General features: G+C 38.5%; 2 protein-coding genes across 4 annotated transcripts; one reads left to right on the top strand and one right to left on the bottom strand.

The window, feature by feature from the left end:
- The first annotated feature begins 23831 nt into the window (after nt 1-23831).
- Nucleotides 23832-126860, top strand: USP9X (ubiquitin specific peptidase 9 X-linked). Of its 3 annotated transcripts, none has more exons than XM_030468592.1 (45): nt 23832-23907; nt 50648-50901; nt 52702-52847; nt 53150-53229; nt 59805-59917; nt 60699-60917; nt 62044-62159; nt 62394-62645; nt 62728-62866; nt 63337-63489; nt 67288-67392; nt 68838-69044; nt 69984-70120; nt 74705-74838; nt 79094-79181; nt 80753-81095; nt 82247-82342; nt 83908-84119; nt 85984-86224; nt 86434-86583; nt 86684-86804; nt 87299-87429; nt 87686-87964; nt 90391-90516; nt 91835-91960; nt 96434-96600; nt 102487-102595; nt 103163-103309; nt 103410-103556; nt 104341-104563; nt 106840-107060; nt 107486-107676; nt 108112-108285; nt 110215-110356; nt 110536-111286; nt 111771-111894; nt 113258-113483; nt 114167-114296; nt 116647-116832; nt 117837-118057; nt 119053-119141; nt 121609-121765; nt 122166-122378; nt 122850-122945; nt 124369-125172. In XM_030468592.1, the coding sequence occupies exons 2-45, from the start codon at nt 50806-50808 to the stop codon at nt 124501-124503; spliced, it is 7659 nt and encodes a 2552-aa protein (XP_030324452.1). In that variant the 5' UTR covers nt 23832-23907; nt 50648-50805; the 3' UTR covers nt 124504-125172. The 3 variants fall into 3 exon arrangements, with proteins under 3 accessions (XP_030324452.1, XP_030324459.1, XP_030324445.1); XM_030468599.1 differs by lacking the exon at nt 23832-23907 and adding an exon at nt 23938-24738 and having other exon boundaries at nt 104341-104548; nt 124369-126860; XM_030468585.1 differs by lacking the exon at nt 23832-23907 and adding an exon at nt 24170-24738 and having other exon boundaries at nt 124369-126860.
- An 11055-nt stretch (nt 126861-137915) lies between these two features.
- On the bottom strand, nt 137916-142096 carry RPL8 (ribosomal protein L8). Its single transcript, XM_030447526.1, has 6 exons — nt 141990-142096; nt 141561-141704; nt 140057-140198; nt 139451-139669; nt 138399-138514; nt 137916-138115 (listed from the first exon to the last, which is right to left on the bottom strand). The coding sequence occupies exons 2-6, from the start codon at nt 141696-141698 to the stop codon at nt 137957-137959; spliced, it is 774 nt and encodes a 257-aa protein (XP_030303386.1). The 5' UTR covers nt 141699-141704; nt 141990-142096; the 3' UTR covers nt 137916-137956.
- Between the last annotated feature and the right edge of the window lie 2083 nt (nt 142097-144179).

The raw sequence follows: 144179 nt of genomic DNA, 5'->3' as shown, positions 1-144179 counted from the left end.
TGGGACACTGGAACAGGTTGAAGCTGTGGATATCCCATCCCTGGAAATGTTTAAAGCAAGCTTGGATGGGGCTCTGAGCAACGTGATCAGTAGATGGTCTCCCTGCCCATGGTTGGGGGATAAAACTAGGTAATCTTTAAGGTTCCTTCCAACCCAAACAGTTCTATGATTCTGTGATACTATGATTTTGACTTTCTGATCTGGCTCACATCAGTGTCAAATGAGCACTGATGGGGATTTAATTTTAAGATTAGGGTTGGGGTTAGAGTTAGGATTAGGGTTTTGGGTTAGGGTAACAGGTTAGGATTAGGGTTAAGGTTAGGATTTAGGGTTAGAGTTAAGGTAAGGGTTTTGGGTTTCAGTTAGGATTAGCTTTAGGGTTAGGATTAAGTTTAGGGTTATAGTTAGGGTTAGGGATAGGATTAGGGTAAGGTTAGAGTGAGTCTTAGGTGGCAATATTATTTGGGTTAGTCATCTTAGGTTTAGGGTTTGGTTTTGGTTTAGGTTTAGGGTTAGGCTTAGGCAGTGTTAGAGTTTGGGTTAGGGCAGGAAGTTTCAGATGAAAGCAGAAAGATGGGACTGGGTTGGGACTGCCCTGTGTGAGCCCTCAGGGAGTTGTTTTCTATCTCTTGAAGCATTCTCAGAAGATGTTACCCTAGCTCAGGTCATGGAAAGTAACCTGTAATTCTACAGGAACTTTGTCACTCACTGTGAACGTCTGCTTCCCAGCCTCAGCATTTCCACTGAAGGAGGCTCATGCTGCCCTTTAATATTTTATATGCATTTCCACTGAGTATTGCAAGACGCCGTCTCTGACACATAAATAATAGGTAGAGTTCAAAACCTTGAGACTCCTGCCTGCTCATCTGCTGCCTTTTCTATTTCACTACTTGCAATGACAGAGATGGAGACCTATCTGGGCCATCATCTCAAATTCCACCTGCGTTCAAAGTGGCAAATTAAAAGACGTAGCAGATGAGCCATAAACCTGTGTTCACTAGATATTTCTGCTACCAAACTGGGTTGTGGTTTTCTGAGTGCCCTTGATACTTATTTACTATTAATCCATAATCTTTTAAAGTAACTGTTGCTTTATCACCATTTTTTTCACTCTTGGCATTATAAAGAGATTAATTTGATTACTTTGTGTAATTTGAAATGGTCACCAGTCTGTGGTCCCTTTATCTGTCCTGTTACTTTGGTATTTTTAACCAAAAATGGACCAGCAAAATAGCTGGTATGAAACTTACACGCAGGAGCCAGAGCTTAGTTGAGCAAGCCAAGAGTTCTATCCAAGGGACCTCAAATAAGACTTCAACAAAAAGGCAGGTATGGGAACAAAGACCATGCTGAGTCAGAGAGGCTTCTGTTGTCATGGTCATTTTCATGACCATCATGACTTCTCTGCCCTGGCCCAGACAGGAGCAACACAAAGCCAGAGACTGGGGCTTTTTATTCTTAGATGAGATGGACCAATTTCTTATGTATCTATGCATGTGGTAAAGCCACTCTAAATTTTAAAGTTAAAGACTTTTAAGCAAGGTTAAAGACTTTTTTTAAACTAAATTTTAAGTAAACTTGCTGTGGAAGTAATTTGCCAACGTTTGGTTCTCTGACAGCCCTGAGGAAAAGAGCACATGGCCTAACTTATGCTCCCATGTGGCTGCTCTGTCTGAGCAGACAGTCCTCATAATTCCCCCCTCTCTGGAAGGAGATGAGGTGAGGCAGATCCTGCCTCTTACCCCCAGAGGTTCCCTTCAGGTCCCAGGTTGCCTGGGAGCAGCTTCTATTCAACTCCATTCTTGAGCAACACATCCATATCCTTCTCAGATTCAGTTACCATTCCCAAATTCTCCAGGTTTCCCTATTTTCCTGTACCACTTATAAATGTTTATAATTACAAATTAAGTGGGCCTATTGAGCTTGTAACGGAGACACATTTTAAAACTCTGCAGTCAAAGAACTTTCTATTAGATCAAGACTCCAGTGTGCTTGTGGATTAATTACAAGGACATATAATTACAAATGAGCTTTTGGTTTACTCCTGTCTTTCAGATCTTTTCAGCCAAAGTCTTTCTGCCCATTTGCTATTGCTGAATATGTTATGCTAACTGGGATAAAGAGTAACTTATGTGGCATGCGAGGGAGTGAGAGTTGGCCCCTGACATGCTCAGCTCCCAGGGTGAGATGCCACTAGATGCACTTAGTGAACATGACAAATATCAGTGGCTGTCAAGAATTCCTTAGAAAGAGGCATCATGTGGAATAAAGTGTTGAACTGAAGGGTGTACTGTTTGACAAACAGTCCATGTCAGCACAGCTACCGGAAGACCTTGTCCTGCTCTCCCCTGGCCTTCAACCATCATACTCATCTATGCTACCTTCTCCCCTCTGCCAGCAAAACTGGTTCTGGATCCGCATGGCAAAGTAGAATCAGGAGACTGATGCAATTGAAAGCAGCCTTTTTTCCTTTCCTTTTTTCCCCAGCTATATCAGTGCCTTAAGCAACTGCATGAAGACATGCATTGGCATGAAGAAACAGGGAGCTCAGGGACAGGGACAAGATGCAGGGGGTGAGCAGAACCAGTTAGTGTGATGTAAGGAGACCACTGTCTCCTTAGATGTTGAATTCTAAGGAGGAAGGTGAGAATGACTGTCAGCAGAAGTTTAAAGGTGGTTATTAAGCTTGAGTCCTATAAAGATAAAATCGATAATTTGGAAAGAACGTAATTTGGTAAATACTAATTATTTCTGCACTGCAGCTCTGTGAAGGCCAATGTATTTAAACAGCATTAGAAAATGTGGGCTATCAAACAGGCTTCAAACAGCCCCTGTTGGCAAGCCTCCAGTTTGGGGCAAGGTGAGACACACTGCAAAGGAAGTCTGAGCAATAAGCAAAATACACTGGAACTTCAGTTTCAGTTCTGCTTCATTTTGTTTGCAGCCCAGTCCTTTTCTAGTCACAGTCTTTGAACTTCTCCCAGGTCCACACCAGGACTGGTTGGTAGGCAGGGTGTGCTGCAACAGCCAGAGAGACGACCTGAAAGAGAAACGTAGATGAACACCATCAGCTGCACACACAAATAGATCAGTTTAAGTGCTTCACTTCAGAAAGGGTTGAGATAAACTGGTACAATCTTCTTTTTGGACAGAGTAAGAATGTATAGACCTTTGGCTTATCCACTACAGAACCAGAGAGCTTTTGAACTACACCACCACCATGAAAAGGAAACTGTGACTCTACACCAGTTATAAGAGGTTGTTGCAACCAAATAGGTTTAAAAATAGCTAGGAGCTGCTCATATTTTTGCAGAAATTACCTCTAGAAGCAGCATACTAAGTATAACTGTAGCATTTTTCTAATAGCAAAGTAATTGTTTTATTTTGCTGTAGGGTGTTTTTCTCCATCTGTCTGGGATGTATCTTTATTTATGTCCCAGCCCCACTGAAGCTACTAAAAAGCCATCAGTGGTGGATGGTAGGCATCTTTTCAGGATGATCAGGAATTCACCTTAAATGATTAACCACAATGGAAGAAGTTTTAACAAATGCAACTTGAATTTTGAGTGTTATGTAATTCCTGAAATTTCATGGACATCTGTATTACATTTATTCAGTCTACAGGTAAGAGGTACAAGCAGAACCGTGTTACTGTTTCAAACAGAAAACTGAACAGCCTTGACCAAGCTGAATAACTTATGAACATATCTAAATGCAATTTGTATTCATTATAAAGATTCAGCATTGAAACATGGGTTCTCTGCTGATGAGCACATTAGAAATTATTCCAGCTCCATTTTCAGACATTAATAATAGAGCTACTAAATTGTATATTATAATTAGATTTATCATATACTATTAGTACATATTTTATTTAATATATTAATGTTATAAACACAAGAGTACATTATGTTTTATACAGTACATTATGCATAATACATAAAATAACTACAACAATATTAGTATTCATATTAATAATAGTTATAATAGGATTACTATTAAGATCTTTAGTCTGTCTTAGAAGGGGCAACTGGAATAAAAGTGAAAAGGAAGGAATCATCTATCCAAACATAGACAGCAGAATAAGTTGCCTTCAGAGAGAGGCCTTTGGGCTGCTTTTAGACTGCACAGAGACTGGTGCCGTGGGAGTGATTCCTCTCAGTCTAGAGCACTTCATCACTTTTTACACTCCTAAATGCCCAAAGGGACACCACCCACTGTTTTATTTACTTCGTAAATTTAAGCAGAGAGGAAAGAAACCCACAGTTTTGCCAAGTGTGACTGAAAATAAAAACTTACGATGGCAACAGCCACTCAGTCTGACCTCTGTAAGTGCTGCCACAGGCATCCACAAACACATTTAGGGGAAAAGGAAAGAGGAGAGTTTGTTAAATTGATTTATTTTTGTTAGCTATTCCATATAAAAGTCCCAGCACTCAGATTACCTCCCTTAACAGGGTGGTGAAAGTGCACATCCCCTACGGTACTGAACCAAAATCATCACCTTCACTGAGGAGTCCTTGAGAGGATGTGGGGAAGTTTCAAACCTATTGAGAGCTGCTAGAGGGGAAGTTTTAAATAAACTGTGTGCTTTCTCAGCTCTAAATCCTCTTGCTTGTGGAACACTTGAAGACGATAGTAAAGCGGATTTTTCGTGAAGTTAATGTGACTTGAAGGATCCACTTGAAACCTTCATGGGTTTTGCTTTCATTTTCATATGACTGAATCCTATGGTATAATCACATCAACTCCTTCCTTTTAAATTTGGCTTCAAGTCTTGCACCAAAGGATGGTTTCTATAGCTACGTCTGTGGTTAGTAAAGGCAAATTTAGCCTTCGAGCTGCACAGCAAACTGATAAAACACTTTATAGACTCCACTTTTCTTTTCACAATATTTAGTTCCTCAGAAAAAAACAAATACGTCACTCTTCCAGAGAGGAGTTTCACTTCCTTCTTACGTACTTTACCTCAAGAATGATTAAACTTTGGGCTTATTTTGCAAAATACAATTTCTGCTTCATCCAACAGCTTTTAGAGGCTTCATTGTAGTGTTGTCTTGCAGAGTCAGTGCTGGCAGCCCTCTGTACCTGTGAGGATGCCCCTTCTACATCCCAAGAGATATGAGGAAGAAATGTCCCCTTTCATGCTTCTTAGAAGGACATGGCAGGGAAGAGGGTGCTCAGAGCTGCCCCCTCTGGAAGAGCAAACAAGACATCAGCTCTTCCCTGAGATCTCCCTGGGAAATACAGCTTGGCAGAGCTCTTGGGTATCACAGCTCCTCTCCATAAATGTTGCATAAAAATAGAGCTGAAATGTGACTGCTCAAGATGCAGCCTTGTGGTAAACAAGCAAATCGAGTGCATAGCCCTGCAAAGTTTTGATTATTTTTCTGTCATGGCATGTAAACTGTTAAAATCTATTGATTGTAGCTTCTTATTTCAGGGCCACTTGCCAATAAGTTTAAGAAAATCTTCTGTTGTTCCACCGCTCTAGCTTGCTGCAGATTTCATGGGCTACTTCACCTTTTTCCAGGAGGCACTCTGATAAGTTTAGCTTACAAAGTAGATAAGTATATTTTTAGATATATGCCAAGCAGTATAAACATTTATATTCAACTGTCCAAAACTGTCCATTATAACTTAATTTTCAGCTGCTTATGACTTAGCTAAACTTTCTTCAGTTTTTATAAGTAGAATTCCATTTTCAAGGCAAAACAACCCCAACAAAATGAAACAAAACCCCTACAAACAGCTCAGCCATTTCAAAATATTGAAACACAAGCAGTCTAACTACTATTAACCATTTGCCTCTTTAAATAAATGTTTCTTAAATACTTCTAAAGATAACAGGGAATCAGCAACTGTGGACTTAACAAAATTTATTTTTGCTATTGGTAAGAAAACCCATTTAAACACTTGGCAAACTTTTAAGTCTTTTTATAAGTCTTGTACCTTTGCATGATTGTTCAGAGCCACAGGAAACATCGCACAGTGGACCTGACACAAAAACCTGAGTCACTCAGGGAGGACAAACACAAAATAGATGATACTTTTCCAGGCTTGTACTGCCAAAGGCAACCATGATTCTGACATTTTCAAGCCCTTGAGCATCTGAATTTGCAAGTGGAAAGATCCTTTAGCTCAGCTTGCAGTGTCTGCATAACCTGGTGTGCTTGCATGCATTCCCAGAGCTGCTTGCCATCCATACCTAAAGCTTTCCTACAACATCTTGCAGAAAGGCTGCTCAGGAAGACCTTTAAAGGCATATTCTTGAGGACCTGCCAATAAGGGATCTGGAAAGCCCAATAATCAACCTCTCTCCCTTTCCAGCTTCCTCTGGATGTACACAGCTCTTTCTCAGGGTGCTGGAGTGGGAGGAGGAGTGAGATAGAGATGTGTGAGACAGTTGACCTCAGCTATCAAAAATGCTGCTTCCCTCCCTTTTTTTAAAGATAAACACAAGCTGAATTTGCAAGCCTTGCTTTAATGATGCCTTTAAGTCCACTGTAACCTGCCTTCCCACTTATCTACGATACACAGTGAAAGTAGAACAGACTCAGAGTAAGACTCAGGTGGAACAGAACCTTCTTTGATACAGCTACCCATGTACCCTCCTTCTTAGCCTCCACTTCTTGGGAGCTGGGATATTTTATTTTACCATATGTTGTCTCTAATCCTATTGATTAGGATTTTTTGCAACACCATCACAGTTCACCATTATTGTTCCATTTGTGGGACCAATGGCTATTGTTAGGACTAACTTTCAGCATGTAGCAGATTAAACACGTTGAGCAGCAATACTGAGAGATAGAAGCCATAAATCAGGCTGCTTTTCTTTCTACCACCAAGCACCACAGACAGACCAGAAAAGACAGAAAGAGGACAAAAACAAGAGTATAGAGACTTGATCAGTGAGGATCCAGCAATTGTCTATGCTGAAGGATTGTATAAGGTCATGTAAGCCTTTATATACAAGCAATGTTCCACACATACAACATTTTCTAAGGAGACTGCATCCTGTGTCTTGCTTGTCTCAGTGTGCCTGACATATTTGCCACCTAATGTAGTATCTTTGATTCCCTTACCACCACTGCCATTATACATGTGTATCAATAGCCCAGGTATTTCCATAAAGGAGGGGTTTATTTCCTAAATCCCTCCCTCGTACTCTTGACTTGATCTAATTTCTTCCACATTCTTGCTGCTTCTCCTCCCAGCTTAGGAAGATGATGACCACACATTTGTCATGCAGCAGAAATGTCAGCCAGTCATGGAGGTAGCCAGCAGGGCAAACTTAGTGAGTTTTTTTCTACTGCAATTGATTCACCCTCCCCCTCACCAATTTTTCATGCTTTTATCTGGCTTTGAAAAGTACTGTTTGAGTATTACAGTAGGACTGCACACCAGTCTAAGATGCCTCTTCTTTTCAATTCAGATTTTTCATGGGTATTTGTCTTTAGTGTCACACCTGGAAAAGAATTTAGGAACATAACCTTAAAATTAAAGCCGTGATAGATACCACCCAAAACTGGTGCTATAGATGGCCAACTTTACATTAAAAAGAAAAATCATAGTACAGTGTTTTATGTTTACAGATGTGTTTTTACTAATTTTACACGTATAGTTTTTGCGCCAGCCAGTCTCACAAATTTCAAAAAGAGGCCTACTAAAAATAAGATGAAGACTGTGCAGAGGAACAAAGTTGGGATGGGAAGGATTTTGTTGTTGCTGTTGTTAAGGACAGCAGGAACAAGGGGAAGCAATGAATGCTCTGTCTTTCATTGCCTCAGCAGGACAAGAGCTGTGAGCAATGAACAGAACAAGGAGCCTTAGGCATGCTCAATGCAACAGTAGAGAAAACGAGAGGGCTGCAGATGATACACTGCCCAGCATGCAAAAGAGGAACAGAGCATGTAAGATGCCACAGAGAAGGAAGAAGTAAACACAGAGATGGTTGGAGATTCCCTGGAGAGGAGTGGGAAGGCGTGAGGCTGGGAATTCACCAAATCTTCTGTGCAGTCGCTCTGATCGCAGCTTTGCCTCTCTGCTCCCTGGAGTGGACAGCAGGAAACTGGGTTATGCTCCCACAACTTCCAGCTTCATATACACATGCCCAGGGACAGACTGCAGCTAGACCAGACAGAGAACATATGGGATGATGCAATGTGAATAAATGGAAATTTTGCCCAGTTCAAACTGCCAGGACAGAAACCAAGGTATGAGCATGTAATGGGATTAGACATACTGCTGACTGTATACAATATGTATGTTTTAAATGCCTCTGTCTGAAGAATATAGCATTTTTAAAGCACTCTATAAGGCAGGAATCAGAAAAGGTATTGTCCCTTGTCCTTTCAAATGGGCAGACCTTTTCAGCAAAATCCCTCCCTTGGTAAGTGGGGCCAGGAGAACATAAGAAACTTAAGAAACATAAAGGTCCAAGGCAGCTGGAGTGAAGAAAGGGAAATCAAAGAGAGCAAAATGATCCCTGCAGTAAACCACATGTGGAGGCAGAAGGGTGCAAGGGATGGGGCAGGGGGGGGAGAAGGACAGATAAAGTTATGATGAATGGCAAGAAGATGTAATTGTGAATTGAAGGTCAGAGAAGAAAAGGGCAAGTTCAAAAAGAGGCCAGCAGGGATGGAGGAGGGGACAGTGATGCAGGAAGAACTGGGAGATGAGATCTCCTTGGAAAGCTGGGTGGTGTTGGGGTATTGGCTCACACATCCAGCAGTTGAAACTTCCTTAGCAACACAAACCCCACAAGTAATTATTATTTCTTCTGGACAACAAAGCTCAGAAGGCGTTGCTGTTCATGCTAAGGAATCTGGCACCGGCAGTGGTTGTTGCTGTGTGCATTTATAAAGGTCCCAATCACCAACAATACCCAAGTGTGCAAGGAAGCTGCCAGAGTTAAGGCATCCAGGTGCAAACCTGCCTACAGCAGGTAATGCTCTTTGCTAACCAGTTTGTAGCTCACCTGAGACAGCCTCTGCCCATACTGCTGTATGGCACGTGCTGAAAAAAACAGCTTCCAGCACACAAATTTAATTCACATTCTTAACAGATTATAATGTTTAAATATTTGTCAAGAATTACCAAGAGGTAATCCTATGCCAGGAATTATTTCTACATCAAAAGGATTTTATAAGTGAAGGAAGTTGCTTGAAAAAGGTGATTTTTAGATTGGAAATACTGTGTTATCATAACAGCTTTTCACTGGGAATTGTAGCACATGCATTCACACTTTTGTTATAAATCCTTGTTCAGCTGCTGGAGGAGCTAAAACCATTCTTAGGTTCTCTATAAAGACCTTTTTTAATTTTCAGCTCTCTCCATGGGAGGCTGGAGGCCAGCTATTCTTTCCACTTGAAGAGTAAGTACCTAGAATTCTTGACAAATAAAGTTCTTTGCAAGCAGACTAACGTAGGCTAAAAGCAAAGGCATTTGTTAGGAATTATTTCACTACATACAGAAATTAAGAATTGCTTGTCTTCATCCTAACTTGTTGCTCCACTTCTAACATATGCTAAGAACTGTTATTCTTGATTAAAAGACCTTTTTCAAAAGTAAAATACTTTTTTCAAAAGTAAAATATGTAAAATATGAGCAATTTATATTGCTCATAAGAGAGAAAAATTCAGCAAAGACAAGTAACATGCTTAGGTGTTCACTAGTGAAAATTTTAAATATTTACTCATTTTATGTATCAGTGGGTGAAAAGTAATTCTGCTAAAACGAACTTTATAACAGCCTTTTCCCATTTTATGTTGAGGGTGTTCTCAGGTGCATTCTGGACACAGCTGGTAAATGTGATGGGCAGCATGATCCTAATGCAAAACAAAAACCTTCATCCCTAAGATTGTACCTAAGGAGAAATCACAGCTGATCAGAGGTCACATGAGAGGTCCAAGGAGTTGAAAAAAACTCCTCAAGAGCCAGTAACATAACTCAGTCACTGCTGCAATGCTAAGCTTCCTACAGAGATTTCCAAAACATCCAGCCTCCCCTTAGAATAAAAAAAGAGTAATAAAAACACAGCAGTACAAAACAACCATTCTAAATCCTTAATACAAGCTCTATTAAATATTTAAGATTTCCCTTTTAAATATATCTGATTTTGGTTTTGTAGCAAGAGTGTTTCTAAGGGCCTAATTTCCACAGGATGCTTAGTTGGTTAAATCAATATTTACTGCAGTGTTCAGTAGAACCACTAAATAAGACATTTCTATAGAATCACAGCATCTTAATATTTTATTTTAAAAGACAACAGTTCTAACAACTGGAATGTAAGAAATATAACCCTGAAATTGTCCACCCTAATTTAATTGCACTGGACAAAGTATAAAACCATAAATGAGTGCCAGTAAAGCAACACCATCACACTATTATTTCTTTGAATTACATTAGAGAAACAACAGTTTAGCATTCACCACTTGTCATGCAGTAATACATTTTTCAGGCTATTAGAACAGAGGAGAAATATCACTATTATCTACATGATATATTCTTTATGCCATCAGCTCTCCATCAATTGGGACAACCTGGGTCTGAGAGACACCACGGACAGGAAAGCCCAGTGTCCACTCTGTTGTAGAACTCAAAGTCGCTCTGGTATCTCTGTGCCACATTCCAGTTTCTGCAAATGCTCATTAGTTGAGTCGGCCCCTCACAGATAAGATACAGGAATATTACTGCACCCGTGACACAGTCTGCTCATGGCTGAATAATCTTCCCACAGGCTTTGGGGAATGAATGATCTCAGCAGTTAGGCTCTCAGAAACTTAATTTTTGAAGTCTCAGTCAACACACGTGACAAGGTAGTCTCTTTGTCAACATGCAAGAAAAAAAACGAACCCTTTATTTTCTAATATTTTTATTTTGCTACATTTTAAATAGGCCCTTAACATATGTATACAGGTGCTGTATACATTATTTGTATACAGCAGCCATCCGAGAAGCAAATAATGAATTATGCAAGCGATTTTTCTTGTTTCAATTACTGTTGTATTTTGATTTTAATGGTCTTTTTGTCACACATTTCTTAAGGACCATTTAAATTTTTATTTAGGCTGGAGTGGACTAGTAACACAGCATCACACATTAAGCATGTTTATATTTTATAACGTAATATAAATCCCCTTTGCAAGCCAGATCCCATCTGTTAAGACAGCTTCTTAGATCTTCCTAATGTACATCCACTTTCAAAACAGGGTAATATGGGATTGCCAGTCCTACCCCAGGATGTAGTGGCAACAAGTTTTCTTCACTTTAGGGTGCAATATGTACAATAACTGGGGGAATTAATGTGATTTGATCGCATGTGGGTTCGTGTCCTTCATCTTTATATCCTCTCTCTCATTGAGGTAACCTCAAGCAGTCACTTCCCTACTCCTAAAGGGAAGATTCTCTCCTAAAGGGAATATGTCCTGGTGGGCAGCAGGCCTGGTGGTGCCACGTCCATGCCTTGAGGTGTAGCCCTCTCCAGAGCAGCACGTGGTGCTCAGATAGTAAGAAGGTTACTATGAACACCCAGAGCAATGCTTTTGTAAAACTACACCAAAATTCCATGCTGTGCACCCTGGGTAAGGCCTGCTGAGACACAGTTATGTGGGACTGCAGGGACTCAGCCTGGTAAGGCCTCACTCCTGCTGCTGGTAATGACCTGCTCCTGAAACAAGCTATCCCTGAACACCACACAAGTTTTATCTTGGAGGAAGCCAGCTTTTCACCCCAGAAAGAGAGCTCCAGAGAGGACCAGAATACATTCCTCAAGGGGCAGCAGGGTAGCAGAGCACAGGAGCACCTGCAGAGCTGCATAACTGGGTGCAAACCATCACCAGCCATTGCTCACGCATGCCAGGTGTGACAACCTGATCCCATCTGTCTGCAGGATGCTGAGCAGGCTTGGTCTCTTCTATCCAATCATTTGTGGCATCTGCAGGAGCAAGGTGTCTGACTTCTTTGGGCCAGGGGTTTCAAACACCTATAAGGGAGTCAGGCAGTAACAGAGTTTTAAAGCTCGTCCAGTCAAACTGCCAGATCTTTGAAATCTGTAGCTTTTATTTCGGTCCTGAAAAATGGCTTCATTTGTCTGAAAGTTTGAATTCTTCAACTATGAGAGCTAGCATGTTATATTGTCTTTCTGCAAGCCTCACACCTGTAGTAAAATATTCTGTTGTCTTTACATTATAGTCCATAATTAATATATCTATGCATTGTTAAGGTGCTAGAAAAGCCACACTATGTAAGAATTTCTTAGTTTATAATTAAGCCCGTACAGTATGTAATCACTTAACAATATGCTACATATGCAGGTATGACAGAGAAGGACTTAAGACTGTATATTTCCTTCTCAAATTTACTCTTATTTGAACAGCTGTGTTGTTGTGCCATTGGTTTATCCACCTTTAAATATTTATTTAATATTCCTAATAAAATTTACACTGATAACTCATATTTTTATTACCATGGGATACATCTTTTATCTATAATTTGCCTGTGTTAAGCACATCACCCATTTTTACTGTACAAAATAACAGAATTTATACATTATTTTACTTTGCAATGCTATGATATCTATGGAGTCAAAGCAAGCTCTCTGCATAACTGGAAGGAATAGCAAGTCAAAGCTAATTAGCATGGTGAGAATCTGGGAAGAGAATCTCCTTACTCTCTTTGTACTATTCCATATTTTGGGTGAGTTGATCAATCAGTAAGGGTTTGTGACATGCTACAAGGCTGACAATACACTTCTGTTTTGTATTTGTTTTAAATAATATTTCACTGTTTATACGCAGTAGTTTCCTAAGTGAATGTGTAGTGCTTACTTAGGCAGAAAGTATACTTCTTTTCCTTAGTTTACAAGGCAGTTGATTTTGAAATTTTACATTGATAAAAGATAAATATTGCACTTAACAGTGAGTAATTTTTCATCCCTTTACTCTACAGTAGGTTGTATCTCTTCCTTAAGAGATATGTGCCAGAAGACAGGAAGATGTGCTGATGTACTACAGCTATGGGAGAAACAGTTATGCAATTGTAATATTTATTATTTATTAAGCTTAAGTTTTTATAAAAGCCAAAACTTTTAGCTTGTAGTTTTCTTTAATCAGATAAAGAAATAAGGGATTTAGCAAGAATAACAGAGCTTTCTAGCATGTTCAAAATTCAACATGTTGTGTTCTGGCATACCAAATTGGAATGTGGGATGAGAGAATCCAAGCAACGTTTACTGAGAACAGGCAACTTAGTCTTCCTTTGTATTTTTTGTATCAAATCAAAATGAGAGCGAATATAATCAATAAAAACTGTAGATGGCCGTTCATGAACGCTGAAGGAAAGATGAGAAAGCAACAACACATCTCCTGTTTCTTTGCTTGTATTGAAGTTTGTCTTTAGAATATGAAGACACTCATGTCTGTAAATGTGCTCCAAGTTAAATTCAATAGTGTTGAAATGTAATACTAAATTTCTGAACAATCTTTTTGGTCTTTAACTAGGATTATAGAGTTTGAAATTCATATTGCTCTCAGAAAATGAAGAAACAGAGTCCAAAAAAACTCATTTCCAGATAGTTTTGAATTAATCAGGCACCTATTCCAGATAGTTAGAAGTACTAATATGACTTAAAATACCTGACACTAAATTTTGGCACTTAGCGCATCTATATGGCTTTCAAAGAAGATCTTTCACTTACATTGAGAAGTGAACAAAAGAGTACCAGCTGCATGTAGAAAGTGAACAAAAACCAAGTATAATCCTGATGAATTCTTCACATGTACAAGACCGAGTAAGTCTGTCATGTATTGGTTCTTAATTCAGCATCCTTAATGCAACTCCGAGATGCTACACCTGACAAATATGTGCAGTGTGATGTACACCAATTCTCTGCATCCAGTTTACAATTTTAAAACAATTCTTTGAAGAACACATTTATGTGTGGCTCCTGAGAAAATTTGGACCCAAAATTTTCCATCTACACATGAAATTTGGATTGACAGGAAGCTGAACATGAGCCAGCAGTGTGCCCAGGTAGCCAAGAAGGCCAATGGCATCCTGGCCTGTATCAGGAACAGCGTGGCCTGCAGGTCCAAGGAAGGGATTCTGCCCCTGTACTCAGCCCTGGTGAGGCCACACCTCGAGTCCTGTGTCCAGTTCTGGGCCCCCCAGTTCAGGAAGGATATCGAGGTCCTGGAGCAGGTCCAAAGGAGGGCAACCAGGCTGGTGAAGGGACTCGAGCACAGACCCTATGAGGAGAGGCTGAGGGAGCTGGGGCTGTTCAGCCTGGAGAAGAGGAGGCTCAGGGGAGACCTCATCACTCTCTACAACTCCCTGAAAGGAGGGTGTAGCCAGGGGGGGGGGTTGGTCTCTTTTCCCAGGCAACTCTCAGCAAGACAAGAGGGCACGGTCTCAAGTTGTGCCAGGGGAAGTTTAGGTTGGATATTAGAAAGCATTTCTTTACGGAGAGGGTGATCAGGCATTGGAATGGGCTGCCCAGGGAAGTAGTGGATTCTCTGTCCCTGGAGATATTTAAAAAGAGACTGGATGTGGCACTCAGTGCCATGGTCTAGCAACCGCAACGGTGGTTCAAGGGTTGGACTCGATGATCTCTGAGGTCCCTTCCAACCCAGCCAATTCTATGATTCTATGATTCTATGAAACAATGGCCATCTTGTAATTCCTACTCCCTGATACTCTGAATTAAGCCTTTGAAGGAGGGAAACAAGGAATAAACAACTGAAGTCAAACAGTGAATATCTTCATGTGTAGGACAGATACTCACTTAGAAGATCAGCCATCTCCTGAACAGCTGACCGAAAGCTGAATCATACAAATGTCCATGAACACTGAGCAAAGGGCATAAATGTGGCTGAATCAAACAGCTGTTTGCTATTAGAATGAGTGTTCTCAAGTACTGTGTAGGTAATATTTAGACAGTGTGTCCCATTGTTTAGGATTAAAGTTAAAAAAATAACAAAAAAACACGTTTTCTGGAATTAATTGTTTCTGCTCAGACTCCCGTTATTGCATCTCTTTTCTCACCCTATCTTTCTCTCCCATTAGCTACCGTAGCACCTCATCTACGTCTGGTAAAACAGATAAGTTGTTGTCATCAACCCCACTACATGAATTACTCATTATATCTGCTCTCTGAATACTTCAGATGTTTGGAGCAGCACATTTCTCTTCCTCTGTCCCAGGCAGTTTGTAATCCACTTGCAGCCTGCTTGCTGACTAAGGGAAAGATGAGTTGCAGAGTTCCTCCTAGCCCTGACCAGAGGCTCTTGCTTGTCACTGGGCTCCTTGCTTGGCTCGCTTACAGCTGCAAAATTAACTTCTGGGCAGACTCCCCACGTTGTTCAGACCCCAAATTTTGTATCACTTAATACCAAGGCTGAAAGTTACACAGCTATCCACACTTTCTCTGCAGCTTTGGGAGAAAGAAAAGCAGGTGGAAAGAATTGAGGATGGGGATAGTTGGGCTTTGTCCCTTCTGTTGATTCATGGGACCCCTTTATATCACGTTGCCTTTGAAAATCTGAGAGGGGGGTCCATTTTGCCTAACACTGATGAATGAAAACAAATGGTTTTCCATTCATTTTGGTATCTTTAATGTTAAAAAACAAAACAAAACCAAAACAGAACCAAGAACTTTTTGCAATTCAGCAGCTCCAAAGTGGTGGAGTTGGGTGAGCTGTGCCTGGGGAGTGCTTTCCTTTTTCCATGGACTGCCCAGAGATGCCACATCTGATCCGATGCCTCATTTGCAGGTGGTCACAACCTGGTGAGATGTATCCAGGTGAAACAACTATTGCTGAACATGTTGAGAGCCTCATTCTCCTTTGAAATAGAGAGAGACTTATGATGGATTTAGCTCACAAAGTAAGGGCTTCATCTGTGATAAACTGCAATCTGCTGCAGTCTTTCAGCCATATGTTTCTGATACTTGTAACATTCCTTGACTTAATGATCAAGAAAAACTTCAAATAAATGAGTGCTACTCAGATAAATGAGTACTACTCATGGCATTAATCTATGGATTTCAGTTGGACTCTCCACCTGAGAAGAGTAAGGAATTAGTCTTTTGTAACAATGTAAAGTCACAAATTAAAATCCTTAAGAACTGCTGGCATTTTGGCTCATCTACTAAAAATCTTATTCAGAGAAAAAAGAAAAAATCAGCACAAAAACATGGATGAATCAAGATTTTTTTGTCATTTCAGAAAATCAAGGGGTAACTACTCCATCTTTCAGTTAAATGTTAAAATGTATTTAGATAAAAGTTAAAATATATTCTTTTGCGGTTTTTTTACTTATTTTGTATTGTCTGTTAAAGACTCTAGGATTCTTTCTTAAGAATTAAAAAATATAGAAGTATACCTAAACATGACTACTACATGTACATGTAAAAGCACAAACACAAGCAAAAGCAAACAATTAAAGGGACTTTGTGACCTGAAATTCGACTCTCATTTTATCTTAGGAAATAACCAGTGAAAAGTTTAAAAGCAGAACAACTACGGAATTCTAGTAGTTAGCATTTCAAATAGGAAGTAACATGCTGGTATCAGACTTGCCTATTTGGTCTCAATTTGTAACTCAGAGCAGTGGAAAATATAAAAGCAGTGACAAATCAATTGGACTTTGAAAGTGTACTTTGCTTAATAGTAAAAAAAAAAAACAACACCAAAAAAAAAAGTTACAGCATAAACTTTGACTTTTGTGCCTTGAAGTTATTCTCATATATTTTGAATTACACTTACCTTCCCAAAATAGTGGAGTAAAAATGGAAAAAAAAAATCATTGTGCTGAAAAAAAGTAGATAGTCTGCGGATGATAAAGGATCTACTTATATATTACTTCAACAGACCAAATGATATGTTTAATAATAACAGACAAACTGTGATGCATACATGCCAGCTTTCAGATCCCATAAAAGATATTACCTCTCCTTTAAAGTTCTGTCTGCTTCTTGTTTTATACCATTCTGGCTACAAATGCAGAGCTGTTGCTCAATCGCTGCTACTACTACTAACCTCATAGCCAAAATAACACTGCTGCTACAAAAGTCCTAGTATGAGTTATTTCCTATTTATCAAACATATTTGTAATGTATTTAATCTTCCAGAAAGGATACATGGCTATAAAGTTAATCTGCACAATGTTCTGAAGTGACCTGTCACAGTAAGATTACAGAATAGCACTATAATTGCAGTTATCAAAACTCAGTCTTTACAAATCAGTAATGTAAACTGACGTTTTCTTACCATACTGTTTCATGAAAAGAGAAATCATGATTTTTTTAGGAAACAAAAGGATAGTAGGAAGGATTTAGGATTTAGGACTGTAGGAAACAAAATACCGACAGCTGTGAAAAACCTCTTGCAAAAGAAGAGTGGAATGACAAACTGCAACTAAAGGTTCCAAAACCCTACTTGTCTGCATGATGCACTGTTAAATCCCGCTGTAGACTGAAAAAAACTTTCAGTCCCAAGAAAGAAATAAACACCTCTAGCTTTACAAAACAGCTAACTTCCTGCCTGCGCATTTATTTAGATTTAAGACTTTATGACAAACTATTTTACAAAACTCAGATTAAAACTACTGATACAAGATCTGGAATGGATCTGTACTTTGGTTCAAATCATGTTAGCACGTTTGTTTCAAATTTCGCAGTCTACTCAGAAAATATTTTCCTATTGTTTCTTTCCCTCTGATCACACCTCTGTATTTTCTCCCCATTCCGAAGTGGCAGTAGTAGCCTTTCTCCTATCAGACTGCCCTGTTTGGAAACTTTTCATGGGTTTTTAATGATACTCGATGAACATGATCTTGCTGTCTAGCTGTTCCTCTGCCAATCAGCTCCTCCTGAGCCTTTCAGCTAATTTCAACAAACTTCGAATGAGGGATAAGGGTATCCAAAGAGAGGTTCATCCTACAAATTTTAGGAAGATTGTGAGCGAGAGGGAGAAAGAAATGCCAAGGGATTGCTCACTGTTGGAAAGGCAAGCACAATTTAGTTATTATACCTCCTGCTTGCTATTAGCTAATTATGCTCCTGACCAATCCAGCATATTTAACATAAACCAGGCACTTAAGCATGTTAGAGATGTAATTCAAGGTTGGAAGTATATCAGGGTTGGAAGGGAACAAGATGCTCAGCCATAGGAGAACAAGCTTCTTCAGTTCTACTGCACACATAGCAACTCTTGTATTTAGAAATGCTATGTAAGTGAAAATGACCATCACGTAATATACAATGGATATAATTTTGCAGAACAGTATGCTTCAAGTATATACTGGTGGAATGATGAACACTCTGAGTGCAGAAATGCATTCAGAAAGACTGAGGAAATGGCAATAGTTCAAAAACATAAAGCATTTCTTGAAGATTTTTTATAATGTTCTCATCTAGCACACTTAGGAATAACATCGACAAGTTTTAAGAACAGTTTCCTTCTTCCCTCATTCTACTCCTGAGGCTGGAAGGAAGTCAGACTTCTTAAAGGTTCATGTGGATGAAGTGGACCATATGGTTGTCAAATCAATTTGTTGAACTCTGTCCAAAGCCTATGAGATGGATGCTTTTCACATGGACACCACATGGTTTATCCGAGGACAGTTTGCCTAGGAACCAACTAGACGGGAAAATTAAGTATTCTGAATTGCTCCCTCTCCACAAGATGGACAAGGTACAGTTTTGGTACTGTAAACATAAGTTTTTACAACCAGTAACTGTTATATTTGGTGGACACACACAGAATTTCTGACATTCATTTAACCCTTATTTGAACAATTAAATTAATAACAGGAAATTACCACATGGTATTTTTTTTATTGTAAGAATTTTTCCTATTCAGACACCATTCTTCCTTCAATGCAAGAGACCACACGTACCTATAAAATATTTTTCTCATAAAATTTCCATGCTTTTTACCTGAATTTGCATACTTTTGTACCTGTAAGTATGGAGCATAAAGTGGGCTTAGCTGCGTCTATGAGTTTTTTGAAGAGTGACACTATGCTCAGTCCAGCATCATTTCTAACATCTCATACAACCAGATACCAGAAGTGGAAAGATGGAAAATTACAATTATGAAGAGAAGTCTCACCTTGATATGATAAAAGGTAACTCAAACAGCCATCTCAGGCTGACATGTCCATGGTGTATCATTTGTAACAGAAAAGAGATAAAGCATCACACCAGAAGTTTTTGTAGTTTTCTGATATATTACTTCTACAGGAATTTTATTTTGAATGTTAATTTATATGTACAGTAAGTACTGTCTGATACCTCAGGGTCACACTCCTTCCTCTTCCCCTCAGTATATTATATTCAGAATAGTATGCAAGGTAGAGATTAAATCTGAGTTTTGGAATATATACACAATACCTAAACTTTTAAATTTGCACATAGAAAAGCCTTAATATATGGCACCAAGATATAAAGACTTTAGACCCACCTCAATTACGTGTTATTAGAATAACTATATTGGGTTTTGCTTATCAATTTCAAGGGATACAAGGGGCAAAGGTCTCACTGAGCTGCTGGGCATTTTCCTGTCAGATACTCTAACCACCTGCCATATTAGCTAGAAAACACAGATGTGTGAGGGCCCTGAGGGCACAAGCAGTGCCTCTTGGCAGTCTCCCCTTGGGCCTCCCCATCTTCTGCCAGGACCCCGTTTCATCCCAGCCAAGAATGGAAGCACTACATGCCCAGGGTAGGGCACCCCAGTGGCCCCGGCTGCTCATGGCTGAGGTGGTGGGACAGACCGGGGCTGCCCGGGGCTGCTTGGACACCTTCAGGAGCTCCTGATGCTCCTGGCCCCCAGGGAAAAGCTTGTCCCTGAGGCTACCTGATGCAACCCATTTCCTGTGGGGAAAATCAGTGCACATCTTTCATTTTTGTCATGCCTTACCCAACCAAAGGTACATAACAACATGTGCATCAAACACAAGTCTGGTGGAAATACCAGACACTGTCCTTCACTTGTGTGCTGTATTTGGGACTCATTATTATTTGCAGGATGAAAATATCATTTTATCATCCATGTAATGTTCTGTGACCACTGTAATTATACCTTATATTAAAAATTACAAGTGAAAAACAGTTCTTCTCTGAAAGGGATGACATCTGATGATTCTATGCTGAACAAAATGACATATAACCACACATGATCATTGCCAAATTATTCAAAATATATGCTACATAAACCAAAGACTTGGGCAAGTGCAGAGTACTTCTTTCCTTACTGCCACTTAAACGCAAGCTCAAATAAATCAACAAAAAATTATGTAAACCGAGAGCACCACTCATGTACTTAAGTGATTTACTGGATTGGGCCCAAAAATACTGAAAACGTTGCAGGATTGATCCTTGGTGTGATCCCTTCCAGCAAATGTCCAGACAGTAGTTTGCTTGATTTTCAAGCAGTATTTCATTTACTTTTTAGTAGTAAATTTCCTTAACTGCTATGCTACATTTTTTGAGAGTTGGTAGGTATCATATGAGGCAGCATCTAACGGGCTGAACAGGAAGGAAAAAAAGATCTTTCATGGGTCTGTGGAAACATTCTGTTTTTTCTCTGTTACTGCATTATCACACTACCCAGTTGCAAAGCTCCTTAACATTAAGTCTGTGTCAGCAATGTTTTGAGTTTCATTTTTTGTCTGAGGAGCAGCACAGCATCAATCAGAGCTAAAGAACTGAGGGTAAATGCATCTATTAACACGGAGATTTTCCAAATTCTGAATCCTCCCCTCCCTAGAACATTCCATTTCTTTTGGGTTAGTCAATGAACAGCATAATCACCTGGCTGAAGTGGTTTCCCTTTTTGTTTGCTAGGCTGACTGTAGCATGTGCAGAAATGGGAAGCCTCCAGGGAAACGTGTCCATTCCCCACGTTTTTGCCTGGAGTCAAAAATGTTGCAAAAGCATTTCTAATCGTGCCAGGGGCTGTGTACAGAGGGGAATTAACCAGGACTACTGAAGAATAAATTACTCTGTTGTAGTTCTTTACATGGACATTCACTTTGGAACAATTAGAGAGTTTTGTGAGCAACTAACTTCTGTCTTAATGTCGTGGCTATTCTTTAATCAGCAATCTCACTCATATCCTTTTCTTCCACGGTTGCTGCACAAAGATAAACTGATAACATTTACTCGCAGTATCAGGGTGGGGAGAAGAGTCAATCTTCTCCAAAGGCAAAGCAGCAGTGTACAGGATGAGCCCCATCAGTGCCCCCACAAGAGCCAGAGTAAGTCCAGGCAAAGAGGGACAGGTACAGGTTTCTGTTTGAGGGTTCTCCAGCCAGGGCTCTGGTGCTCAGTAACCACAAAGTGCCACTGCTGTCTCAATATCTTATTTGGTGCCATAAATAGCTGTCTGCTGCAGCCTATTGTGACCTTTGATTAGCACAGCTACAAGCAACTGCTGGGCTATCAAAGCACTTCAGAATATACTTTTAAAACAGGAAGGAGGTCAAATATAACAGTAAGTGAATAAGCACGAAGCCCTGGCTTTTTTTCCCCCCCCTGTACAAGTGAAAAATTCCCCTCACAATTATACTTCTGCAAACTGTACATAAAATAGAATCTGGACTCAGAAAAATATCACCAAAACTCCTGAAAAGCCAAAAGGGGATTGGTTCTCAGTTTGTTCCAAACCTAAGGTTTCAGTTAAAGTAATCAGAGCTTCTACTCTTTCTCTTGGCTGAAAGTACTCTTCTTCACAGGAGGGAATACTTGCTACAAGATGTACCAGTATTGTTTCCACAAGTATTGTTCATTTTTGTTGTTGACTTTTATGTCAATTTCTTGGTGGACAACTGCCCACATTATACAAATTCACTGATGTGTCACTGGTTTTGGCTCTGCCAAAAAAATCTGTAATAGTTAGAAGGAACAAAGTATTTTGCCTGTCATTAACACAGGCACCTACTTAACAAAAAAGACAACACCATTAATAAACACAGCAGTTTATTTTGAAGGGTAAGAAGTATCAAAAAATATACAATTCTTTGAAGTGCTGTTGTGCCTCTAAGTCAGTATAAACAACAAAGAGCTTGAGAAAGACTACTGTGGCAAGCAAGGTTAAATATGTTATAGGTGCAATATTTTTCCACACTTTCCCAGGAGAACGAGCTGGGTAAACTGGAAATAGGAAGGAAAGTCCAAAATAAATAATAAGGAAAAAAAAAAAAGGAACAAGAAGGCCACAATAACACGCTCAAAGGCATGAAAAATCACTGAAATAAAAGGGCTGTTCTTTCAACGATTATATGTGTATCTAACTCAAACATGAATGTGCTTAAACTTACATAGATTTTCATCAGTTATGGCTTGTTTTTATTGTTAAAGAAAAACGCATGTGAAACTATTCTTTCAGGAAACAAACTCTTGCATTCGTACAGTGATTAAGCAGCTGCATCCTTTGTTTTGCTTATTGAATGGTTAACACAGAGACGTACTTCAGATTTCCTTCCCCAATACAACGTAGTGATTAGCAAAAAAAAAAAAAAAAAAAAAAAAAAAAGGACCCACTAGCCCACTAGAACTTTGCTAAAATAGGAAATAACAGCAGTAGATACCACCACTTGGTTTTGAGCTGTAGCTTCATACAGAAAAACACCCACCCACAGCTCCTGCAGTGAGCAACCAGCATTCTAGATTTTGTCACTGCATGGTCCAAAAGGTAAACATTTTGCACAAGAGTTAAGGCTGTTAGCCCTAGCCTCCTGAGCAAATTCCAACCTATGCAACCTAAATTCCTCATGGGTTTTCAACGGCATTCTGTATTTTTCACTTCCTGTTCTGAAGTCCTCGAATGATGAGTGATTCTTCAATTTTGGAATATAAACAAAACAGAAGACTAAGCACCATTTCAGGTACTCCCTGAGACCAAGTTCCTCATGTTTGCTCAACTTCCGTCCTTCCGTAAGGCATTATTTCCCCTTTTTTACAGGTTTTAGATCCAGGTTTAAAATCTCCCTAGTTACTAAGATGATGTATACCTACACAGACTGGGGTTCAACTAACCATACTCTAAGGTAGCTATGCAAAAATATGCAAATGTATCAAACGAAGAAACAAGAACAATAAAAGATCCAACTGGCTTTTTAAAACGATGCCCCAACCAGGTATCTGCTCAGAGGGAGGCAGCGTTTCGGCGAGGAATGAAGTAACTCCCGCCTGCACCTGTGTGTGGCTGAGAGGCCCTTCCCCAAGCCCAAACGGCAGGTCCGAGGCCTAGCGGGACTCGGTGCCCGAGGAGAGGCCCGGCCATGCCCAAGCTGCTGCCAAAGCCACAGCTGCCGCACACGCACCGGACACCCCCGCTCTTCCCCCTGCTCGCCCATGGCGTTCCTGGCCCCGTCACGGGCGGCAGCGCCTCTCGCCTCGGGCCGCCAGCGGACAGACAGGACGCTTCTGCCCCTCTGCCCCTCTCCCCCCGGGCTTTGTCCGGCGGTCGTCCCGCCCGGCGACCCGAGAGCGGAGCGCCGGCACCATCCCCACCGGCGCCGCCGCCAGGCCCAAAGAAAGGCGCCTGCCGAGCGTAGCCTCCCCCGCCCCGGCGGGGCCCAGCGCGGCACCACCGGAGGGGAGGGCCCCGGGCCCAGAAGGCAGCGGCCGCGCTGACGTCATTATCCATTATCCGGGCCCTCCGCGCAGTTCGCCCCGCGGGTCACAATGGAACCCGCTCGAGCCCAACCGACGTGAAACGGCCCCGCGCGCGCGCTCACACACACCCCCGCGCTCTCACGCGCGCACACATACAGAGGCGTGCGAACGCTCTGCCCCCCTCCCGCCCGCCTTCCTCCTGCGCGCTCCCGCCTCCCTCTCCGCACACACAGGGGTGGGGGCAGGCGGGCCGGCCGCGGTTTGGGCCTCGCCGCTGCGGCGTGAGTGACAGCCCGGGGGGACGAGAACGGGGGCGGGGAACGCGTCACGCCGTTGGGGTGGCGGAGCAGCTGCCGCCGCCGCTGCCGCGCTAGGTTGGGGCCTGCGGCGCGGACCGGTGGCGGAAGGCTCTGTCGGGGCCGCCATCTTGCCCAGGGCCCCGCCAGACGGAGGTGCACCGCCGCTGCCACTGCCGCGTCTCGCCTCGCTCCCTCCCTCTCTCCCTCCCCCGCCCTCCCCTCCCCCCGCACGCACGGAGCCGTCAGCGCAGAGAGCTCTAGCCGCCCGGGCCGGCCCCTCCGCTGCCACCTTCCTTCCTGCCTGACCGCCTGCCCCCGCGCGTACCGGCCGCCGCTGCCCAGCCGAGCCCCGGCGAGAGGCGAGGGGTGCGTCTGCACCCCCTCCCCCGCGTGCGCCCGGTCCCCGGACGGGGCGGAGCGGAGCGCGCAGGCCCCGACCAAGCCCTAGCCGGAGCTGAAGCCCAGGGCCGCCGGGCAGGAGCTGGTGACGCAGGAAAAACGCCCCGGCGGTGCCGCCGGCGTCGGAGAGAGCGGAGCGGCCAAGGCCGGGATCTGAAGCGCGGGCAGCGGCGGTAGCTTCGCCCTCTCTCTTCCCGTCGCGGTACACGGTGCCCGCCCGAGGGGGAACCGGGGAAGCGGAGCCGCCCCCTCAGTCAGCCGGCTGCACGCCCGGGATCGCGGGGCCTGGCATGAGACTCTGCCCTGCTGGCTGCCTGGGATGAGGCAGTCGCCGGCCGCGCTCCTTCGGCAGCACCCAAGAGGGCACCGGGCCGTCGCAGCAGCAGCCGCGGGACAAGGGGAAGCCGTGCGGGGGTGAGTGGCGGAGAGCTGTGCTCGGGCGGGGCCGGGGACCGGAGCCGGGGCCGGGACGCGGCGAAGCGAAGCGGCTACGCGGGGCAGCTGTTGGCGCTGCAGGCTGCCGCCGCCGAGCGGAGCGGGGGAAGGCGCTCCCCGGAGATGAGGCTCCTCGGGTCGGGGTGCGGGACGGCGGGGTGCGGCGGGAAGGAGGGGGCGAGCCGGGCCTCGCGGGGCGGGGAGCGGGGGTGGGGAAGGGATAGCGAGCGACGGGTGGTGGCAGCGCCTCCCTCGCAGCCCCCGGCCTGTGGCCCTGCATCGCTGGTGTTTTGGAGGGCAAGGGAAAATGGCTGACGGCTCCTCATCCTCTACCCGGCTGCCGGGGATGGAAGTGCTCCGCGACCCTCGGGGGGCTCTGCCAGATGCCGAGCGGTCCCTCCCGCAGTTCTCCCCCGGTGCCGCCGGTCGAGGAGGGCCCGGTGGCTCCCCGCAGCGCTGCGCCCAGCTTTTGCTTCCCCCTGGTTCTCGCTTCTCTTCGCACCGAACGCCATTACTGAGGTGGAGTGATTGGAGCCGTGTAGGCCCGGGCGACGCCTGGAAATAAGGCCCTGCCGAAGCTCTTTTCCTCCAGTCTCAATGAAAACCCCCAGCAGCACATCGTTCACGCCCGCTGTAAACATTATTAACACGTAGGCCACTCCTCTAGCCTCGGCTTCCAGCAGCCCTATTTCGATGCACAAAAAAACGTTTGTGGCTTTTCACATCTTCCTCTCGTTCACCTTGCCGTTTCTTGAAGTTATGTCTTAGGGCTTGTCTGTTGCAATGTATTTTAGGCAATATAACCTTCTCCCCTTGTCCAAGGTGTGTGGCAGGGGCAGTTGCATGCGGTTTGGCTGCGGTTCTTTTCTTTTATTGTCCCTAAGAAAACGGAGGGTTTCTCCAGCTGGATGAATTTTGGGGTTTTTGTGTGTGTTGGTCAGCACTGTGTTAAAGTGTGCTGTACCACTTTGTGCATTATTGTTTGTGCACAGAGAGATAGCCCTTGAAAATTATTTATTTTGTTTTAAAGTTGTTTTGTTCTCGTAGAAGCATCCAAAAATGTAGAGGTGGTTTTTTAAATGCCATATTTCATTTTCCAGTTGCTCCTTCAGAAGTCCAGTTAAGTATTATGAAGATGTTCAGTAACACACAATAGACAACTGTACAGGGACAAAATTCTTTCAGAAAAGAATTACTGTAATTAAATGTTCAAAGGACTGCTAGGCTCACTGTAGACATATTGTGTCTGTCTCAGCTGTCTTCATGTAGTCTGTACAACTTGATTTATAATCAGAGTTCTGCAGTTGTATTCGTGTCACTGGACGTTTGTATCAGCCCAAAGACCCTCTGAAGTGACAGGCTCAAAGCTAGCACAAGGCCCATTTCTGCTGACCTAGTTGCAGAACTGGGGCCTGCATTTTAAAAAAATTGTTGAATTTAGATATTAATATGCAATGTTAAATATACTTGTGACAACATGTTTTGTGACCGGTGGACTAGGTAACCTCAAATGCCTGACAAATGGATATTAAAATTGTTATGTTTAGGAAGGGACTATTGCTGAGTGTTTGAAGGGTTGACCTTTATTGATTATGGAATTGAAATGTTGTCTCTAGTAAGACTGATTTAGAGGTGACTGAAATCTGTAGGCAGCTAACTTTATTCTTGATATTTTAAGTTTTTAGTTTGAGAAATTGGCATAGGTATCCACCATAAGTGTTTCTGATCAAGTAACATGGGTTTTTTTTTTTTTTCCAGCAAAACTTGAGGCATATATGAGAGTGCTGGGGGTTTTTGTTTGCTTGGGTTTTGGTTTTGTTTATTTTTTGTGTTTGGGTTTGTTTTTTTCTCTTATTGATGATGTTGATTCTTTGGGTTGCAGTAGTGTTTATTATTTGAACTAACAAAGCAGTAGCTAGTAGGAGTTTCAGGGAGGCATATAAAACACATGTATTGATTATGCTGTTGCAATATCCTGGACAGTAGTGATGCTTAATAATAGCTTTGAACCAAAAGCATAAACATAATAAACGTTATAGTAAAGCTGCAGTGGAAGAAACTGTGGTATCAGCACGTGGTATTTTTGGGGGGAGGGAATCTAGCTAAAAATAAATATAAGATTGTATCATAGTAACATTTCCTCTGTCTCCAGTATATTTTATACTTTTGTGTAGATTTTGCTAATGAAACTTCTTTTGGGTAGCCTCTGACTTAAATTTACAGACTTACTGCTTCATGTCTTGAAGAATTTGCCCTTGTGGTGATACTTCTGCCTATTGAATTGAGAGGAGGACTACATCTGGAGGTAGTAGTCAATAAGGATAGTGGTAGCAAAACTGTTTACTTTTTCTGTATCTGTAAAGCACTCTCACTCTTACATAAACATTTTATTTCCCACGCTGTGGTGCAATTGTACTCAGAAATAACCAGTACAACTACTTTCTGTTCTAAATGCACACTTTTAGGTTTATGCATTTTATTAATATTCTTACAACTTAATAAGTTCTTACAAGTGAGTCACAGGATAAACAAAAACAGTGAAGTACTTTCTGCACACCAAAATCGCATGTCTTTTAAGAAAATAAAGATACCTATATTACTCTTGCTCCAAGACATCTGACATTTAATGAAATTAGTTTAGGAGTTTCCAATATGAATACAACTTTTCTTAAAACTGGACAGGAATTCGGTTATGTATTTGTTTGAACAGATTGCTTTTAAATTAGTTTAAAGTTATGTTTCTGTCAGGTGTGTGTTGAAAATGTATTAAGTTCCATGGGAAATACTTATGTCCATCCTGCTCTGGTTTGGAAATCAGTTCCAAACTTATTTCAGGTATTTGAATAGCAATTACTTTTTGTTAGGCAGCACTCAGAGAGGGAGAGTGTGTGTGTGTGTGTGTGTGTATACATAGATATGTGTAATTATTTAATTCCCAGCCCCTGAAATATGTTTTAGAGATCTAAAACTGTAGGTATATATTTTGAAAGCAACCAAAGCAGGATAGCCTCATTTGCGAAGTAATGAAATTGAAGGTGTTAGTGTTTTTCACCTAAAGCATGATGTATTTATATATAAAAAAAGCAGAACCCCCAAAACCATTACACTTATTTTAACAAACATTATTTGATTGAACCAGTAATCTTGCTTATCCAGCATTTGCAGGGACCAGTGTTAGGTGGTTGTCTGAAGATGGAAGAAACTTTGCTGTGTTTTCTGCTTACTTGAAAAGCTGGAGCTGCGAAAAGATTTTGTGTCCTTTAGAAAATTATTTCTTGGATGTTAGCATTAGTATTAATGTGAACATGTGGACATGGTTTCTCTTACTCAGGTACCTTTTAAAGTTTTTTCTGTTACATGGATGTGTCTCCTCCTGAAGGGTGTGTAGCTCTGTAGCTGTATCCAGTTTTACTATCTGTATCACCTTTGTGTAAAATCAGTTTAAAATCTGAAGCTGTACTTGAGGCTATGTTTTTGGAGCACAGCTTGATAGTGTCTATCTTTCGTTGTAGTAGCTTGTCTTCTGCAAAGCTAGCAGTGCTGTGTGCTGTTGCTGTAGGCCTGTCTTATATCATATACAACGTGTAGTATATAAATATGCAGGTTTTTTTAACCTAAATGGGCTTTTTTCTGCATCCACAAATACAATGATAAAAAGAATTAAAAAGTAAACTATACTGCTATACCTACCCTTTATTGTCAGTGTAGAACATGCAGTACAATCTTCATTTTGCTTCATTTTTTTAAAGATGTTCTTACTCTGCAATATCCAGCAGTATTAATTGGTTAGCTGTCTTGCCGAGCAGTTGGTTATGTTTAGGTAGAACAGCTTAATGTTTGCAGGTAAAAGAAACAGTCATTTAGCAGAGGTAGGGGTGGAAAGAAAGTCTTTCATAAGCATATGGTTGCATGCAGTTACACTTGAATTTTTCCAGCTAGGAAATTTGAACTACTTTGGGTTCATATGTTAGAAAAATGCAGTGACGTTTTTCACATATTAAATACAGCTTTTGTTCTCAACATTTTCACATTATTATAATGAATTGCAATTCTGAAGAGAGTTGAGATAATATTTTAGAACAGTTATGTTGTGTTGACTGTCTCTGTCATGCTCTAGGCTGTAGTATGACTTGAGAAAATGGATTAACAGGGGTTCCCTCTGCACTTGAAGACAGAACTGTGACTTAGATCCTCTTGTTTAGGGTCTTGAATAGACAGTGGCAGAAAGTCATTATGTCATGGCTTTGCACCTCAAAATGCTAACTGCTGCATTTCTGAGACATGGCAGAATCCACTCAAGTCCATTGGTGCTTTGAGCACTTTCTGTAGGTCAGGTTTGAGAAAATAATTTAAAATACAGAATGTTGGTGTGGTTACAATGAGAGTTGCTAATAACCTTCTTCACAATAGAAGAGATTAGGAAAGTAAATAAGGTTTAAAAGTAGCTGGTTGTCAGTGTGAAAACTTGCTTTTTTTTTCTTAAGGAGGCTTGACAGCACAGCCAGTTCCTCTTGCATTTTCTGTTGAGAATTTTCTGATACTTGCTTCAGTTTATTAGAAGCCATTAGATACTCATCTGAGAGCTGAATTCAGTCTGATAGCAAAGCTTTTTGGTTGACAGCTGTTGGTGTGTTTTCAAATAAAAAATGCTGTGAATAAAAACCATTCTGATGTGTGTGTGTTCACAGGCTTTCTTGATAAAGGAGACATTACTGATGTCTGGTTTTCTTAAAGGATTGGTTAGTTAGTATTAACTGAGAATTTTTACTTGCTTCTGTATGACTTTGCTTTAGTACACCTGCAAAAGCGATCAGTAGGGTGGATGTAACTTTAAAATCTAATGTTCTGAATGCTCCTATTTTCAACTTCTTTCATGAAGTTAAAATCAAGACTGCTTTAGAAGTAGTAAATAGCTATCAGGAGTGTTATTGTGGGACATGTCTTTGTAGCATCCTTGAACTGCTAACAAAAACAGTATGTAAGCCTGTTCTAGTTTTGTGATTGAGTTTTTCTTACACATGTAACTGCAAACAGAAAAACGTGATTTTCTTTCATACAGATCTTTGCGTGGATATCTTGGCAATTTGTACTGTTTGATAGTTAGCATGAATTTAGTCATGAATTCACTTATGAGAGGGGAATTCCACATTGCATCATTCCTTAAAGATGCATATCAATGAATGGAGAACTCTCAGGGAAGAAACATTTTTTCCAGTTTTTTTTATTCAGCTGGTACTTAATATATTGAAGGCAAGACAAACATGTGACTCTTCTGTTTTCTCATGTCCTCTTCTCCTCTCTGCTATAAACTAAAAAAATCAGAAGTGTTCAAATCAGTGCTTCAGAATAATGAGATGTACATGTAGGGATTTAAGGGCTAAGTTTTCATTAAGCTTTCATGTAAAATACCCCAAACTCAAGTAACATAAAATCCTCCCTAGAAGAGACTTTTATTTAAGGCAATGAACACTTTTTTTTATAACAGCTGAATGGCAACATAGAGTGATACAAATGTACTTTATAAATTCCATAGGCTTCAATCCTTAAGTCACCTAATTGCCACTTAACCTTTTCTTTTTAGCTAGGTGTAGGGAGAGGAAAAAGGTACCAATTTGTGTTAGGGTGGTCTTAGCTATAATGCTCTTAAATAGTGAAAGAAGGAAAGGAAATTGCTTAGAAATGTGTTCAGTAAAGAAAAAACCAGCAGTGTTGTGTTCCAGGTAGAATAACTCTTGTTATCAGACAGGGTTTTTTGGCTCTGAGGGGAGTGTCCTTGCTAGCCTTGTGGTGTGGGGTAATGGTGACAGGCCTGTATTGTCTCCAGGTGAAGTTCCATTTTTCTTGTCTGAAAATGAAAATTGACAGTGAGGGGAAGAGAAGTCTCTTAGTTTTCCATTAGAAGATGAGAACTAATGTTGTCAAAATACACTGACATTTCAGAAAATGAGTCTTGCGTCTTTTGGTGTTTAATGTTTCTGCTGTCCTAGCAATGAAGTACTTACGTGCGTTTCTGAGTAAGTTTCAACAGCCCAAGTCCATGAATTTAAAAGTTAAATAAGAAAGATGGATCTGCTTAGCTTAATTTTCAGCTAATATTTTGTTGAAAGACCAAAAACTTGATGAAGCAAAAGCTTATGTTAGAATCATTGTATTTCTAGTTTAGAAATTAAATGTTAATAGTTTACTAATTTCTGATGCTGTCTTTTAATGTATTTTCCTGAGTCCGTTAGGCATGAGAATTTCCATTTTTTTAAATCGCGACATAAATTCTTCACAACTTAAAGGTGAAAAGTCCAGCAACTTGTTCTACATTTTCAGACTACAGTTTTACACAGCCCTCCAGATGCCTTCACCTGTTATTCAGATAGAGCTTTATTAATCACAGTGGGACCGCAAAATCTGAGGTGGTTTCCCTGACTGCTTATAATTGTGTGCGGTAGCAGTACACAGAGGTATGCACACACGTGAAAGGGGATATGTTTTTAAGAGATGTACTGACTTTTTTTCCCTACGTGAGGGAGTAATGTCAGATTTCTTAGGTGCTTTAAAGCTGTCTTGCTCTGTCAGAGTTTGTTCATGATAGTCCTGGTAAGGAGAAAGGAAGGTAATTTCGTGATTGCCTGAAAAAGTTTACTGTTCTTGTAGCAGTTCAGTGACACTGCTGTGGTTGTCAGTTTGTAATGTGGCTGGTGAAGGTGTAACTTGTAACAGGAATTCCTGTTAGGTATCTGAGAAGCCATTAGTTCCTCTCCCCTTCCTTTCATGTTTTAGGATTGGGAGAACAGGATTTTTTTCATAAAATGAAAAGTTTTGAAGTGAAATGAAAAGCTTCATTTTCACCAGTGGTAATGAGTGCAGGAAGGTTAGCATAGTAGTAGTGAAACCTTCCTATAAGCTCATGGAAAGAAACCCCATGTGATCAGTATCAGACTCTGGTTAGCAGGTGTATGACTGAAGTTTTTCACTTATCCAAGATATATGACCAGATGAAGGAAGGTTTACTAAGTATCCTGTAGTTAATTTTCCTTTTTCTTATTACTTCTATAATGAAATTAGTATTGAGAAACAGTATCAGCTCTGGTTGTGATGCCTGGTGGCAGCTGGATGAGGATAGTGACTGACCAACATGCTGTTAATTTAGTTTTGTTGTTGGCAAATAGTAGCCAAAATCAGAGTTTGATTTGGAGATACAAATACATTGTGTACCTTAGCTGGTACTTCAGAATATGATCTTTTTCTAAAATTGAAACTGTACTCAATACTTGATGTGGTGTTGGTCTATATGCTTTTTATTTACTTAGGTGTGAGTGTCACATAGGAAGATGGAGATGTAGAAGTTGCATACATTCTTTAGACTAGCAGCAATAACTAACAGTTGAGAGCACATAATCAAAATCTCTCCTGTGAGAGCTGCTTCATACTTTTAAGTATGTTCTTATACTCTGTGATGATGCCTATAATAGAGTTTGGAGGGTTTTCAGTGTTGATGAGCCTCTGTGGTTCTTCATGGATCTGAAAATACCGTAACGACTACTAGTTCACAGCTTCAGTGAATACTAGTCCTTTAGTTCTACTTCCAGTGATTCTAACAGCAAAATTTTACTTGTAGGTGAGTTTATCATTGTATGTAATCTAACTTCTAACTGGCAGTTTTCCACTAGAATACTTTATTTTGTGTCTTTTAACATAATCAGCTTCTCTAGTATATTGGACAAATTTTAAGGTTTTTTATTTTTTACAGCTTCTGTACCAGAAACTGGGGAGGGGGGGAGAAAAAGCCTTAACAACCACGTTGATATTTAGAGTTCAGCTGCAATATTTTTTCTATTTATAGAGATTATGAAGACATTATTTTAGGGTAGATTTCTGTAGACGGGTACAGCAGGTATAAAAAAACCTCTCACAAGCTGTTTTCTCTTATAATACTTTTTCATTATTTTTAAACTGTTTTCTCTCAAGAAGAAAAGTTTTTTTTGGTTTTTTTGTTTGTTTTGGGGTTGTGGTTTTTTGTTTGTTTGTTTAACTTCGTTTAGCATGCTTCTACTTGGTCTTATATTACTAGTCTGCTTTACAGAATATGGTGAGATTTTGTTGATCTGATAATACTTGTGTTTGTGCATTTATCTTTTTTTTTTCCTTACTCAGTATTTTCTGTTTAATTTATTCTGTGTTTTCTCATGCCACGTTTTCTTGAAAGTGTTACTTATGAATTCATAGTGCACAATCATTTTAGTGAATATCTTCCTTCTGATTTTTTTTTCTCCTGTATTTCTGTGTAGCTGGTGTTTCTGGGAAACCAATGTTTTGTTTCTCCAGTATTGGTGAGGGCCACTCCCCTACTTTGCGAAGGCCTTTTGCTGGGAAGATTGTCGTCTTTACAGTCAAGAACTTTTCACAGAGTGCATTTAATCAGTTGGTTTTTTTCTCTTGCTTTTCTGAATTTGTAAATACCAGGTTGATGTTTGAGGTACCTTAAGATTGCTCAGATGCTTGATAACTGGAAGTGAAAAGTTTCACTTTTTTTGTTTTTGTTCCCTCCCCCACTTCCCTGTTAAAACATATGCTGAATTTGGATAGGAGTATTACTTTTTTTCTCAGCTATGATACTGCTTTATCTGAACTGGGGGTTTGTAATATTTCAGAGTGGATTCCTCAGCAGAACAAAAAGCTTAATTTTAAAATGTTCACATTATTAATTTTTCAGTTGAATTATCAGATGACTCAGTGAAGTTACTTAGAAATTATGTGTGGTGAAAAACAAATGATGCAAAGAGCCTTGGAAAGAAATGCACAAGTCATGATCTTTTTCAGTATTTTACCATTTAAGGGGTAAAATGCTCACTTGAGCCATGGGTAATTTAAGAAGATTCCACTAAGTTTACATAAAAATGGAGAAATACAAGAATAAAACTTGCAATTAAATTAGTTTTGTTCCCTCTCCCCACTTAATTGTGAACTCTTCCTCCTGTTGAATCCTTGACCAATTCAGTCTGGAAGATGGATTGAATTAGATTGTCATTCAGTATTTTATCCTTGTAATTCAATCTGTAGATTCATATATTACATCAGTCTAGATCTCATACCAACTAGAAATATTACTCTAGTGTGCTTTTATTATTACTCTGTGCTTTTCACTGTCAGCCTGAGCATTTCCAAAACTTTCATTTATTATTTCTTACTTCTCTGTAAATTGAAAAGGCTTGCATTGTCTTTTGTTTTATTGATGAAATGTTGAAGCACAGAGGCTGTAAACTTTAAAACCACTTCCTATAATAACTTTCTGTTAGATGTTCAGATGTTACAGACCTATCTTAAGTTTCTGTCATAGTCCCTCATTCTTTCTCACTTTCACTTTCATCTTTGTACCCAGAAAACATGAGAGGAGGAGGAAGAGTTTAATCTTAAAAATAAGTGATTTCTCCAACAACATGGGAACACAACACAGAATTAAATTCTCAGGTGTTTCTATATAGCTGCCTTATAACCCAGAGATTTTTCTTATACTGCTGTAGCTCTGTTTGTTTTCTGGTAAAACATCATTTAACTTCAGCAACAAAAAAGGTATGGGCATTTTTCCTTCCTTGTGCCTCAGTTGATTACTGTTTACCCAGGGGACTTAGTTTTGTGGAAATGAACTTTCGTTTGGTGGAAATTACAGTGGAAACTAGATTACTCCTAAATTATGTAGGAGAAAAATGACAAATTAAGCCTTTGACAAATCCAGAGAGCTTGTTTTGTTTGTCTCTCACACAGAGACATTTTTTTAACTTGAACATTTCTTTTGCTAATAAGTGGTAAGACGTTGACTGTCCCAGCTGTTGTTCTCAGCTACTCACACTGTCATCTCTAATTGTCCTGCCTGAATTTCCAGATAATACTTGAATTGTGCAGTCTTGTTTGCAGTTTCATAACTTTGGGCATTTTTTGTGTGTGTGTGTGTGCAGAAAGAAGTAAAATCTTTGTCAGTTTCTGTCTTTTGTATCAGTTGCATTACCTGCTACATCTTTATTATGAACTTACATACTCATCAGATTATTCAAATTAATTTTTTTCTTCTCACAGTGATCTGTTTTAAGTATTCCACTGGCTTTATAATAATTTCCAGGGCAAAAGATACTCTTTCGTCCTCACCTTCTCAGACTTACCACACTAAGCCTTCCTTGCTCTGGCTACTTAATACTTCTTTCGTCACTGAATTGTGCTGTTCATGAACTGACATTCCAGGCATTTATCATATATTAAACAGCTTTCTCTGGATAAATTTTCCTGTGATATCCACCGTGCTTGAGGAAAAACTTTGCTTTTTATGACACTTCTGTGTTGTCACGGTTTAACGCTGGCCCGGCAATTAAACCGAATAACAGACGCTCTCTATTAATCTCTCTCTCCTCCTTGGTAAAGAAAGGAAAGAGAATAAGGGAGAGAGACTTATGGGTTGGAAACTAAACTACACAACTTTAATGAAACAGTAATGATAAATAGGAAAAATTACTAACTATATACAAATATACAGGAAAGTTGATACCACATTCCTCCCCCTTTTTCCCTCAATAACTCTCACGTCACCACCGAGGCTGCAGGGCAGCCCTGGGAAAGTCCAGGCTGGACTCCTGGAGTCAGCAGCAGTCGGGAACTGGAGGCAGGAACACACAGATACGGGCTGGCACGGATCAGGACCACAGGCAGGTGAACGGACGGGATCCTTCCAGGATGCCGGGTGAAGGAAGGGAAGCAGGAAGTCAGGAAATCCGGAAATCCAGCTTGGCCCTCGTGATCCCTCAAATTTATATTGAGTGTGACGTATATGGGATGGAATACTCTGGTCAATTCTGGCATCTATCTTGTCTGTTCCTCCCCAAAGGAGGGCTCAGATGGGACCTCTTTATCCTCCTGGACGGTAAAATGTTTTCCTCAGAGCTGAGCGGTGTCCTTGGCTCTGCATACCAGTCTCTAGCAGTAACTATAAACATCGAGTGTTATCAGTCCTAGAAGCAGACACTGCCTGAGAAACTTGCTGTTAATTTCAGCAAGTGCAACTACTTAAAGAGACTTAGCTAAAAGGAAAAGTACAAGACAGAAAATCACCTTTATCCTGGCCCAAACCAGGACAGTTGTCAGTACTCAGTTGTGCTCTAATGCATGTGTTGCTATCACACCTAAACATGTGCTAACTAATAATTCCTCGATTTTTCCTCCTTTTTCAGGGTATATTTTGTGACAGATTTGCACTGATGCTAAAAGTGTTGGTACTATATATGGTTCTGTATTCTTCCTGTTTCTTATGTCATTGTTAATGTGGCATGTGATGCAGCTGAAAGGGAAAATTATTTTCATTCCTTTCCCTTAGTTACCTTTTAGCCAGAATGGCTTCCTCACCTGGCTGAGCATGTGGTTAATGCAAGGGCTAATACTAGTGGTAAGAAGGTGGTTAGAATGAAAGTGAGCAACATTCTCCTTATCTTGTGACAGTGGAGATGTACCTGGTTTCAAACAGACTAGGAAGTTGTACCTGCAGCTAAGGCTTGTCCATGTGCAGAAATGCAACAAAATGTCAGTTCTAAAATTTATCAGGCTGTAATAGCCTTGCTGGGGGAATAAGGTTGCTGTTTCTCACTGAGATTGTAACAGAAGCCAAAGAGATCCCACACACTGGTGGCAAAACTGCATTATGAGAGTTCTCCTGCTGTCACTTTGTGCTAGTTTACTCACTGTCCCTAAGAAAAGCAGTTATGACATTGCCCTTGGCCTGTTGGTGGATTCAGCTGAAAACTGGTATCTTTATAGTCTGTTAGTCTACTTTGTGTATTGAAGGGAGGTGCTCTTGATCAAGGGGGTTTACAAGGTTTAGCAGGGAACCATTTTCAGTACAGGGACATTAGCAGTAATGTGGGGTTTTTGTGTGTGTGTGTGGGGGGGGGACGGGACGTAGGATGGTTTTTTTATGGTTTTTGTGTGTTTTTTTATAATGACTTTGGTTTTCAGAGAGCTGCAACAGAGTTTTAAAGCCCATTCTCAGTCCTTACAATGTGGTAGTAGCTAATCATTATCTATGGCATTCCTCAATAAAGGAGGTTTTGAAATGCCTTTGGTAAATCTTACAGATACAGGAACATGAAGTTTCTGGGACAGTAGAGTCACTTTTTGTTTTTGTGGGGAAGTGGGCATCGTGGAAGTAATTATCCAGCATTGCTTTGTTCTTCACATGTTTGTTAGGGGCTTCCTATTTTGTTTCTGTTCAACTTTGCTATTTACCTTTTTTGCATTTATATTGAACTACAGCCTTCTTTATATTGGCAGAAGGAGCAGTAAGACAGAAATCTACTACTTCTTATTTCTCTGCAGAGGGACCACAATTTACAAGGGGAATTGTTACACAAGTTACACAAGTTCTCTGGAGTAGCTAGGTTGTTTTCAGTGATACCTTAAGCATTCAGTTTGCTTAGGTAGATGACTTGTATGAATGCAGTTGCAATGGAGCATGTTTAAGGCAGACAGTCTTAAAAAAATAGCTGTCAGCTTAAAACACCTCTAGTGAGCTTATGTAAGCTTTTTCCTTTTTTTTTTTTCCTTTTTTTTTCCTTTTTCTTTTCCTTCTTATTTCCTTTTTTTCTCCTTTTTTTCCCTTTTTTCCTTTTTTTTCCTTTTTCTTTTCCTTCTTATTTTCCTTTTTTTCTCCTTTTTTTCCCTTTTTTTTCCTTTTTTTCCCTTTTTTTTTTTCCTTTTTTCCTTTTTTTTCCTTTTTTTTTCCTTTTTTTTCCTTTTTTTCTTTTTTTTCCTTTTTTTCCTTTTTTTCCTTTTTTTTCCTTTTTTTTTCCTTTTTTTTTCCTTTTTTTCCTTTTTTTTCCTTTTTTCCTTTTTTTCCTTTTTTTCCTTTTTTTTCCTTCTTTTTCCTTCTTTTTCCTTCTTTTTCCTTCTTTTCCTTCTTTTTCCTTCTTTTTCCTTCTTTTCCTTCTTTTTCCTTCTTTTTCCTTCTTTTTCCTTCTTTTCCTTCTTTTTCCTTCTTTTTCCTTCTTTTTCCTTCTTTTTCCTTCTTTTCCTTCTTTTCCTTCTTTTTTCCTCTTTTTTTACCTTTTTTTTTCAGAGAATGTATATTCTGACTGAAATGGTTGTAATGCAGCAGGAAATTGCAAAATGTGTATTTGCAGGTAGCTAGCATGGAACCGCACAGAAATCTCCAGGCATCTGGTATGTTGAAAAGTAGTTGAAAGTTTGGTTAACTTTGCTAAGCAGTTATGAAGAGGCTTATTTAGTAATGGATTGTAATGCTGATACCAATTTCTTCTGTATTTGAAACATTTTACATTACTCTTGATGATGATGGCAGTGTTTGAATTTCTGTGCTTATTTTGTGCTTTCTGACTGAACATTACATGAAAAGGAGAAATGTTTTTAAAGTGGAATTAAAGCTAGCACAGTAATGTGAATACTTAGATTATTTCAAAATATGAAGCATTTCAAAATATCTAGGTGTTTCACAAAGTTAATTTTATCATGATTCATGATAAAACGCACCTCCAACTTGTTTAGATGCTGCACCACGTTTTAATTATTTGCAGTTAGCTAAGCAATGAGTTAATTTTATAATGGGAGGGAGAAGTTGTATAGTGTGTTGGCAGTGTCACAGGATGTTAGGATTATAGACTAATAATTATTTAATTAGTTAAATAGTAATTTTCTTTAGTGTAATATTTAATATAGCTTAGAGAAGCCCTAAAAGTCTTTGTAGAAAACATGAAGGAAGCCAGAAGGGACTAGCCTGATTTTTGCAGGCTAACTATAAACTTATTTTTTCTAACAGAAGCTTTATAGTATACTTATGGTAGCAACATGGGGTAGTACATGCTGTGGTGACACGTCAGGTGCTCTATATAAGCATGATTTAACAAATAATCACACAAGTAAAATGCAGAAATAACATTGTAATAATATCCATAATTCTGTCTGAATGGCTTTAGACATTTCAAATAGTTACAGTGCTGAGTTCCACAAAGCCTGAAGTGCAGTATACTATAAATAATTGTATTGTAAGACACAAGTGGAATGTGGAAGATGCCATTATGCTTCCCTTTAAATACATGAGAAAAAAGGAAAGGTAGCAAAATCTACCTGCCTGCCAGTAGCCTGGTAGTATGTATGAACCTCACCAGAAGGAAGAGAAGCCATGATGTATTTGATGTGTCTCAGGAGAAAGCCAAGACTAGGGATGCCTTTGAACATGAAAAGAGATGATTTGGACATTTGTATGGTATGTGAAATCTTCCAAGGATGGAACATTGAAGTGTTGCTTCCTTTTTTTCCTCTGATTCCCAGGAAGAATTGAAGTTGTGAATAGTGTTAAAATGCTCTATTACAGCAGATCAAAGAGAGCATTTTGATTTAAACTTTTTTCCTGCAGGTCTTACTTTTTTTTCCTTCAGTTAATGTTACCTGATACCTGTGAGCAGTTGCACTAGGTGGTCATTGTAGATGCCTTCAAGCAGAGAAATAATTCTATTCTATTCTATTTATTGGAGGAGGAGGATACTTTGTAGTTTTAGCTTCATCAATCCTGCCTACAGAGTTGTGCTTAAAATATGACAAATTTCATTGCAGCAAAAGAACAGCACTACTCCCAAGGAAATTTCAAAGGTTGGTGGACGTAGAGGATGAAGGTTCATGACTATTATTAAGGCTTTGAGCCCGTCTTCCAAGTGAGATGTTTTGTTGACACTTTTCAAATTTACAAAAATCACGTTCTTCTCCAGTTAACCTTGGGACCTGATTTAAAGAGAAATTATAGGATCTACTTCTACATAAAACAATAACAAAAACTTCTGTGTAAATAGCAGAACTGAAGTTCTGGGTATGCATCAGTGGTTTCACTCCTACCCTCAATATATTGGATACAAAACCTGAAGCTTTTCCAAATCCTTTTGAAAGGATTTGATCAAGAAAACAGAAAGGAATATCCATTGCTAAAAATGGAATTGAAGAAACCTCTGAAGTGGTGAACCAACTTAGTTTTTTCCTCCTAAACGTGATACTCATGTGGATGCCTCAACATTTGTTTGTCTTTGTCACCCAAATGTGTATATTGCCGACTTCTAATGGCAAATCTGAACAAAATGAAAAAACCCACAGTCTTTGCAGTGAAAGGATGTAATGTGTAGACACAAATGAAATTGGTAGGCATAAGATACTGTGAAGTGTAGTATTGGTGGCATTTGTCTCACAAAGATTAAATAAAACTGAAACTGGCAGTCTTTTACAAAAAAAAAATCATTGCCTTGTTTTAATTTGCCTTAGTAGGTGCTGCTCAACATATAAACATAAATGTCATAGACTATTTTCCTACATTAGCGGAACTGCAGAAAAGGTTATATGCTGAATTCTGATTTTATTTGGTTTGGTTTAGCATGACCTTGTAGAAGCTAGTACACTTGTGGGACTCTATCTTGAGTTCTTACTTTTAAAAAAACTAGAATTCGGTAAATAAAGTGTTTACAGCTCTTTCTCTGGCATGATGGAACTCCTTTTAAGAGCCTTTTGCTGAAGTGCTTTTTTGGCTTTGTTTTTTAATGTTGAAGACTTATCCATATTCTTTCCTGTGCATAGCTTGTAGTGATTTTTTTCTTTATATCCTTCCATTACTGATTTTATTTCATACCTATTAAACCTAGACCTTATGCCTGCTGCCTGCTTTAATTTCTAGTCCAAAACCATAACAATATTGCTGTACTTAGTTCCTCAGACCTGAGATGATGTAATTTTTAACCCCTTTCAGTGGAAGAATTGTAGTGGATGGAAATACTTCACTGTTACCTGATGTTTTGGGAATGCCTTCAGCATCACATCTGGCTTGTTACAAAGAATAATGTTACTGAATGTATTACTCTTTATGGTTTAAAAGTTATGTTTAAGATGGTTTCTGTGTATGGATGTTATTTTTAATTGAAAGTGTATCTATATATAGTTGGTAGTGGTATCATCTGGTCTTAGCTCTGTGCTATTTCAAAGAGCCAAGAAATGTTTTCTTGCATGACTAGCCAAAGATTTGGAAAATACACATTTTAGATATATTGGTTCTCTTCTTGAAGTCTACTCCTTACAAGCTCTTAGCATGAAATAATACCTCTATTTATAACTTCAGGTTTCAGAACTGGAAGGGAAATATTATGTAATGTGCTGAAATTTGTGTACCTCTTCTAGAAAGTTATAGGTCGGGTCCTTATTGCTTTTTCTCATTTTGTTTATGTCCTTGATTGACAATTACTGCTTTTTTTGAAAAGAAAATATTATTTACAAATACAGTTCAAATAGCACTTGCCTGCTGGCTTCTCAGTTCTGTTTCTCCTTTGATAGACCCAAAAGTTGAAAAGAGTGGGAATAGCCGTGTTAAAAGGACGTCTTTATTCCCTAACTGCAAGGGAATAAGATAAATAGTAGTTGGAAACCCCAGAACAACCAGGAAGCCCTGGAAGTTGATAGTATCTGGTTTTCTGTCCTCTGCCCAGTCTTGTAATGGGTTCAGATGGGGCAGCTAGTTGGTGTGAAGGGTATCTTTGTTGCTACTTACTTATTTCCTGGATGTTGAAGACTGTAATTCACAAATTTCTTTTCAATTCTGTAACCAAAATTACGTGCTGCTTTTAAAAAGGCAAAAGTCCTGACATTTATTCTTGCTACAGACATGAAATTTGGGTGTTCACATGCAGCTGCTCTTCTACAGCAACCATACTACTGGTTTCCCAATATATGCAGATTTTTCTGTATATCCTTTTTCTAGGTGGATGACTTAGCGCTTGGCTATATCAGTGCATGCTTTATTGTGCCAACCTTATCAGAAGATCTGTATTTGTGACATGTTCTCATTGTTTACTCCCATTAGTTTGTGTGCCATGAGCAAAATTTATTAGTAACTGTATAGTTTTGTCTATGTTATTGACAATGTGGGATTGAGAATCAATGAAGTGTTTGGTTAAAAATGCTGTTTGTTGATATTGTGTTAGTAATTCCAGTTTTCAGTCAGTGGAGATTTTTTGTTTTTATTTTTTTTTAATTACTGTAAATTGAATCAGACAAGTATATAAAAGTGCAGTACAGAAATTCAGGTAGTCTTTAACATCTTTCACACAATAAAGAAAAGTATTAAATTGATGGTTTTTATTAAGCTGTAGGAAGCTGCATTAGTGGCTATGAGTTTCACTAAAGGAGTTTATGTCCAAAGGTGGTAGTTTGATTTCTTCTCCTCACTCTCTTTACTACCCCCTCCCCCTCTCTCGCTCTTCTTTTCTATGCTATATCCTGTTTTTCAAGATTTAGTAGAAGTTATGTCTGTAGATTTCTCTGGATTTTTTATCATATCTTAAAATTTTAGTGTAGGTTATCTGGGTTTTCTGGTTTTCAAATGTTTAGTATAAAATACTTTTTCTGTATTTCTATATTTAAATTATATTTTTATTAAGTTAGAAATACTGGAGGTTAAGTTTTTGTTATGAATTGATGCATCTCTTGTGTTTAGATTCAGGGCAGAAATGTTACCCAATATCATGGCACAGGAGGCTGAAATTAACATTTAATTAGTTACATGGTCGTAGCTAGGATGTTTTAAGTGAGTATTGAAAGATAAACATACCTGTGTAGTAGGAAACATGTTTAGCTAAAAAATAAGGATAATTAAGTAGAGTAAGCCTGGAGACCACATATTAAAGGAATTGCATGAACATTTTTAGGATTCATAATTTATTTTTTTTTTTTAGTATATTGCAGTATGTTTATCCTAAACCAGATTTTGTTTTAAGCACAAGGAAAATAAGGTGTCTTTTTCTACCTGCAGTAGTATACAAACCTGTATGTTCTCCTGGAAAAGCTTTAAAGATCCATTCCACTCAGAAGCTGAACCTGTTGCTATCACTGTCCGGTTGTTTTCTGAACCACTATTATATATCATTATAACCAATAAAAATGAAAAGTTTCAGTGCCAGTACAGAAATATAGTTTATATCTTTCTGCTCTTACGAAGGATATTAATTGACAAGAATTGTAGGCTGTATTGTGCATATCTTCCTGCAGAGATAACAGAGAGATGAACAGTTGCTCTGTAAACTTAGTGTCTGGTCTGTTGTCTCAGACTTAGTAATACATCTCATTCTATACATTCCCAAAATTTTTCATTCCATTTTTATAGTGTGCCTCAGCAGCTAACATGAAGCCATTGATATCTCAGTGCTCAGAATTTTTCACATTTCCTGTATTCCCTGGTGCTTTGCTGTAAAATTTAATGTCTTGCTAAGAAAAGCCTTTGTTACTTAAGTGAAATTAGGCCTGTAATTTTACCTGCAGTACTGAGAATGTATTTTGATTTCCCCCATTGACTTTTCAGCGTGCAATAATAATGCTCTTTATGGCAAAATGGCAGAGCAGTCAACTTGAATATGAAGTAAGATTGAAAGTTAATTATCCCTTTTAAAAATGAAGTAAGGTTTAATCTTTTTATAAAGTCTTAATAGCATAACCTTTTGCAATTATTAGAATTTGGATTAATGCTTTAAGGAGCAAACAGGGTTCTTAAATTGTTCTGGACAGTGAACTCAGCTGTGTAGCTTGGAGAGGTGTAACTACATTATCCATTTTAGAACTGGATGAATGCCTTAAAGTATCTGAAATGGCCATGACTAAACTACAGGTTTTAATAATCAGAAATAAGGAATCAAGAGTGTTTAAGCAGTCTTCAATGCAAATTTGACACGTATCACATGAAGTAGTGATAAGGAGACATGATATAATTATAATTACTCCATGGGACAGAGTATAAACTGCAGATGTATTCCTTTTAATCTAGATTACTATTTAAATATAAGCATTAAAACATGATTTGTCCTTGCTTACAGTGTTTTGCTGCTGCTTGTAAAGGAATGAGCTTGCAGTTGGACCTGAAATAACAACTCAATGCTAATTGGATGTATTGCCAAGGACACATTTTTTCGTGTTGCAGAAGGGCTGTCAGTATCCTGGGTAAATAAACTGCAGCATAATTGGAAAAAAGTGTAACATTGTGTTGCTTGGCAGCATGAGGTTGAATCTAACTGTGTCTGAAAAAGTATACATACTAAAGTTCTTCGTTCTGATTTTTCTTTGAGGTTGTTTCCTGTTGTAGTTTGTTTTTTAAAACACAGTGAAAGAAATTCTTGCCCACTTCTTTGCATATTTGTTGTGAATTCAAGAAAAAGGCTGCATAGTAAGTGAAAGTCATAGTTTAAAACACTTAAACAATTTTAAATATAGATGTTGGCATTTTCCAAGTAGAACTAACTTAGGAAGTTCGCTTTTCTGAGGTTATAGTGCATGCATTTACTGGTGGGTTTTTTAAATTCACTTTGTTCTGTTCTTGGAAAGTTTTTTTGTTTGATTTTTTTTTTTAATGTCATGACCAAAATTCTTGTTTCCTAACCTAAGCCCTCACAATAGTCAGCTACTTACCAGTGTCTTGAATGTAGTTTTTTAATCACTTGGAAATATTTAAAACAAATATTGAAATAATGGAATTTTCAGGGCTGTAATTTTTACGTTACTTATTTTTCTGTCATTGATATATATTTACTATCATTTTGGATACAGTTTCATACCTGTTGAACCAGCGTAACTCCTACTGAAAGGTCATCAGAGAGAAGGAAGGGTCATAGTGGGTGAGAGACTCAGTCTTTCATCTGTGACTGCAGCCTGCAATATATGCCTAAAGAAAAGCATGGCACCAAGGCCAAAGCTCACTGAGGGGAACATTGTTAATTGATTTAACATTTGCTGGTTTTGTATGTAAGGCATTGACTGCTTACTTTTCTTGGTGCTGTGTCTTTGATATCTTCTCTACTTACTGTCACATGCACTGAACACTTCTCTTTCAGAACAGGAATTGAAATTGACTTCTGTTTGGTATCTAGATCTAAATGTATGATCTGAAGACCTGACCTGTTGTTACATTATCTGGGAACAAGTGTCATATACCTTAGGTAATCAGTAATACACTATCTAACTGTTAAATGTCCCAAGAATTAGTTGGCAAGTGAATGGCTTTCTAAAAGAGACTTGTTGCTTCTGCCCAGTTCCTTTTCAGGGCCTGACTTTTGAGGATTATTGCCTTGAAGTAAGACAGGCCTTTGAGTGTTGTAAAGAATTTCCTTGGGTTTTTTGAAGTGAAGTCTCTTGGGAAGTTATTCCATGTGGAAACAAATGAGACACTGCAAAACATTTGGTGGAAGGAGGTCATTTTTAGCCAGAGAAGCCTGCAGAGAGGCTTCCAGTCACTTGAAAAAGTGCATAAATTTTCTTAATGTTCCAGAAGCTCATGCTGCCAAGTGTCTTAATTTCAGATGTATGATGAGGAAAGATGGATGAAAAAGATTTCCTGAAGTAACTTATTTCTCAGAATAGTTTTAGTTTGTAACAATTTGTTACTCAAAATCTGTCTTTTACTGTATCACTTGGAAATATATTGCTTTGGAATAATGTGTGGAGCCTTATGCAGTTAACTAAGTCCCATATACATTCACTTCTTTACTAGGAGAATGACTCCAATTTGTCTGCCTTTGTAATATAAACTATTTGAAATAACCTTTTACCTGATTACTACTTATTAGATGTTTTTTTAAACATTGGAAGTTAAGCACTTCTTGCGCTACTGAATAGTTTTTCATTAGTAACTGAATACATATCAACTTTAGTGCATGTCACTGATAATCAGCAAATAGCTAGGACCACCAGTTTTCTATTCTTGTGATAGAAATAATTTCTTTCTTCCAGAAAAAGAAAAAAGGCACAGAGAAGAAAGAAAATTATAAAGTGTGGGGGTGTGTATAGTTTTAAACTATTGAATTAGGTCAGTGTTACAGTTTTGGAGGAGGTGTTTCTTGATGAGAAGGCGTTTTGATTGAAATAAAGTAATAGGGTAGAAGGTTAGCTTCTCGAGTGTAGAATATTTAGACTAGAATCCTGTCATAACTCTTGTGATGAATGATCATTTCTTAGGATTTTAAGAAGGCAGTTCCTTTGAAACAAGTCTGATACCTTTCAACCTAAAATTTGTGTTGCTGCAGTTAAGCTTTTTTGCAGTGCAACACTTAAGATGAAAAGCACATCTGTGAGATCATGTTAATATAGGCACATCATTCTTTAGATAATACTGGGGGGAAACAATTCTTATCATAGTTGTATGTTTTTTAGGAAGTTCTGTTGTTACATGTTGAGTAGACTAGTATCCTGGCATGCATTGTTACGGCACTGTGAAGGAGATTTTGTGGCATATATCCTCACATACATATAACCAAAACTTTATTTAAAGGAAAAATAGGTCTGTGCCTCTAAATGGGGCTTAGGTATTGCACATGAATTAAAAATTGTGTTTTGAGGTCTTCTCTCATCTGTCACCTTGCGTTTGCTTTTTTCTGAGATGCTGTATTACAAAGTAGCTAGTTCAGGAGAAAGGCTGTATGTATTGGGGTATTCCAGTTACTTTTGAGAAGATGACTTCAAGAAACTCAGATGAAAGATGTTCTTGAAGTTAACTGTATTAAGAGAATTATGGATGTTCTTTCATAGCCTTTTATTTGCTGTTAAATGTTGCCCTGTAACAGAGTAATATATACATACTTGCTCCTTACCTGCCCAGGAACCTACATCTGATGTTGCATCTCCTGGCTTTTGAAGAGGTGCTTGATTACTTTTCTCCTCTAAACAAAATAAACCTGTTCCACCACACAGACACAAGGCTGCTGAGTGTGGAAGCTGAGATGAGGCTCAAATGTGCAGCTGTATTGATTGCTTGAGCTTGGAAGCCAAAACCTCTCCTGAAGGGCAGCACATGTCTCTGGCATCTTCTGCACAGCCTGTTGGTGCTCTGTCAGAATTCTACTTGTAGTGGGTGGTATCTTCTAAACGGAGAGCATGCGGAGTCTCAATCATGTAGTCGTCTTTTCCTGGTGTTACTAAAATTACAAGGAGTCCTGTGAAGCAAAAGCTGACTTTCACTTATAGTTTAATGTGGATCATCGTGATCTAAGGGGATGGCAAAAGCATGGCAAATAGGAATTTGCTCAATTGGCAATCAGGGGAATGTCAGTGGTATCCATTTGACTCAGTCTTTATAGCCTCATGGTCTTTTGATCAAGTGTCCAGTTCTGGGACCCCAAACACACAAAGGACATGGAGCTGCTGGAGTGAATCCTGAGGAGAGCGATGAGGATGATCAGAGGGCTGGAGCCCCTCTCCAATGAAGACAGACTGAGAGAGTTGGGGTTGTTCAGCCTGGAGGAGAAAAGGCTCTGGGTAGATGTTACAGCAACTTTCTAGTAAAGCTGGGGAGGGACTTCTTACAAGGGCATGTAGTGAGATACGACAAGGTTTCAAATCAAAAGGGGGTAGATTTAGATAGGATATGAGACAGAAATTTCCTACTGTCAGAGTAGTGACACGCTAGTGATACACAACTTGCCCAGGGTAGTTGTGGCTGCCCCTTCCCAGGAGGTGTTCAAAGCCAGGTTGAATGGGTTTTGGAGTAACCTGGTTTCATGGATGGTGTCTCTGCCCGTGGCAGGTGGGTTGGAACTAGTTGGTCTTTAAGGTCCCTTTCAACTCAGAACTGTTCTGTGATTAACAGTGAAGTAGTTTGTCATTTATTAGGCATCTCTCTCCATCTTGATACTGTCAAAACATCTATTGAAAGCTTTGGGTAAAGGTGATAATTTTTTTTAAGTGACTTAGTGTATTGAATGCAAAATCATCAGATATAGTAGAAATGAAATGTATATAAGAACAATTATATGGAGTCTCTATTAGAATTCATCTGGATACAGGCAGTTTGAATTGTTTCTGTTGGCCTTTCTGTATGCTCAAATGTGTCACTGCATCCATCCACATTTATTTATAAATAATCAAATTATTGCGATGTAAAGGCTATTCTTGAGCTGAGCCAAACTGCCTTGGTGAATTTTAATTCTTAAAAATAGGAAGTTGATGGTCTGTATTAAAGAAGTAATGGGAATTGGAGATCTCATGGTTAATCAGTTCCAGAGAGATTAAAGCAGTAGTGTTCAAAAACATAAACGTTTAAATCAGTGGCTGAAAACAAAACTACTCCCTTCTAATGCTATTTAATATGCATAAATTGGATGATGATTTGTGCTTTTGAAAAATGTTTGTATTTTCTCTGATTAGAAGGAAGATACCTGAACAAGAATACTTGCAATTTAGAACATGTGGGTACTCCAAGGACTGTGTATTTGAGCTGGAGTGTTTTTAGTTAGCTGAAGCATAACTTGAAGTTGCCTTTTTATCTGAGAACATCACACAAATGGGAGGGGGGAGAAGTGATGAACTCACCTGAGAAGTTGGCCATGTCTTACACAATGGGCAAGCCAAGTGAACTCTTCTTGGTGCCCTGAAATACACTTTTATGGGAATATAATTTAAGTAATATACACACAGTATCATGATGAGACTCTTAAGCAAACAGTCATTAAAAAAGGCTAGATGTAGCTTTGTCTTACTTTGCCTTAATGTAAATGTTTTGTATTTACCAGTGCCTACAAAATCTTGTGCATTTTTGCTACACAGGTTTTATTCTATGAATTTACAAGATTTTCAGTGAGATATTTCAATAGCAGTTCTCTTGTGTCTGGTTAAATTAAGTCACTTGCCTTGAGCAAAAAGGAGTTGTCAGGAGTGCTTCTCCCAGACCATTCAGCTAAGCACAGAGACTAAATCTGAGGGTACATCTGCACACTAGTGTAAATCAGTCCAACAGGAGAGCTGCAGTTTGTCCATGACAGGTGTTACGATGAGTACTCTGGCCTTGCAGTACACCCATTCAGGTAATTAAAGAAACTGAAAAATATTCTCAGTCTTTCTAAGTTTGGTTGACTTGTTCTTTCCTTTAGTGCTTCTAACTGGCTTCCTTCCTGGTGGTTCAGCCAAAACCATTAGAATAAGAAAGATGAAAATTAAGCAGCTCACACTTCATCAAAGCTATTGTGGAACCACAGCTGCCAGTGGTCACTTCTTTCTGCAGTTTAAGCCAATTTCTATCACGATTACTACTGACAGGAGGTGTTTCACTCTTTTTCTGCTTCTTTTCTACCTCACTCATTGTGCCAACACAGGCTTTTGTGTGGCTGTATTTTGAACCAGACCTGTTAAGAAAGAAAGGTGGTGATTTAGGAAGGTTTATTGTGGTGGTAGTTGGTTTAGGGCTGTTGAGAAGTACAATTTAGGTTGGCAGCAGTTTGATTTCTTTGGTTTATGCAAGTTCCTAGAAACCTCAATCAGGTAGTAGAGGAGAATTGAGGCATTGAACTATGTGTGTTTGTATATATATATGTATACACACAAATATATCTAAACGTATATATAGGTATAGAGGTGTGTGTGCATCTGTGTGTGTGTGTATATATATATAGGGCAGAAAACTAAATCCTGCAAATACTTTCTACCTAGTGATCTTTCTAAACATCAGTAGAAAACAAATAGGGGATTTTTTAAAAAAGAGCACCAATTAAAATAAGTTAATTGTTTAAATGGCATTTAACAAATTAGTCTTCCTAAAGAAAATTTTGGTTGGTAATGTCTTTGTTCTGGATTTAGGAGGCTTACTAGGCGCTATGAATTATAAAGGGTAGGAATGGATTACAACTGACTGTGCTCAAAGAATACAGCTTTGCTCAAAGGTGAACACTCTTTTAGTACTGGCATTAGAGAGCTCCAAACCTGTTGGTGCTGTTTATGTTGGAGACTGGGGAGGGGCCAAATAGTGTATTGAGTGAAAAATTTTATTGTGAATATAACAGCTTGCAGATTTGCTGAATTTATGGGAGGATTTTAAAGTGTCATGGAGAAGGATAGCAGCATTGAAAATTAATGTGAGATGAGACGCCATAATGAAAAATATATATAGTGTTACAGTAGAAACTAAACTCTAACTTGTTAGAGTTGATTTTGCAAGTTGAATCAGAAATTTAACACTGCCAGATGAATCTTAATGAAAGCTCTTACAATGCCTTCTACAATCCTGCTTGGCTTTTGAACTTCCTGAGTACTGTTGTTAGTTTATGTGATTCTTGGAAGTCTGTGTTGCTCTGGAAAATTCTTTTGTCTTCTGTGGTTATGTAGTGCCCTGTGATATGGAGAGGAATTGCTTTTACAGCTTATTTCTGTATTTAACACAATGAGGCTGAAATGCATAGTAGTTGGTATGTCATGATTACAAGATCAACAAGTACATTTCATGTCAGAATTTTCTTTATATAATGCACTAAAATACTTGATGCAGATGTGATGGGTTTTGTAGTGGGCCTGAAAGGGCAGTGGGCCCAGGGTTTCAAGGCACATGCTGGAAAAAAGGAACACAGGTCAAATGCCCTGGGTAGATACTGATGTGCTAATAAAAGTTTGGCTATAGGGTCTTTATTAGTCTTAACTAAGGTAGAGCTCCCTCTCACACACCTGCAGTTAGACAGTGTCAGAAGAGTATTGGAAAAGATTACACATTTGGCTGTTCATCCATTTGTACATAGGACCTGGATCAACTCCTTGAATTAAAATGGAAAATCTACTGTAGCAATTTAGGCACAACAGAATCACAGTAACCAGCTGCATTTTGGATCTGTGGCAGTTTGTTAGTAGTTTAGAGTTAATTGTCAGTATAAATTTTACTTTGAACATTAAATTAAAAATTAAATTAATGTTCAATGTTTTGTATATTACATTCTTCTGATATCGGTTGTACTCAATAAAAAGAAACGTGAAGTCTAAAATAAAAGATTCTTGGTAGCAGTGTATTTTTTTGTGTGGTGTTCTTTTCCTGGGACAGATTACTTGTATATGCATGTGTCATTATAGCATATTGTCTTTGTTTTTTTCCCAGGTTATGCAATGGTCTCTGCAAGATGGCATGTTCTTGAGTTGGAGCTTTTTAAGGCAAACATATGCTGGTACTTCAACTTTACTAAGTGGACTATAATTTCTTCTCTCACATCAACTACATAAGCAGACAAAATTGCAAAGATCTGCCCTGTGTCGAGTATGACAGCCACGACTCGTGGCTCTCCCGTAGGAGGGAATGATAGCCAGGGCCAGGCTCCTGATGGGCAGTCCCAGCCTCCCCTCCAACAGAATCAGGTATGGTACGAACAATCAAGTGGGCTAAAAATAAAGGAGTTCTTTTTAAATACAGTGTTCCTGAATTATTAGAGTTTGTATATTCCTAGATATGTCCTGGTTAGATAGGTATTTTTGTGTGAAGTACAAGAAGATTTTGAGGGTGCCTTCCAAGGCAGTGGTATAGTTCTTCCAAACATATTTATTTTTCATGAGAAGCTTCCTCAGAACTGCATTGTAGACTTAGCTGCCAGAGCTAAAACTGCCAGATAAAACTAGTTTCCGAGTTCAGTTTATGCTCAGTTCTGCCAAGGCATTTTATTGATGAACTGCTTATAGCTGGGTATCAGCTCTTAAAGACCAGCTTCATCTAGGTCTCTGTTCATTGTGCTGTACTTCCTGAACAACTTAGCATGCTTCTGTTAAACAGATTACCCTGCTTTCAAAAGACCAACAAAAAGCTTTTAAATACTACTGCATCATAATGTGATGAGTATTTCTTTTTGGAAAAAAAAATACCAGAAAAAATTGCTTTTATACTGTGCAGCCAGACACATTTAAAAGAAAAGCCAAGCTTTGTCATTTAATTTAATACGATGGTTTTTGTTTAATAAGTTTAATTATTGTTACTCCTGCTAATGAATTGTTCTTTGGACAATGTGTGGTGAGTTGACCCTTGGTTGCCAGGTAAGCCTCCATGCTGTTGTTCACTCCCTCTAAGTGGAATGGGGGAGAGAATTGGAAGGTAATAGTGGGAAACTATGGGTTGAGAGAAAGGCAGTTTAATTAGTGAAAAGAGTAGAGGGCAAACAAATGATACAAATTCAGTCACTCACCACCAAGACAATGTATGCTCAGCAAGTCCGACAGCAAAAGCTACATTGGAAGAAAACTTCCACTATTGTTTCAATGCCAAGCATGCCACTATATTTATAGTACGGAGTATCTCTTTGCTCAGTTTAGTTCAGCTGGTCTGGATATACCCCCTTCCAGCCTCTTTCTACACCCAGCCTACTTACTGCTGGGGGACAAAGTGAAGAAACATAAAGCCTTGAATCTGGAAAAACTGTTTGCCAGCAGACAGTGCACTTGCATTTTACCCATATTGTTTTGGTCACAAAACAGCACTGTACAAGGTGCTGTGAAGAAAATTAGCTCTGTGGCAACTGAAAACAGTACAACGTGAAAAATGTTAGAGGTGTTGATCCCTCCTTGTCCTCCTAACTCTTGCTGTTCTGATTTGAATCTTTATTACTGTCTGTTTGTACTGTTTTGTATACAAATAAAAGTGCATCCGCAAAATGCATTGTATTTTGCGTGGCCCATTAGAATGAGCTTAACTAAAATCGTGTTCTTGGAGGTTGGTTAATAGCCAGTAGTACTATTGTATTACTCATTTTTAGGTGACTTTTCTAGAGAGTTTTTTTTTCATAAGCAGTTTCTTCTGTGTTGATGATGAAGTTTGTCTTTCTGCCTGAAACAGTAATACTTTTTCTAAAAGCTGGAGTGTTCATATGTTTTTTGTTTTGACCTTCTAGACAGGTGGTCTGCTGAAAGTAGAAGTTTGTTACAAAACGTTCGCTGTCCTCACTGGGAAACTGGGAAAGTAGCTTAATTTTTAAATTGTCAAGACACAAAGAATACAGCACATTTTATGCTCTATTTTTTGTTAATAGATCTGAAATCAAACAACTCTATTATATTTTGTGGTGATATGTATGTACGTAGTGATTCTTTGAAACACAACGTGAAGGTAAAATGCCAAAATAAGGGGCACACAAGTGCAGACAGTATTTAAAGTTTTTTCCATACCAACTTTAGACTTCTTCGCCTGATTCTTCCAATGAGAACTCCCCAGCAACCCCGCCTGAGGAGCAGGGCCAAGGAGATGCTCCACCCCAGCTCGAAGATGAGGAGCCTGCATTTCCACACACAGACCTGGCAAAGTTGGATGACATGATCAACAGGTATTTTCTCACTTTTTTTCAGAGGATGTAAATTATTTGTGCAGATACTTTGATAGTGAAGTCAGGATTCTTGCATCTTCACTGGATTTCTTGAAGTGCTTTTAATTGATTAGAGTTGTAAAGAGAAAGATGCTTAAGTCAGAGGTTCTTTTTTGGTGGTTTTGTTTTTTTTAATGGACTGCTTATCAGGGCCTTTTCAGTATTCCTAGCCAATGTTAAAAGCATTACAAAGGGACAAGACTTCTTGATTTTTAAGAAGGAAAACTGAAATACAGGGGATTTTGTTTTATTTTTTAATACAGGCCTCGATGGGTTGTTCCTGTATTGCCGAAAGGGGAATTAGAAGTTCTTCTAGAAGCTGCTATCGACCTAAGTAAAAAAGGTAAGCTGAAAAAATTAGTGATTTTTGGGTCAGTGTGTAAAGTCTTATTCTTTTGAATCCCTTGTGAAGGCTTAGAAATGATTATTTCTGTTACAGCCCTGGTCCTGAAGATGGTGTCAGAGTGATATGCAGAACCTTCATAAATCAGAAATTTTAGAAAGCTGTCAATATAGTTAGAAAGTGGGTGCCTTAGCATGAGTAGGAAAGTTGAGTAAGCTTATGACTGTAAATATCTTCTTGTTCTTGTCTTACTTGTTTTTTGTATTCACTTTGTTATCAGACCTAGTGGGTTTGGTCTTTTAACAGATATTAAAACTCAGAGAATTCTGATTTTTAAAAAATATTACTGATCTAAGTTTCCAAATGTCTTGCTAGAAATTTTCAAATTTGGCACACATCCTTTTGAGATTAGGTAAAAGATGGAATTTTTAACAGTATGACTTTAGACTTGCAATTCTACCATATTACTTGCTGAGTCTATGTATGTATTTGCTAAATTGTACTAGTCAGATGGAGAAGTTGTTCATGTGTTCTGGAAAGCTCTGATCTCTTGGAGAGTTGCTTTAGTCTCCTGTCCTGGTCAGTAGTTGTTGCCCCAGTATTTAAGTAATACCAGAATCAGATTAAAAGTCTTTTGTAGGTTATTAACATGTGGTTGTGTTTCAAGAATAGTGACACACAAAGCGCCTCTTCCTTATTTTTGCATAGGTGGACTGGGATGACTTTGTTTCTTTGTTAATAAAGGTTATTCTTACTCAGTTTTAGAAGTTTAAAAGCTGATTGTGGTCATGATATTCTGGTTATATTGATTGTGTTCTGCAAGTCTTTTGCTTTGGAGTGCATTCTGGAGAAAGCAAAGTTAGGGTGCACCCTTGTGATCCAGAACATGATAGCGTCATGTTGCCAGCGCTGACTGTTCAGCCATGGTTGTGCTTGGACTTGACTTCTTGAATGTAGCTAGGTCTAATGGGAATCCTAAGGTGAGGTGAATCTTTGCTGTGAGGGTCACAGCACTACAATGGACTGTCCAGACAGGTTGATGGACTCTCTATCTCTGGAGACATCCAAAACCCATCCGGACGTGTTCCTGAGTGATCTGCTTTATCCAGAATGTCGGACTAGTTTAGCTTCAGAGGTCCCTTCCAGTCCCTACCATTCTGTGATTATAGAATTTTCAAGGGATTGCCTTTGTTCAGGAGCAGAAAAAAATGTAGCTGTGTCTGGGCTGTTAGAACAGTACAGTAAAAAAAAAAAAAAGCTTGTGATCTTAGAGAGAGGAGATGTACTGCCAGCTGTTAAATCATCTCTTAAACAAACCAAACCCAAAAAACTGTCAATGAAATGAAGTAATAAGTGCACAATGATATTTTTGTTTACTCCAGACATCAAAGTACTTCTCCAGAGTGTTAAACTTAGTTGAAAGTTCCCAAAGAAAAAGTCTTTTCTTCATCTTGAAGTTGTGGAAAACAGTGGAATTTATTTATACGCTGGCTGCATTTTGATTTTTATGAAGTTGTTGATACCTATTTCTGAAAAGGGTTTCTGCATTGCTATTTAATTATTCCTTCTCTTGTCCTCTAGATGAATTCCTGTGTGTTGACTTGTGCAGGGATTATTAGCTAAGGACGAAACAAGGAAAGATTTTAAAAGTAGTTGTTTAACTGTTGCATTCTGCTTTTTTTTTCCTTGCTATTTGTACTGAGATGATAGCTAAGATGGTACTTTTAAATAACTGTCATTGCTGAAGGAATATGATAGGGTGCTCACTTGCTGTAACTGACACTGTTTTGGTAGTTCAAAACTTGGCAGGCACTGTTTCAGGGTTGTGTATATATATAGCAGTAATATAAATTATTCTGCTGTGTACATTTCTTAATAGATCAAAAATGTATTCTGTTATTTCAGTAAGACCTAAAATTGGACACCTTGCTACCTGTCTGTGACTATTTTTCTTAATCTGAATAGTTATCTTTCTAAAGGGAAGAACTGAAAGGAAAAATAGAAAAATAACCAACTGTTGGATTACATAAATTTTATATTACAGTTTGTAACTTATTTAGATTGTGAAGTGACAAAACCTAAAAATCACCCACCAGGTTTTTTTTGGGTTTTGTTTTTTTTGTTAATCATGCACCATTTTCTAGTTGCTAAGGTCCTTAAGTAACTTTTATTCCTAATATTGCCAGTGGCTATTGGCATTGACATTCTGGAGTGGTTCGAGTAAAACTGCTGGTTTTTGTGACCCTGCCTATAAAATAAGAGTGGTATTTCCATCCTCCTTAATCTTTGCAGGAGCTGAATTGAAGGGGAGCTAACTGAACTGAATTGAATACACTTATGAGAATTAAATGTCATCATTAACTAACTTCAAGTGCAAGGAGCTAATTTGACAGTGTTCTGAAACCTTTTGAGACTGTCACTTGCATTATTTCTGGCAGATAACATTTATTTATGGAAGATAGTACTTTTATGTGTAGGCTTCAATGTATTATTCTTCATTAGGTCCATATTCTTCTGTTTTTAGGGCCCCGGAACTGAACACAGTATTCCAGGTGGGGGTCTCACAATAGCAGAGTATATAGGGAGAATCACCTCCCTTGACATGCTGGCCATGCTTCTAGCCATGCATCTTTTGATACAGCCCAGGTTATGGTTGGCTTTCTGGGCTGCAGGTGTACAGTGCCAGCTAGCGCTGAGCTTTGTATCATCCAGCACCCCCAAGTCCTTTTCCTTAGGCCTGCTCTGAATCCATTCTCCATCCACCATGTAATTATGCTTTGGATTGCCCTAACCCTGGTGAAAGACCTTGTGTTGGCCTTGTTGAACTTCATGAGGTTGTCATGGGCCCACCTCTCAAGCCTGCCCAGGTCCCTGTGGATGGGATCTCTTCCCTTCAGTGTGTTGACCACACCACACAGCTTGGTGTCATCTGCAGACTTGCTGAAGGTGCACTTCATTCTACCATCCATGTTGTCAACAAAGACTGAAGGGTGAGTTGTGAGTCCCAGCAGGGCTGGAGGTGCTCCAGTGTCAGCGAGGAGGAGGAGAACGGGTGTCGAACAGTGCTGGAACAGTACCTACCCCTGAGGAATGCCAGACATCATTATTGTCCATTAGGACACTGATCTGTTGACCACAGCTCTTTGAGTCTCTCCAATGTAAGGACAAGAATGTGATGTAGGATGGTGTGTGTGGGCACAGAAGTGAGACTTACTGGCCTGTAGTTCCCCGGATCTTCATTTTTTCCTGTTTTGAAAATGGGTTATGTTTCCCCTTTTCCAGTCAGTGGGAACTTCACCAGAATTACATGACTTACCAAATACGATGGACAGTGGTTTAGCAACTTACCTGCCAGTTCCCTCAGGACCTGTGATGCATCTTTTGAGATCCCATGGACTTGTGCATCTTCAGCTCCTTTAGGTGGTCTCAAACCTGGTCTTCTCCTACAGTGGCCAGGTCTTCTTTCTCCCAGTCCCTTCCTTTGCCTTCTACAAGTTGGGTAGTGTGACAAGCCTTTGCTGGTGAAAATTATAGCAAAAAAGTCATTGAATATCTCAGCCTTCTCCATATCCCAGTTAACCAGGTCTCCTGTTTCCCTCTGGAAAGGGCCCACATTTTCTCTCCTCTTCCTTTTATGACCAGCATCCCTATAGAAGCTTTTCTTGTTGCCCTTGATGTCCCTGGCCAGATTTAATTCTATCTGGGCTTTAGTTTTCCTAGCCTGATCCCTGGCTGCTTGGACAGTTTCTCTGTATTCATCCCAGGCTACCTGTCCCTGCTTCCACCCCCTTAGGAAGTCTTCCTAGTAATGAGATTTTTTCCAGAAATAAATGTCATCTTGAGTTGGATGCTATAAATTTGAAAGTTAAAAAAAAAAAAAAAAAAAGGTTTTTTCTAGGGTTTTGATTTTTATAAAAAAGAATATTCCCCACTCTTTCAAAATCCACTCAACTCTTTCGTGCCTTTATTGTGGATTTTATTGCTCCTAATGTTTACATTGAGTTTTGGCAGCACGTTAAAAACTTTGCCATGTGACATACCCACAAGCAGATTGCAAGGCAACTTTTACAGCTTTTATTTTATTTAAAATTAAATGAGATTTCACTGCACAACTCTAACATTCAACCATGATTCTAAATCTTTGTTTTTGATGAATTGCAAAGGTTTCTGGAGTGGAAAAGAGAGGTGGGCCTTAAGAGTTGCAGGGAAAAAAATGATTAGTGTATATGAGCACATGTGTATTCAAAATCTAGGCAGCCCAGTTATGGCAGTTGTTTCTGGTATCTTCCAATAGCCATCTCTCTCTGGATGATCCATCTCCATTTCTCTGGGACGACTCTTGAGATCCTTCCTGAAGTTATATCTTCTGCATTTTCTTGAAATGTTTATTTTTTGCCATCTATCTAAAGTAGGAACAGGAAATTTGTGTACTTATGTTCCAAAGTTTCTTAGCCAGGTGTTTAGACTAGAACCAATTCAGTGAAATGAACCACAGCAGGATCAGTGCAGTGTCTTGTGCAGAAGGATTCTCACACTCCTGATGATTAAGAGTTATTGAAAGTCTTCCAGAACCTGTGAATGCCATGCGTAGCCACTGTACCCATGGGCAAGTGTGAGTTTCCCCAGAGCTTGTTAACTCCAGGTCACTGTCAGTTCCGCCAGGTCTGAGCCAACCCTTGCCAAGCCACTGAAAGGTTTTTGTGCTGCACTTTGTGAGGCTCCAGGTCTAAGGGGACTTCACTGGTGTGGTGCCACCCCAGCTCAGCTCTAGGACTTCAGATACAAAGCTGTGTAATCCAAAATCCTGGAAAAGAGAAGCTGATGTTGCTTGGGGCCTTCGTGTTTCAGCCCTATATTATTGAATACCTCTCAGATGCATCAGTTTGTTCATACACAGTTGAATCTGGCCTGGCACATTTTGTGGGCCTGGGACATTCCCGGTCTTGTGGCAGGGATAATGCACTCTTCCTGCTTTATTTAGCAATACTCGCTTTTAAGCACAGATGCAGAAATCAAGTCGTCCTCTGTTCTTCCTCCAGTTCCCTAATTGCCACTCCAGTATGCTGTATGTTGTACATCCCCTTTCCCTTTCATATTTTTTCCCCCTGTATAATCCATTTCTCCAACTTCTCAAAATACTTAGCTTAGGGTGGCATGTACTTAGGTTACTTACAACAGGGAGAAAAATGCCTGGTTGCAGTCTTACCAAGGAGTTACTGATACTGAATAAAATTCAAGCAGGAGATGGCAGGTGTCCAGTGTAATTGCTGTTTCTTTTCTCACTGTCTTTGGGTTACTCTTGTTTGCTTTCCCAACCTGCTGTCTTTTAGGACTCCTGTACCTGGCTTTTGATGGTACTCTGATCCTTGTAGACACCTAGCCTTGGTTCCTTCCATAAGTATTACCTCTTGCTTCAGCAGTATGTGATGTTGCAGGAGAAGGTAGAAGGTGATTATTTATACCGGAGTCCTAAGATATATAAGAGTATAGGCTAGCAAGCCCTGTTATAATAGTTTGGAAAGCCTTTGTGGTACATACTAACAAGCAGGGCAGATGTTAGGTGATGACTTCTGAAAAGAACCTCTGTTGTACAGTTGTTTGTAACTGAAGAATTTTAATTTGATAATCCAGATCAATCCTTCCCAAACCAGTGGAAGTTATTGTCTTATTAAGGAGGTCACAGGCTCACAGAAATTGTTTGTGAATCTTGATGCTAGACTTGTTGGATGCTAAGATTCCCTGATGAAAAATTAAAACTTTTTCTGTAAAGAAACTGTGAAGGATGGTTACAGTTTTCTTTTTAGAATGTCCTCAGTGGCTTTCATTGTTTCCATTGTGTACTGACTAGACATTCTACTTATTTTTCTGTTGGCTTTTAGTCCTATTGAGATTCTTTAACTGAACTTCTGAAGGGCAAGTACAGATTTCTTGAAATACTGGGTTGTAGCTAAAAGAAAAATATGGAGCACTGTTCTTTAATTTTAAACTTCACATATTGTGGCTGCAAAGGTTTATTGTAGTGTTAGAATCAAGGTCTATTGGTTTCTGGCAGCAGAATTACAAGAAATGGTATTTCAAGTGAGGGTGAGAGACAGAAGGATTCATGTTTATTTTTGCAGGTTAATTGTTTCTGGGAAGCTGGGCAGGTCTGATCCTTCTTTTCACTCACTGAGTTTTTACTGGTCTCAACTTAATAAGAGAGAATATAAATGCAAGTATCCAGGTGAATGGAAGATAAAAAGACATACATATTTTTATTTTCACTACTGTATTGGTGAATGTTACAAGTGTGGAGAACCCAAAACTATCATGTTTATAAAATAATTTAAAAGTTTTCTAAAGGAGTGCAATTCTTGTGGCGGCTTTTCTAGAACATTAACCCATCAGGCTTTTGTTTTCAGGCTTACATAGGTTTGTCTTCATTCAAGGCTTCTCTTTTTGAAATAATTCTGAAATTTTGAATACCAAACTTTTGAAGTCCAAATCAATTTTTACAATATTTAAAAAGTTAATGTAACAACTGATTAAATTACCTATCTAATAGTTTCTTTTTTTTCTTTTCTATTTTAAAATAGGCCTTGATGTCAAAAGTGAAGCATGCCAGCGATTTTTTCGAGATGGGTTAACAACATCTTTTACAAAAATCCTTACAGATGAGGCAGTGAGCGGATGGAAGTTCGAAATTCATGTGAGTTTTTAAAGTTGTTTTTCTGAAAAGCATAGTAATTTAAATGAGGAAAGAACCGTCTTTGTGACTCTTAGCAGACTGCAAAGACTGAATCTGTTTTGAAACTCAACAGAGAACTGGAAGAACTCTTTGTGTACATGGCTCTTGGAGATGGGGGAAGATAATTCTTAGCATTGTTTCATCTTACTGCCTCTGTTGCTTTAGAAAGAAAATGAAACCTGGGAGATGATCCAAGGAGGAACTGAACTTTGTATGTTGAGTCCTGAAGTGCTTGTTAGGCAGGCTGTCTTTGACCAGATGTCTGGAGACCTGCTTATTCTTATGTGTATGCTAGGACATAAAAACCTGCTTTTTTAATAAAAACTTTTAGGAACCTGCTAACTTCTGAATGTTTATAAAGGCTTTTTGAATGTAAAAACTAATTGTTGGATAGCTGGTCATATGCTAAATGGGAAGCTGTGAAGATCTTCATAAGCAGATTAAAATCTGTGAGAGAAATGGGTGAAAGAAGGAAAAGTTCAGTGGTAATTCATGACTATCTCAAATAACCAAAAATATTTGTGTCTTTATTGTAAATTAATTTTTTAGCTGAAGACAGATATTTTAAAGTTTTTTCAAAGCCTTTGTTGGAAATACACATTAAAATATTGTGTTATAAAACTCTTATGCAAGTCTGCATGCTCAGTACAAATGTCTCAGTTTATAGTTCATATTCATTGTAAAGTCACTTGCTGTATGCTTGGTTATTGTGGTTTTTGGTTTGTTTTTTTTCACTTGATAGAGATGTATTATTAACAACACTCATCGACTAGTGGAACTCTGTGTGGCCAAGCTGTCCCAAGATTGGTTTCCCCTTCTTGAACTTCTTGCCATGGCCTTAAATCCTCACTGCAAATTCCACCTATACAATGGTACTCGTCCCTCAGAAACAGTTCCTGCAGGAGTCCAGCTTGCTGAAGATGAACTTTATGCCCGTCCTCCTGACCCACGATCACCAAAGGTACAAGAGCAATTTCAGTCATTTATTTTTAATTTTATGGAGTGTTACCTAATTACGCAGGAAAAGAAACCCCTTTTTTCTCTGTATTACTAAGGTCTTCTGCTGCTTTTGACTCGTACATTAAATTACAGTCAGTTAAATTTACTCTTCTAACTCAATCTTTAGTCCACAATCAAACTGTCATGTGTTTTTGTAGTAAGCTGGCATCACCACTGGAATGCCATTCCTACTGTGTTAATCGGCATGTTTGTAATTTGCCAGTTGGTGGATTTACCTTCTCACACAAAGAGATTTTGTAGGTGACATTTTATGGAGGAGACTGTGATAAAGTAGAAATTTTCCCTTCCCTTTTCTTATAGTTCCCAGTGTTGGAAAGTTTTTGATTGGACATGTGATGCCAGTGCCAGTGTGGCTTGGGGAGGTTGTTTTTTGGTTTCGTTTGGGGGATGGGGATGCTATTCTGGAGACTTTTTGTGTGTGGTGGTTTTTGTTGGTTTTGTTTCATTTTCCAACTGCCAGTGCAAATCAGTAACCTCTTAGGTTCTTGAGTCTGAATTTTTCAGAATTGTGCTCCAGATTGTATTGATACATCTTCAGGATCTAACCAAATTGTGTTTTTTTCCTTTTTAGTAGAACTGCTAGCAATTGATATGTAAGAACCAAAAATAAATAATTCGGTGTCTTTGAATTTCCTTGCATTGCTAACCATGTTCAATAGAATGTTATTTTGCATTCTTACTGCTTTTAAATGCAGCACTGTCACATCCAGGACCAATAAAAAAATAGTAGAATCATCATGCTTTCTGTAGTAACTTAGCAGACAAAGATGGAACTGAAGTATAGTTGGGTTTTTTTCGCTATTTAGCTCATAAAATTCTTTTTATAACTACTATACAGCTTCTGGTTTTTTTGCAAAAGGTAATGGAAAAGACCACGTTGTCTGTTTTTAAGCATTTCCTTAAAACTGAATATTTATATAGGCAAATTCACTGTCAGTTCTGTTACCTTCTAATAGTTTATTATTCAAGGACTTCTTTAAAGCAAGTTTTGTTACTAACAAGTGCTTGAAATTATTTCTCTGTCATAATTTGTAAATGTCAGAAAATGACTATTTCATATATTGCAGGGTTGGCTAGTAGACCTTATCAACAAATTTGGCACATTAAATGGATTTCAGATCTTGCATGATCGCTTCATGAGTGGATCAGCATTGAATGTCCAGATAATTGCAGCTCTCATCAAGTAAGTTTTAAAAAAGTTATTTACATATTTCAAAAAGTTGGACTAAGTAAAATATGTTCAGAACAAAACTTAGTCTCTTCTTGAGGCAATTCCCCTCATTCCACCTCTTGACTAGCCGTGTTTACTTTCAACATTTTCTGTGCTTGTGAATCATAGAATGGTTTTATCCTTGCTATGTTAATATTACACAGCTATCAATTATGGCACTTTGATACTTTTCTTCTTTCTTTTTAGGCCATTTGGACAATGTTACGAATTTTTGACATTACATACAGTGAAGAAATATTTCCTTCCGATTATAGAAATGGTTCCACAATTTTTAGAAAATTTAACAGATGATGAGCTGAAAAAAGAAGCAAAGAATGAAGCCAAAAATGATGCTCTGTCAATGATAATCAAATCTCTAAAGAACTTAGCTTCAAGAGTTCCAGGACAAGAAGAAACTGTAAAAAACTTAGAAATATTTAGGTTAAAAATGATACTTAGGTAAGATAGTACTCCTAATACAGTGTGCTACCTCTGATATTTTGTTTTTTCAAATTTCTTATATTTAGTATTTTTTTTACAGGTTATTACAAATTTCTTCTTTTAATGGTAAAATGAATGCATTAAATGAAGTTAACAAAGTAATATCCAGTGTGTCATATTATACTCATCGGCATGGTAATCCTGAAGAAGAGGAATGGCTTACAGCTGAAAGAATGGCAGTAAGTTCTCCACCAAAATTCATTCCATAGATTTTCTTCCTCTTTTTATTACTTCAGTTTTAGGTGTATGTTTTGGATCCTAAACACACTGCCAGTTTTCATACAGAATCACAGAATAGTTTGGGTTGGAAGGGACCTTTAAGATGATCTAGTTCCTATTCCCCTGCCATGGGCAGGGACACCTCCCACTAGACCAGTTTGCTCATCCAGCCTGGCCGTGAACACTTTCTGGGGTGGGGCATCCATAATATTTCTGGGCTACCTGGACCGATGTCTCACTACCTTCACAGTGAAGAAGTTCTTCCTTTTATGAGGAAATTAAAGGTAGAGGTAAATACCCCACTTTTCCCTCTAGGATATTGTATATAAAGTAAAAAATCTGTAACGGGTTACCTTTTTCTTTTTGTAGCTTAAGTATCAGTGACAGCTCTTCAGTAAGTTGAGATGCACTTCCTTCTTTTTATATTCAGGAATGGATCCAGCAGAATAATATCTTATCAATTGTGTTGAGAGACAGTCTTCATCAGCCTCAATATGTAGAGAAATTAGAGAAAATTCTGCGTTTTGTCATCAAAGAGAAAGCCCTCACTTTGCAGGATCTTGACAACATTTGGGCTGCACAGGTAAAGAATTCAACAGCTTGTCTGCTGCTGTGTGGAATGGATCTTGTTCTATGTCGTACTGGGTGACAACTCATGCTTCTTGTGCTTGATGTAAGACAAAGTAAAGAAAAATGTGAAATCAAACGGTGATCTTTCTTGGTGACCAAGAAGATTTCAAAATTGTCTTATCAAATGTCTTCAGTAGAAGGCGTCATCTACGCTTGCATGTGAAGTTTGAAGGAACAGTTCAGAACATGGTGCAAAAGTTGTCCTTTTTAAGTATTATGGGGAACCCTCAGTTGTGCAGTCTAGATTATGAAAGAACATGATATATTATGACATAATATTTTAAAATGCATAAGTAATATATATTGCTAATCTCTGAGTTCACCACAGTTGTATAAATTTTTTTCCTAGGCAGAATGATATTCATAAGTTTTGTTATAATGACAGTTAAAGTTTAACAGCAGATTATTTGTGCTGTAATGATTTTTTTTTTTTAATATACAAATTCTAAAATACTGGCTTGTTTACTTATGTGGTCTTTGAAGCTGGGCTTCCTGGCTATAGGCTGCGTGAGATTAGCACATACAAAGGGCATCTGGAGAGACGAAATCATTATTAATTGTTGAGTAGACAGAAAATAAAAGGTCATTGTAGGATAGAAACCAGCTTGAATACCTATAGCCTTAGTCATAAGTAATTGATTGTGAAACTCTTAACTTATTTGTACAAGTAAGCTTTTAGGCCAGTCTTTCAATTGTGGGAAGGTTAAATCAGATTTCCAGGATAGAGAGCTGTTGTGGTTTGGGCAGGGACAGAGTTGAATAGTAGATTATATGTCTATACAGCTAAAGCAGAATATTTACCTGTTAAACTCTTTATTTCAACCCACAAGTTTTCTTATGTTTACATTTTGAATCTTTCCTCATCCCACTGTGGGGTGGAGAGTGAGTGAGTGGCTGTGTGGTGCTCAGTTGCCAGCTGGGTTTTTCTGCAGCAAGGGCTAATAGAGGAATTGGGTAGTGTTATATCCCCAGTTAGTGAATGTTCTTGCTCTTGTGAAGTTGTAACAGTTTGGCCTATATGGACTTTTGCAGGTGTCACTGTTCTCAGCTATACTATTTTCAGGTTACATTTAAAGCACTTGGGGACTATGGGTGATGTAGGAGAGGTTTGACTTGAGATCTCTGATGTTTTAACTAACTTCATAATCTCCAGACTGCCATTCCAGCATGATAATAACTGCACAGACTGAAACTTAACAAAGTGTTTATTTTCTTCACATCCCAAAATCCTGTTTAGAAAATTACATCATATAACAGCAACAGCGATACACAGATTACTTGATTTAAGGTCTGTTCTCATCCTTCTCAATTTGTGGTCTTCAGACCTTTCCAGATGGCCTTTGTAACAAGTCCACACGCAAATAAAAAAGACTTTGAGAAGTTAGTTTTCTGTTAGTAGGCTTGTTTTAGCTATATTAGAGCCTCACCTCTTATAAGAAAAAAAAAATCAATCTGAATTTGGAAATAGGGTCTTCCAAAGTATGTATGTTGCCCTTAAAACATAAGGATATTCCACCCCAACATTTGCAAAAAAAAAAAAAAAAAAAGGTAAATTAGGAATAAGTCTCCCATGCTCTCAAATTACCTGCCTTACTCTGCTCACTTCTTAAGCTTTCAGTTAGGTGGTTGCCATAATGCACTTGCTAAGGTTTTGTCCTGTTGTAGTTGGCCCTTTTGTGTGTGTAAAAGGTAAGAGTACCAAAAACTGCTATTACAGAACGATTTTTACCAACTTCACTATTCCTCGTGTTTTGTAGTTTCTGGAATTTCTCATTAAATGACTGCCTCAAAGAGAGCTGGAGCATGAAAATGAGTAGCAAGGAGTTGATTCACTGCATAGCTTTATGTAACAGGCAGGCTATTTTAACTCTGTCTCAGTGCAGTAAGTGTGGTTTTGCTTTCAGGCTAGAAGTGTTTATGTTGTTGCCTGGGTGTAGAATGGTGAGCATGCACAAATTTACAGTTGACAGCATAGAAATGCCCTGACAGTGTCAGTGTATAAATAGAATGTATATAAGTAGTTTATGAAAAGTAATAAAATCATGCTGATTTTGCCTTTAGAAGGCAACATATTAAATTTTATTGGAAGTGTCTTATTTTCATGTCTTAAAGTAAGGGCTCACAAACTAGTGGTTCTGTGTCTTACAAACTGAGTGTTTACAAAAGAGAAGTATATTTGATATTTGAGTAGTGCTGGAAGTCTCTAGAAATAACCATTTAGGTTGCAGCCTGTTGAGTGCAAGGAAAGATCCAGCTGGACAAGCAATAAAATTGCAGAGGGTAGTGCTGAAGTCTCATTACTGATACATGCACTTTACTGTTACTGCACAGCAAGCTGACATTTCACACACCAGGTTCCTTACCTCTTTTTTCAGTCTCGTGCTTCTTCCCCAGCCTCCTCTATTCTTAGGGGCTTCCCCATGTCTGTTTATAACCTCTCAAGACAAGATTGTTACATCCTCTATTCTTCTTTCCCCGCCACCCCAGCAGCTGTGCATACTTTTTCTTTTACTTGTTAAATTGTAGATGCTCTTTCTGCCCTGCATTCTGTTTTTCTTTTCATCCAGAAAATGGTAAGAGAAAAATTGCACACTGTTTTGCAAAATCAAGTACAATAAGTGGTTTCATAATGCCATCTCTCATAGTTTGATCCATAGTGAGCAAATCAATGTTACTAGTTAAGTTCACTTCCTTTAAGAAAAATATGGTGCACTATACAGAATTTACAACAGTATGTAACAAAGCTACTAGTATCTTTTATTTTTAAGCAAACAACTGATGCAAGCTTTTAGAAGGAAATTTATTTCAAAACTTCTCATGCATGCATTTTTAATACTGTACAAATGAATTACATCAGAGTTTGGTTTCTAGGTGTTTCTTTCACATTTTTTATTCTACACTTACATGAAATGTTTCTACAGTAGATAAGCTATTGATTGACATAGTCCAAAGTTGTGGTTTTCTGGTTTAGATTTAAAGTACAGGTTGCATTTCCCAGCCTGGGCATGTAGAAACAAAATTTTCTTCTTGTACAGAGTTAAAATGTAGGGTTTTTTCCCCTGATTTGTTTCTTGTAAGTCAAAATTATGATGTACACCACTCTCATTTGAATGTGTATTGTATATTACTCAACATCTTGGCCATTAGTTGTTTGATGGCTAGACTTCATAAGTTTATAAGCTGCTGGACTTCATAATGTTTTCTGCCAACAAGTTGTTTGTAATAAAAGCTTTAGTTGTCCATGAGTCAACTAGTACAAAAAAGGTACTTCAGCCTGAGAAATGATGTGGAAATACTGGAAACTGCTTTTCAGCTTAAAAGCACCTCAAGGAAATTCATTGAGGAAGTGCATGTTGAGCCTTTTCTTCCAAAAAACCAAACTAAAACAAAACCCACCAAACAAAAAAAACCCAAACCCAAACTGCATTAAGATACTGATTTTTTTAAGTTATAATACCCTTTCAGACTTCTTTTCTCTACTGTTCTAGCATATTAAAAAAATAGTGTCACTGCAGTATTTATATTCTAAATTAATACTTGGGTGCACGCACAGAGAGCCTATTTAAATAATTACATATACAAGAGAAATCTAAATGCTGTGACTTCCCAGTTTGCCACTCTGCTCCCACGTCATTGGCTTTTCTTGCTGGCCACCTCAAACAGTCTTGTAGAAATGAAGTAGGATGTCTTGCTGCTTAACTTAATACGGATTACTACAAATGTTGGTGAATTCTTTTTGTCTTCTTGACAGGCAGGGAAACATGAAGCCATTGTAAAAAATGTACATGATCTCCTTGCAAAATTAGCTTGGGATTTCTCTCCTGAACAGCTTGATCACCTGTTTGATTGTTTCAAGGTAACTATACATGGTTTGACTGTACTGGGTTGTGGAGTTAGATACAGATTTGTTACTCTTTCAGTGTCTACTTTCTGCTTCCTTTGGGTACAGGCTGTTTCCTTGTATTAAGACTTCATTATGCGTAGCAGCAATCTATGATATTTAATAATAGAAATGCTAGATTGTGCTGTCTATTAATGAACATTCATTATGAGATCTTTTATTTGCTTCTTGTCTAGAGCAAGGTCTAGTTACTCTAGCTTCATTTACAATTTAGTTTTCTGGTTTAAATGCTTTTGGGGAATGCACATCTGTTGAGGACCTTAGCATTAAAGTGATATTTAGCAGACCTAGGAGCACTGACTTTTTGAAACAAAGTTATTTTTCTTAAATGCCTTTTTGCATTTGTTACGAGTTCGGTAAGTTTTGGAGATTTAGGAAATAATGTTTTTCTTCTAGCGTCAGAGTAGGCTTTATAAGTTTACATGGCATTGCTTCTTTCCATTTTAAATAGAGACTAAGGACTTCCCTTCAGATTTATCTTTATCATGTTATAATTTTTCTTGGGTTAATGTAGGTGCAAAATGAAACAATATTTTCCAAGGAAGTTTATGTTGAATATTTATAAAAATACGATTATTTGATTGAAAATACAGATCAACTTTTTCCTGAAAGTTTCTTACTCACTGGCTTTTTTTGTATGCTGACAGTGACATCTGTAGCTTCCAATAGTGATGCTACCTGGCATCACTGTTTCAATTTTATATGATCTGTATTAAAAAAAGCAAGCCAACTTTATAGACTGTTTTCTGTTTCAAGATAAATGCATCATAGTCATGTTATGGCTTACCTGTAATTTGTGCTTTGAATAATGGGGTTCTTCTAATTTGGGTCTGTGTAACCTAGATATTGAACTAACTGCTCTCAAATTTTGTGTAAACTCTTCCAAGCTATGCCTGACTTTGGAAGGTGTATATGAAGTAGTGTTATATCAGAAACTTAAGCAGAGGGTGTTTGTTTCAATCATGTTCAGAATCACTAGTGGTATTAAAATTTCACTCATACAGTGATTTAAGTTATTTAAGAAGTCTTTTAAGGGTAAGTACAGGAGTTTTGAGAAACTATTTTCAGGAAGAAGCCGAATTCACTCTATTTTGGGTGTTAGTGAACTTGCCAATGGTAGTATTAACTTTTACAAGCAAATGTGCTGCCTTTAGATAAAGATTTATTGGGTTTTTTTAAGGCACAAGTTGAGTATCCTTTAGTTGTAAATGCCTGTAGAGCTTTTCAGTAGTGTCTTTCTTGACGTATCAATCTAATGTGCTTTTTATTTTTAATGAAAGAGTTGTATGAAAGTTCTTTATATATCTATATCACTTTATTGTTGCGTCATTTGTTAATGGTGCAGGTGTGGAATTTATAAAAGCAATATTTGGCTTTCATATCAAATTAAATTTTCTTAGGCAAGTTGGACAAATGCAAGCAAGAAACAGCGTGAGAAGCTACTTGAGCTAATTCGTCGTCTTGCAGAGGATGACAAGGACGGTGTTATGGCTCACAAAGTGCTGAACCTTCTGTGGAATTTGGCTCATAGTGATGATGTACCAGTTGATATCATGGACCAGGCTCTTAGTGCCCATATTAAAATCTTAGATTACAGCTGTTCACAGGTGGGTAACCTGGTATGTTCTGTTGTGAAATCAGTCCAACAGTTTCCTTTCGTGCCCCATGAAAAATTCAGGGAATTTGACAATTTAACTGAGGTGTTTCATATCATAGATTTGTGTTACTCTACCAATATCCAGGTACTTTTAAAAATTGTTACAGGATGTATTTTAAATAACAGTTCTTAAATTGGTAGAGTCAAATACATCAATTCACCTGTCTTGTTGCAGTTGTTGACACACTGTAATCAGCATCTTGGAGGAATTTGAAAAGAGGTCTACCAAAGTAAATAGGGAGAAAGTAAAAGAAGCCCCTCATATCTTTGTTTTCAGTACATGATTGTGCCAATTTATTTGGGTGGGGGTGGAGGAGGTTTTTTGTTTTCCTCTTTTTTTTGTTGTTGTTGTTGTTGTAAGTCCTTGTGTATTTTATATTAGAAAGGACCTAGTCAAGAACAGTAAAAACCATTACAGCTTTCTTTTCCACCCAAACTTTTGGAGGTACCTAAATAATAATTCATTGCAGTTAGAAATTAATCCAGTATCTGTTTTGCCAACCACTGGCAGGTTTTGTTTCTTGATTCTTAAGAAACAGTTTGTCATTGTTTTTGATACTTTATAGCAGCTTACTCTGAGTACCACTGAATAGAAATTAATGAAAGAATGGAAAGAGAAAGTTATATAAACATGGATGATCCTGTCTACATAAAAGTTTTTTACATGCTAAATGAATGCTTGAGTGCTCAAAGGCAGAGAGTTTAACATACTGATAGCTTCTGCCAATGTAGTGCTGCCCAGATATTTCTCTTAGTATTGTATGCTTCAGAAGTCCTTTGATCTAGTTTTTATGTGGCTTTGTATGTTTTGTCTTGGAGACAAAGTAAGGGGATGATGGTAGTATCTGCAGTATACTTGATTTTTATTATAAACACTTGTTCTTTCAAGGATCGAGATACACAAAAGATCCAGTGGATAGATCGTTTTATAGAAGAGCTTCGCACAAATGACAAGTGGGTCATTCCTGCACTGAAACAAATTAGAGAAATTTGCAGCTTGTTTGGTGAAGCACCACAAAACTTGAGGTAAGAATGGAATGCAAATAAAATTCTCTCTGTTAAAAGTTCAATGAGTTGGAATTAGGAAATTTTTAGATTCTCTTGAAAGGCAAAAAAAGGCTTATATAAAATTGCTACCTGTGTTTGAAGATGCTACTGACCTTGTTTTCATGTGTACAAATAGCTTGTGAAAATTCAGATGCCTGGGTCCAGTAAGGGAGCGTTAAATGTTTCCTGAAACATACTTTTACTAAAAAGTGAAACATAGATCAGATGCTTACATCCATGGACTTTCTTGCATAACAATGGAATTAGCATACAAAGTGTGAATATATTTTAGGTGTATATATGTATGTATGCACATGCACGCAAACGTACCGACCCATACCTACTCCTTCATGATAAATGTATACAGGTCATCATCAGTTTGTGTACTTGAAATCAAAGGTGACTTTTTTTTTGTCTGAGAGAAATACTGAATTCTGTCTTCCTGAATTGAAGATAGAAGTGTGTTTTGGTTTTGGTTTGGTTTTTTGTTTGTTGTGCGTTTTGTGTTTGGTTTTTTGTTTGTTGTGCATTTTGTGTTTGGTTTTGTGTATAGGTTTTTTTGGTTGGGGTTTTTTGTGGGTTTTGTGGTTGGGGTTTTTTGTATTTTTAAAAGGAAGAAAAAAATGTAAACCTCAGTGTGTTGGGACTTGTTAAAATGTACATGCATGTTTTCATTATTTAAATAAAGTTTTCACTGCGTAAATACCTGAGCTTGTGCACTCCTAGCAGGCTATGTTGTATCCGCATCAGTATTTTTACAAACTCCATAAAAATACTGTTTGCTAATCAGTGTTGTATAATTGCTTTGCTTTAATTCTTGTAAGCAAGTAAAATATTCAAGTCAGTGTTGCTATTACAGTCTGCTTGCAAGAAGGATCAAGGAAGGGGAAGTTGGAGAAAATAAGCCTTCAGTGTACAGAATGCTGTATTCTTACTGATACCATTTTAAGGAGCTATGATAATACAGCATTCCTTGCTTTTTGAGGTTTCTTTATTTTAGTTTGAAACATCTTTTTCAGTTTTCATGACATTGTAATCCTATGCATTTTCACATTGTGATTTATTGTGGTTTTTCCAACAAGGTTGAGAAGTTGCTTGCTTATTAGCAGAATAGTCTGTTTTCTGTGTCTTTGATTCTTAACCTTTTACAAGCTATACAATTGAAGCAAATGTAGCTACCTACCTTCCTTATAGGTTATACATGGTACTTGTTCATGTTGAATGTTTTTTTAGCACAATGCCTTAGCATTGAGGCTTTCTTTTAAGTAATTATTGAAACACAGCTTGTTCAAGGCACTTAGTTTCTGCTCTGAATAAATCTTGGGAGCAACATAACTTGTTTTGATTTTGGAAATTCAGGTTTTTTGTCAGACCGTCTCTTCCATTCTTCAGATTTCAGAGAAGCCTGCATTGCAGGTTATAATAACACCTCATTTTTTAATGCATAATTTGAAAGCATGTATATCAGGAAAGTAAACTTGAAATTAAAGGGTTTACCTCTTCCTTAGTTAGCAAGATACTGTCGCTGGAGTTTTTTAGTCACATTGTATTACTGCCCAGGTGACTCTGAAAACTAATGAGTGAAAACGTTTAGAAGTAATCATTGACTGTCCAGTCCTCTAAGTTCTCTGATAACTCTTCACATTGATACATTGAAAACTGTAATACAGGCATCTAAATACATGTTCCTGTCAATTTAAACTTATTTGACTTAAAACTTTAATTTCTTATATTCTTCTAGAATTTGGATCAAAACAAATGTTAGTAACAACTGTCTCAAAGCAGTTCACAGAGCTTCCTGTGTGCAACATGAATCCCATAATCTATATACTGCTATTCTGAGTTTGTTCAGTTCATTGGCACTGACAATAAAAATTTGGCCTAAAAAACCTAAGGCTGCTGATTCTTGACCAAAATAAATATAAATGATCTTATGCTACTGGCACTGTATAGATTCTTTTGAGGAGAAGGATTGAATTATTAGTTATTCATGCAGTTGAGCAAAGCAATTAATTGGTTATACATTTGCTTTGGCAAAATTGTGAATTCCCTGACCACAGAGTAATGCTCTGTGTTTTAGCTTATCCAGAATTACAACATAAGAAAATAACTATTATTTTGGTGCAAGAGTACTTAGTAATACTAAGAAACAGTCAACTTTATTACTCAACACATTGACCTTTAGTGTGCAGGTAATATGTCATCTGAATTTTCTCTGGCTGATGGAGGCAGGGCCTCCCGTAGACCAATTTCAAGCACTTAAGTTTGACCTGTGGCAGCTCAAGCAGTGTAAGATTGATGTCCTAAATTACTTGAGCAGAAGAATTAACTAAGCATTGAGAGGACCTTCTGTGAGTTTAAGGCAACAGTGATGATAGCTTCAAGTCACTTTTTTAGCCTGAATAGTAGTATTTAGTAGATTTAGTCACTGCTGTTTGAATCAATTTATCTATTCATAGAATCATAGAATTAGCCGGGTTGGAAGGGACCTCAGAGATCATCTAGTCCAACCCTTGACCCACCGGAGCAGTTGCTAGACCATGGCACTGAGTGCCACATCCAGTCTTTTTTTAAATGTCTCCAGGGACGGAGAATCTACCACCTCTCCGGGCAGTCCATTCCATAGCCTAATCACCCTCTCCGTGAAGAAATTCTTTCTAATATCTAACCTAAACCTCCCCTGGCACAACTTAAGACTGTGTCCTCTTGTCTTGTTGAAGGTCGTCTGTGAAAAGAGTCCAGTTCCCACCTCGCTACAGCCTCCTTTCAGGTAGTTGTAGACAGCAATGAGGTCTCCCCTGAGCCTCCTCTTCTTCAGGCTGAACAGCCCCAGCTCTCTCAGCCTCTCCTCATAGGGCCTGTGCTCGAGTCCCTTCACCAGCCTGGTTGCCCTCCTTTGGACCTGCTCCAGGACCTCTACATCCTTCTTAAACTGAGGGGCCCAGAACTGGACACAGTACTCGAGGTGTGGCCTAACCAGCGCTGAGTACAGGGGAAGAATCACCTCCCTGGACCTGCTGGTGACGCTGTTTCTGATACAGGCCAGGATGCCATTGGCCTTCTTGGCCACCTGGGCACACTGCTGGCTCATGTTCAGCTTCCTGTCAATCCAGACTCCCAGGTCCCTTTCTGCCTGGCTGCTCTCCAGCCACTCTGTGCCCAGCCTGTAGCGCTGCATGGGGTTGTTGTGGCCAAAGTGCAGGACCCGGCACTTGGCCTTGTTGAACCTCATCCCGTTGGAATCGGCCCAGCTCTCTAGTCTGTCCAGGTCCCTCCCCCTTGTTGTTGTTACATCTACAGTGAAATGTGGTTATCAGCTGCAAGATCACTGTCATCTGAGAGTGGGATTTCTTGCCTTTCCTAATATTTTCTGTTCTTTCCTAATGTCATCTCTATTGCCACCACTCTATGAGGGGTGGCAGTATTGCAGAGTGCTGTAGATCATGTAGTGTGGAGACACTTCTTCCTAGAAAAGATGAGAATTCCTACTTGTAACTCATCTCATTCCAGGGTCTAGTTCTGTAAGTGTTGAAGGAATGGAGAATAGTTCTGAAATCACATTTATATTTCTTCAGGGCAGGCTGTGGGAACTGCTGAGTGGCAATACAATGAGGAATGCATCTCTTTACAACTACCCCACCCCCTAGTTTTCTCTCTTTACCATGGAAGAGCAGCACAAGTTTGCATGGCATGGCAGCTAAGTGCTGCAATCTAGAGAAGTTGAGGCATTTTGAGAATTCAATAGACAAGTGGGTTTTGGACTCAAACTCCATTTTCTTTTGCAGTTTACTTTTGTAATCTGAATACATCAATTTTTAAGAATGTATTTTTTGTCAGATATTAATAATAAACTTAAATTATCTATTTGGTATTTTTCTTGAGCTTTTCTGTTATTTCTTAGACACCATGCTCTTTGTAACTGCGTTTTATATTTGTATCAAAATTTTTTTCAAATAGATATTGTTAGAAAAAATGAACTGTGCAGTTGGGCAGGGTTTTTTTGAAGTATTGAGAGACTTGACATGATTAGTGACTATATAGTTTTAAGACCCTAAGCTTTAATTTTGAAAATTGACCTTGTTTTGCTTACACAGAATCACAGAATGCAAGGGGTTGGAAGGGACCTCGAGAGAACACCTTAGTCTTCTAATACTAAATTTAGGAAAGGATATCAGATGTGTGAGAAACAGTGATCATATGCATTGTGGTTGTATTATTGTTGAGGGTCTCTATCTTTACTATGCAACTTGTGGGAAGGTATTTAAATTCCTGTCTTGCTGCAGATATTCTCCCTCCAGCCTACTGAGCTGCTCAGATTGCTTTGATATTTTACATACATACTGTAACTTTTTAATCCTCATTAATTAACTGCTTTTAATCACTCATAAGCACTGTTGATGCATCAGAAGAAAAAATACAGTCAGGAACATAATATGCTTTCTATTAGCAAACTTTTAGGAAAATTTGGAACTTGCATCAAGAATTAGTTTCTTAAACTAAGTTCTGAACTGTTAGGTGCAAGACATCTTTGCTTTTCTTGTAACACTTCTATTTTAATTTCAGCCAAACTCAGCGAAGTCCCCATGTGTTTTACCGACATGACTTAATCAATCAACTTCAGCACAATCATGCCCTCGTTACATTGGTTGCAGAAAATCTCTCTGCCTATATGGAAAGCATGAGGCAATATGCTAAAGGTAAGTTTTAAAGAGAAAAATTGCCTCATAAACAGAGTGTATGAAAACTCCACTTGAATTTGGAGTTAATAGTAATTTCATTATGAGAACTTGTTTATAAGCTTATTTGTTAAATTTTAAAGCATCTGTGGGGTTGATAGCCTTTTTGATATCTGATTGGGTAAGAAAACTTAAAATGTAAACATTGTTTCATAACTGAAAAGATGGTGCATTTCACAGCAGAATATGGAGAAATGTCCCCTCTTTGTTTTCTGTGGATTGATAAGCATCATCTTGCTCTTTTTAGGCCGAGGTAATTATTTTTGTGTAAAGTCTTAATATTATCTTGGATAAACTTATAGTTTTGAATTTTTGTAGGCTTTTATGTTAACTGTATTTGAAGCCAGTGTTTGGAATATGTTGGGGAGAGAAGGCTTTCAAACTAGAAGAGTACTGTTGCTTTTTACCATAACTCTGTTTAGTTGCTTTCTTGATACATTTGTTATCAGCAGCACTTCAGCACGTTGTGTTAAGTATTTCTTTGTCAGGCCAAACTCGACCCTTTGCTCAAGAGTTTACACTTTTCTTCTGGATTAGCTTTCTAGCTACCGAGGTAGGAAACTGAAGGAGAATGATGGGCCAGCAGCACCTTGTTATGCTTGACTACAATACTTTATATAGAGAGAAGTCGAGAGAAGTGGGAGGGGGAGATGTAAATTCCCTGCCCCCTCTATTTTACTGACTGGGGCTAGGGACCATTCTACCCTGGCATCATAACAGGCTACCAACCTTTCAGTTACTTCTCAAAAATGACACAGTACGTTATGTAGGAATTTGATATAGATTGTTCAGGGAGGACAAGGTGTTTGCACACTGTAAAGTGAGCATGTCTCTTCCATTAATTGGGTAAGTTGCCTAGATACCTTCAATTTTGGAATTAATTTAATTTTTGAGTACTTGAGAAAAGATAACCAAAATACATCCTTGGAGGACTTGTTTGACTAGTGGTGCTTTATGAAGAAGGTAGCTTTAGCCAGGCATTAGAGGTCACTGAGAATGAAATTTCAACTAAATCTGCATACTGCAGCTCTGTTTCTCTGTTCAGAAATACATGAAGGGGGGCTACCCTAATCTAAGTTTCTTAACCAGTACTTGCATTGGACTAATTGATGTTGAAATAATGTGAAATGCTTTGTTATGTTCTCAGGCCATGTTATCTTAGGCTAAGTCTTCTTCACAAGGGTGGTATAGAACAAGTATAATTTCATGTAACTTATGTAAGCTGTTCAAGTGTGCTTCAACTTTGCTGAAGTGATGCAAAAGTGCAGTTTTATTGATAATGAACTTTGGGTCTTAACTATATGGATAGCTTAGAATCTGTGATATTCTCTTTTTAACTTTGGCCAGCTCTGAAATATGGGGTTTGGTCTCAGAGATAGAAAGGAAACATACCCAGCAACTATATTCCAATGCTGTCTTTGTCCAAAAATAGCAAATAAGCATATATTAATCAATTTAAATTATTTTTTACCTATGAAGACAAATGGACAGTTTGATAGTATTGTTTCCCTTTTCAAATTGTTGATGATTTTGGCAGAAAAATTAGGCTTATGTCTTGCATGATTCTTTTATTATGCCAAAACCACATCCCATTGCCCTGCCCCTCCCCAGCTGTAATGACTCAGTAAAACAGTAATGTAAATGTCTTCAGCATGACAGAAATTACAAGTGTGCAAAGAGTTTAAATTTAATCTAATTACAAAGCAATTAAATTGTGCTTTCTTTAAACTAAGCTGCTGCAGATTAACGCTCATTTGTATCAGCGAAGAAAAGCAGATGAACAGTAGTGTGGATCTTTTTTATTGGGTGCTTTATTATATGATTAACAGCAGCCATAAAACATCTCCTAATGTTTCAGATAATGTATTATGACTGCAATATGCAGTTTCTCTGCATCTTCTCCTTCAGTTTCCTTTAAATATACTAACAGAGCAGAAGGTAGGGAACTGTCAAGTCTGCTTTTCATGCTTTCCTGCAGGAGGGGAAAAGATGCTGGGGGTGGAGGGTAGAGAAGGGAATAAATGAAAGGAGAAGAAGTAAGATGATAATTGTGAGGACAGAAAGGAAGAAGTATAGAGGGACTGTAGAGTTAAGCTTAGCTGGAGATGATGTATGAGACAGAAGGAGAAAATTCAAGGCCAATATCTGAATAGCAAAGTTCAACCTAATGCCATTAAATAATCTTTCTGTCAGGTAACCCCATAATTACTGTGCAATGTAGTTTATTTGTTTCGTTAATCCATTTTGAATTTGCTAGATTTTTGTTTTCCTTGAAAGCCTCCATAGTTATGTCCTGTGATGGAGACCCATTCTCCTGTTACTCTCTAATGCATATTCTCTTCTGTCATTTTCTCTCTTATATGTCTGCCTTCTTAAGGTTATAGAAAAGCCTAATTTGTTTCAGAACATTTTGCATGATTTATAATTTTCTGTTCTACTGAGTTCTTCCTTTCCTCCAGCTCTACTAAGTCCTCCATGAGATGAGGCATTCTGTTTGTGTACGGTGTAGTCCTGAAGGAAGAGGTTGCAGTTTCATTATTTTATCAAAGACCTTTTAAAATTTTTAAGATCACTAGGTGTTTCTCCATATCTTCTGTTTTTCTGAAGTAATAAAAAAAGCATTAATGAAATTCGTTTGTAGAAATTATTCCATATGATCATCATATATATGTGTTTATCATTAATTATACTTAAGTTTTCAACCCATCATTTTTTACCTGTAATATCCCTCTCCATTCTTCTGCTCCTATGCATTTTAAGGAGATCACACTTGGACTCACTGTGGGATTCATAGTGTAGAAAATCAGGCAAATGTAGAAAGATGTTTAGATGGGGAATACTTGGGGAAACTGAATTTTTTTGTAAATATGATTTTTTTGGTTTTCAGAATTCTTAAGTACATACATATTGCCTTTGGGAAACTGAGTGGCCTTTAATGCTTGAATTCTTCTATAATTGCCACTGTTGATACTTGTATCTGTAAATTAAATTGTTTCTTCTTGGAGAAAAAACAAAGGTCATATAATCCCCATAGTTAAACAACACCTTCCCCCCAAAAAACCAAAAAAATCACATCAAAACCCCACCCAAAACTCCCAACATTTTAAGTAATTAGTTTTAATTTCTCTGCAATATGGTTATCTACTGTAATTGTTTTTTCTGCTAGACACACAACCTATTTTTCAGGTTTTCTACTTCTAGTACCTAAGTAATTTTTTCTCTGCTGCTTTTACAGTCTTTCTTCATAATTCATTTCACATTTCTTCTTTTGATAATTGCCCATTTATGCTCACTTCATTAGGGTTATAATTTAAATCATTGAAGGTTTTCAGGTGATCAAGCTATCTCTGGTTTTTGTAGACTACTAGTCTTCTATTATCCTGTTAATTTAGTTTTAGACTGATGTTCCTTTTATGCGTGTATATAGAGAGCATATATTATGTAATTATGATTATTTTTCTCCTGAAGCATGGATGATGCTCTTTAACTGTTAGGCTTTTGTTGGCTTGGGTTGCTTTTTCCCCCTTCCTCAATATAATAGGAGATACTGATTTGTATTTCTAATTTAAAAAATAAATAAAACAAAAGCCCACCAATCAAAAACCACATCAAAAGCAAGTTCCTCTAAAGCAATTGGCTGTTTGTCAAATCAATACTACGCTGAGATATGATAACATGCAGGTAGAAGTTCCGCTTCATGCCTTAAAAATTACTCAACTTGTGTTTCAAGCTGGTCAGTATTACAGGCATATATTCTTGTACTTGGAAACTTGAGTAAACATTTCCTCCTCTAATTGATGTCAAATACATAGATACTTACAGAAGTGTTAAGTAAAAAGCTTGATAATCTCAACTCTATGTTTGGTATACTTCTATTTAAACTGACTTCAGACTGACTATTGAAATAAGAAAAAAATTATTTGAATTAGAATCAAAATTCTAATTGTTCTGTAATACTTTCGTTATACTGATTAAGGAGCACACTGTCTGTGCATAGTTGTTGATCTGATTGTAGGTTTCAGTAGTCTTTGCCTATACCCATTGTAATTTAGAGTGTAATACTAACTGCAAGCTGGCTGCTGAAAACTATTTTGATTTGCCTTGCTGATAATTAACGACAGTTTGGGTGGGTTTAATTATATTCAGAGTTAGACCTGTCTTTCAGAGTCAGCATGTTTTTTCTGAATGTATTGTTAATAAGCTTTTTGTTTTGCAGAGCATGGTGAATATGATCCTCAGACTGTAAGACCAGGAAGCAGATACAGTCATGTGCAGGAAGTACAGGAGCGACTTAACTTCTTACGGTTAGTTTCGACTTTGTTGTTAATTTAACTTCTTAAGAATAGTTTAAAGGAAAAAAATAAACAAACAGCTCAGTATCTTTCTCTTATCAAGCTTTAATCTGCTGTGTTTGCTCAGATGCAAAAATAAACTGAATGTTTTTGGTTTAGTTTCTGCAATTGTTTTGCTTTCTTTTTTTCCCAGAGGGCTTCTATGCTAGTGTTGGAATATTCAAATAGAGTGTAAGATCTTTGCAATCCAGGGCTCTGATTCTGCACTAATATAAGCTTTTTCTGTCTGTGTGCAGAACCCTACTGGTCTGCATAAAATGTGGATGTGGATGCAGTTACCCCAATATGTATGTTAGTTGAAAATGAAAAATAATATATGCAGAGATATGCCCATGTGTCCTTGTTTTTTACCAAATGAGATTTAAATCCATGATCATGAATTAACATGCACTTTCGTCAGACACTGATGTGACATTTTCAGCAACTGGGCCTTAGAATGAGGTTGGAATAAAAAAAATATATTTGGGTGCCTTTTGACCAACTACTGTTTCAGTACAGTAAGAAAACAAAGAATCTCTGTTCATCACAAAGCTGCAGTATGTTGATGCTTGTTAGGTTATGTCTCCTGCTGATTTTTTTTCTTGGTTTTAATAAATAAAACCACATGAACTGTCAAAGTATTAAGTTCTGAAATATATTTTTACTTATTTCCTAAGGGAAATTTTTTTTTTACACTTTAAAATTTTACCAGGAATTTTTAAGAATTAAACACCTGTTTAATGAAACTAAGCATTTGCAAATGCAGAAAATTTTACAACTGCAGACTTAATTTATCACTTCTACAGGCTAAAAATTGTAACTTCCTTAAATTTAAGTACACTAATTGTAAATGTAAAAGAATTTATGAAATCCCGTAGCTGTCAAATATAGAATATGTAGGTAGCAATTTCTGAAAAGCAGTGCTATAAGTTAGTCCCTAATTTCTTTTACATAGAGAAGGTTTTGCATCAGAAAAATTATTCTGAAGAACTTTGATTATCATTTGTGTTCTTCCTGAAGAATTTTTAGTGTTGCCTCTCAGAATGGAAGTTCTTAATAATTCTTTAATAACAATTTAATACAAATTATAATTTTTTATTTAAATAAAAGGAAGTCTTTGCTTCATTGGCTTCTGCTTCTGCCTACCTTCCATAGAACTGGTACCTCACCTAGAGTGAATGCTAAAACATTGGGGATGATTACAGAAGTATTTTAATCTCTTTCATTGTGACCTGACTTTTAAACTAAATAGTTAACATTAGATGTGCATTTGTTTGTATATATTATGTAAACTATGTTTGGTATTTTTGTGTAAAATATTTTTCGCTGAATTTTATTCCTGTTTTATTTGGACTATGAGGTCTTGAACTACTCAAAATTACTAAGAGATCATTGAGCTATTTATGAGTGAACTGATGATATAAAGTTTTCAGGGTCATACTTAAGATATATACATGTATAATTTTTGCCTGTACTTTTTACTGAATTATAACTCTAGATGTCTATTAGACAGTGCTGTTAATTGTCTTTTTGTTTTGCTCAAGATTTTTATTGAAGGATGGTCAGCTGTGGCTCTGTGCCCCTCAGGCGAAGCAAATATGGAAGTGTTTAGCTGAAAATGCGGTTTATCTTTGTGATCGTGAAGCCTGTTTTAAATGGTATTCCAAACTAATGGGGGATGAACCAGACTTAGACCCTGACATTAATAAGGACTTCTTTGAAAATAATGTGCTTCAGCTGGATCCTTCCCTATTAACAGAAAATGGAATGAAATGTTTTGAACGTTTCTTCAAAGCTGTGAACTGTCGAGAAGGAAAGCTAGTAGCAAAAAGACGAGCCTATATGATGGATGATCTGGAATTAATAGGATTAGACTACCTTTGGAGGGTGAGTTAATTGGAGGAAACATCAGGAAGGTCAACTGCTAAGTCTTTCACAGTCTCTTTTTATATTTTTATGAATGTTTAATTAATTACAGACTGAAGTTACAGAAAGCTACTTTTCAAACTAGCTGCATGGATATTGACCCTACTGTCTTCCCAGCAAGTATATGTATTGGTAATTTTGCAGACAGATGTTTAATGTAAAGTTCTTTGAAACATGATGTATGTTTGCATATGCACATGTAATTATAAAATAGCTAAGAAAGGATCATTTCAGGTGACTTATCTATAGGTTTCTCTCACATGCGTGTTAGAAATAAGCTTTGTTTTGTGCACTTCATAAACTAATAGGGTACACTGGAGTTATTCTAGATCAGACGAAGTGATCACTGATCTGATACTTATAACCACAACCTTTTGCCTAAACATGATTATGACTTTTCTATAGAAAGATTGTAGCTTTCTGAAGCCTGCCATGTGTACTGGTGAAAAACATCAGTATCTTACTTGATACTCATTTTTTTAGTATTTCTAGTTTAAGAGCTGCATTAGAACCCACAGTAGCACACTGTGGAATGTTTTTCATTACTGTGTTTTGTAATGCGTGCAGTATATAAAGCAGCGATCTTCAGTCATTTCAGTTGTGCCTTTTTTGAAGGATTAAGTATTTTAGTCGTGGTGATAGTAGTTAAAACCTAAGTAGATCACAGTTTTTATAAAAAGAAGTTTTCACACTAATGTCTACATAATACTAGCATGTTTTAGTTGGCTCACAGCCATTTAAATACTGCAAAATCCTGTTTTTGTACCTTTGGTGATGTAGAGTGTTCAGGCATCTGAAAAAGTAGTTGACATCTCTGAAACTAGTGAAAATGAAGGTGTAATGTGAAGATGAATGTATATATACTACTTCCGTTCCTTCTGTTCAGCTTTTTTGATAACTTGAACTCATTTACAATAGCTAATTTTTCCTCTTACATAATTAACATAAGTGTAAGTTGTAATGATGGCTTTTGATAATCATTTTAGTCGCTTTCACCTAGTAAAATAATTAGACATACTATTGTTTCAAAAGACTTTGATAGTAGTATTTGTCTTTAATTTTATACCAGGATGCTTTAGGGTGATCTAATGATTTTTTTTAAATTTTTCTAGGTTGTGATTCAGGGAAATGATGACATCGCAAACAGAGCAATAGATCTTCTTAAAGAGATCTATACTAATCTTGGCCCAAGATTGCAAGTTAATCAGGTAAAAAGAACAAACAAAGAAGCAATCAGAAAACTGGAATATAATATGATAGGAAAGCAGTGGTATTTTTATATTTGGAAGCTTTGAAAACATAGAATGATTTCCATATTTGGCAGAATATACTCCGGAGGCCAGCCATCAGGTTCTGTTTAGATGCAGAATTAAGAGATTTTTCTGATATATGTAGATTAAACTCTGATAAATTTTTCACATTAAATCACTTTGCCACTCTTTCTATTCAGAAGACAGTTCATATCATATACTTAGCTAAGTCTTTGTCAAACTTCCAATTGTGGTACTTCCTTGTACTAGTATTTTCACTGGTTGGGTCTGTTATGTGTTGTCACAAGCTAATCTGACCTTTTTTAAATCATGTCCTATAGAGAGGGTCACAATTTCCACACAGTGGTCAAGCTGAGCTCTAGCAGATCTGGTATATGCTAAGATATACTGTGAGCGGTGTTTCAGTGGCCAGAGACAAGAGACATTGAGTTTTGAAAGGTCAGAAGATGTGAACTATTGGGATTTTACAAATTTGTGGAGGAATATTGTCCTCCAAATGAGCTCCAATTGGTAGCTCGCCAGTTGTATTTTTTATGGTTCCAGTTGTCATACTTGTCCTTAAAAACACTTCTGGTCTTCAGAGTTGCTAGTCTGATAGATCCAGCATGGCTGCTATAGGTGGTGCATTTACAGACATTCAAGCTGTATCTTTCTGTAATGGTATGTGTGCTTTCTTGCATTGGCTGTATGCTTTCTTCCTATAGGTCTGGGTGTACTAAGCATACATAGATCTGTCCATCTGCACATTGTGAGATCTGACACTTCTAGAAATTGCTGGATTTGCTTAACTGGCACACAAGTGTTTTGTTCAAGTGTGCAGAGGAGTTCAGCTCCTGAGCTGCCTCTAAGAAAAGTGGCTGCTGGACTGTGGTTTACTGCCATAGCTTTGGCTATTGCAGACTGCTTCCTAGGGCACTTTTACTGTTCTGCTACAGGTTTTATGCCAGTCTAGATCATGAGGAAGGAGACATTAGATATCAGGCCAGAAGATTTGCTGCAGCTTCCACAATACTGAATATAGTTCAAAATCCATTTTGGAGTTTATGTAGGAAAATTCTTATCTCAAGCTGGGTTATATGATTTTGGGAGATGCACGTGGGAATAATTGATCTGGTGGTCTATAAATGTTCTGTGTTTACTCTCAGTGTTAAATAAGATAACCTGTACTAGAACACCAATTAGAGATTCTCTTAACATAGTCTGAGGAAATTAAAAAGAGCTCAATTTAATTTTCTCTGTGCAAACTTCTGCGTTTTTTCTTTAAGTGCAAGTTTGCATTGTACAGTTATAGCTAGTGAGGACATGCAACTAAATTAGAGATATTTATCAATGGAAGTTTATTCTAAAATGGAATAAAATAACTTCATAAACTCTTGCCTGTTTTTGTGTACAGTTGGAGGGTTTTTGTTGGTCTTTTTTACTTCTACTGTTGAATTATCCTTCTGTAAAGATGGGCTTTAGTATTTCTAGTAATTGCACCAATTTTATTTTAATGTGATTAGGTAGTGATTCATGAAGACTTCATTCAGTCCTGTTTTGATCGTCTAAAAGCCTCCTATGATACATTATGTGTGTTGGATGGAGATAAAGACAGTATCAATTGTGCAAGACAAGAAGCAATACGAATGGTGAGAGTGTTGACTGTTTTAAGAGAGTATATAAATGAATGTGACAGTGATTACCACGAAGAGAGAACTATTCTACCTATGTCAAGGTATGTATGAAAATGCACTATTAAATTTTGATTTCTGTTAACTACAATATTACTGCTGTTTTAGTGATTTTTACATTCTAAGTGGTTTCCGTTCAGGAAATCTATTTCTAGAGTTTCAAAATTCCATTTTGTTTGCTAATACATGGAACTCTCATCTGTAGTTGAAGAAGAAAAATAATTTGAAAGATCAGGCATATATGAAAAGGACAACAAACCTGAGATTAAACTCTTATGTGGTGTTTTGTTCCATAATGAGCACAATATACCTTGTAGCTACATTGGTTTTGATGTATTTCTATTTTTCAGATAATTATTTTAAAACAGTGCCATTTTAAGATCCAGCATTGTGTAAATGTTTTCACAAACAAAATACTTCATTTTCTGAGAGAGAAAAGCAGAACAGAAAACTGTTTAAATGTTCCTGTGTTGGCTACTTTCTGTGGGAAGAAAGTACCAAAAATACCTGAGGAATACAGTAAGATTCATGCTATGGATTTTTTGATGAGCCAACATATTTTTAGACATGGTGGGGGTTTGTTGTCCTCTTATTTTAAATGCCCTTTTGTCAAGAAAATCTAGGAGATTGCTTTCTTCATGATGCACCAGTAATTTACAGTGCTCCAACAGCATTTTTGTTGTATGTATTTATTATAGAAACATAATAGTTTGGTTTTGACAGGACCTTTAAAGGCCAACTAGTCCAACCCCTCTGCAGTCAGCAGGGACATCTTCAGTTAGATCAGGTAGAGTCCTGTTCAACCAGACGGTGAATGTTTTTAAGAACAGGACATACGCAACCTCTCTGGGCAACTTGTTCCAGTGTTCCACCACCCTCGTGGTAAAAAAAATCCTTCATTGTATCTAGTCAACCTTCTTTTAGTTCAAAACCATTACCCCTTGTCCTAATGCAACAAGCCCTGCTGAATAGTCTATCACCATCTTTCTTATAATCCCCCTTTAAGTCCTGAAAGGCTGCGGTAAGGTCTGCCTGAAGTCTTGTCCAGGCTGTACAGCCCCAATGCTCTCAGTCTGTCATCATAGGAGAGGTGCTCCAGCCTTCTGGTCATCCTTGTGGCCTTCCTCTGGACTGGCTTCAATAGATCCATGTCTCTCCTGATGATATTTTTTCCTATTGATTGATTAGTCCTAAGCAAGTTGTCTTGTTGACTATGAGTGCATTGTTTTTATATGGGCTGCTTACTTGATTAGATAAGCATTTTACAGGTCCTGTTAGTAAAGAGCTTTTTTGAGGAATTTTTGTGGACTTCTGTTGCATGGGATTGGTTTGTTGAACTTATCTGGGCACATCTTTACTAACGAGTTTCCTGCCATTGTGCAAGGTGTGAACACTGCTAGTGTGAAAATGCTGCTTCTTTTTTTGACCTCTTTAATTTCTTTAAAAGCATCCTGATTTTTTAAATCTGAATTCTAATATGAAACTTCAATAGCTTTCAACAGAAGGCATTAAGACTTGTTGATATGATGACTTTTTCTGATATTGGTGTATTTAAAATTGAATTACCAGTCTGAGCTCAGTTTGCACATTTTGATCAGGAAGTTAAAAGCCAAAGAGAAGATCTAAAACTTTGTAAGACACTTTTTAAAATTGAACCAGTGTACCTTACCTGACTGTAAAGTTGACCATATGTTAATGCACTTGTACAAAGTGTGGCTTCTTGTAAGTTTTCTGTATGTTATGTCTGCTTTCACAAAATCTCATGCTTGAGTATATTGCCATATGTAACGATTTTGATGTTGAAATACGTGCAACACAAAATACAAAAATACAAGAAATACAGCACAAAATGCAATTGATTTCATGAGGGCAAGAATATCTTTACCTGTTTTTTTTTTTTATTTTCAGAGCTTTCCGTGGTAAACATATCACACTGGTAGTTCGTTTTCCAAACCAAGGCCGTCAGGTGGAAGATCTGGATATTTGGTCTCACACAAACGACACAATTGGCCAAGTGCGACGTTGTATTCTCAATCGTATTAAAGCCAATAGTGCACACACCAAAGTGGAACTGTTCATTGGTGGTGAGCTGGTGGACCCTGCAGATGATAGAAAATTAATTGGGCAGTTGAATCTCAAAGATAAAACGGTAAGTGTTGTGGGTCAATTATTTATGTCAATTCAGATGTCGCTTCCCTTTTGTAGAGGCTTGAAAAATACCATGCATAGGATGACTTAATCTTGTGAAATAATTCCATTCCTCCTCTTTATATTATACCATTAACATTGTATCACATGCTTATTTAGTAAAGAATCTTCATTTTTGCATAGTATTAAAACTATGATTGTGTTTTTCAGCTAATTACAGCTAAGCTTACACAGATAAATTCTAATATGCCCTCAAGTCCAGATAGTTCTTCTGACTCCTCAACTGGTTCTCCGGGCAACCATGGCAATCACTACAGTGATGGTCCAAACCCTGAAGTTGAAAGCTGTTTGCCTGGAGTGGTAAGCATATTCAGAAATTAACTGTTTAAAAGTGTTTTTTCACTATACTTTGTCTTTAACTAATGATTTTTATGGGTTATTTTAATTTGCTTATTTTAAGATCATGTCTCTGCATCCTCGGTACATCTCTTTTCTTTGGCAAGTAGCAGACTTGGGCAGTAGCCTAAATATGCCACCTCTTAGAGATGGAGCACGTGTTCTTATGAAGCTCATGCCACCAGGTAAACCTTAATTTTACCCTGTTTTGTTTTGTTTTGTAATATCCTGTATAATCATTTCTCTCCTGTTCTTATGTAAGAGTGAAGATAGGGGATTATTTTCCTCTTTCTTGTAATTTATTGATACTGTCTTCATTACTACCATCCTAATTAGGCTTGTAAATGTATTTCATAAATAATTATTTCTAGTCTGTCAAAAAAAGTTGAATAGTTTTCAGTTGGTACTGGGGGTCAGTGCAGTTCATTGCAGTGAAAATAGGCAACATTATTCTTTGTAATCTGAAGTGATTCTATAGCACTGTTTTAACAGGATCACTTTTAGGCTGACAGAAGTGATAATGGCCAAACAATTCATAGACCGATCTTGTCTGTCAGTTACATTTTTTGCAGCTTTTCTGTTACACTTAAATTTTTTCAGATGTATAATTGTAAAAACAACTGCACTGTTCTGGAGTAGTTTTGTTACAAAATGTTTATAAGTTGTATTTTTATTGCAGATAATACTACAGTTGAGAAACTAAGAGCTATTTGTTTAGATCATGCAAAGCTTGGGGAAAGCAGCCTTAGTCCATCCCTTGATTCTCTATTCTTCGGTCCTTCTGCCTCACAAGTGCTGTATCTAACAGAGGTTTGTTACGCTTTGCCTGTTTTTGAAAAACCTACAAACCCCTCCTTGGCAGTCTGTTCTGTAGCATTAGAGAAGAGTAAGATCAAATTCTGGTTTGAAATCAAGAACTGAAAATACTTAACATACTGGAATAAAACGATGCATGGCAATGCTGTCAAAGTATTGCTTTAGTAGTATTCTAGCCTAGTCTCATCTTCAATCATCTCTATTCAAGCTAGTGCATTTCTGTTAGTTAATTCTGTATTTTGTTCTACAGGTAGTTTATGCCTTGCTAATGCCTGCCAGTGCACCTCTGGGAGAAGATGCCAGTGACTTCCAATACAACTTCTTAAAAAGTGGTGGTTTACCTCTTGTATTGAGCATGCTGACTAGAAATAACTTCCTGCCAAATGCAGATATGGAAACTCGAAGGGGTGCCTACCTTAACGCTCTAAAAATAGCCAAATTATTGCTAACAGCAATTGGATATGGCCATGTTCGAGCTGTGGCAGAAGCTTGTCAGCCAGTTGTGGAAGGCACAAGTACAGTTTCACCGGTAATGTAAATCTTCTTTGCTACAAATAGCAATGTACTCTGTTTTTTATATTGTCTGTAGCAAAATCTAGCTACTCTCCATTGCCAGTTTCTTTCTGTGAGCTGCATGTCAAGAACTCATGGTGCTTTCAGATAATGATCTGACAGTTGTAAAAAAACCTGAATACTGTTTCTGACTATAGAAAAGTTAGATGTGAGACCTGCTTGCTCTGTGTATGATTTTCTGTCGTTCGCATGGTTGTCAGTTCAGGTAGCTTTCCATTTTCAAGTACATCTATCCCATACGTGTGAATTCTGAATCTCTACACAAAAATAAGTCCTTGACTTGCTAGTTTCCTGATTTTGTCCATTTCTTGTAGAAAAATCTTGGAGATAACAGCTAGGTACATTGCAAAGTTCAGTGTTGGTAGCTAAAGTTGTCCTACCCTAGGATTTCTCAGAGTTGGGAAGTGTAAAACAAGTGTTCTGAACTGTGAGTTCAGTTTTCTATAGTAGCAGATTTTTATGCATGGTTAATATGTCTAGTTAGGTTTTCTACATCTGGAAAAACACATTGTGGGTCAAGATTTTATTTCTTCCCACTTTCACTAGGTGGACAGTACAAAGTCCAAAAAGTGGAATTTGCTGCTGTCCTTGGACATTTGCTTCCAGATGTTCCAGCTTTTTTTTGGTGAGGTTCCATCTCAAATAGTGGCTTGAACTATTAATGTATACTAAAGAATACATAAAGGGGCCTCACTTGAGAGCACTTTCTTGTGGAATATTTACTAAGATCTGTCTTTAAAGCAGAGAAGTACATTGCTCTTAAATCTGAAAAATAAACATTTGCTCTGGTTTGCTGCTGTTGGAAGATATCCGATTTTTTTTCAAAGAAATTTAAACTCTTGATGATTACAAAGAGGTGAAGGATCCCTTTTCATATCTCATGCTAAAATATAATAGAAACATCTTAGAGAAAACATACTTGCTACCTGTCCCTTGCCTGTTTAAATTGAGTAAATTTTAATGTCTTAATTTCTTAGTGTTACTCAAAAGGCATTTTGGAACACAGATAACACCAGCTGAGTGTAGATGTACTGTTTGAAACAGGTACATGCTGACTGCTTCAAAGGTAGTAGCATTTGTCTGTGACTGCTGATTTTCAGTGTTTAGTGTTGCAAATATCTAATTTGATTATTAACATGATCTGTTGCAAAAAAATGTGATTCTTTCTGTCATCATCATCCGGTCTGAAGGACTTTGGTTTTGATACTTATTATTTCTGCAGCACCAGTAAGCTTACAGCTTAGAATGGAGGTGAAATTTGTAAATACCTTTAATCTGTCTCATCTGTAGTGTAAGTACTGTAGTATAACTTTCTGCCTTGGCTTTCCATTAGTACTAAGAGAACAAGGAAACAAAGGTTCTGTCTAGAGTCTTACAGTTACCCTTCAGCTGCTGGCACTAGGACCTTTTAAATTTATCTTCCCTTGCTTTCACAGAAAGTTGAATCAATAATGTTATTAAACATAGTATTATGGTACATAACTTCTGATTTTCCCCCTGATATTTGATCATTTAGCTTCCAGTAGCTAATTGACTGTGTAAACTCTATTAATCTTCAGTGGGAGTTCTGTAATTTATCTGCCTGAATCAGACTGACCAAGCCAAAGGATATGAACACCAGTGCCAGGTTTAACAGAATAACTTCAGTGTATCTTCTGAGCAGCATTTGAGAAAGGCTTTTATTTTGATGAAATTATACTAGAAAATAAAGAAATGCTTTTGTACAAGAAGTTTTAACTTGTAACTGCATCACGTGGTCTTTTCAAGTAAGTCTGTCTATGAGTAGGGAAGAACCATTTCAGATTTGAACTGACAAAACTACGGAGCTCTGTTAGCCCGAAGAGAAGGAACTCTGCTCAAACCAATGCAGAAAAGATAAAAACTTGTCTAGCAGCTCTTTCTGCAGTGAAAGTGTGATAAAAGAACAGGAGTAATAATTCAGAACAGAATTCTTAAATAGTGCTCTAACTCAAGTGTTTAATAAGTACATACCTATTATGAACACCGCAGTCATGTTCTGTCTGCACACTGTTAGCTAATCCGGAGGGAGATCCATTGTTTCCCTTTCTTTGCTATATCAGCAGAAAGGAAAGGAGACATTGTAATAATAAACATTCTCTTAACTTGAAATAACCTGATCAATAAACAAATACCCAAGCCTAAGCAGTTTTGAGCATGTGTCTCTCCTCTTAGCTACTTGTACTCTGTAATTGTCCACTGTAGCATTCAGTGTCTTCAGATGGGGTGGTATTTATTTTGAAAATGAGGGTGCTTATTTTTCTTGGTGTTTGCAGCTTCTGGAAGTAGTTTCCCTTTAGGTTTTAGTATCTTCTTGCTTTTTTTCCCACGTAAAAATTAAGTGTAAGAAATACTTTCTTCCAGATAAACCAGGCTACACATGACCAGGCAGTGGTGCTACAAAATGCCCTGCAAAACATTCCTAATCCAACCTCAGAATGCATGCTAAGAAATGTAGCAATACGTCTTGCACAGCAAATATCTGATGAGGTTAGTGAATTTCTCTGTGTCACCTTTTTTCCTGTAGTATCTTTTTTTTATCCTTAAATTTACTGCTTTGTAAGACATGGCTTTTCCTTCTAAATGTCATTTAGCATTTTAAGTAATGTTCATATGATTCATAAACTGTTAGCTAATTAAAATATATAATGGTTTCCAGTAGCAGCATATAGAGGCTGAAGCGTACTAGATATGTTCTTTACAAGCTCTTTAATGGATTATGAATATTGTTACTCTTAGCTGAACTCCAGCAATTTGATGTAATAGATTTCGTGAAGTTAATGGGTATTTTGAGAATATTTTTTTTTATACTTCTTTTTTTCATCTTTTATGGTTTGGCTTCTGAGTAGCATTCTCCAGAGAATTTTCAGAACATAGAAAAGGGGAGGGAGGTTTTTAATTTTGAGTGTGAGTTTTAAATGCTGGAAGTTAAAAGTCTTAAACTGTTGCCAGTTTATATATTGAAAATGCATTAATGATACAAGTGGAAATTAGACTGTGGCACTCCATAGGGTTAAACAGTGTGCTTTGCATATGTAATAGTTTTACCTGTATGGTATGACCAAACCTTATTTGAATTTGAAATTATAATTCGTATTAGTTAATACATCAGTGAATTCTTCTGAATTCAGCAGAAGCTAAAATCTGATCTACTGCAGCTCTCTCTTCCATGGTCAGTTGGAATCTCTCTATATTTACAGTGTGGAAGCAGTGGATGTAGTGTTTCTGTACTGTACTGAATCTCTGCAAAGCTAACTCCAAAGCATTTCTGAGCTATCTAAATAAAAGACGCATTATCATCTTAATGTTAAAAGGTACACTGTGTCTTGTGAACAAAGAACAGTGTCAAAGAAAAAATACAGTGTACTAGACTGCAAGACTGAACTATCTGCCTTCCATTAGTGATGGTACTGCATCCATAGGTGATTGTATGTGTAAAATCAATTATTTGAAATCGAATTTAATTAAATTCCTTCCACAGTAGAAACATCTTTTGAGGGGAGTTATGAAGAAGTTTTTGACTGTTCCTTTGTCCTTTTTGAGAGATTTGTAATAATGAAGCATTACAATTTAAGATTTTATAATGTATCTAATATACATGCTAATTGCTACTAAAAAAAAGAAGTGTTGTGGAAGTGAAGTACAAATTATTTTCAAGATACGTAATTTTTTTCCTGTTTGAGGAAAAATTCTTTGTTAAGTTTTAAATTTTAAACTTTCTATAAAATACATCTGTGAGAATTTAAAGTCAGTTGTTATTTGGAAGTGCCTCTTACTGTTGCTTTGGTTTTTTTTCTCCTTTTTTCAGGCTTCAAAATACATCCCTGATATCTGTGTTATTAGGGCAGTACAAAAAATTGTTTGGGCATCAGGTTGTGGGTCAGTTCAACTGGTTTTCAGCTCGAATGAGGAAATTAGTAAAATCTATGAAAAGGTAAGAATTCCTAAGCAACTCTTTTTCTATGTAACCATTCTCTTGTTCAAAAAAGGGACAGTGTCAAGCTGTTCAAGCATAGAGTGTGATGAGCTTTTAGGTAGGTATCTTGGTGGTGATGTATCTTGGAGTCTAATATATGTCAGTTGTCACACAGCAGCTTAATTTTCCATTCCAAATTCCTTTTCTCGATAACTATTTAATTGTAACTTGAATCTGGTGTCACTTCAACAATCATGGAATGGCTAAGGTTGGAAGTGACCTTAAAGATCATGTAGTTCCGTGGGCAGGGACATCTACCCCTAGATCAGGTTGCTCAAGGCCCCATCCAGCCTGGCCTTGAACACTTCCAGGGAAGGGACATGCACAGCTTCCGTGGGCATCCTGCTCCAGTGTCTTAACCACTCCCACAGGAAAATTTTTTCCTAAGGTTTAACCTGAATCTCCCCTCTTTCATGTTTTAAACCATTGCCCCTTCTCCTCTTACTATACACTTGTGCAAAAAGCTTTCTTCTAGGCCCCCTTCAGATATTGGGAAGCCACTATATGGCCACATAAGAGCCTTCTCTTTTCTAGGCTGAACAACCCCAACTTCCTCAGCCTGTCTTCACAGGGGAAGTGCCTCAGCCTTCTTGCCATTTTTGTGGCTCTCTTCTGAACATGTTCAAGGAGCTCTATGTCCTCTTGTGTTGGGGACTCCAGAATTGGACATAATAGTCAAGGTGGGGTCTCACAAGAGCAGAGTATAGGGGGTGAGAATCACCTCCCTTGACCTGCTGTCTGTGCTTCTTTTGATGCAGCCCAGGACCCAGTTGGCTTTCTGGGCTGCAAGCACACACTGACAGCTCATGTTAAGCTTCTGGTCAACCACCACCAAACCCCAGGTCCTCCTGTGGGCTGTCCTCAGTTTTTTCTCCTCCCAGCCTGTATTTGTGAATGGGATTGCCTCGACCCAGGTACAGAACCTTGCATTTCACCCATTTCTTGAGGCTGTCAAGCTCTCTCTGGATGGCATCCTGAGGGATTTAGGAGTGACTGGAGAGCTTGCCAGCAGGGAGGGGCCTGGGGGTGCTGGCTGAACATGAGCCAACAGCGTGCCCAGGTTGCCAAGAAGACAAAGGGCATCCTGGCCTGTATCAGGAAGAGTGACTAGCAGGGTCAGGGAGGTGATCTTATCCTTGTACTCAGCTTTGGGAAGCTGCAGCTCGAGCACTGTGTTCAGTTTTGGGCACCAGCATAGGAAGAACATTGAGGTTCTGGAGAGGGTACAGAGAAGGGCAGCCAGGCTGATTAGGGGTCTGGAGAACAGGTCTTAATTAGGAGAGGCTGAGGGAGCTGGGGCTGTTCAGCCTGAAGAAGAGGAGGTTGAGGAGAGACCTTACTGCTCTCTACAACTCCCTGAAAGGAGGTTGTAGTGAGGTGGGTGTTGGCCTCTTCTCTCTAGTGATTAACAGTAGGGAAAGAGGTAATAGGTTCAAGTTGACCCAGGGGAGGTTCAAATTAGATACCAGGAAAAATTTTTTCACTGAAAGAATGGTGAAGCATTGGAGCAAGCCTGCTGGCACTCCTGCCTGCCTTCCTCTTTATTGGGACACATTGGTCCTGGGTATGAAGGAGGTGGTCCTTGAATATGGACCAGCTTTCCTGGACTGCCTTCCCACCTATGGCTTTGTCCTGTTCTACCTTACCAAATAGGTCCTTGAAAAGACCAAAGTCTGACCTTGTAAAATCAAGTGCCATCAGTTAACTTTGCAGTTTTCTCACTGCCCTAAGGATCTTGAATTCTACAGTGTCATGGTCACTACAGCCCAGTCTCCAATTGAGTTTTACATCTCTCAGCAACCCATCTCTGTTGTTGATAATAAGGTCCAAATATTGAATATTGAAACACTGGTAAAATGAAATAATTGCTATTTCTGTATGTCTTTTTTTCTTTTGTAATATAAAATACCTTAATGGTTTCACATGTGGTTTAGGAGAGTAACTTGGAGTTGGAGGTTATATATTAGTATGTTATCCCCACACCTCATGCTTAATGCACATTGCTTACAGCTATAGGAAATTGTAGTATGTATTTTGCTGGTGATCTAAAAATTATATTTATATTCTCTAAACATCTCTCATTCTTCTTATAAAATCAAGTTAAGTACTCATCAGTACATGCCTGAGAGAAAAAGGAAAATGAAAATATAGGGAGATTTTATTCTTGGTGTATTAGCTGTTGCATTTAGATGATCAGTTAGAGGAAGAATATTTATTTCAGCAAATTGCAACACCTTTCCATTTAGTTTATGTAGAGGTATAATGGCATCTGCTTCTTTTGCTTTGAGAATGACTTCTTCATGACATAAGTATGGGCTTTTTTGTTATATATATTGTATTTTAGGTCATAAACATGCATACAAAATGTGGTTTATTTAACATGTCAGTCCAGGCACATGAGGATGCATTTTAAGAGCAGCCATGCACTAGAGAAAATACCTCTAAATTAAAATATACCTAAATATTATTCTCTGACATTTCTGTGGGTGAAATTTGTGCAGTTAATTACTGAAAAAGTACTTTAAAACAATTGAAGTTTTAAAATAGGTCAAATTTCAGCTGTTCATTCAAAGGTTTTTCAAAAGTTTTAAAACTTTTTTTTACTATTCTTGTTGAATCTTATATGGACATTTGTAATTAATGGCAGCTGCATTTGTTTTATGGTTGGCAAAAGGGAAATAATTGAAAGGAAAAATTGGAAACTAAAAAGAGGAATAAATAGCTGAAGTAAAGGAATAAAGTACACATAGTTAAAATAACATTAACAGAGATGAACAGATCACAGAAATAGAGAAATGTGATGCAGGAAAAGACAAATTCTTAAATTAATAGAATTGTGTTTGGTTGTAGATGAGAGGAAGTAACTTACAGTAATTTTATAAAGATTGAATATACCAGTGACTGACAAACACTGGCTTAGAGGAAAATGTATTTTAAGGAAAATGCTTTCACTTTCCTAAGTTGAGCACTAAACCTTAGACTTTTAACTTGGAAGTCATAGAAGTATTTTGCTGAGTTTGTGGGATTTATCATTAAATGTTAAAGAACAGAGGCAGACTGATTATTGTGTAACCAGGAATGAAATGTCAGCATTCCTAAAAACATCTAAGGCAACTATAGTAAATGGGTTTTTGAGAGGCACTTCAGAGTGCCATCAAGTCTGACTTCTGGAAGAATTCTGTGAGCACTTTAAGCAGCTTCTGAACTTAACTGGTGAATTTGATTAAACTTTAAAGTCAAGATGAATAATTTTAAGAGCATAATTTCTATGGAGTCTGTTCTGCCTCCTCCCTCAAAAAATTCTGGTTGTTGAAGACTGTGTGACTTTTAGTTGTGTCAAACTCCCATTTCCTTAATTAGCTCATAGAAGGTCCATACCCACCTGCTGCAGGTACACACCCACTGCTCTTGGTGCTGGTGGTGGAGGGAAGTAACTCATTGAGTATAAAATGCACTGTCTTTTTATTAAATCCCTGCTGCCATGCAGAAATAACTTATTTTCTGAAAAGGGTGTCAGAGCAGAACAAGTGCAGCCCTGAGCTTATTGAAAGCAATTCTGCTTTTACTTTCATATCTTGAGATGTGTCAAAATTACCACATCCCCCCACTGCTGTGGTAGTGACTGTCTGATTTTTAGCTGTTTCGCAAAAACAGAAGAATGTCTGTTGGCAGACTGAGACATACTTTGTCCTCTGCTGCTGCTGTTTGCAATTAGTTATCTCTTCTGCATTGTAATCCCTTCTTTCTGCCTACTTAGTCTTGATACCTTTCCATATGTAAAGCAAATAACCTGTTTTATGCCTCTGTTTGATGTTGCTAACATGAAGCCATGAATTACTGATGAATTAAGATTGAAGCTTTCTCACATTGTTCAGAATTTCTTCAAGCTAATTAGCTTTGTCTTAGATTCTGAAAAACTGCTAAATAGATTCTAGCAGTATAAAGAAGCTTTTGGTGAAATAAAGTGTATCAGAGCTACGCAAAACTGGACTTCTTGAATTATACAGCATTGTGGTCTCTCTCTGTTTAATTAGTAACTTTCCAAAGCCTTAAACTCCAGGTTTTGAGTAGTAAAGAAAGCTATCTTTCTTAAAAATTGAAAGAACAAACAACAAACCCAAATACAAATGACCAGCAGTACTGCTTGCCTACTTTCTAACTTTTGCCTACAAGTGTTCTATTTAACTTCAGCTCCTTAAATTTATGCTTGGAATCTTCCTTTGACAAGCACAGCACTGAAAGTTTAGATCATCCCATGTAGTGCTCTGAATCACATCTGAGTGGAGTGCACAAAATACTTGGCACTGATCATGACTTGGTATACGAATTTGTGGTTTGTGTTTGTATTTATTGTGTATTCTGTGGAGCCAGTTGGGTTTCTCAGGACTTTTTTTCTGTACCCACTTTGTGGTCTCTTTTTTATTTTCACAGACAAATGCAGGAAATGAACCAGACATGGAAGATGAACAAGTTTGCTGTGAAGCACTGGAGGTGATGACCTTGTGTTTTGCATTGATTCCAACTGCATTGGATGCACTCAGTAAAGAAAAGGCCTGGCAGACGTTTATCATTGATTTGCTATTGCATTGCCACAGCAAGTAAGTTTTGGTGGTGCTTTTTGGTTTTTTTGGTTTTTTTTTAATTTTCTGTATTATTTTACAGTTCAGAAGTATTATAAAGCCTAAACACAGAGCAGTGACTTCTTCTTAGTGATTTTTTTTTCTGCAGTTGTCTTAATTTATTGTTTAACAATATAACTCAGTAATTTGGACACCTATCTGAAAGTGGTCCCATCTTCTTTGTAAGAAGAATATTGTCAAGCCTGATAATGGGCTAATGGTGGATTTGCAACAACTTAATTAGAATAAAATCATAGGTACTTTATGCTTTTAATAAATTATTTGAATACTTGCAACATCAGAATATTTAAATCAGGTGCTAAAGTAGTTTTCTGGTAAGTAAAGGCAAGATAACACTACTAGGAGCTGAAGAAGGAGGTAAGATTACATCATCTGGTTTTCTTGAATTTTAGTGGTACACTTTTGACTCTTCATGTAGCTTATGTGTTTTATGTAGAGCTGTCACACTGGAGCTGTCACTCACTCAGTGCAGTAGAGCAGTCTTGGAGGAATTCTTTGCATTGCTGAGAGATGGATGGACAGGGAAAACCAGCAGGATCTGCCAAGAGCAATGTGGAGGCCTGACACAGAGTTCAGGGTTTCTTATCCTCAGGCTCTTCCTACAGATCTACATAGACAGCAATTACACAATACAGCACCACTCTGATGTGTTTCTTGTGACTTTTAGCCCATCTGAAATTATAAAATACAGTGCTGGGTTGTGTATTTTTATATATATATATATATATATATATTATATAGGTTGTGTATTTTATTTTATAGATTGTGTATTTATAGGGGCCATCCAGGTGGAAAGTTTTTTATGTTTTCGAACTTAGTTACCAGTGGTTTGAACTATTACTCAAGATTTAATTCTGATTTTGTAATATACCTCAGTTATTTTTACATGAATATTTTAACTTTTTGTTTGAGAAATGACAGAGATCAGAAGTTAGTGAAGTCATCTAAGCCTTTCAGTCCATTTTAAATGGAGACAAATTGTGATCCTCCCAGAACGAGGTCAGAATTTTGGCACCGTGTTCTGGGCTTTTTACTTTTCTAGATAAAACAGGTTAAAGTCTTACATTCAGGATTGTTTATCATAACAAAAGGATAAAACTATCTGCACACCTTGACACTATGGACCATTATTTTCAGCATCCCATAAGCTTTATTAGTCTACAACCTGTGGTACAGGGTGTTGAAATTTTTAGCTTCACTGGAGCTTGTTATTATCACTTAAGCTAGAGAAGTTTAACAAAACATGCTGACAAATATATGTTGCAATTTTACACATTAAGTGAAACAAGCTGTCTTTCACTATTTTTGGTAACTTTCAAGCCTGATGAGTAAGAAATCACTGGTTTTTATTTTTAAAGCTGTCAACAGTTGATATCAAGTTCCTATTTTGACATTAAATGTATGTTGGCCACATGTCGAATTTGGAGTATCAGTACAGGTGAATAGCATGGGCTAGCATTAGTGCTCCTCCATCCTTTGATTTTTTTTTTCAATGTGGGTCTTAAAGTTTATCAGATTTGTGACATTTTTGTCATGATCTTAATTGTACAAATGTAAGAGAAGGCTGGTAATTTTTACTATAAATTTCATTGTAGCTATCTGACTTCCTGGCATTGTGTTTGGAATTTAAATGAAATCTTTCAAGTGTTCCCCAGCATTTGTTTATATTTCAGTTAGAGTTTGATGTCAAGACTTATTACCACTCCTTCAGTCTTTGAAAACTGTAGATGGTCTTTGTGAGGATTTTTCTGTTCTGATCGTATTTTCTTAAGGAAGTGAATTATCAGTTTGAAACAGGAACTTCTAAATCTGTTAGTCTTACAGAAAGTTAGTCTCTGTATTTCGTTGCCTAAGTTCCATCTAACACAGTTTGTGATGGAGGTAGAATGCCTTTTTTAGCAAAACCTAGTCTTGCTTCACAGATGGTAATATCTGTCATGGTTTTACCAATTTCTTCCAATGGTTACTCCTTTTTATTTAAGCTTTGACTGAATTTGAATCCCAACTATTTCATAGTGTTATGCGCAGTGAATAGTTCACTGTTGTACTTTTTTCCTAAAATATTGGAAGAAACTAGTTATGTCCCCAAGCTAGGGCTTCTCTTTTCCACATTGTTGGCATGTCATCCCATGTCTGAACAGCAGTGGCTTAATTCCCAAGGTAGGTTTGCTTTTTGCATTTTAAAAATAGGAGTAGTAATGGATAGGGTTTGTTTGTTATTGGTTGTCTCTTGTCAGAAGGGATATTAAGGGATATTAAATGGCTTCTCTTACCCCAAGTGGGCTGTTGTTCAGCTCCTTGTCTCTCTTCTGTTTCTCCACCAGATAGGGTAAGTACACAAAGCTAACCATTGAGCTCTTTCTTCCATACCTTGTAAATCTTGTGATGTGTATGGTAATCTCATGTAGAATGCAACTTTTCATGATGACATGACACTTAGAATAGCAGAAACACAAGTAAAAGTAGAAGACTGCTTTGAAAACAAAGGCTGTTAGTTGAACTAAACTAGAGAAGTTCTTCTGAATTAATGTGAAAACAAATAAGGGTTTGCAGCACAGAGAAAGGTTAGCAAATACCAGACAGAACTCTGAATATCTTTCAGTTTTCAGCTATTGTTTTCTAATATCCTATTCTCAATCAGAGAACAATGTGAGCAAAAATAAGCATGTGACAAGACGCTTTTGGTGCATCATAAAATACAAGGAAGATGATCAAATTCAGATATCACAGATCTGTTTCTGGAAAAGATAAGATGGACTGATGGGTTTTGTTTGCTTCTTTCAGAGACTGAGATTTTATGGAACTTCTGCTGTTTTCTCATAGCAAACCATGCTGCCTATAAGTAGAGAAGCAGAATGGGAAATGTTTAATACTAAGTACTAGAGCAGTTCTAACTCCCTGAGATAATTGATTTTATAGTGGTGGTCCCTGAGTGCAACACTGGCCTAGTCAACAGCTAAGCAGTCCTTAAACAATCCTGGAACCCAGAAGTATTCCACTGGTGGCTTCAAAGTGTTCCGTAGTCATACATGTTTAGCCTATAAAAATAAAAATCCTTACTGCTTGTAAAAAGCAATGCACTTACACCTATTGAAGAGATTGACTTAACGTTAACTAAACAGAAATTTGTATCCTGGAGCTATCAACAAGGAGGATTAAGGTTGCCTGCCTTAGAATCACAAAATCATGAAGGTTGGAAAAGACCTCTAAGATCATGAAGTCCAACTTCCAACACAACACCAGGTGCCAACTAAACCATGTCCCTGGATTGCCACGTCTGCATATTCTTTGAACACCTCCAGGGATGGTGACTCAACCACTGCCCTGGTCACCCTGTTTCAATGCCTGACTACTGTTTCAGTAAAGAAATTTTTTCTGAAGTCTAATCTGAACCTCCTCTGGTGCAACATTTCCTCTCGTCCTGTCACTGGTTACTTGGGAAAAGAGGCCAACATCCACCTCACTGCAACCTCCTTTCAGGTAGTTGTAGAGAAAAATAAGGTCTCCCATCAGCCTTCTCTTCTCCAGACTAAATGATCCTGGTTTACTCAGATGCTTCTCATAAGATTTGTACTTTAGACCCTTCACCAGCTTGGTTGTCCTTCTGTGGATACTCCAGCAACTCAGATGTCCTTGTACTGAGAGGCCCAAACCTTAACACAGGATTTGAGGTGCAGCCTCTGAAGTGTCCAGTACAGGGCATGATCACTTACCTACTCCTGCTGACCACACTGTTTCCGATGCAGGCCAGCATGCTGTTGGCTGCCTTGGCCACTTGGGCGCACTGCTGGCTCACATTCAGCCTCTGTCGACCAGGCCCCCAGGTCCTTTTCCTCTGAGCAGCTTTCCAGACAGTCTTCCCCAAGCCTGTAGGATTGCATGAGGTTGTTGTGACTGAAGTGCGGTACCTGACTCTTGACCTTATTAAGCATTCTACAGGTTACCTTGTCCCATTGATCCAGACTGTCCAGGGCCTGCTGTAGAGCCTTCCTACCCTCAGACAGATCAACCCTCCCTTCCACTTTAGTGTCATTTTCAAACTTACTTCATGGAGGCTTTTGCCCTCTGGCTTTTTTACCATATGAGCATGAATTTATCGTACAGCTCTACGCTGTTGTCATGATGTCTCACATGGCACCAGATGCCTGTTTTTAAGCAGTTGCATCTCTCCCATGGTTCCTTAAGAGCTCTTAGATTGTTACAGCATCCCCAAAATAATACTTTTATTCAGATGCTACATACCCCTTAGAGATGTAATGGTGCAAAGTATGTGTTTCCTTAGTCTCATTTCTCACTTAAGGAAAATACCACCTTTATTTCATTCTACCGTCAAGTATATGAACCTGAGGAGTGCCTATGATTGGTTCAAAGCAGTTAAAGAGTTGCATCCTAAAAGAAGATGAAACTTCTTTCTGTGAAAAGTTTTATGAAAACATCAGATCAGCAATCAGATCCCATAAAATATCAATTACTACTAAAAACAGAACAGATTTCTTCCACCCCACAGATTTCTGCAGCTCAAACCAATGTAGTGGAACTTTGAGAGATCAGAGAAGGGTGACAAGTGAGATCAAAGCTTCAAAATTACTTCCATCTGAGGAACAGCTCAATAGCTTGGGGCAGTTCACATCGGAGAAGAGATTGATTGTGGGAGGAGAACACCACAGGGACCTTTAAAATCAGAAGTAGCAAAGAGAGAATAAATCGAGAACAGTGTTACCTTTGTATAAGAATTTCTTGATCTTTACATTTGAGCAGTGTAAACCTTCAGTTTAGTAATAGTTTGAGAGGTTCTTTCATGAATTTGTCCAGTGAGGGCTATGAATTGCTGCCTTTGGTAGTCTTGCTGAACCACAAATTGTTAGAAGCTGAGAGAACATTCTGGAGAATTGTCACGGTGTGTTTCCATCTTGTGTGCTTTCCTAGATGTGTACCAGATAGGGGATGCTCAGATAGGCGCATCTCTGTACCTCATTGCCGTTCTTGTGCATGTTTAAAGTGTAGTTAACCCCATGTGGAAGAACTCTGAAGGAAATAAGATGCTTTCATGTGCTTGCCATGGTGCCCTCATGAGCAAAAAACAATGACATCCTCACCAAAAAGGCACTGTAAAATTCATTTTATTACATGTTGAGATACTTTCATAAAGCACAGCATTCATTTGTATTCTCTCTTGGTTCAAGCAGAGTTGTTTTTAAAAGTTTTTACAAGAAATACAGTACTGAGACAGTCTTACAACTTGAAAGAATAGGCTTTGCCTTTATTTTTTTTCCCCTTAAGATTATCCATTCCCACATTATCCCAGTGGTTAAGGTGAAGTTCTTAGATGGAAAATTTCCTTTAATTCTAGCCATCTTAATTTTCAGAGAATTGTCATTTCTTGGGGCTTACTAATTATAAATTTTGATCACTTCATAAATGCTTAGCAGCATGCTGTAGTGATACATAAAAGCAGTTCTACTAGTATAGTTTTGTTTTTCAGACACAACTAGGGCTTAATTTGAAAAAAAGAAAATTATTTAGAGTTGCAAATTGCTTGTTGAGTTTTGCAGTATTTGCTGGCAATTGTGAAGGTTTAGTTGTTAGGTCTCGGTAGGTTTCTTTTTCTTTCACCTTTAAATATTTGATTTATGGAATAGGTTTTGTAGTAATGTGTAAAATTTCACTACACAGAAAAACAATATGATGGGTAGTGAATAATTAAAGTATTCCCATTTATTGACAGTTTTAGAAAATGGCAGTAAGCAGATAAGCAAAATATAAGTAAGATAAATATGTTTTTGTTTGTTTATTTCTAACATCCTGCTTGGGTAGGGAGATTGTATTTAATGTTTCTGTTTCCAGAACTGTTCGTCAAATGGCACAGGAGCAGTTCTTTTTAATGGCTACCAGGTGTTGCATGGGACAGAGACCTCTCCTTTTCTTCATTACCCTGCTGTTTACTGTTCTAGGGGTAAGTTTTTAGGGGTAGATGCTTCAGTACAATGTGAATTTGTGTAAAAAGTAATAAGACAAAATGTCTGCAAGACAAGGCAAATTCTGTTAGGATCAGTCACTTAAATATGGATTCCTTTGATGCCTAGGCAGGCAGCACAATCCATTTAAATTTGAGCTAGATGAGGGGGAAAACGATTTTTTTGCATTTTCTGATAAAAACATGAACAATTAGCTTTAATATATGCACTTAATCTTCAGTGAATGCTAACCTTCAAGTAAAAATTCTTAGCAGGTCAGATTGATACCTACAGTTATTGCCTTCTTTTACTGGGATTTTCAATTCTGGATGCTCATGGCTGTCTTGAACATCTGATCACTTAACTGTTTCCTATTCAGGTATAGGAATTGGTACTAAAACAGTCCAGAAGTCATTCATTAGCAGCTAAATACAATTGTAAAAATCTAAAAAATTAAAATTATCTTTCACTTGTTTTCATATTTACTGCTATTTTTAGTGAAAATATGTTGTTGCACTACAAGTAGAACTGTGTGTCAATTATATATCATCGGTTTTGGATTGCAGAGTACTGCAAGAGAGAGAGCTAAGCATTCTGGAGACTACTTCACTCTCTTAAGACATCTTCTTAACTATGCTTACAACAGTAGTATTAATGTACCCAATGCTGAAGTTCTTCTCAATAATGAAATTGACTGGCTAAAGAGGATTAGGGTAAGTTTTAGGATCAATTTTTGCTGCTTAAGTTTAAATACAGCTTTAAGCTTGGAAATGTATATTAACTAGAGTATCCTAAATTTCTCTTAAATGTCAGGATGAAGTAAAAAGAACAGGGGAAACAGGTGTTGAAGAAACTATCTTAGAGGGTCACCTTGGAGTAACAAAAGAGTTATTAGCATTCCAGACACCTGAGAAGAAATACCATATTGGTTGTGAAAAAGGAGGTGCTAATCTCATTAAAGTAAGTACAAGCTTACTGTATGTTTTATAAAATTTTTTTCACTATAATTAAGCAAAAAGAAGTTTCACATATTGTGGTCCGTAACCATAAAAGGTCTCAGTTTAACTGTTTGACAAGAGCTTCTAATTGAAATTTAATATCTTCTTTAAAACTATTTTTTAAAAAAGTTACACTTTTCATGAGAGTATGTAACGTTCTTATTCTTCAGAACCACTGCATATGGAGTTGCTGTGACCTAGTGAGCTGTGACTCCAAGACACAAGGATAGTGAGCTAGATACAGGATAGGTCTGTAGGGGAATGCCTTCTCTCAGTACCCCTGCATTGTACACATGTTTTTGATTAATTAGTGATATATGGGCAAATTTGATCAAGTGCAACATCTGAACTTCTCTTTAATCAGATGTCTGTTCATTCTACTTTTGATATTACACAGCAGCAGTGGGGGTTTTTTCAGCATGAATTGATAAAGGGTTTAGTAGATAATACTAGTTTGGCCTAAGAAAATTTTTACTGATCAATAATAATACAAATGATTTTTAACTTGCAGCAAGGGATAGGTTTGCACAAAAGGAACCACTTTACAATGGAGCTTTTCTGTTCTAATTTAAAAGCCGGCGATGGTGTTGGTCTTGATTTTAACTCTCGGGGTTTTTTTTTAATTATTCCCTTGCTTCTCGGATGTTCATTTACATTATAACTCTTGCTCTGTTGCAGGCTAGTGTGGATTTCTGTGGTCACAGGAAATTTACTTACTTTTTTTTTTGTTCTTTCTTTTTTTTCAGGAGTTGATAGATGATTTCATCTTTCCAGCATCCAATGTTTATCTACAGTACATGAGAAATGGAGAATTGCCTGCTGAGCAGGCCATACCAGTCTGTAGTTCACCAGCTACTATTAATGCTGGCTTTGAGCTGCTAGTTGCACTAGCAGTTGGATGTGTCCGAAATCTGAAACAGATAGTAGACACCTTGACTGAAATGTATTACATAGGTACAGCAATCACTAGTATGTAATATTTTTAATTATCTATTTTATACTTTTAATGTATACATTATGTATAGATTTTGTTTGTATTATCAACTGAACTAAATGCTGGGGGTTTTAGTTTGTGGCTACTTATAATTCAAAATCAGGCTGTCAAAAGTTTAGAGAAGTTTGTTAGTTAAGCCTTTGTTTGTTTTTCTTTATACAATAGATATACTGATTGTAGTATATGATTGCATCGAAGCTCCAGCCTCAATCGTTTACATGGTCTCACTGCTTCCTACCTTCATCTTTTGTCACTGCCAGCTCCCCAAAATGTCATTCTGTCTGTATCTTCTACTTTTGTCTTGTAATTTCAGGCTCTGCATAACCAATCTCATAACATATCTTCAGCTTAGTTTGGTTGCTCACCTAATTTGTCTTCATAGTCTTCACACAGACACAGATCCACTGTCCTCTTCGTTCTCCATTCATTCTCTGCTCATTGCAGTCCTTTCTCAAACATTTATTCTCTTCAGTTTTGGCCTTGTCCCAGCACAGCTTTTTGCTTAAAGATTTCCTCCTTTTCATTGGAGAAAGATTATAGCAATTGCAGAACCTACAAAAAACTAAAATGTTAGTTTTCCAAAAGCCAGTAGCCAAATGAAACTTGTGCTAATTTTCACAAGAATGTAAAGCAACACATACTGAACACAGATTTTGTTATCAATAAAGAGCCTGTAAGACTTTCTTAAAAATAGATAAGCAGGAGGGTATTTTCTGAGCAGGAGGATATTACCCTAAATGTAACAGCTAAACCATTTTGGCTGTAATATAAATGAGAAAATAAAGGGTGGTGGGGGTGGGAGATGGATGATGACATACACCAAACTCGAGCTAATATGGGAAGAAAGACTGAGATTGTTGGTGGTGTTCATCCTGGAGAAGGCTGCAGTGAGATCTTATAGCAGCTTGTCAATATATGAAGAGTGCTTATAAGAAAAATGAGGATAAGCATTTTATCAGAGCATGTAGTGAATGGACAAGGGGCAACAAATTTAAAATGAGAGTAGGCTTAAGTTAGATATTAGAAAGAAATTCTTCTCTGTGAGGGTGGTGAGACACTGGCAGGGGTTGCCCAGGGAAGCTGTGGCTGCTCCCTCCCTGGCAGTGTTCAAGGCCAGGTTGGATGGGGCTGTGAGCAACCTGGTCTGGTGGGAGGTGTCCCTGCACATGCAGGGGGGTTGGAACTGGGTGATTTTTAAGGTCCCTTCCAACCCAAACCGTCTTTGGTTCTGTGGTTTAACAGAATGTTTAAACATGTACATTTTAGTAAAACTATAAGCAACTAGAAATAACATCCCATAGTGGGAATTGCCTTTCAAAATGGCAGTGCTGCCTACCCAGTTGGTGGTATCAGTGAGTCATTTGAGAGAGCTTTTTGGTGTCTTCCTGTTTGGTTCCATCTCAAATGAACAGATGAATAGGGCAGCTTTATATTTCTCACCCTACCTTTTTTTTTTTTTTTCCTTTTTTCTCACCCTTTTCTGTTGTGAAGAAGTGTATGGCTTAGCACCTCACAAACAGAATAATTCTATGGCATTCCTTCTACTCAGATATTTGATAAGCACAATATGCAGCCTGATCTCCATGGTACATCAGGCAGAAGAGAGAATACGTGTGTAACGTGCTGTGTTTCATATAGCAAGTAAAGCTTGCTTATAAACAATCATTCTCTCTTATTTTCCTTTGCATTGTAATTTTTTGTGTTAAAAACACAGAATAACAGCTTAACACAGGAAATGTAATCATAAATGTACTCTGAAGAGATGGGAAAAGACACAGGAGGAAAAAAAAAAATCTGTCAAGTCATATAGATAACATTGTCTAAAACCATGTCCCATCCTGGCAAGGAAAAGTGAGGCTGAAGTGAAATACTGTCATTTTTAAAGGATTACAAATTTGCAAAATGTCTATAAATTGTTTATATGTTCAGGGTTCATTCAGCTGAGAAACTTGCTGATATTGAGGGAAGACTTCTGTTTGATATGTAAATAGACTGAATTTTTATCTGGCCACCTTTTTAGTTATACAATAAAAGAAAATGGAGTAATGTTAAGATTACAGATAGAAGTATCATTTGGAAAAGTTGGGTTAATTTTTGCAATTAAATTTTCGTGTGGAATATTTCTTCTATTAAACAGCAGTGTGATACAGATTAATACTAATTTTATGAAACTGCCCTTTGTGTTGCATTGATGATCTAGCTCTTTTTTAACAAAACAGTTTCCTAATCATATACTGTTGTTTCCTTTTAGCTTGTGAAGCTCTTACAGAATGGGAATATTTGCCACCTGTTGGGCCTCGACCACCAAAGGGATTTGTGGGACTAAAAAATGCTGGTGCCACTTGTTACATGAATTCTGTAATTCAGCAGCTGTACATGATTCCAGCCATCAGGAATGGGATTCTTGCAATTGAAGGCACAGGCAGTGATGTAGATGATGACATGTCTGGGGATGAAAAGCAGGACAATGAGGTATATTTAATTACATGGAACTTCTTTATCTTTAAAATAGAAATCTCTTTTATGAAAAGTTTATAACAAATTTAAGTTCCTAATCAGTTTGCTGTCCATTGCCAGCAGTGGGAGTAATGGCATAGTATTTCTTACTTGAATAGGTTCACTGCCAATGAGGCAGTTTAGAAGATCCAAGTGGCAGGACCTGCTCACTTTCTTCATGGATTTGTACTTGAAAGCACTATACACCACTTCTGCCATGAGGACTCCATTAGTGCATACAAAGATATTATTTGTTTTCTTAAGATGAGAATACGAAACACCTGAGATGGTTAAATTAAACAAGGGATACAATTAGGTGCACAATGTAGTTAGTTGAGACACAGCTATGAGGCACGACTCAATATCAAAGTTAATTGCACAAATTTTCTTCTGCTTTTCAGAACAATGTTGACCCACGAGATGATGTGTTTGGTTATCCACATCAGTATGAAGACAAACCAGCACTGAGTAAAACAGAAGATAGAAAAGAGTACAATATTGGAGTTCTGCGGCATCTCCAAGTGATCTTTGGTCATTTAGCAGCTTCCAGGCTACAGTACTATGTACCAAGGGGGTTTTGGAAACAATTTAGGTAAACAGAAACTTTCTTACTGGTGTATATTCACTAAACCACTGGAATGCAACAGAAGTCATTACAGTAGAAGAAATAATATTGATGTTAAGTGTAAATTAGCAGACTTCATGCATCTGTTATCATATCTTTCCACCATCCCTTTGAAGTCTTGTTTATAAACCAGAGTTTACAGCAAAATAGTTATTCTGAATTCCATCAGCTCTTGACCTTAATACTAAGAGTTTGAACTAAATATGAAGTCTTACACAAGTGTGGTTTTACTTAACAGTATGTGTCAGTGGCAGAGTAACAGCTGGTACACTACATCACAAACCAGCAAGTGGTTTTGCTCAGTAATAAGGAGAGATTAATAGCCTGAATACTACATTTTTAGAAAAACTTTGCTTCAGAACAAGCAAAAAAATATTTTTAAAAATTGTGCTTTCATTTCAGACTTTGGGGTGAACCTGTAAATCTTCGTGAGCAACATGATGCTTTAGAATTTTTTAATTCCTTGGTGGACAGTTTAGATGAAGCTTTAAAAGCTCTGGGCCATCCAGCAATGTTAAGTAAAGTTTTAGGAGGGTCCTTTGCTGATCAGAAGATTTGTCAAGGATGCCCACATCGGTAAGTGTTTGCGATTCTTCTTAGGAAAAAACCCACCTCTATTCATATCCCTATAAAAAGAACTAAAGAGTCTAGAGTGAGTTTTTTGTGGGATTTTTAAATGCTGAAAGAATTTGCTATCTGCTTTTTTTGCAGCCTTAACATTACTGTGTCTTCAAGTGCCTTGAAATACTTGATTATTATTGCTTCTATTTAACAGATTGTATGTGAAGCATTGTGTATTGATCAGAAGAGGCAGCTTTTTCATGTTAAAAGGGAAAACAACTTGGGACCAAATGCAGTGTATAATATTGTGAGATATGGCCAACAGCTGTTGCTATATTCCAAAGTGTGTGGATAAAACTGATCCAGACATTTATCTTTAATTCCAATGAGTAAAACTCCATATTCACTCTGTATGCAGTGATGGAGAACAATGTAGAATGTTTATCTTTCTCTTGAGTTTACTGCTGTATTTTTAATTAACTTAAAAAGTGAATACTGAAATTCAGCTTCATGTAGGATATGTTAAAAAACAGCCTCATCAAATCAGGATGAAAAGCTGTAGCTCACTATCTTGGTGATGGTGATCAGTGACAAATGCTGAGTGAAGGAGTAGAACTAGGCATTGTTCGTTTGTACTTCTCTAAACTTTATCCTCTGTATCCCTTTGAGCTAGATAATGAAAATTGCATGCAAAATTAAAGATGGCCTAATGATGGATTTGTTCATTTTCAAACGTTGGCTCTGCTATTACTGTGTTAAATTTTGTATCACTATCAGTTGGCCTTCTTACTCTTCTACATCTCTCAGATGATGTATGATACTTCAACAATGCAGATCCCTCTGCACGTTACTGTTGCAAATTGTCTTCATTGTGAAAGTTTGCCATTTATTGTTATCCTTCATTTAACAATTAAGATACAAGAAAAAAACACATTGACTTAAACTGTAGTCTTTGAGCTTCAGTTGAGTTCACATGTGAATGAGAAGGACTTGTAAATGGAATGCCTTGAATTTCATGCCTTTCAAGGTGTTACCAAAAGTCAGTTGAAATATTGCCAGATAAAAATGAAAGCACTTACTTTATTTTACATGCAATGGGCAATTAAAGGAAGGTACAGTTGTGAAGCAATGTGAGTTACTATTCATTCTTGATGTTATAAAGTATTGTCTGTCTTTTTGGAACTCTTGTGAATTTGTATTGCTGTACTTCTTAATAAAAATGTTACCCTGGTTGTAATTTGGGAAGGATAGAACTGATGATAAACTTAACTATTGGATTGGTATACAACATTAACAGCCTTTCTAAATTTACAAGGTATTTAATAAATGAACAAATATAACTGGTTTAAATGTTAAAAAAATACTAACTTATTCACTGTTATAAACACCTTTGTATGCTTCATTGCATATCAGAGAAACAACTCCTTGCAGGTTTATTTTTGAATTTGATGCAACTTTTTAGATTTTATTCATCACTTCTTTATCTGTTACCCCCAAAATAGACATCTTGGAAATTTTTATTTTAATTGGTTGTCTTTCAAGCATTGCTGTTTCGTTGTGAGAAATTTGAAGGCACTAGCAGAACACAGTAATTCAAAGCCAGTTGTGAATATGTAAAGTGATTTTATGAAGACATTATTTGGGTTTTTTCAGACAGAAAAATAAAGTTTTTAAATAACCTGTTTTGAACTGTTGTCTTTAGGTGTGATACAGAATTTGTGTTTATCAGTTGATCTCTGGCAGTAAAAGTAAAAAGTGAGCTATGGTTCATGCAGATAAAAAAAAAAAAAAAGTGCAGATACTGTTATGTAATTGTAGGAGGATTGCAATTTTTTGCCCGAAGTTGACATCAAATGCTGATTAAGACTTTTTTGCAGTAGATGCTGTGTAGCAGTTGTAAAACACTTTTCTACCTTTCTCTTAAACCTGTTTCTTCATTGGTAGGTACGAATGCGAGGAATCCTTCACAACTCTGAATGTAGATATAAGAAATCACCAAAACCTTCTTGATTCTTTGGAACAGTATGTCAAAGGAGATTTATTGGAAGGTGCAAATGCATATCATTGTGAAAAATGCAACAAAAAGGTAATGTTTACTTCTTCGTGTATTAAATTGGTGTACAACTGTGATGTTATAGCTGTACCAAGTTCAGTCTTAGTTCATGTTCAGGGAAAAACCTTACTCTCTAATTACTGAATTCAGTTGTTGGTAAGAATATGTGAATGGAAATTTAAGAGCTGATGACTATTCATGTCCTTTTTTAGGTTGATACAGTGAAACGCTTATTGATTAAGAAGTTGCCTCCAGTTCTTGCAATCCAGTTGAAGCGATTTGATTATGACTGGGAAAGGGAATGTGCAATCAAGTTCAATGATTATTTTGAATTTCCACGAGAGCTGGACATGGAGCCTTACACAGTGGCAGGTGTAGCTAAATTGGAAGGAGATGATGTAAATCCTGAAAATCAGATAATACAAAATGAACAGTCTGAAAATGAACACTCTGGGAGCACAAAATACAGGCTTGTTGGAGTACTTGTACACAGCGGCCAGGCCAGTGGTGGACATTATTACTCTTACATTATCCAGAGGAATGGTGGAGATGGTGAGAAAAATCGGTGGTATAAATTTGATGATGGAGATGTGACAGAGTGTAAAATGGATGATGATGAAGAAATGAAAAATCAGTGTTTTGGTGGAGAATACATGGGAGAAGTATTTGATCACATGATGAAGCGTATGTCCTACAGACGCCAGAAGAGGTGGTGGAATGCTTATATTCTTTTTTACGAACGTATGGACACAATAGACAAAGACAATGAACTAATAAAATATATTTCAGAACTTGCTATCACCACTAAACCCCATCAGATTAAAATGCCATCAGCCATTGAACGAAGTGTACGGAAGCAGAATGTGCAGTTCATGCATAATCGTATGCAGTACAGCTTAGAATATTTCCAGTTCATAAAGAAGTTGCTTACCTGTAATAGTGTCTACTTAAATCCTCCTCCAGGTTAGTATATTAGTGCAATAATTATGGATTAATTTCTTGCTGGAAGTTATGATTTGTGTTGCCAGGAATTTGTTTAGCCAGTGAAAATGTGTGTTTTGCTTTGAATACTATCTTTCTGTTGTTGAGTTGTTCATCAGTGATAACATACCAGATTGTTTAGCAAAAAATACTTTGATAAACTATCAGCTATTATTCATCTTATGTGCTAAGTCATGTTAAAATTCCTAAGTTTTTGGCTGCTCTGCTGAAGATAGCTCTCAAAGGTGAGATGCTGAATTTTGGAAAATCAGACATATGTTAGCCTCCGCGTCTCAAAGTGGACATTTGAAATTATACATTATAGAAGCCAGAGGGTGTTTTGATCAAGTTTCTTGTTAATCTTGGAACACAATTTCAGACAAAACACTAACCTGGAGTCATTTAGGTTGTTAAAAGTGTATTGCTTTTACTTTGTCTACATGTGAGTATTTTGATTTTTCTTTAGGACAAGATCATCTGTTGCCTGAAGCAGAAGAAATAACTATGATTAGCATTCAGCTTGCTGCTAGATTTCTCTTCACCACAGGATTTCATACAAAGAAAATAGTCCGTGGCCCTGCTAGTGATTGGTATCTTGTCTTTTAACAACAATTTCAGTTTTGGAAGTTTGATGTCTATTAAAAGATCCCAGTTATATACATAGGACAATAAAAGGTGTTAGTGATCTCTCATTTTCCCCTCGCTCTCAAATACGTGGTCAGGGTACACAGGAAAAGGGGGGAAAATTAGAAAAAACAATACTGGAAGAAACTGAACCTTTAAATAAGCTGCTGAACTAAACTTCAAATTCATTTTAAAACAGAAACTTCAGTCTACCTTGTGTTTATCTTTCAAAAAGAATAAAGGACTAGAATCTATTGATAATGCAAAACTAATAGGTTATGTATTCTGACCAATTCAGAATGCTTTTCTGATGGTTTCAGTTGAATGAAGCTCTTTTCATTAAATTTTTGCAGCTTGTATTTGTGTCCTGTTTCTGAAACATGAATGTAGTCTTTTAGGCTCTGTTAGCAGAGCAGTTTATGTACATCACTACAGGGCCTCTGGTTCAAATCTGTAGTGTAAGAAACAGTACAGTGTTATTATTAGCACCACAGCAGTGTTGCTTTTAGTCTTTAAGCTATGTTATTCAGTGTCTGGGAGAGGAGTGTTGGGTTACTACTGGTAGAACTAGATAGAAGATAGTATTCATGATGACCAGAAGTTTACCAGCTACTAGTGAGTAGTAGTATAATACAGAGCAAATCTGTACCTCAGGTGTTTTTCCAGTATCAACTTTCTGAGTAGCTGAGCTACTTTGGTTATTTTAAGAGATCAAGAGGAGTTAAAATACTACTGCAGGAAGGAGAACAGAGTCACATAGACCCTCTCTGGGACAGATACTTTACTTCTTGGCATTTTGGGGTTTTTTTGTGTGTTTGGAGGGTTTTTTTTTCCCTTGGTTTGTTTGATTTTTAAGACTGATAATATGAATTTATTCATTATTATTTATTTATTCATTTATTCATTATTATTTATTAAAAACTCAGTTTTTAAGACTGAGAATATGAATTCCTGATAGATTGCATATCCACCTCACACCTTCTCTGATTGTCACCCTCTCCCCCAGTTCCAATACAGAGAGAATGAAAGCTGCCAGTTTAAGGCCTGCTTTGAGTAAGAATTTAGGAGTTAGGGGATCTGTTCATTCTTAAGGGTGATAGAAGTAACATGCTAGAGTTAAACATTAGAGTTTTAGTCAAAATACCTTTTTAATTTGTGATGGCCAGTAAAAGGATATCACTATAGCAACTACAGTGTATCTGACTGTAAACATTTTGTGAGCAAAAAATGTAACATTTTCTTGAAATTCTACAAAAGAATACTTCTGCCAGTGTTCATTGATGTCCGCATTTGGTCATAATCTCTCAATTGTGTCATCTTTAATTTCAGGTATGATGCATTATGCATCCTTCTTCGTCACAGCAAGAATGTACGCTTTTGGTTTGCACACAACGTCCTTTTTAATGTTTCAAACCGCTTCTCTGAGTATCTTTTGGAATGCCCTAGTGCAGAAGTGAGGGGTGCATTTGCAAAACTTATAGTATTTATTGCACATTTTTCACTGCAAGATGGACCATGTCCTTCACCCTTTGCCTCTCCTGGACCTTCCAGTCAGGTATTTGATTTTCTAACTAAGAACTTTTGAAACTTATTCTTACTTCTTCATTATAAGCATTTAATGTAAACTCTGGAGTGGGTGCATCAGCCGACAAGAAAACCGTAGAGTCCATTGTTCACTACATAATATGATGTAACTCAACCAATTTGTGTGAGAGTTGCTGTCGGATCATTCAGTTTCCCTTCATTTGTAACTCTGTGTAGTAAGAACTTTGAGTTGCGAGTGTGAAATTTGCAAAATTAAAGTAATGGCTTAAAACAAAAACAAGTAAAAAACTGAACAACAACAACAAAAACAATCTCCAAAAAGGCCCATCAAACAAACCCCAATTCCCAAATTCCTTCCTTTGTATCATGCAACATTGGAATTGTCAGGAGTTGTAACTTTGCATAGGAGCAGAGTATTTAAGCCTAGCTGCTATTTCAGAAAATGCTCAATTGAAAGCTTCTGTACTTGCGTAATTTCTTGGACTTACGTGGTATTTAGTGATTGGCATCTTATTCCCTGTATATATGTCTTGTCTGTGTTTGAGGAAGTCAATACTAACCAGTTGCTACTATTTTGGTGCTTGTATGAATACCATACTTTTTAAACAGATCTGTTTTCTGCCACAGTATAAAGTATAAACTAAATAAAGATTTGATACTCTCAGCCACTAATAATAAAACTTTTTTTTGTAGGCTTACGATAACTTGAGTTTAAGTGATCACTTACTGAGAGCGGTACTCAATCTCCTAAGAAGGGAAGTATCTGAACATGGGCGCCACTTGCAGCAGTATTTCAATCTGTTTGTGATGTATGCCAATCTAGGTGAGCAAATTACACACGCTTTTACTTATGACACTGTAATTTCGTGTTTTTTATTTATACTCCAGTTACTGACATAACAGCAGGAGAATCCAGTTATTCAGCCTCAGGCAGGTTGTTACACGTCATAATTGCTCTCTAGAGCATGCGTTCCTCTAGTTTGGAGTTTGGGGCTTTAGTCTTTTTGCCATTCTTGGAAAATTTAATGCATAAAGCTTGGAGAAATCAGACTGCATCCTTCTGAGTGGTATACTTCAACAGGATACAAAGACTTGTATTAAATTATGGGCTATGTAGGTGTTTTGCATAGAAAGTCACTAAGAGTAAAATAAAATAACACTAATGGTATCGGAAGTAACAAAATAATTTTGACAGTTGAACTCAGCTCAGTTCACATCCAAATGAACAGCGGTAATCATGCTTTTCTCTAAGTATTACCAGCATGCTGAAAAGCAATTGATGCTTGATTGAATAAACTGTTTCTTAGGTGGGTTAATGTGTTGCTGCTTTATATATTTGCCCTGACAAAGAGCAACTAGGAGTGACAAAATGCAAGTCAAATGAATCTCAGGTTGATAAATCTCAGGTAGTCACAGGTTGATACCTGGTGAATTGCTACAGAACTCCAGGGCTTTGAGTAGCCTGGTCTAGTGGGAGGTGTCCCTGCCCATGCAGGGGGTTCAGAACTGGATGGCCTTAAAGGTCCCTTCCAACCCAAACTATTATGTGATTCTTAATTTCCCTAGTTATTCAGGTCTTCTGTCATGACCCCATTTCTCTTTTGCTGTGTTAGCCTAAACAGCAAGTCTTTATGGCAAGTTCTAAACGAGTTATGATATTCTTCCACAGTACTAGTCTGTTACACTCTTACTGTAATACAAAATATTTTCATCCTTTTATGTAAAGTAGTATGAAGCTAGAAGGTCCAGTTATCATGGAAATTCTACAATTTGTCCATGGTACTGAGCATTTCAGACATTTCTGGTTATAGGCTCAGGCAAGTTATAAATTTGAGATTCTACTAGATAATTTTGTGGCTAAAGTGTTAAGCAAGTCCAAAGTGTATCAGTCCAAAGGGAGTTACTGCAATATTTCCACACAAAATTGTAACACACACACATAGTTCTGTAAACTCTTTAATATGGGTAGATAATTTTAAAGATACTTCATTTCCTATCTGTAGAATTAATCTAGGCAGATGTGTTAATTTCACCTATAATGTATGTTGCTTTCATGTACTTTGTCTACCACAGTGTTGTCTGAGTGGTCTGTCATGACCCCCAGAGTGGACATAATGGCATTACAGAGAAGAGAGATGCAATTCTTACACACCTAACTTTTCTTCTTCACTAGCTTTTCATAGTCAGTCAGTGCCTTTGAAGTCTCTGCCTAGGAAGACACTCAGAAGCCAGGCAGAAAAGCACAACTGCATTTCGTTTGTAGGTCTGATCATTACTACAATCTACTCTGCAAAGATAAACATGGAAATATTAGGCAGTTGTGCTTGTTGTACTACTGTTAGCTGAAGGCTTCTGTGTGGAAGCTGCAGTACATCATTCCTGCAGCTCCCTAGATTCTGTGCAAAAGATGAAAATCTGACATTTGCAGAAATGGGATAATATATTGTTCATGTCTAAGCAAGTGGGAGATCAATTTTACAGAGGTTGTAACTTCAAAACTAACAATAGAAAGGTACTATAAAAGAGCTCTAAGAAGGTGCTATCTGAATTCCTCCTTACCCAGAAAGAAGGTAGGTAAGCTTCGGCTGTATTTCAGAATAGGAAAAACTTGGAAATCACGATTTTTTTAACCAAATAAAAGATCAGAAGGGACATACTGAATTTACTGGGAGATACAAGTATGTGTAATCTTGCAGTGAAAATGGCTATATTTGGATTTTTTGTTTGATTTGGTTTGTGTTTGGTTTTGGAGTTCTTCTCTTTTTTTTTATTTTTCTTATTGATTGTGTCACTCTTATTTACACTTACTGCATAGTATAGCACAGTTGGAAATGTCTTTAATTTGTGATGACATATCCAGGATGGATATGGTGGAAAAATAACAAAATACACTGGGTGTACACTGAGTGGAGAATGTTCACAATAGGAAGTTCACAAAAGAAAGATAAATGCATTGTCCAAAAGACTTCCCTAAGGCTTTGCTGTTAACACAGATGCTAGTGGTAACAAGCACTGTTAAGAAATTGTAGTAACTTACAGTTGAACAGAATTTTGTTGTGCATCTTAATTTATTTGATTTTTTTTCCTCAGCATGTAAACAGTAATCATTTTGATTAAAAAATAAAATAAAATCTCAGTGCCAAGCTGCATAACTTTTCTTTTTCCCTATAAAGGCGTAGCAGAGAAGACGCAACTTCTGAAACTAAATGTTCCTGCAACGTTCATGCTTGTGGCTCTTGATGAAGGTCCAGGCCCTCCAATTAAATACCAGTATGCTGAACTGGGGAAGCTATACACTGTTGTGTCACAGCTGATCCGTTGCTGCAATGTATCATCACGGATGCAGTCTTCTATCAATGGTACGGTGAATTTTAAGTTTTCCCTAGATTAATTGAATATATCAATAGATGTCTTTTGTGCATATTTAGCTATTATGTGTTAAATATATTAGCTGGAAAAATGACTTTTATGTTGAGCACCTCTTTCTGTTGGAGGACAGAAATCTTTTTACAAGCAAAACTAGTGTGCTGTACTTAAAAAGCACAAGTCAGATCTGTTTTGTGTTTTATGCTTCCTGTCTTATTTCTTAAAGATAGAGGAGTAGAACTGATTAGTAAAGTGGTAGTTTGCTGATGACAAAATGGTAATGACTTTAGAATAGTTCAAGCTCATTGTAAAGATGTGTATGGATAACTTCTGAGTAGGTAATAAAATAAATTCCTTCTGTGTTACCATTATAAAAGTGATCTGTACAGGAGAAACACCAGAGTAGGCTCTGAAATCGCTCATACTGCTTACCAGTAGAGAGATCTTATGTTGCTGTGGAGAACTCTTGAAGAGGATATGGTTCGTGCTCACACTCAAGAGAGCAAGCAGAAGCCAGCACTTAAATTTGTAAGATTAAGAATCAGCTAGAAATTGGTCAAACACAGAATGAATTGTTGATATCTCCAGTAATTTAATAGAGTGCAGCTATTTTTGATAAATGATGACAGAGTATTGGGCTATGTGGACTTTATAGCCTGTATGTGTACATACTCTATTAAGCATATTTTTGAGAAACTAATTGAGGACTTGTAGAGAAGCTGTTTAACAACAAACTCATTACAACTTGATGTGTCAGGCTATAAAATCAATAGCCTAGAATGTGCTATAGTACAATTAATGAACTGAAAATTTTACTGTGCTGTAATAAACTTCAGGACCATTCAGCAATTTTGATTTGTTCTTGTTTCCAGTGCAATATTTTGAGGTTGAAAAGATATTATACCTTTGAAAAATCATTATGGATTCATTATATTCATAATGTTGGTTATGCTAAAGCATACTTCGCATTACTCTGACTACTAATTGTTTGTTTTAGGTAATCCCCCACTTGCCAACCCTTACGGTGATCCTAACTTATCTCAACCTATAATGGCACTTCAGCAGAACGTAGCAGACATTTTGTTTGTGAGGACTAGTTATGTGAAGAAAATTATAGAAGATTGCAGCAACTCTGAAGAGACCATCAAATTGCTTCGTTTCTGCTGTTGGGAGAATCCTCAGTTCTCTTCCACTGTCCTCAGTGAACTTCTTTGGCAGGTAAACATAAAAAGCTAGGAGAAAGGTGGGAATATAAATGTGTATGATGCAAGATTCTATGTATATAGGAATATTGTATTGAATACTGAACACGTGCTTGAAAAAGAAACTTCCCTTAAGATAGCATCCTCTGTGTATTTACACTCTTAGAACTACACATGTTCAAGTACTATGAGAATTCCTGTTATGAGTTCAGGAAAGCAATCAACCTTTTACAAGTTAGGAGCACTATATTAAAGCTGGAAAGTAGTCTGAGGTGGTCTTTATGTACTGCAGGAGCATTTTCTAAAGCTTTTCCGTCATTATCCATAAAATAGCTTATGTTGCGTGGAAAGTTAGAATCATTTTCTAAGATCTCCCCTCTATGTACTGTTGAGTATGTTCATAAGGTTTGTTTATACAAGTCTGCAGAACATACTTAGTCTCAGACTCAGGAAAGAATCTTTGGGATTGTCTTATTTTTCCTTTGTAATCTCTGGTGATTTAGTCACACTTAACCACTCAAAATATGTTTTTACATCTATTAGTTCATCTTTACTTCTTTTCATGTAAACTTCATCTTTATCTGTGTCCTTTTGTTTGGCACTTAAAGGAATCATAATAACCACTTTACTGATACTTTGCTAGCCATGTGTTTTACAATTTAGGATAGCCTTTGAAGATAACCTTTGAACATACTACCTAAAAGTAGCGGTGTCGGTGAAAAATACCATTTTGTAATTTTGCTTTTGATTTTTTTAAGGTAGCTTCTTCATCATTGTGTGCTTGAGGCTTCAAATAAATTGTGTTAAAAAGCCAGGAGGAAAAATTTGTCCTTTGCAAAACCTACTATGTTTAAAAACAAAACAAACTGACACACACACACAACCACATCTTGACATGTCCTTCAGATTACAGGAATGTCACTTCAAATGAATTGTGTTCTTGTGTTGTACCATAAAATTTCCATGTTTCAAGGAATGCTTTCTTACATTCTCTGCATTTTTAATTTTAAGGTTGCATATTCATACACATACGAGCTTCGACCTTATTTGGATCTGCTTCTTCAAATCCTATTAATTGAGGATTCTTGGCAAACTCACAGGTTAGTATTTACCTCTCTTTTTATAATTGAAGATTATTATGTTTTGTACAGCTTGTTTTCCTAGTGTTTCTGTTGCTGATCGTTTCAGGAGGTTTGTTGTAAATACATATTAAATCAAAATACAGGAATGAAGCATTTTTTTTCCACTTCTATCTCAATTTTGGAGGTAAATCCAATTTTTCACCCTAACCTTCCGTACTGTTACAGAATTTGCTACTTTAAGCCCAAGAATTTTTACATACAATAGAATGCTCCATTTAAGCTAAACTCACTGGTATTGCAGTAAATAAGTAAGGTGCTTAGATTGATTCTTGTAAACATCTCATTGAAGAGGGTTCAGTGATAGCCTGGTCTTCTGAAACAGCAGTGATACCAAGACATGCATGAAGTGTGAACTTGGGTGAAAAGCTTATTTCATACATAAATATTCTCTATATTATCACATTTCAATAGAATTTTAAATTTAATATATTAAATATGTACCCAGTTTCAAACCTCATTTTTGTCTGCAGAATATGTGTACTTTTCAGGTATTTCTGATAGAATTAGAAGGTGAGGTAACACAAAGTAAATGCCATCAATATTCTACTTGTCGATATTTCAAAATGTCACTGCTTTGTAGTAAGTGAGTATAGTTAGTATTGGATTTACTAAATCATTTTGCAACCATGTCTTGTAGGACTATTAAAGTACTTTGAGTAAGAGCACACTTTGCATATGCAATACAGGTATTGGAGTAAGTTCACATGCTTAGCCTGTAGAAGTAAGAAGTAGACTGCACTCTTAGGATTTTGTTAGTTGTCTGGCCTCACTTAAGAGGATACTCAGAAGATGGTGGTATTGCTTACATGATTTAAAAGAGGAAGACTGAGTTGGAGGGATTTCTTCATTTTCTTTATAGGAATTGCAGCTTAGGTAAGGGATGAGATGCATATGCTTTATGCATAGGCTTTTCAGGTTTGCATAGATATGTGTATGTAATGCATATATAATGCAGTTTGTTTAGATTTTCCTCCTGATAAACTAATACTCAAGTAAGATGTCTTTTGAGTCCACAGAATGATGAAGGCTGGGTATAATTTTGTAGGTGTAAAGTAAAATATATTTTATGGTGGAAATACAGGTGAGAAATCAAAGAAGTGGTTCTTTGGGGTAGAGATATCTTTGTAATAATGGGATAAGAAGGAGTTTGAATGATGTAGTATGACATTCACTATACTCCTGATGTGTTGTTATGAGACGCAGATCGATCTCTTCTCCCAAATAACAAGGAACAGGACAAGAGGAAATGGCCTCAAGTTGCACCAGGGGAAGTTTAGATTGGATATTAGATGAAACTTATTAATTGAAATGGCTATTAAGCACTGGAATAGGCTGCCCAGGGAGGTGGTTGAATCACCATCCCTGGAGGTGTTTAAAAGACATGTTGATGTGGCACTGGGTAGTATGGTTTAGCACTGGACTCAGCAAAGTTAGGTTAATTGTTGGACTTGATGACTTTAAAGGTCTTTTCCAACTGCAACAGTTCTGTGATTCTGTGTCACTTGTATTCTTATACTTCAAGATGGCTGCTTCCGTTCTTTGGCATCAGATGCACCCTCATAAATTTCTCTAGATTTGACAAGTTCAAGGACCAAATTTGCAATAATAGCGTTACAGGTATCATTAAGCTAAATTAGCTGAAGTAAAGCTCATAATCACTTTACAGATGGAGCCTCAGTTGCTGCCTGGCTGGAGTCTGTTGGCTCACTATTGCCAAGGTTATAAGGGAAGAGGGCAGTTGCTTTTCCTACTATGAGTGTAGCCCTTAGAGATAGCACTGTAGGATCTGTGACTTCCTCTTGACTTTTTATTCAAAGCCAAGTCAATTCTCGGTTCTTTTACAGTTTCCAGGAGGCAAGTTATTCCTCTACCGCTTGTTTGAGGGCAGAAGACACAGAAAGTGGTCTTAGTTCCAGGGAGTGCCCAAGTCCCTTATTCCCATGCACAAGTATATGACATTCATTCCTCTTCAAAGAAATTGCAGCTAAAAGAGTGTATCTTTGAGAAGCATAACTATGATGTCAGTAACTGTTCTGTTGAGGAACCAGACTGTTCCAAGTCTGCTGTAAGGACCTAGCAGGTTAAATGGGCTGTTCTGTAAACACAGTTGATACTTATTTTAAAGATAAGTAATAAAAATCAACATGTTGAAGTTGATTGCTGTGATTACAATTTGTAATATGTTTTATATATCTCATTCAGAGGGTTTAGATATTACTAAAAGTGCTAAAGTTATAATTTACATATGTGATGTTTCAAGTTAGTTTTCTGATTTAAAAAAACACAGAAACTCTACTAAAAGCAGAAGTTAGAATATGAATTATGCCTTTTTTAAATTTCATTGTTGTTGAAGCCTTAGTTCAAATACTGAAACTCTTAACACCTCAAGTTTTGGGCTTGTTGTTTTGTTTTTGTTTTTTTGTAGGATTCACAATGCACTTAAGGGAATCCCGGATGACAGGGATGGACTATTTGACACCATTCAGCGCTCTAAGAATCATTATCAGAAAAGAGCTTACCAGTGTATAAAGTGCATGGTAGCTCTCTTCAGCAACTGTCCTGTAGCCTACCAGATCCTTCAGGTGACATCTTTCATTCTGTTTCTTGCTGCTGTTTTTTACCCCTGTTCTGTGCATTTAAAAGAAAAAAAAAAAAAAAATCACTCTTCGTCACCTTGATGAAGTTACAGCTTCCATTTACAACTCACGAACCAACCCAAATCAGAAGGTGTCAGTATATGGGACTGAGAGCAGTTTGGTTGAATTTGCACACATGATTTTGTGATGCAGCTCCTAATCTGCAAACTTTGTTTGAAATGTGACGTTTTCTTTGTACAAAAACAGCTGTTTCAGGGAGTCTTTTCAATAGCAGCTTATGTGTTGGTGATCTGTTCTATGATTGCTGATGTATAGCAAGGGAAAAATATTTCTTTTTTGGAGAATAAAGAAAATAAATCCGATTTGTTGATTTTTCCTTCTACAGAGCAATGGAGATTTGAAGAGAAAATGGACCTGGGCAGTAGAATGGCTTGGAGATGAACTCGAGCGTAGACCATACACTGGCAATCCCCAGTACACCTATAATAATTGGTCTCCACCAATACAAAGCAATGAAACATCAAATGGCTACTTTTTAGAGAGATCACACAGTGCTAGAATGACTCTTGCAAAAGCTTGTGAACTCTGCCCAGAGGAGGTAAAGAATTAATTTGACTTACAGTAAAAAATTTAAGTGCTTCAATAAATAATTAACCTTAGCAACAGTCTCTAGTCATTACAGAGATAACACATTTTATGAACCTGGAATTCTATTTTTGTTGGCTTTAGTTACTTTTACTCGTTTGCATTTTTCCTCTTTTACTGTTGTTCCTGTAGACACTTGTCACTTAAAGAATAACTGTATAGAATTGAAATTGGCTGTTTAAAGTAGATTATGAATAAGTTTATTTTTCCAATAATAAAGAATTTTTATGGCGTATGATAGTGGGAATTTTTGTGCAGTACAGCACAAGCTTTGTGTGACATGGGTGGAATAATTCTGGAAGCAAATCTCAAACTATAACTTGCAGGTAGGGGTTGGTTCTGGATAGAATAATCATAGTATGTTTTACCTAAGGAAATAAAGTGTTTAGGTTTTTTATTGTTTCTTGGTTTTCTCAAACTTCAGGAACCAGATGATCCTGATGCCCCAGATGAACATGAGTCTTCTCCACCTGAAGATGCCCCACTGTATCCCCATTCACCTGGTTCCCAGTATCAACAGGTAAAAGCTTAGTGTTGAAGCATTTATTCAGAGGTCCAGGTTATCTTTTTTTTTAGCGTTTATGGTAATTTAAATTAGAGGCACTTAGCCAGAAGCATGCTTGAAGGAATAAAGGTATACCTCCATTTTGCCAGGAACAGTTTCAACATCAGAGTACCAGGTGAGAATTCTAATGTTAGCAGATCAGGAATAATCATTCATAGGAAAAGCAGCAGAGGGACAGATATCATCACAGTCTAGTGCACACTAAATTTGATTCTGTCATAGTTGTTGACATGGATAATATTTTGTGAGTTGTTTTCTTGTTACTAAATACAAAATCAGGCCTCAAGGCCTGAGCTCCAGTTTGGGTAATTGGAAGGCTTTCAGAAAAATGCAGATGGCTTTGTTATGTATAAGTTGTGCTATGACATTGGTTACTAAATCTCAATACCTATAAAATCTAAATCTGCTTTTGTTAAACAGCTGTTTCATTAATATCTTTCAGTGGAAAGCCAGATCTGAAAGAAATCATAACCAGGTTTTTTATTGAATTGACTAGATAAGTCGATCCCTCGCTTCATTTTTTGTTCCAATTCTTTTTATGTATTCCAAATCTGCTAATTTAATTTCCTTTCCTACCCAAATTCATTTTCCCTCCATCTTGCTTTCCTTACTTGGTGTTCTCAGCAGAGCAGTTGGTAAGTCATGCAGATTTTCCCACTCCTTTCTGAACTCCTGAGTTCAGACACGTACCGTAACCTCACCCTTACCTGTGTGATGTGTCCACTTTCCTGCAAGAGATGGCATTTCTCACTAACACACAGAATCCTCACATTTCTGGTTTCTCCACAGTTGGTTAAACTCTGCAGATCAGCAGGCAGATGAGATGTTCTCATTTGCCAGATGTGTGTTTTAAATTGGGGCAGAGCATTTGCAAGAAAACTACTGGTCTGGATTTCATTCAGTTCTGTAACATTGAAGTTTTCCCTCTTAAAACTTAAACTATGCTGCATAAATACAAGTATACCTTTTCCATCATCCTCAGAAAAAAATTCAAGCTGCTTGAATCTGTTGATATCTGTTGATAAAGCACAGTTTAATGTCCTCAGCACACAGGCAGCCTCCTTTCATCTCTATTCTTTTTTATTTTCTTGCTGCTTTTGCTTTGCATGTAACTGTTTAGTTATTTGAAAACTAAGTACTCTTGTGCTGGATCCCGTTGTCTTTACAAGTTGAAAGTTTGTTATCTTCTGTGTAAATTAAAAAGGTAAGTGAGTGATTCAAGGGAACTGACGTGTGTTCATATAGATACCACTTTGGGAAAAGTTAAGTGTGCTTGAGGATGCTCCTCGATTGTCTTGAGTGTAAAGGAGTAAAGCAAGTTATGGATTAAGAAACGGTCCAAATTTAATGACCCTTTAAAATGTTTGTTTTCTTACAGAATAACCACGTGCATGGACAGCCATATACAGGCCCAGCAGCACATCATATGAACAACCCTCAGCGAACTGGCCAACGAGCACAAGAAAATTATGAAGGCAGTGAAGAAGTTTCCCCGCCTCAGACAAAAGATTAGTAAAATGCACATAATCAATTAACTTGCTCCATCAAGACTGTGCACCCAGGCCTTACAGTCCAACCTTTCTCTGTGTCTGGCTAATATTTAAAACTAGAAAAACTATTCCTAATCAACATGGAGTGGAGAGTCTATTCACTGTCTTATCTGCAGAAAATTGCTGTCAATATATAACCCGCCTGCAGTGGAAAGTGTATAGTGTTTTGTAATAAATGGCCTGATGCTAATGTGTAAATGGCAAAGGTGTATATAGTATATTAATGTTTGACTGTTAATTCTTGAGCAAGAAACATTTTTTTTGTCTTGATGAGACTCACAGATCTACAAAAACAAAAAAATAATTTCTTGATATATCTTCTGCGCTCTGCAACCAGTGTTGCCTGCCTCTTGGCAGTCGGATCAACTCCTTTATGAAAAAGCCTGTCCATGTCAACCACGAAAATAGTTTCATGTTAATTCTTTGCCACTGGAGTCGATTTTACTATGAGCAACGTAATGGCTGGTAACCTTTTAATTATTTGGTTGATGTGGAGAATTTGGTGATGTAACATTGTTTCTAGATCTTTTTTCATTGCCTTTTTCATTCTGGTATTAGGTTAATCACTTTGAAGCTATAGTTATGCTGTAACATTTAGCATGGCTTCACACCAAGTTAGTGTAGCCAACGAGGGGGGAAAAAAAGTGACAGCAGTTGTCCCAATGTGACAACTGTATTGCTCAGAACTTTTTCTTCTTACACCTAGACTATAAAATGGGGAGGGAAAATGTGACAAACAAGTGGTTTTCAGTTTCACATATGTTCCTCACATCTTTGACAGTTCTGTCTCTGGGTGGGATAAAGAACACTTAGTTTTCAGTAATAGGAATTTAAAAGATTTAAAACAAATATGCAAAAATTTGCTATGGCAGGATGCCTGGAGCATAATAGACTGTATTTGGTGTGCTTGTTTTGTTTCTTTGGTAGAGCTTATTAGATAAACTTCTAACACTTTCCTTCTACTGCATCCCAGTGAAGCGGAAGTCAACGAAATCACACAGTACTTGTGAGTGCCACTGCACTAAGTTAACTTGCTGGTTTTCTGCTCGTTCACAGTTCTACTTGAAAGTGAGAATTGTCTTAGCTCTTTATCCATTATACAGGAAATCTTAACATTAGGAGCAGGGTTTAATTATAAAAAAAGAAACTACTGGTTAGTCAAATACAATTCTGAGGTATCTCTATTCCAGAATAAACATTTGTTTAAATACTTCAAGAAACGCATCAGTAAATACTGTATTTAAATGAAAATTGGTAACTTGAATGTGTGTAATTTTTTGGAACCTGTCTAAAAACCAAATACCCCTGCAAAACAGATACAGCCCACCCTATACTATTTAAATATTTTGCTGTTTTATTTTATAGAAATTATTTTGCTGAATTCACAAATAGAATTTGATTTAAGAAGAATGTTTTGTCCTGTGGTGTGTGTTGTTTTTTGGTTTTGTTTTTTTGGTTTTGGTTTTTTTTTTTTTTTAATGGACTGCACAGAAAGGTGAATTCTGTGCAGTGGCACTATGCTGAATTCTGGAGCAACAGTCACATTGAGATTCTGTGCACCCACAAAAAAAATTTGGCCCTTAAGAATAAAATCACTAGGACGATTACACTGTAAAAGTTTCTTAATGTGATTTATCTTGTACTTTTTGTATGTTTTTATATATACATATATATTTAATGAGCACAAGCTTGATGGTGTTTTTTACAAATGAGTTGATAGAAACAAAGCTGCTTATCAAATTAAAAGTCTGTAGTTTTGAAATGAACAAAGGAAAATTCGGTTGCAAGTGCATTCTTACACATTTAGCATAATAAGGAAGAGAGACAGAAGATTTTTTAATATGATGTGTAGCAATGATCACTTATGCTTCCGTGTTTTCCCTAGTGCTCAAGTTAATTCAGATTTTTTTATAGTTTTTTAGTAATACCATTTTCCTGGGACTTAGTAAACTTGGATCAAGTGCTCCCATTTATGTTTGGGAGTGCTTGTTGGAGGTTTTAATTCAAAAATTCTACCCTGAGTACTCAAGTTGAAGTTCATATTTATTTGGACCAGTAATTCTTGAAAAAGCGATCTCAGAGGTGATTATTATGTATTTTCTACTACATAGCTAAAATACAATATACTAGTTCAGCCTTGCAAATGTGTTTGCTTTTAATAGTGCAATGATTGTAGAAACATGTCAGATCTGTGACACTTAAAGCTGTGACTCTCTTCAGTCATACACACCTCTGTCCCTGAATTGGGAGTGACTGCAGTGGCACTTGTTTTTCAGGCAGCAAATTAAAAATATTGTGCATCTTTTTGACTTTGAAGAAGGATGGTCTGTATTGTTTGTTGCAGCTACTGCTTTGAAGAGGTAGCTGCAGTAAAAGGTGCAATGTTTTCTTCACTCTGGGCACAACAATTTTGAATTGTATTTGAGAAATACTGTACAAGCAAAAAGTTTCATATGCATGTTACTATCAGAGCATTTTGGCAATGGTCATTTTCAGGCAGTACCTCATTGGTGATGGCACACTTTAAAATATTAGTCCTCAAAGTGCCTAAAGTTTTAATTCCCCCATCACTAATTTAGAACAGTTACTAGGGAATCTCTGGTCTTCCATAAAATGAGCCAATAAATAGTAAAGCACTCACGTTCCTGACAGTAACATCAAATACATAGAAACTGAATATTCATAGATGATGCTACATGGTGGTTAATGTGGAGTTTGAAGTAGGGGGGAAATCCATAACCTTACTACGCAGAATTTCTCTCTCATGTTTGGGTTGTGGTTGTTCAGTGACCGAAATAAGCTTTTAACACTTTGTTGTTAGTCTTAAAAAATCAGCACAGCCATATACAAAAGGAATTCAGTCATTGTCTGTGTATCAGTGGATGTACATTGATCTACACCTGTGTTATCCCATTGACAGCAATGAGATTGCACAGGGTTCAGTCAAAGTTTATTTGCCATGCAGAATCTGATTTTGTGGTAATGCACAAGCAGGAAAGGACTCTGTTTGACTTCGAATTTTTCAGATTATTTTCCCTGCTAACTATCAGCTCTGAAAATTGAAGTTCTCTATTTTGAAAGCTGGTGTATCTTGTGGAAAACGAGCCAGAAGGAAACAGAATTTCACAATGACTTTTCATTATCTGTTTTTCTAAGTGAAACTTTAGACAATATGAGAAAATTATGTTAGAGTAATTGCTGTTATGCCTTCTCAGCCACTTCGTTGTGCCTGACTTGTGTGTGTTAGCATATGTACCATGAAAAAGCACTTACCTTTCCAAAACTTTATATTTCCATAGTTCCATGAGAGAACAAGATTAGCCATTCTGCCAAAGCTAAATGGGCAAAAATTGGCTGCTGTAGCAATTTACTTCATTTTTTGCTTCAATAAATTTTGTCTACCTCTCAGTCTGCCAGAAATTAATAGGGTGGTAAATTATGTCAAGGCAAAATGGATCAATGATTTTCTTTGCATGAGTTTCATTTACAAGTAATTTCAGAGAGGCTTCCAGTGCAATGCATTTAACCAAATGAAGGTTAAAGTCTGTATAAATTAGATGAAGAAGTGGCACGTTAGGAAATTTGCAGAGCAAACAAGTAAGTGTTTAAGTATCAATAGTTAAACCTTTCTAGTCCACACTTAAAAATCCAAATGGAAAGCAAATTCACCCCTGTGGTGAAAGACACACACCTTCGTGTTGGGGAGGGTGGGATGCTGATGCTCACCTTGCCTTTCTTCAGACAGGTGTGGGAGTTCCCCATTTGTGGCCCTGCTCGAGCAAAGTGTAATCAGGACAAGAGTAATTTTGGCTCCCCAGCTTCTTGCCTCCTGTGTTCCCTGACATGTTCATGATGCTGCTTTTTTCACACCCATGAGTTCTTGGGAATAAAGTTCAAGTCTGCCTTTTGTCTAGAGCAAGACAAAAGAGTCTTTACGAGGGAGAAGTAAGAACCGTGTTGTAAACAGTGCATGCTTCACAGTGGTACTACAGTAAACAGGTGACAGAAAGGTGAAAGAAACCCAGCTGCATCCTCCTGCGTGACTTCTGCTCCTCTTGCCAGTGATCTCATGAGGAGCACAACAGCAAACAGAGTTCTTGAAAGCCCAGGGAATTTTCTTGCTTGCTTGGAGGTAGAATCAGTCTGCACTAAGGCAGTAAAGGTTACTGTGCAGACACAGCAGAAGCCACACTCCATGTATCTTCCCTCCATATTGTTGCAGGGTGTTGATCCCACCTGCCTTTTCTCTGTCTTGGGGGATTCTCATGTGAATACATTTATTTGTGCTGAGCCTTGCCCTCTGATACAGTCAAGAGAGCTGTACTGCACTAGGAGGGCTCTAACCCAATCTGAGCACTGTCACTTTTTACAGTAGGTAACTTCTTGAGCTTCATACTATAAATGTCCACTTTTTTCTAAGGTACAAAAATTTCCCTTGGAATAACTCACTTTAAAACATCAAGTAGCCATTCTTTGGTCCTTTTTTCCATGGGAGCAAGTGCCAAGTCCTGCTCCCACAGTGTCTGTTACAGAAGGCTGTTTGCAGAAGTGTGTTAACATAGTTGAGATTCCAGCACTTAAATCCAGAGAGCCTCACCCTGTCATCTGATTTCCAGTGCTGGCTGTGGTGGATCCATGGATTTTAATGGCATTTGTGCAAGTTGTGTTGACTTCAGCACTAGTAAGAGTTGAAGCTGGTGAGGTGCTGCAGGGATCAAGAGAGAAGTCAGCAGGTGGCACAGAAGACACACACACTGATTTGCAAATGATGAAACTGAAACAAGCACAGGAGAATCCGTTCCTGGAGGAGAAAAGCACTCCTTAAATAAGGGCTAACTTTTCAACAGATTTTAAATACCCTACTCTGTCTTTTTTAGCTCTAGAATTCCTTAAAGCTAGTTTTTGATAACAAAACTGACCTACAGGGTGTTTCCTTGAAAGAATTTAATGTGGCCTTAATTACAGCAGCACAATTCTGAAATTGCAGTGTCTTTCTTCAGTGGTCAAAAAAACTGTAAAATCTCTTCTAGTTTTTAACAACGAGTTAGCAATGAATAATGAAAGTAGAAGAAAAACGGTTTCTACTATTTCATCCAAAATCTAACCATAGAAAAACATCCAGTGCAGAAAAAAAATACTGTTCTCTCCTCCTCTGTCTCTATACTGTTTAAAATGTCTGATAATGTTAATTTTTAGTCCTAGTTAACAACCTGGTTCCAGTACCTTGGTTTATATTGCCCCATGTAGTGTCAGCTGCAGTTTGCAGCTTCCTGATGTACTTCTGGTTACATCCCTTTTAGTCCTTACCAGAGGAAAATATGGAAATGTTTGGGGTTTTTCCCATATAAGCCAGTTTCATAATCCATATTTCCATTGTCATGATGTGCTGTTTTCTGTATTCCTACAATGACCAGGACTGGATGAATGCTTTCCAAGCGTAGTTTCACCTGTGCCATTAAGTGAGCAGTTATGTTCGTTCTCTGTAATGTTACCTCTGTGGATGTAGCTTTTAAAGGTGTTGGCCTTTTTTTGTAGCTTTATTTATTGACATGCTGCACAGTTCCTGCCCATCACTCATAAATTTCTGTTCATTTCTTAGCGTTCTTCATTACCAAGCTTCTCACTCTGGATTACCAGGGTTACTTGCTAGCTCATGTTTACATGTTTTCCTGGAATCAAATCCCTTCACTTGCTATACTGTTGGGGTTTTTTACTTCCTTCTTTACCTACACCTGCCATTTTGCTGTTAGCAGCTACAAAAGCCATGCTTGCCAGGCTGCCCCTTGCTCCTAATTGGAGCCTTTCTCTGTGTGACAGCAGCAGCCACAGCCTCAGTCGGGTTGGCTTTATCATCTCTTAAATGCTGAAGTGCATCTGGGACAGGAACGCAATGCACTACTGATGGCAGCCTTGAATCCAGATTGCTGAGGTCTTAGTGGGGTTTTTTGTTTGTTTTGCTTAATTTTCTGTCTTGAACAGTTAGTTCCTACAGATCAATAGAAAGGCTGGGTCTCACTGGAATCTACTTTGGGAAAGAAAGCTGATTGAAAACTTGGACACTTACTATACTTGATTATATTTAAGTCTCTGGTAGGTGCTTTAGAGTCCTTCCAAAGTCTTCTGGAAGGAAATTCAGAAGCTTAGGAACACAAAGAGTACATCTTAGAGATTGAATGGTACTCGCAAATTCTGTCTGCCTGTCCTGCTGTGTGACTAAGAACGGGTGAAATATCAGAAGTAGAAATCACTCAAGGGAGAGAGGGGTCAAACCTCTTGGGAACTGGAGATGCTGAGCACGCTTTGCTTGGGCTCACACTACTGATGATAGCAGTGGAGTGTGAGTCCTCCCTGTGTGAACTCTTCTGATTTACACAAGCTTCCCCAAATAATTGGTTTCTAGCAGGATGTTAATTAAGTAGCATATAAAGCATTTTCTGCTATTTTTCTTCTCAAAGATCTGTCTACTGAGTTGAATTCTCTGAGCAAATAGAGATAGGGAGAGGGCTGAGCAAGAGGCTTTGCAAACTTGTTAATACTTTCTACCTCCTGATATTCATTGCTGAGCCACTGCAGGCTGATGCGCTTTCAAGTGGCTTTAGCAGCATGATGGCTCCTTCCAGCTTAGGCCAGTACAAGTGCAGAAATAATCTGGTCAGGCTGTCTTCTGGGCAGGCACAGGGCAGTCCTTGCCTCCTCCTGGGGATGTACAAATTTGTTTGAAACTTGATTCCAAGAACTAGGAACGTATTTTGGCATCAAAATGAAGGAACTTGCATTTTTTTCAGGTGGCATCATGTGGACTCACAAACACCTTCTGCTCTGTCTCTCATGCTGCCTCCTTATTCATGTGAAGTAGCATAAGATCTTTGTGCAACTAATACTCAAACAACACAACCACAGGCTTGGCTGGGCTTAAACCAGGACAGGGGTATGGTGATTTCTAGCTATGTTGATGCAGTGAGGGGTTAGCAAGGGATGGATGTCTGAATGTGGAAAGCCAGGATTCTGCAGATCAGCCCAGATGTTTGCCTAGAGGGAAATGTTACTGCTTGCTGCTGTGGTTGTGTGTAAGACTGAAATGCTGAAAAGAGAACTGTGTAACCTCCCCACTCCAAGTCTGAGGGAGAACTGGCATTGGCTTTCTGAACGCTTCTGCAACCTGAACCAAAAAAACTTCTGTGGGAATCTAGACTTACCATATAGCTGTGGAGGAAAACTTCAGTCGTGTCACTTCTCTCGGTCTTCAGAGCAGTCAACATGATTCTGATGTAGGTTTTAGATGATGTGTATATAAACCTGATGGAAGTACCAACAGCAAACCATAAATAAAATGTGGACTTAACTGAAGAATTGGGGTAGTGGAGGACTCGTGTGTTGAATTTATTGAAATACAAAATAACAAAGTTGTTGATGGAAGAGACTCGCTGTGATGAAGACAGGGAAATAAAGCTGGAATGTTCTTAACTTGGGAAAGTACCCAAATTCACACTTGGTTTTGAATCTGTTAATAGCACCTAAAGACCAGCCTGGCTGCACTGTGGTTGTGGAAGAGGAGTTGGCTGCATGGGAATGTTTCTGGTGGTCTCTCCATCTTCACGCCTGCTGAGAGCCAGAGGCTTCTTAACTACACTCTCCCTAGTATCAAGTGGTTGTTACAGGGAGAGGTGTCCTTCCTTCCACATTCCTGGTTGCTGGAAGCCAATGGAGGCTGTTGGATGGCTGCTGTTATCCCTGTGTTTCCTTAGCATGCCAGTTACCCCATTGCTTTGCTTTACCTGAGCAAGGTCCATCACCTAAAATGAATTTGGAGTGGGTATAATGGAGAGCTAAAGGAAACTTCCACTTTACTATGTTTGCATTTGGCACTGGATTTGAAGACATGAAAATGAAAACAGAAAACAATGGCAAATTTCTGGGAATTTGTAGTGCTAATGTTAAATAAAAAAAAAAATTTAAACAAGACGTCTATGGAAACAGGTAACACCTGAGTTTATCATAGCTCTGCTCTGTTGATGTGACCCATCTCAGAGGTCATGTGTGTGAGTTCTCTGGACCATGGACACATCAGCAAAAATTGGAACTCAAATTTTTTATGTGTCCAATGATTGATTGCCAGTTAGGGGGTTGCTACTAACTAGGAGAAGAAAGCTTTTGATCATCAAGCCCATAAAATGATTCCCACAAATATGTTCTGTTCTTGTATTTCTCTGAGAATTTGTTATTGCCACAGGACAAAAAAACCCCCATTTTTAATATAACATGTATGAAGACTGTGAAATACGTAGTGATTTATCAGTCACCTGACTCTCTGAAACCTCCTTAAGTTTGGGCTCCTGTCATTTATACATTACCTGAAAATAAGCAGCCCAAAGCATTTCTCTTGGTTTTGACACTCACCTGATAAATTCAACGTCTTGCTGCTGAAGCTTTTTTCTCCTTTCATCTTTCTTGCAAAATCCTCTCTGGATGGGTTTACTCTGACCTTTTTCTACCTCACAGGGTCTCTTTAACACCTCCCTTTGGATTTCCTCCCTCCCTGCACAGGTGTGTAGCAGGCTGCGGATCCCCCAGGAACACATCCCCTTTCTGACTGATCACAGGTGGGCAGCCAAATCGCAGATGTCCCAGTGTGAGAGGGAGAGAGGGAGGTGATGGTGTGGAAAGCACTGGGGAGATGAGCCTTGCCCATCTCTGAGTGAAGTCCTGCTGTGCTGCCTGATGCTCAGCAAGACAAGAGGGCATGGTCTTAAGTTGTGCCGGGGGAGGTTTAGGTTGGACATTAGAAAGAATTTCTTTACAGAGAGAGTGATCAGGCATTGGAATGGGCTGCCCAGGGAAGTAGTGGATTCTCCATCCCTGGAGATATTTAAGAAGAGACTGGATGTGGCACTCAGTGCCATGGTCTGGTAACCGCAGTGGTAGTGGATCAGGGGTTGGACTTGATGATCTCTGAGGTCTCTTCCAACCCAGCCAATTCTATGATTCTATTATTGGAAAGGGGTGATAATGTTATGGAGGGTGTTATATTATGATGAAAGAATTTGTGATACGTGTCAATGATTAGGACTTGGTGTTTCACAATACGTGCTTCGAAAGTGTGAAGAAAATGGTGTGTTAGTCTTTCAGTAGTTGGAAATTTGAAACACTTCTAAATGAAGACTTCAATGCTTCACTGGTATGTAATTTTTGTTTTGTTTTGTTTGGGGGGTTGTGTCTTGTAATTTTTTTGGTGAATGAAGCCTTATACTGGAAATAACCACTGGAATGACTGCAGAAACACTTAACACCTTTCTTTAAAACAAAGTTTGCTTCATTTAAGGATTTCTGATGTTCTGGTAGACATGCTAATCTTCACAAGGGGATTACTATAATAATGTTTTTAATAATAAGCATGCATGTATTTTTTGAAGCTGGACTATACAGATCATGTCTTCTGTGCAGCCTTAGGTAACTCATCTCCTATTCATCTGTGAAGTAAGTATCCTGGATATAAAGTTTATAAACAACTGTGTAATCTGTCATGCTGGTAAGAAAAGCTGGTTTGAGCAAGAGGTTTCTAATTATGATTTGTATTTTAAAATAATTACTGGGAATGAATATAAATGTATATGATGATGTATGTGTTAGGGGGCTTCTTCTCCTAAGAAATAGTACCTTAGCTTCCAAAGTGGGGACTCTTCTAAGTGCTATGCTATCCTTGTGTCTTAAGAGAGACAATCTTCCATTTTTATTTCCAATTAGTTTACTTCACCGTGCGGTATCCCAGGACCAGCCATAGATCATGGTAAAACACACGAGATCCCAGTGACAAAATGCTCTTGATTTATTGATTGCCTGAACACTTTCCCACTTGATGCTGCTGTGTTTGCACTGCATTTCTATTGTTTCGAAGTAGCACATCTGCACTGAGGAGCTTTCCAGCCAAGGTGGTGAAGGAAGGCACATTCTTCTTTGCAGTGTTCTTTGCCTTATTTAATTTCAGATTTCTACAGCATAAATTCAGAATGAGCTGCTACCTGGTTCAGCTGAAGGTCCTGTCTGCCACAGGTGGCTGACGCTTCTCCACTCAGCCCCTGCTGAAGACAGCACCAGACATCAGCTTCAGTACCATTTTCTTTTTTCCATTCAGTCCTTTCCCAGGTTCTCCCAGGCTGAAGTAAACTTGTTAGTAACTCAACAGTGTCTTTTTATGGTTTTTTTTTCCTTTTTATTCTTGCCTTGTCATAGTGTTAGTTCTAATAGTTTCTTCTATCTTGTAATCTGCTGGAGCTCACCCTCTATTTTACAGCTTGTCTTAAGTTAAAACTTCAGTTTAGAAATTGTATTCCAGCTTATTGAAAATTTTCATTCTAGGTTGGTTTCTTTAGAGCCTCTGACTTTTTAATCATTCACTTATAGTTAATTAATTCAGTAATTCACATTTAATTTGCTCTTCCTTCCCATCTCTTTTCATAAAATTTGCTAGTTCATAACGATGCTAGTGCTGCAGGGAACATTTTGCCCCTGGAGAATGTTTATCTTGTGCTGTGGTTGCTTGCTGTTATCACTGTGGCTTTTATAACTGAAGTTACATTTTATTGGACTTAAAAGCCCCAAAAGTCATTTCCTCTCTGAAAGATTTTAGTTCTGATACTGCTCAATATGTTTTTTCCCCTAGGTCATTCAGCCCCCTGTTCGGCTGTAGGTACCCAGTTCCCATAAGAAGCTGCTCCTTTCACACCTCTCCATCATGTACCAAGGATCTTGGCTCAGTGCTATTGAGGCTGAGGACTCCCATGGTTGGCAATGGTCTCTATGCCACCCTCAGCACATTCGTGGTGTTCCACCAGTGCAGGGAATACCTGCAGCTTGCTTGTTGCAATCAGAAATTCTGCTCTACGTATGCACACACACACACAAACACAGAGGTGTAGGTTCCCCACCATTTTTTTCAAGCTCTGTCTTGCATGAAATTCCCTCTCTGGCTTCACCTGCTCCTCCAGTCCAGTTTGTCCAAGTAGTCCAGTCCCACTGCAATGAGCTGTGCATTGCCCAGCGACCACTTTATTACCTATTCACACACTTAAATCTTTCCTGTGCAGACAGACGGACATCCGTAGCTGACTGGCACGAAGTCCCCATTTAGCACAGTTACAGGAAAAGGGTTTCTTCACAACTCTGGCTTTCATTTCCAGGTGGTCTTCCCAAAGGAGCCATTGGAATGTGTTGTGAGCATCTGGGTCTATAGGATTTGAACACTAAAGGCAAGCCTTCAATTCTATAGAATCATAGATTTGTAGCAAACTCCCTAACAAGAGTAGTAACAGTTCCTTGCAACAAGAGCAGTTGTTCCACAGTTTGGAGGATGGACTCAAATCTTCAAAATCCTCACACAACTACTGGGTGAATTTAAAGTGACTTTCAGCACTGCATCCTGTGTATTTACATTAAATATGTTTGTAGATACTCTCAGCAATATGGCACCTACTCAATTGTGCAATTATTCTGTACCTATTGATTGAGCTTACTGATATTCCAGCTGTTGGCTGTGGACACCTGGTAGTCAGTGAGCCACCTGTGAGCCTGGGATGAGAGACAAAGGCAGGAAGTGTTCTTAGGAAAAATCTTCCTTTTTCCTAGAAAATACATGGAGTCAACACATCCATACGTGTTTGGAAGCCATGGTTGCTGCAAGTCCTCTAGGTTGCATTTAATGCAAATGGTTCTGGAAGTTCTTTGCACCAAGAGCCTTGAGAAATGTCCACTGCATTTGATGTACTGAGAAATCATTCTTAAGTTGGCTCTTGTCTAGGTAGTAATTTGAACATTAAATACTTTAACTGTTGTTTTTTTCTAACATTGTTGAGGAGGAGTGTTAAAGGTAGAGCCTTCTCAGGGAAATAGGGGAACCTAAGCTTCTGACCTCGTGGCAAAAACACAAGACATGAACTTTTACAAACATTGATGGTACTGGTGATACAGTAAAAAAAAAAAAATCATCATGTTGCTTTTTACATTTTTTTCCAAATGTGATCTGCTGACTTTTTTTTAAAATCACCTTTTCCTCTCTAGACCCATGTGGCCAGCTACAGTATTACTGTTGTGAGTAGCCACCAAGTAACTCCTTGCTTTGCATTCCCCTGGATTCCTGTCCATGCAAGATCAGGCTCCTAGGTAGGTCTGGCATGGGCATTTCAGGATCAGTGTCATCATTATGTTTCCTGTGGGTGAACTACCATGCACGGGAAGGTGAACTTTTTAGGTCACTGAAGCAAACCCCCTTGCATCTGAAGAATAAAAAACATTTTTGCATTCTCCATTCTCTCTTTGTCATGTCTTCCACTGTCACCACCATGCCTGGAAACACCCATCCCTTAGAGAAGTCCGTGTCTGTTCTGGTGGCACTTCCAGCTACGTAGGAGTTGATCACACCAGACCCAGTAACATGCCCAGGGAAGTCCTGCAAGTGGGTCAGGTTTGAGAACCTGGACCCAAGCTGGTGCTGCATAGGTGGGAAGTGCAGTCACCCTTGCATGTGTTTGCTCTGGTGCAGCTGCAAGGGATCCCCCTGAGAGGCAGCACTTGTGGCTGTGGGTGGGGTGTGCAGCCCCCAGCACTGCCAGTGTCCCCCCAGATCCAGAGCAGTGGTGCTGGTGCAGGCACTGTGTGTCTCCAGCAAGAGGGGTGTTGCACAACGAGGAAGGGGAGTCCTGGCTTGAGGAGTGCTCAGCAGTGACTTCAAGCTCCAGCTTGAAAGCCAGGTCAGGAAGGCTGCCACCATTGGTGGCAGCCACCATTTTTATCTCATTCCCCACCCAGCTCAAACACTGGCTTTATCACAGAAGAGCTTTTGTTAAGAGATGACAGCCCCGTGGTGTGAGGCATCAGTGCCACTACCTGTGTTATGGCTGTTCCTAGGAATGTACAGCACACAGCACTCTGATCAGCAGTCTGCAAAGGGAGTAACTGTGGAGCTTGCTGTGCCCTGCTCACTGTGCAGAGCTGGCAGGCAGCTTAGGGAGAGTTCAGACTCTGAGTCTGCGCTCAAGTGGAAATACCTCCCAATTGTTTGGAACTTGATGTTTCAGAAAGGAAGCCCAAACTTCACAACAACGTCGCTGAAATACTTCCTCCGTAAGGAGTTTCGCTTCTCTCACGAGTTTTTTCCTCCAGAGAAACACAGCAGATAAAAATGGAAAACCATTAACATTAGCCTGAGCCTAATTTACCATTTCAGCCAGATTCTCAAGGTAAACTGGGCACCTGAGGGATGCTGGCTGGAAGAATTCCTGCTCTTGAAGACAGGGGAAAAACCCTCACCTCAACACCCAGCTCCCCCTGCTGATCCCTGGTTTAGCCCCGCATTGGCAACAGATAACTTGAACTTGACACAAGCTACGTTTTAAAAATTTATTCTGTAAGCTCCACTCTGGGTCTTCAGTTCTCCTTTTCCTGCACAGTCTTTGTTCCCCGCAGTCTCCCCGTCCGACGGGCAGCAATGAGACCCACTTTGCGCCCAGCAGGAGCGTCTCTCCTGATGGTCGAAGGCTTCCCGATGTGCTGATGGTTACCACCACCAAAGGGATGTTCTACAGGCTGGGGAAATGGAAATTAAGTCGTTGGTTTAATTAACAATGTGAGTAATGATGTTTAACAGCAATAAAGTGATACAAGCAAACTAAAAAATTTAACTGCTTCATTTTTTGCACAGTGCACTATCAAGTGGTGCTAACCACCCTAATTAAATGTGCAGTTCTGGGGTACTCTGTGAAGCTTTCTTCCCAGATACAGGCCAGACGCCCCCTACCCCTCAATCAAACAAGTAACTTTTAAACCATAAAAAAAAGAACTGAAAACTCTGATCAGAAGCAAGACTCACGTTCATGGCCACACCACGGACACGTGGCCAGCAGTTTCTCTTCGCCTTGTACTTGTGATAGGCACGACCAGCCTTCAGGATGGGCTTGTCAATACGGCCTCCGCCAGCAACAATGCCTGAAAAAACATTAAGCTCAAAAGGTTAAGCTCAAGGCACCACACACACATGAACTCATCTGCAAGGAGATCTGCAAGTGCTTCAGTTTTTACAGGATTAAGCTTAGCCCTTTCTTCTCAAGCATTACCACTTCTATTGCTAGAATTTTTTTGTAAAATATTGTTTTGTTAGTGCTCCGGCTAAAGAAGGCACAAACTGAGAGACCTCAGTGAACTTTCAAGCCTCCTGAAGATTAACAGCTGGTTATTCCCTTATTTACTTAGTCCATCTTACGAGGTTATCAGACCACAGAGTCTGCTGTCTGCTTTTTGGATACAAGGACACTTGCTAACTTCTGTCTCATCAAGACAAGCAGCACTCTTTGAGTCTAGAAATTCTCTCTCTCCACCTTCAGTGCTTGCCCAGGTGACACCTCCCCACATCAGGTGTCAAAAGATAAGTGCAGCTGCCTGTCAAGAGTGTAACAAAGCTGGCACGAAGTTTCCCTGACAATGGTCTTTCTGTTCATTGCCAGACCTTCTAGAATGCACTGGTGATACCTACAGTGTCTAAGCACCTCCAGCACCACCACTACAGGCTCAGTCTCTGTATCAAAAGCAGAAAAACATCAACACCACCTACTGCAGAAGTTCTTCCCAGAGGACTGCAGACTTTACAGGCTGAGCAACTTCATTACAGCCTGAGGAATATCAGCATCTTTTTCTGTCCTCTCACTGTATCAAACTATCTCCAAGTCAGAGTTTCCATTACCAAAAGCAATTGCAGACATAACAGACAAGGTAGGAACCTGTGCACAGACTGTACCTGTTCATCACCCTGGGTCCAGCCTGTAAATGTTGCTATTTTCTAGGCAGTACTGGGAACTGGGGGTCTGTTTGAAAACTTGCTTAGCAGTGTGTAAACTCAGTGACAAGTTCAAAGTTGTTCCTCCTTACCTACAACAGCCCTGTTTGCAGAAGAAATCACTTTCTTGGAGCCAGAAGGCAGCTTCACTCTGGTTTTCTTTGTTTCAGGGTTATGAGAGATAACAGTGGCATAGTTTCCAGAAGCACGGGCCAGCTTTCCACGGTCACCAGGCTTCTCCTCCAGGCAGCACACAATGGTGCCTTCTGGCATGGTACCAACAGGCAGAACATTGCCGATGTTCAGCTGAGCTGCAAAGAGCAATCGTGGCATCAACAACTTCACTCAGGCTCCTTACTTTAATTACAGTTTAATTACTGAACACTGGGCCTCTTATGCACAGGAGGGCACAGTGTAAACACTTTAGTGGGAACGTGGTTTGACTTGAAACAGGAGTTTCAGGTCAAGTTGAACAGAAAGGCAGAGCAGAAATGGGACTCTAAGCAGAATAAAACCAACACTGTGTGAGGAGACCAAATACCCAAGAAGGAAACCCAGCTTTGCTCAGGTGAGCGGAAGCTACTGCTCTGAGATGGCTCACAACCACAATGAAACACCCCAAATTTCCATGCATTCAGACTACACCTGCTTTAGCCTTCTGAAACTGCCCAGGCAACACACCTCTGGTCTTGACTCACCTTTCTTGCCACAGTAAACAAACTGCCCAGTGTGAATCCCCTCAGCAGCAATAAACAGCTCCGTCCTTTTCTTAAACCTGTATGGGTCACGGAAGGCAATCTTTGCCAGGGGAGCTCCTCGGCCAGGATCGTGAATGATGTCCTGTTGGAATGCAGGTGTGCTTCAGAACAGGTGACAGCATTTGCCACATGTTCTGCAGAAATCAAAGAACAAGGAAAAGTGGAGATGATGCTACGGGGGTAATTCTGAGTAGGATCTCCCTTTCTCAGAGGGATCTTGATTGCTCCTGGCATGAATGAATTGAAGATTCACATTTTTAAGAACATAACCTCGAGTATCTGTATCAGACAACGACTCTGGCTAAATGTGCTGTGTCTGAACTGTTTTGTCCCTGACATTCTGCATTCTCTCCATACTAAGAAATTCACTCTCACTAGCTGCCCAACCCCCACACCAACGAAGTACAACAAAATCCAAGTGCACATCCCTGTATTTAGACTACAGCTCAGTGATTAAAGATCCAAGAAGTGTCTGTTTTATAGAAAGCTCAGGTGTTGCTGGCATCCACTATTAATGTTTTTTTCTTCAGAGTTTTCTACCCTGTCAGGAAGAACCAAGCCACGTATTATCTAAGTTTTAAACAAAACTACCTACTTACTTTTATCATCCAACTTCATTATGGCGAGCATGAAGCAAGGCAATATAAAAGCACAGTGATGTTCCTACGTTAGCAACCCTCCATCTGCCAGAAAACTGTACTGCTGTGTATGAGCTAGCAGCCTCTTTATGTAAACGGCATAAAAAAAATCCATAGCTCAATATTTCAAGCCACACAACTTATTTAACAAAACATGAGATGCCTGAATATGGAACAGCCAAACGGTGGTAAACACGGCTGACAGAGCTTAAGATCCCACACACAAACGATGTGCCAGCGCTGTGTGTGCCTCAGGGCGCTCGGCACTGGATGATGAAGGCTCTGAGAGCCCTTTCAGACCACACTAGACTCTCTCCCCACAAAAACCCGCGGGTCCCAGAGCGCCCGAGTACCGCCACCGACCATCGTCAGCCCCTCCGCGAAGGGCCCCGCCCCTACCTTAGAATCATAGAATTGGCTGGGTTGGAAGGGACCTCAGAGATCATCGAGTCCAACCCTTGAACCACTACCACTGCAGTTACCAGACCATGGCACTGAGTGCCACATCCAGTCTCTTTTTAAATATCTCCAGGGATGGAGAATCCACTACTTCAGTGGGCAGCCCATTCCAATGCCGGATCACTCTCTCTGTAAAGAAATTCTTTCTAATATCTAACCTAAATTTCCCCTGGCACAATTTAAGACCGTGCCCTCTTGTCTTGCTGAGAGTTGCCTGGGAAAAGAGACCAACCCCCCCCTGGCTACACCCTCCTTTCAAGGAGTTGTAGAGAGCGATGAGGTCTCCCCTGACCGCTCCCTCCGTCTCCGGAGAACCCACTACTTCCCTGGGCAGCCCATTCCAGTACCTTGACGATGCCCTTGATGTACCCGTGTCTCTCGGCGAAGTCGACGGCGCGGAGCTTGGCCGGGCCCTTCCTGTGCTTCACGTGTGCTCGGAACACGGAGCCCGCGCCCTTCCTCTGGCCCCGGATCACGCGCCCCATGGCGTCCTGCAGGCAGCGCGCGCAACGCCCGTTACCCACGCGGCAGAGCGGGGGCACCCCCTGCCCCTGCCCCACAACCCCCGCACCCACTCATGTCCCGCACGGCCCGGCCGCACTAGGCCGCAGTCCCCGGCCCACCACACCGTGATGCGGCCCGGCCCAGCCCGCCCCTCATATTTCCCCCGCGCGGTGGGAGACACGGGGCAGAGCCGGGGCGGGTGGCAGCGGGGTCCGCGCCGCGGGAGAGGGGCGGATGGCGGCGGATTGGGGACGCGGCAGCCGCCCTCCTACCTCTACTCCGGCCTCGACGGGAAAGAAGGAAGAGCCGACGTCACGGCCGCGCCAAGGCCTTTTCCGGTGCCGGGAGAGCAGGCGGCGGTCGCGCCGGCGTGGCGTCACGCAGCGCTGTTGCCAGGCAACCGAAGTCTCGCGGTTCCTGCGGTGGGCGGGGCCGCCCCAGTGACGTCAGCGCACAGGGCGGGAAGGAAGGGGAGGAGGAGGAAGAGGAGGGGGCGGCCTTGGGGTCTCCCGGGGGCGGGGCGGGGCGGGGCGGGGCGGGGCTCGGCTCGGCTCGGCTCGGCTCGGCTCGGCTCGGCTCGGCTCCTCGGCCTGGGAGCCTTGCCAGCCCCGAGTCCGGTTTTCCCCCCTGGACTTGAATTGAGCCAGCGGCACCGAGCGTGAGGCGACCCGGTCCGGCCCGGCCCGGCCCATGGCGGCCGCGGTACCGGGGAACCGTGCGGGGCTGCCTGCCCCCAGACCCCCCGGGCCACGGCAGAGGGTGCCGATGGGTTCCGTGGGTTGCCGTGTGCCGGTGTTTGTCCGGTTGGAGGGGCCGCTCCTCGGTATCTGGTGATGGCGTTTGAGGCAGCTCCGAGGAGCTGACCCCGCACCCTGATCCGGGTGTGATTGTTCCGCTGCTTTGGGGTTTTCTTGAGGCAATTCCCGCTTAAAAATGCGGGTCGCCTCTTGCGAGGGAGACCTCGCATAAACAGCCGAGTTCCCCGGGCAAAAGCCATTGCTCTAAGGTGAGCCGCCATGCCCAAGCATTGCTTCATTAGCCAGGCTGAGGAGGCGGCTTGCAGGAAGAGGCTCCTTGACTGTTTTGTTTTTGGTTTTGTTTTTGTTTTTGTTTTTTTATGGTTTCTGCAGATTTCAGGCTAGGAAGTGACACGATAGAACCCCTGCAACCACTTCAAATTGCCTTTGCCAGTTTTTCATCAGTATTAATTAGGGCGTAATTCTGAGATGACACAAAACAGTTGTAACTGTGTAAGTGTTCTATGCCCTGGAAGGGAAAGTGAAAAGTGTGTTAACCTCTTTAACTAGGTTTTCAGCATCAGAAGCTCTACTTCCTGCAGAGGTCACTGCTGGTGACCCAGTTTACTAGAGATGGAGCTTTTACTGACTGGAAATAAAAAGTTCATCAGTGTGGGCTCATATATGCAATTGTTCTCGCCCTGAACTGAGGAGAACATAAGCACCACAAGAGTTTTCCCAAGACAAACGAAAGACACCCCTCATTGCAGGCAAAAGAATTCCTAGTACTGAGGGCTGTGAGTCTGAATCCTTCTCAGATCCAACCACCACAAGGTGATCCTAGCACAGCCTGTTGTCCGCTCTGCTGGAGGTGAGTGTCCCTTCAACAAGCAGGCAGTGTGCCAGCTGCTCAACCTGAGCCCCAGCTGACATACTGCAGCTTGACATATTGCAACAAACTGCCACTTAACTTTGGTTTACATTGGTACACTGAGTGTGAACAACTGGAGACCTTGATTTATGGTTTCTGTTGGCTTCAGCTGTGGAGGTCTTGTTATTAAACCTGAGGAGACTCAGTGCATTAAGGAACTCTCTGAATTTCCAAATAATGCTCACATATCTAGCAATTACCCTTGTCACTCCTCTTTCCTGTAGTAAATTAAATAAAGGACAGTAATCAATTATGTAAGGAGAAAAGTAGTTGTGTAATGTGCATTGATTCATTTTATTATCCTGTGGCAATCATATTTCTAATTAATTTTATTATTATTTGATTCATGGTGCAGTCTTGCATACCTCCAGCACCACCTGTGAGGTGGCAACCTTTGAGTTGCATTGTGGCCTTGGTCAGCCACTTCTCTAAAAAGGCATTGTTGGAACATGGAAGGTAAGGCTGGAACTGGAGTAATCCCTTGCTCCTCCCTGCCAGCTTTTTGTCTGTTCTGGGTGTTGTGAGGAGCATCTGTACTTAACAGCATGAAGAGTTCTGAGCTCACCATTGCAACAGATGCTGTTTCAGCCTTTCCTTCCAGTAATGCTGAGCAGTTACCACCTTTGTGTACCAGCTCAGGTGGTGCTTATGCATACTTCTGGGTCAGAGTATGTTGCATGCCCAGGGTTCCAGTGCTGGTATTATCCAAGCTGGCTCTTAAGTGTTTTTCCATCGGAGAAAACCAGGAGGAATCTGGTAATGGTGTGCATCTAGGTTGCATCTCTATATGCAGT

The sequence above is a fragment of the Calypte anna genome, chromosome 1, assembly GCF_003957555.1.
Source record: "Calypte anna isolate BGI_N300 chromosome 1, bCalAnn1_v1.p, whole genome shotgun sequence".
NCBI lineage: Eukaryota > Metazoa > Chordata > Aves > Apodiformes > Trochilidae > Calypte > Calypte anna.
This window is presented reverse-complemented; position numbering and strand designations above follow the sequence as displayed.

Coding starts and splice junctions, on each gene's coding strand:
- RPL8 (XM_030447526.1), bottom strand. CDS start 141,698: ATGGGGCGCGTGATCCGGGGCCAGAGGAAGGGCGCGGGCTCCGTGTTC. Junction 139,670..140,056: donor TGTTTACTGTGGCAAGAAAG/GTGAGTCAAGAC, acceptor TGCTCTTTGCAG/CTCAGCTGAACATCGGCAAT. Junction 138,116..138,398: donor TCCGTGGTGTGGCCATGAAC/GTGAGTCTTGCT, acceptor CCATTTCCCCAG/CCTGTAGAACATCCCTTTGG.
- USP9X (XM_030468585.1), top strand. CDS start 50,806: ATGACAGCCACGACTCGTGGCTCTCCCGTAGGAGGGAATGATAGCCAG. Junction 63,490..67,287: donor ACAACATTTGGGCTGCACAG/GTAAAGAATTCA, acceptor TCTTCTTGACAG/GCAGGGAAACATGAAGCCAT. Junction 114,297..116,646: donor TGTGATGTATGCCAATCTAG/GTGAGCAAATTA, acceptor TTCCCTATAAAG/GCGTAGCAGAGAAGACGCAA.